This window comes from Bidens hawaiensis, unplaced genomic scaffold (assembly GCF_021521415.1).
Source record: "Bidens hawaiensis isolate Kalapana, Puna unplaced genomic scaffold, B.hawaiensis_p1.1 tig00035104_1, whole genome shotgun sequence".
In the NCBI taxonomy this organism is placed as follows: domain Eukaryota; kingdom Viridiplantae; phylum Streptophyta; class Magnoliopsida; order Asterales; family Asteraceae; genus Bidens; species Bidens hawaiensis.
In genome coordinates this window covers 12,952-146,978 of record NW_027496111.1, presented here as the reverse complement: position 1 = coordinate 146,978, position 134,027 = coordinate 12,952, and the positions used below count along the sequence as shown (strand labels likewise).

The 134,027-nt window shown below is 36.5% G+C and overlaps 6 protein-coding genes and 2 pseudogenes across 7 annotated transcripts; 4 read left to right on the top strand and 4 right to left on the bottom strand.

Annotated features, from left to right (window-relative positions):
- Positions 1–56,560: 56,560 nt before the first annotated feature.
- Positions 56,561–61,074, bottom strand: LOC143587041 (uncharacterized). The gene is made up of 5 exons (XM_077068440.1): positions 60,871–61,074; positions 58,140–58,419; positions 57,950–58,048; positions 57,647–57,861; positions 56,561–56,763 (listed from the first exon to the last, which is right to left on the bottom strand). Exons 1-5 carry the CDS (start codon positions 61,056–61,058, stop codon positions 56,688–56,690), a joined length of 858 nt encoding a protein of 285 aa, XP_076924555.1. The 5' UTR covers positions 61,059–61,074; the 3' UTR covers positions 56,561–56,687.
- A 6,217-nt stretch (positions 61,075–67,291) lies between these two features.
- Positions 67,292–68,856, bottom strand: LOC143587047 (putative F-box/kelch-repeat protein At1g15680). Its single transcript, XM_077068443.1, has one exon. The coding sequence runs from the start codon at positions 68,854–68,856 to the stop codon at positions 67,417–67,419; it is 1,440 nt and encodes a 479-aa protein (XP_076924558.1). The 3' UTR covers positions 67,292–67,416.
- A 2,827-nt stretch (positions 68,857–71,683) lies between these two features.
- LOC143587046 (E2F transcription factor-like E2FE) lies at positions 71,684–97,815 on the bottom strand (annotated as a pseudogene). The gene is made up of 9 exons (XR_013144807.1): positions 97,708–97,815; positions 73,662–73,739; positions 73,503–73,556; positions 73,331–73,421; positions 73,152–73,222; positions 73,001–73,073; positions 72,848–72,909; positions 72,363–72,770; positions 71,684–72,103 (listed from the first exon to the last, which is right to left on the bottom strand). The product of XR_013144807.1 is annotated as an E2F transcription factor-like E2FE (transcript).
- Positions 97,816–101,764: 3,949 nt separating this feature from the next.
- Positions 101,765–103,139, top strand: LOC143587045 (F-box protein At1g49990-like; annotated as a pseudogene).
- Positions 103,140–107,219: 4,080 nt separating this feature from the next.
- LOC143587044 (uncharacterized) lies at positions 107,220–107,822 on the bottom strand. Its single transcript, XM_077068442.1, has one exon. The coding sequence runs from the start codon at positions 107,820–107,822 to the stop codon at positions 107,220–107,222; it is 603 nt and encodes a 200-aa protein (XP_076924557.1).
- Positions 107,823–114,029: 6,207 nt separating this feature from the next.
- On the top strand, positions 114,030–117,539 carry LOC143587040 (uncharacterized). Its single transcript, XM_077068439.1, has 6 exons — positions 114,030–114,220; positions 115,730–115,765; positions 115,872–116,073; positions 116,181–116,259; positions 117,090–117,207; positions 117,370–117,539. The coding sequence occupies exons 1-6, from the start codon at positions 114,030–114,032 to the stop codon at positions 117,392–117,394; spliced, it is 651 nt and encodes a 216-aa protein (XP_076924554.1). The 3' UTR covers positions 117,395–117,539.
- Positions 117,540–119,526: 1,987 nt separating this feature from the next.
- Positions 119,527–121,769, top strand: LOC143587038 (uncharacterized). Its single transcript, XM_077068438.1, has 5 exons — positions 119,527–119,693; positions 119,773–119,808; positions 120,848–121,049; positions 121,110–121,188; positions 121,611–121,769. The coding sequence occupies exons 1-5, from the start codon at positions 119,527–119,529 to the stop codon at positions 121,745–121,747; spliced, it is 621 nt and encodes a 206-aa protein (XP_076924553.1). The 3' UTR covers positions 121,748–121,769.
- A 1,643-nt stretch (positions 121,770–123,412) lies between these two features.
- On the top strand, positions 123,413–127,840 carry LOC143587037 (ferredoxin-thioredoxin reductase catalytic chain, chloroplastic-like). Its single transcript, XM_077068437.1, has 6 exons — positions 123,413–123,515; positions 125,692–125,810; positions 127,194–127,243; positions 127,334–127,405; positions 127,509–127,569; positions 127,700–127,840. The coding sequence occupies exons 1-6, from the start codon at positions 123,413–123,415 to the stop codon at positions 127,742–127,744; spliced, it is 450 nt and encodes a 149-aa protein (XP_076924552.1). The 3' UTR covers positions 127,745–127,840.
- The last annotated feature ends 6,187 nt before the right edge of the window (positions 127,841–134,027 follow it).

The following is a 134,027-nucleotide window of genomic DNA, read 5'->3' as shown; positions in this document are numbered from 1 at the left end:
CCGAACGCAAAAAAATACAAAAAAACGCTATTACAACGTTCTGAGTTCTCTAATCTTTTGTTTTCTCTTCTTCTATATTCATATTTGTTGTTATGGCTGCCTCACAATCATCGGTTGGTCAAGGTTCCACCGCCGGACCAAGTTTCGTTCGTATTGTACCTCATAATCGTAATCAAGAGATTTGGTGCAATTGGGATTTGGTTGAATTGAGTGACCATTCATTGAAGGCTCGGTGCAAGTTTTCTGGGATTTATTTAAACCCACTTTCGAATTCAAATTTGAAAAAACACATCGAAAGACTGTATTGCAGGGCGTTGAAACAGAACGTCGAGTCGCAACAAACGCAAATGGATAGTGAAGGCGGAATATTTACATACCAAATTGATCGAGTTCAAGATCGTATGGCGAAGTTTGTGATTCAAGAAGCTTTGCCGTTTAGCCACTTCGACAACCCTCGCTTAACCGCCATGATTCGAGATACGCTTCAACCACAATACACTCACGTAAGTCGTCATACTCTTAAACGTTATTGTTTAAAATTGTGGAAGAAGGCCAAAGAGGTACTAATTGCATATTTTGAAAATATAAATACGGGAATAAACTTAACTAGTGATGTTTGGTCGGCTCCACATGGTCTACCCGAATCTTATCTTTGTGTCACCGCTCATTGGGTAGACCCGTCATCGTGGGAAATGATGAAACGCACCATTGCTTTCGAACTCTTTGAGTATCCACATACGGGAGATAATTTGTTTGAAATTTTAGATTATGTTATAAAAACTTATAAACTAGAAAATAAAATATTTTCAATTGCATTTGATAACGCGTCGAATAATACATCGGCGGTTGATAAATTAAAATTAAAATATACGCCGATTTGCAATGGTGTATTTTTTCACTCAAGGTGTGTTGCACATATCATTAATTTAATCGTGCAAGACGGACTTGCTTCGGATGAGGTTACATCGGTTATAAACGATTTTAGAGTAATGCTACATGAAGTTTTTAAGAAAAGTAAAAAAAGACAAATGGATTATAGAAAATTTTGTAAAGATACGGGAAGAAAAGCTTTGGGAGCTAATTGGGATGTACCTCATCGATGGAATTCCACTTGCATAATGTTTCAAAGTGCTTTGAAACAAAGAGAAACTTTACAAATGTTTCATTCTAGTCTTGCCGAGAATGATTTGGCAATCCCCTTTTCAAATGAGAAATAGGAAATTATCAATGACTTATCGACTTTTCTTGAAGTTTTTAAAACATCAACTACGAAACTATCGGGAACGTATTATCCGACAAGTCCCTTGGTTCTTTCGGAGTTATTTTTAATCGTTAACAATCTTAAAGAATTTGAAAATAAAAGTCCAATGTTTTCAAACATCATATTACCAATGAAGTTTAAATTAAAAAAATACTTTCTTGAATTGCCACCGATTTTTACTTGCGCCGCCGCTTTAAACCCAATGTTAAATGTTACGGGGGTTGAATGTGTGATAGACGAAATTTTTTCAGCCTTAGATATGCATGAAGTTGACCCAAACTTTTCAACAGAGGCACAAAATGATTTTAACTTGAATTTTAAATTTATGTATGACTTTTATATAAATAAATATGGGTCAAACATACACATGCCTACGCCGGGGGGGTCTTCATCAAGTTCAAGTGCTACTAGAGTACGAGACCCCATGATTAGCCTTATGAACACCGTTCGCAACGTAACGGCTAAAAAACAAAGGGGTAACACCCCTTCAAGCGAACTAGGAAGGTATAGTGCATATGATTTCTCTACCGGTTTATCCGAAGAGGAATATGTCACTTTTGATGTTTTGGCTTGGTGGAAGGTAAAGGAAACCGAGTTTCCGATTCTTGCCACCATGGCCCGTGATTTACTAACCGCCCAAGCTTCTACGGTAGCTTCGGAATCTGCTTTTTCTCTTAGTGGCATGGTAATATCGGTGAGAAGAACAAGACTGAATTCGGAGTCGGTGGAGATGTGCATTTGCTTGAAGGATCACTTGGACTCAATCGATCGTGTTCAACACGTAACCACTCTGGAAGACGAAACACCACTTGATGTTCGAGTGCACGACGAACAAGAAGGCGTTTCTACAAGTAATTCTGATGAATAAGTCGCCACTCAATAATTACGACGAACAAGAAGGCTTTTCTAGAAATAATATGTCACAACTTTATATTTATAAGTTTAATGTTTTGTTAGTTTGTTTTTGAATATTTTAAAACATGTAACCTTTTTTTTTTGAACTTCTTAAAGTAAATAAAATGAATTTTATGTTAATTGTTTTTTTTATTTAACATGTTATACAAATACGAATCGTATAACACCGCTCTTGATTATAATTCAGCATTTGACTTGCGTAAGCCAAAAGACTATAATACATAGCAAACTCAACAAATGTAACACGATACAGATTTAAGTTCACCATTACACGATACACGATACAGACTAATCAATTCAAACACGCTGACACTCATAGCATTAAGTTCAATATGTTGTTTACCATTGCTCTGTGGGTGAACAACAAAAGTAGCATGAGCCTCTTCAGAAATCAGAAGAACACAAATCATCACCTACACAAGCAGCGGAAACGAAAAGCGAAAAAAAAAATAATATTTTACACTGTAACCGGTTGGAACCGGTTACAGTGTAAGAACCGGTTTAGGAACCGGTCAGAACCGGTTCCACCGGTTCCGGGTCCGAGGGTTGGGGAACCGGTTCGGTTCCCTAACCGGTTCGACCATGGAACCGGTTTAAACAGTGATGTTGACTAATGGAACCGGTTCTGAACCGGTTCCGGTTCCTTTGACCAACCCGATTTGATCACCTATAGCTGGTGGTGCTGACCACAAGTCAGCTGATCTAGCAACTGGTGGTAGTGCGGTGCGTTTTGAAATCTGACTTCAACAAGACAGTTCATTAGATAAAGAGTTAATTACAGAGATGGTCCGGTTTGTGTGAAGTAACATCTTTGGGTACTAACGGTTAAAACAAGCAAGTTTATTTTTTAAAAACCACAAAGAATCATTTTCCTAATCAATGTAAGGGCTGCTTGTGACAAGTTAGAAGTTAGTTGGTTAGTGGTTAGCTGTTGTATAATAACGAACTCGAGTAACTGAATAAACCGTCTAATAATTTGACGAAACTCAATGGTGTTCTTTTGGATTTCAATTAGCTATCACATTATCAAAATAGCCAAATCAAACCCTAATTAAGACCCCATGATCAAATTCACTACAAAGAACCCCAAAATTGCTTTAACGATGACTTGGAATCACTATACGATCGATAAACCCAAAAGGCGATGCCATCAAATTATCATATGTGATTCAGACCTGGATATCGGAATCTTTGATTGCTGGTGATCTTGGGGTGGTACAATCCGTTTATTAATCCATGAAAAGAAAGGCTGTTGGTTGCGTTTAGCCTGGTGGTGCTGTAGATTTCTTGTGGTGATGACTGAGAAAGGGAGAGCGTAAAATGGCCCCACTACTTAAACAATATTAATTACAAAACGGTCCTCGTGATTCTTAAAGGGTAAAATGGTCATTTTTAAACGGTGTTAACGGAACTTTTAACGGAAGTTAGCCTTAGACCAAAAACTTGTAACAATGTCAAAACCACAAACTCCAAACGTATTACTTTTAAACTTTAAACCATGGTATCCACATGTAACATATCATAAAAAATTTATAACTCAAAATATAAATAAAAAACGAATTTAAAAAAAAAACAACGAAAAGACACAATGCCAAGAATAAAGGCACAATGACAAAAATTAACAAACGACACAATTATAAATAACAAAGACACAATAGATCACAAAATAGAGCACAATGTTAAGTAATATAACACAATATCAAGAAAAAAGACACAATGCCAAGGAAAAAAAAAGACACAATCAATGACGAAAATAAATAAAAAACACAATGATAAATAAAAGTCACAATGATATTTTTTCCTTAACTGTGTTTTTTTATTGTTTTTTTAGAATGAGGAAAACGGTGAAAACATTTTTGTGTTTTTTACTTTTTTCGATTTTTATTAAATTTTGAGTTATGATTTTTTTTATGAGTTTTATTGATTTTATCATTCTCATTTTTATTTTACTTTGTAGAATAATCTGACCCTATTTTATGCTTTGTTATTTAATTCAGAATAACAAATCATACATATTGTTTGCTTCATGATGCACTTATATATATATACTAGATATTTTCTCTCGTATTACGGGGGTTGTTTTACATTATTTGTTTTCAATATTTATATATGTATATTTGGATTTTAATTTATTTATTATAAGAAAGTTAATAATTAATATACTTGAGGTTTGATGATGAAATGGTTTCATAAATAAATGATATGTTATAATCCGGTTTAAAAGCTATCTGGGTTTGGTGATACCCATTACCCAATTATTTTCTTTATTATAAAATTGTTTCTTAGTTATAAATAATATCTTTTTTAAATAAAATAGGATATTAATTTTTAGTATAACCCTATTTTATATGATTTTCATATCAAATATTTGATGAGATTAATTTTTAATATAATGAGATGTTATAACTTGTAACCCGTTTAAGAGCTATATGGGTTTGGTGAGACCTTTACCCTTGAATTCGAGTCAAATGCGTGAAACGCCTTCATTTACAAATAAAGCAATCTGATGAATTGAGAGAATGTTTGTTTTACATTTTTCGTTTTTTAATATTTACTTTTTGGATTTTAATTTTCTTTATTTTAAGAAAATTAATAATATACTTAGGGTTTGATGATGAAAGGGTTTCATAAAAAAAATGATATGTTATAACCCATTTAAAAGCTATCTGGATTTGGTGACCCATGACCCGCTTATGTTTTTTACTATAAAATTGTTTATTAATTATAAATAATATCTTTTTTTTTAAATTGGATATTAAATTTTAGCATATCCCTATTTTATAGGATTTTTCCATCAAATAATTGGTAAGATTAATTTTTAATTTAATGAGATGTTATAACCCACTTAAGAGCTATCTGGTTTTGGTAAGACCCATACCCATGAATTTGGGTTAAATTAATGAGAGACCTTCATTTAAAAATCAAGCAATCTGGTGGCTTCCATAAAAGGAGAGAGCGACCACATCGCGACACGTAGGATTTTAGGGTTTTCGTTTATATATATTATATAGATTATTTAAAGATTTATATTTTAATTAAATTATCCAACTAAATTGTTATTCCTTGATTAATCTTTAAAACGTTACAAACACATCAAACGCGTATTATTAATATTTTTGAAATGGGTATTTTAAATTAGAATAAATATTTTCAAGATGCTTTGTTGAAATAACAAGATAATCATTATGAACCTGCATTACAAAGATCATCATCATAAACCTGCATTCAAATACCGATTATAACATTGATCCACCAAATTAACGCTGTTATTTTGGTGATGATGTTTTTAATCCAAATTACATTTTTTTAATTATCTGAATCGATATTTTATTCAAATCATATTTTTTTACTTTATTTTAATTATATTTTAATAGGTTTTTATTGAAAAGTTACAAATTATTTTATTTATATTTCAAAATTTTTCATTAATCTTTTATTATAGGAAAATATGAGTTCTGTGTAAGTGAAAATAAAACGAAATAACAATCTTTATATGTGAATATGAGTTATGTGTAGGTTAATATTAGTTACTTGTTGATGAAAATGAAAGGAACTAGCAATACGTGAATGCAATATGCAAACCTACACATAACTAACAACCATTTAGGTAATATCTAATATACTTACGCCGTACATGTATAAATCTACACATAATCAAATAAACTATTTTTTTACTTTACACATAAAACTAAATATAATAAATGACAAAAATATTAATAACATACACTTGTAACATTTTCATAGATACATATTCGTAATACCACCAACACGCTACATGAACTTGTGTTGGCACAATACACGAATCTATGTAAGTTATACATGAATTTGGTATTTGACGAATTTTGATTGAAGATATTATGATATTTAACTAAAGGTATATTAGCTTTTATTAATCCAAACTATCGTCTTTTGGTCACTACTGGTCCTAACTAAAAAATTGGCTATTGACGGTCCCAACTTTTAACGTATTTGTTCATAATTACGGTCCGCGACTAACAGAACCTAATGTCGTTAGTTTCAGGTCGCCGGAAAACTCAATTTTTTTCCCGAAAACTCAACATTTTCGTCCCAAACATCTTGATAACTTTGTATCGAACATTTAGGAATCTTTTTCTAGCAAAAGCCCCAATCATTGAGGTCGCCGGAAACCCTAGAACCATCGTCGGAATCGGTTGATGATGCTCAAGTGGTGATAGTTGGTTGGCGGTGAGTCAATTGGTGGTGGTTGCGGTGTTCAGGTGGTATTTTTTGACAACAAATTTGACTTTTCCGGCCAAAAACGTTTTTCTGACGACCTGAAACTAAAGGCGCTAGGATTCTGTTAGTTGCGAACCATTAAGAAAAGATACATTAAAAGTTGGGACCGTCAGTAGCCAATTAATTAGTTGGAACCGACAGTGACCAAAAGACAATATAGTTAGGATTAATAAAAAGGAATATACCAATGCTTTTAAGTCATATTTAAGTGATTTTAAGCTCTAAAAGTATTTATTATCCAAATTTATAGATCATATTTCGTTAGATAAGAAATCTTTGAATCTTGTAATGAATCATTCTTTTCACACTAAAGTGCTCACCCTGATTTACACTTTCAACACTTAAAGTGGCTATTATCTTTGAATGTCCACCCCATTAACAATATGAGATTTAAAATTAGTGATTCTAGCACATTAGACATGAGTACTCTAGTACTCTAGTGGTGCTCTATATCATTATCTTTTAATGCAACTAACACCTTGATCTTTTAGTTAAGCTCTATTTAATCATAAACTATTGTGAAAATATGATCTTTTAAGTTTTCTTGAAATTTCATACTTAATTAGAAAATTTATAACATAGAATGATCACTACAAATAAAAGGCTATTTAGTGGCGCACGTTTGCGTATCGATACGCAATTATAACAAATTAATTAAACATTATATAATTTTATACAAACTCTCAGATCATTATCTAGACATAACTACCATCTTTGATAGTAAAAGTTAGCGGCAAAGACTCAACATATGATTATATCTATGCCCATGTCGATACTTGAATTCATGATAATTGAGGAGGCTGGCTGACAAGATGCACATGAAATCATCCACTATTCAAATTATTATGTAAGTTTCACATGTGAAATTGATGTGAAAAATCAAAGCCACACAAAAGTTTGGTCACCTGCGTATGATACACGTACTGGCCCATTGTATTATACGCAACTCATGTTTCGATTTTCAGTGTATTAATTGGCGTATCTAGTTGACTTTATGTCTGACTTTCCTTATCCAACTTATAATTCGTTCATTTGAGCGTATTATACTCCTAGACGTGCATAATTTGGGTTATCGTGCACGTGTCATCAAATTTACCTAACTTTATAAACATGAGATTATCATTGTTTTGCATTCAATAGAACAAAACCTATCCCTCGAGGTTCAAAAACCTCAGGCTCGAAGCCTTAAAACATCAGCTTAAAATTTTATGAGGCTTGAAGTCTCATATACATGTTCGTTAATTCCATAAGGTTTGAGTATCCATATAACACGGGTTAGCTCATCGGGATAAAAGTCCTCATCACACAATTGTTTTCACATAAATCTGAATCGGTGAAATCCAACATCGATTATATATAGTATTGTTATCTTTTGATCATCTAAGGAAATTTTATATCGTAAAACTGGAATCTAGCAAGGAATTAGAGACCAAAAGTAAAAAAACAATAATCAACCTCTAGATATGACACCAATTACATCATTCTAATTTACTTCTTTTGAATCGATTCTTCACCCATAAATATCCAATCAAGTTAATTTCTCACCGCTAATATCACATGAGTTGCACAAAAATATCGTCTATTAAACCCTACACGAAAAAACCCAACATTAAGAAAAAATTGTTTCCTTACCCAGTCTCTTACCCGACCCTATACACACTCCATGCACTTCATTAGTTGATTGAAATTTGAAATTCTAAAACAAATAAAGAGAAAAAATTAATTACTCAAAAAGTAAATTGATTTATAAAATTTCTTATGACAATTTGATATGTTCCCATGAGATATCATATCATACACACAATAAATCATTGCATTTATTACCATCTATATTATATAGTGGTCGGTTCTCAAAAGAACCTAACCATCAGTTTCAATCGGTCTTGAAACCATTGCAGTTTCAACTCTGCAGGTATATTCAGTCTGCCGATCGATGGGCTATATATGCTTATCTTCTTCTTTTGTCAATTGAAGTCGATTTGATATGTAGGTGGTTAATATACGCTTGCAATCGCAGCAAATGGATCAACGATTACCAGATGATGATTTCAGGTGAATGAATCTGCTTATTAAGTGATGATTACATCTTGCACTAGGCGGCTGTATGATATTCTTTATATGTATATGTTCGAACCACTCTTGGTCATATTTCTCTTTATCGAGAAATAGCAGAAGCCATTATTAGGGTTTTGGCATGGTTGTACAACTCTATGCTACCAAGGGGTTTTTTAAAACGATATTAACGTTATAACAATAAACATAACAAAAATATAGTAATTAAATCAAATAACGTAGTAGGTAATGGCCAACCGATAATTCTTGAGGCTCTCCTAGTATTCTTGACAACAAATTGTTTATCACGTCTTCACAATTTATTGTTAATTGTTGTTGTTGTTATTATTATTATTATTATCATTATTATTATTTTTATACGCCCTGCTTGCGGTGCGCACATATAATGTATATATGTGTGAACCCTTGGGTGGGCAAAAGTAAAATTGCACTAATTTTGATGTTATTTTACTAATCACGTGAAAATAACGTTAAAAGTGGCGGAAGGTTAATCAGGCATCATGTGGTGGCGTTGATAGCCGAAAGACAAGGGCACATGCACCAATCAGCCGGTGTCCCGATGATTGAGTGTTATGTGTCTTATGTCCAAGGCTTGATTCAAAACTACTATCGAGCCGGGGGTCTCACCGGAAGCAGCCTCTCTATCCCTATGGGATAGAGGTAAGGCTGTCTACATCTTACCCTCCTCAGACCCTACCATAGCATTGCTATTGGTGGGATATACTGAGTACGATGATGATGATGATGATTATTATTATTTTTATTTATTTTAGTAATTAACTCAAAATATACCATAATAGATAGCGGCTAACCGATAATTCTTGAGACTCTCTTAGCATTCTTGACAACAAAATTGTTACCACGTCTTCACAATTTATCTCATTATTATTATTATTTAAATTTAGTTTGAGTCTAATATCTTAAATGGATTATGGGTAAAAATAAATATTGGGGCTAATATATAATAAGGAGAATAAGATTTATACCTATTTTATAATATATATATATAAATTTTTGTGCCCCAAAAAATTAAGTGTCTCGGTCGGTTGTCTGGGTTGCCCTATGCCCAAGCCGACCATGAAGACTAGAATTGCATAATTTCTACGTAAATGAGATTCTAGAAAAGGAAGTTTTCCAATCACTCACTGACTCAACCCATTGTCAAAATCTACTTCGCACAACGTACTATGGAGGTATTGATGGTAGAACGGTCCAGTCAGCTCTTTCACAATAAAGTGATAGATGAAATTGCCATGAAACGACTTTAAAAAAGGGGTAGCGGCGCAGCTTGTTGCCCGCTTGCCTTCTGTTTCGATGTAATCTAAACATTTAACTGTAAATGTCTTGCATTTTTCTAGCGAAGACATTATTATAATTAAAAAAAAAGTTTAACTAAGACGTAGCTCCTTTGTTTTTTTGGTGTGAAGCAGTGTCAAAGCAAAGCACACAACAAGCATTAGCTCTCCATGAAAACGAGGTGATTCAGCCGCACCTTCAAGTACGACTACCTTATTACGACTGCACTCTGGTCACTGGCCCTGCCTTCAGCATCCCCCTTCTTGAATTCGTATTGATTGTTTATTATGTAGATTTATTCTCAGATGACTCATAGATGTTACATATCGGAATTCTATATCTATATCATAAACATTCTTTATTCTTTTTAACCAACAAAAGGCATTAACGCTATAAAGATCAATGCACCAATTTTGGTGCAATAGAGTTGTGATTCTCTAATTATTCCAGATGTTCGCCAAATCTAAAAAATAAATAATGGTTATTTGTATTCCTCGGAAGCCCCCGCCCACATCACCATTCAAGATTTCTTGTTCCATTATCGGTGCCCAAACCACCTAGGCACTAGGCCCAATGTGAGTCGGATTGCTTAGCCATGCTTCATAATTGAAGAAACGAGCATAGTTCTGCCATCCATCCACACCATAATAGAAAACACCTGCCACTGGAACAAAACCTCATAGTGATAATAGACACAGGGCTAAAGAGAGCCAAAACAGGATCTGTCATGTATAATCCCGCATAATCTCGAATGTTCTCGGTTCCGGTACGTAGACCAAATAAGACAATGTAAACAAAAGTTCCTAGATTCATATAACAACATATAAGTTATCATGCTTGCATATAAATCATTTGAGTCTCCAAAAACTATTCAAATAGTTACATATAAATTATTACGTACATAGTTATAGAACCGAAAATAAAAATAAAAATAACTAAAAAAAAGAATTTGATTATATAACTGCATCTTCATATCTTTTCCATTCTTGAATAAATAACAAGAAATCTAGTTTCCTTTACCAAAAACATCACGGGATTTTTTTTTATTTCTTTCGAAACAATCAACCAACAATATTAGAGGATTCTTTCTTCATTCTAATTGAGGCACTTCCCATCGCAAACCCGGGATTTCGGTTCTCTCCGCCGCCCCCATCACCACATTAACTCTTGTCGCCGGAGACAACCGTAGCCACCAGAATCTCGATTAAGTACCGCTGACCGTCGTTGGTTGTTGAAGAAAGCCGCAGCCACCGGAATCTCGATTAAGTACCGCCGACACCGCTGTAGCCACCATCGAAGGTAACAGCCTAACGTGCGATTGATTTACGTTCTCTGTTTTGTTCTACCATGTTGAACGAATTACCTAAAATATAAAGTTAATGGGTTAAAAGATGGAGCAAGGTTTAATAATTTTTTTAGAAAACAGTTTTCACCCCATGATCATTTGTTAATTCATTGGTTTTCAAACTGAATGTTATCCATGTTAAAACCACACTTCTGAACCAAACTGATTGTCAATATATATATATATATATATATATATATATATATAATGTCGTGGACTCTTCTACTACACACCATAATTTCATATTTGGCCAATTGATTTCCTTGTTGTAATTAAATTTCTATAGAAAACTTTAAAATGTTTTGGAAAAGTTGACAAAGTACGGGTGGTAATATAATGCTTCATTTTATGTAAAAATATACAAGCAGTGTATTAAACAAACAACTTTATAAATAACAAAGATTGTTAAGGGATATAAAGTAACTTTGGAAGGCCGAAAGAGAGGCAATCCTAGTTAAACTTTCTAACATAACTACTGGATTGATTAACTATAGTGAAAATGGATACATATACATAAACATCACCAAATATATTTAATTAATGCATGAGTACCAAAAATATAATCTAAGTTGTAACGAAATATGTAGGATCGCGTGAGAGCTAAGAAGCACTTATTTACTGTGTTTGTGCTCATCGGTTAAGGTACGGATTCTGTGGTATTTAAATTATAGCGTAAATATTGTTTTCATCGATCTCATAGTGTATGGGTTTCGTGGCCTTACATTGGTAGCGTCATATTGTAGGTCCCAAGTCGGGTGGATCAAACAACGTCTTTGGATCAACCTAACTTAGTGCTAGCGGAAATCACACTAAGCAACCAAGAGGTCTCGAATCTTGAGTTTATTTTCAGTCACGGATAGTAGAAGTTAGAGAGAGAGAAAGTAAAAGAGATATTGCAAAAGGTTTTCTTATGTATATCAAACTTCAACAACCTTGCTTCTCATGGCATGCTCCCTATTTATAGGGAAGCATGCATGAGAAGTATGATATGTCAAATGCCCAATGGGCTTCTTTACAATGGACCGTGGCCCAATAGTATACAAAATGACACGTAGGCCCAAACATATAACTTAAACAATACAAAAGACTAAATATACAAAATGGGACTAACAATCTCCCTCTAGTCTTTAGTATTGAAACCCGTCAGTGTCGTAAATCAAGCATTCGTCCTCGGTCAGTGGAAGTTCAACAAGTTTACGCACGAACTTGTTGAAGGCTTCCACTATCCGGTCGGTATTCTGACGGCCTATATCCTCGACGGTTCCCAGCGGCTTCTTGTAGAGCTTATTCACATCTTCAATGTGAAGTCCCATAAGCTCATGCTCATCAAACACTCTGATCTCGTGCATACCACGGCAGTGAATAACGGCCTCGCCGGTTTTGTTATCAAATTCCCAAACAATGAAATCTCGGAGAATGTTGGGAAGATAAGGCTCGCCATGATAGATCTTGTGACATTATTTGGGCGCCTTGTATCTCCACATCTTGCGAGGCTCTCCGGTAGCCGGGTCTATTTCTCTTGGGTTCCGGTATCTGCGACCCTGAAATGTAAAAACAAAAGATATGAGAATCATCATTAAGTCAGACCAAGACAAACTAGATATTTACATGGATATTAATATGTTATACATTAGATAAGTTAGATTTAGCATTATGTACATTCTAGATATAATAAGTTAATAAGTTAACTTCAGCCAAATTACAAGTTAATAGGAACAAAAGGTACAAAGATCAAGTTCAGATCAGTCAACAATTTCAAACAGTGTGTTTGAGATAACAGATCAGTTGCATTGTGTTTGAATTTCTGAAAAATTTTCTAAGTATGAGTTTTTCGCATGAGAAAGAGTTTCGCTTCGCATGGACAAGCGAAGCGAAACAGAAAGTGTTTTCGCTTCGCATGGTCAAGCGAAGCGAAACAGAGAAGTGTTTCGCTTCGCATGGTCAAGCGAAGCGAAAGACCCTTCAAGCGAAAAACCTGTACTTAATCCCTTTTAGCCACTTCTCACTTTACTCAAGATCGCCTTTATGCGAATTGGGTTTCTGGAGGGTTTGAACTTGAAGCCCTTATGATTTCTAGGTCAATTTGTCCTATGAACTGATGAACAAAAACTTAAAGCTATAAACTGTGTACAAATAACCCTAACACTAATAAATAATGATGATACTCAAGTTTTACAAGTCCAAAATAGATTAATCTTTAACAGATGAACCAATTGCATATGAAGATCAATTATGAATTGATCTGACGTCACATTTGAACCGTCGTCTCAATCCATAAGAACCCAGAAAATATGAAGATGAATGATTTATGAAGTTTTGATGTTATACCGAAGGTGGATACACTGGATTCAATGGCATAATTGTAATATTGAGGACCGGATGCTTTGAAGATTTGAAGAAAAATCTGGGTTTGTGTTTGAAGATTAGAGAGAGAGGAGAGTGAAAAGTTAAAATATTTTGGTGAATAGTAAAAGAGATTTTAGGTTTCCCTTATATATAGGGTCAGCCTATCTCGCGATAAGGTCAAAACATCGTGAGTATTCACCGAAAATGCACTCTCAGTCCTCGGTTTTTAACAATATTTGCATTTTCAAACCCGAAAAACATTTACCCACCGAATCCAAGCACTAAATTGTTTATAAAATTTTCTTTTGTTGGTCCATAAGTGTTATCATTTGCACGATCGATCTCTTTTGTCAAAACACAACATAATAAAAGAATTTTTTTTTAAAATAAAATTTAAAATTAAACAAACAAAAAAAACAAAAATTAAAACAAAAATAATAATAATATTAAATTAATTTACATAGTACTTTCTTTGATTAATTTTCAAAGAATGATCGCGATATGGAATCATATTAATTTGCAAAGCTCTATATCGCGTTTCCATTATGAAGTTATTGTGACACAAGTTTATCATTGACTGTAGATATTGTCCTTCTTTTCAACTTGACAAGTGTTTTGATGCCAAAAGTGATACAATTTAGGTACAATTTGGCACGGTGCTTATGTGGTCCCCACTCAATCGGACATGTTACTGATTCCGTCATATTTCAGGCCTTCTTTGTGTTAACATATCACCTCAACTTGACTTAAACCTTTCTTAGTTGATCACAGTACACTTATTAACAGACTGACTTACTGTACACAGTACACAATACATATGACACTTTGTGCTTTGCACACTTGACTCAATCTAGAGGGATTAAAATAAAGCAGAAGTTCAGGCCATAACAATCAGGTCGGATAATACCATATTATCGCGCAGAGAAAGTCCAAGGCTTGAACAAAAGAAAGAAAATAAAACAAAGCAAAAGATTCAGGGCCTTAACAATCAGGTCGGATAATACCATATTATTACGCAGAGAAAATCCAAGGATTGAATCAAAATAAATGAAGAAATAAAGCAGAAGTTAAAATTCCTAGAACTGACTCTTTTTCTTGATTTTTCTTTTTCTTGCTTTTCTTGACGCTTTATTTGACTCTTTTTCTTGACTCAAAAGAAAATTAAAAATAACACTGATTTTTCATAAGACGACTGTGATCAGGTAAAGAGGGGCTTGGGTATGACATGTGTAGTTATATTTTTGCCTTCATAAATATGACTACACGGAATCATGCAACCTCTTCATACTTGTATATCCACTAGCACCGGCAAGAATTTAAGTTTATATCACTTGACACTTACTTGTTTGTCAAGCCTACCTACACATCAATTAATGACCTTGGAGCCTTTTGTTCTTTTCTTGTAACGCGCTAGAGTTATTGCAAACCAATGTACTATCATTTTCCATATAGTCGGATCAAATTCTCAAAAATTTGAAAATTTTAATTTTCCGACTCCCTCTAAGCAGGAGCTCTCTCTAAACGGGACAATTCTTTTTGAATTTTCTTTAAATTATAAAATTAACATCTTTTTGTTAAGTCAAATGACTTGGCTTTGTTTTACTGAAAGTAAATTTAAAATCTTTTTGGTGAGTTAGAGTTAGAGTTAGAGTTAGAGTTAGAGTTAGAGTTAACTCATTTTCTCCCTCTAAAAGTGTGACATATTTGAAAAATATTTACAGTTTCAAACTAAAAAATAGACAATAAAAATTTACTGAAAGGAGATCATGCCCAATGACTCAACGAGAAACAAAAATCGGGCACGACAGAAGGCTTTTGTAAAAAGATCAGCAAAGTTAAAATCAGTATGGACTCATTTTATGTCGACAAGCTTACGATCATAACAATCACAAATAAAATGTATTCGGATGTCTATGTGCTTAGTCTTTGAGTGCTGGACCGGGTTTTTTACAATAGCAACGGCCGCCTCATTATCACATTTGATCGTTGATCCGTAGAAATTCAAACCGTAATCCAGCAGTTGATGCTGGATCCAAATCACTTGAGAGCAGCAGCTGGATGCAGCGATGTACTCGGCTTCAGCTGTGGATGTAGACATAGTGAGTTGTTTCTTGCACTGCCATGAGATCAGCCGATCTCCCAGGAATTGACATCCACCATATGTGGATTTTCTGTCCAAGTGGCATCCTCCATAATCACTGTCGGTGTAAGCATGAAGTTCCAAGGGAGAATTCTTTGGGTACCAAAGATCCAAACGTGGTCTCCCTTTCAAGTATCTGAAGATACGTTTGACAGCAGTCATGTGAGATTCTTTTGGGTCAGATTGATATCTGGCACACTGGCAAACAGGGAACATGATGTCCGGTCTGCTTGCAGTGAGATACATCAGGGAACCAATCATTGACCTATAAAGATGTTGATCGACTGGCTTTCCTGATGGATCAGAAGCGAGAACAGGACGAGTAGCGATTGGTGTCATAAAAGCAGTTGAGTCCTTGAATCCAAATTTCTGAACAATGTCATGAACGTACTTTTCTTGGTGAATTAAAGTCCCGTCCGTCTTTTGCTCAACCTGTAAGCCCAGGAAGAAAGTCATCTCCCTTAAGGAACTCATTTCAAATCGCTTTTGCATGATCTCAGAAAACTCCTTGCACAGAGTCTCATTCGTGGACCCGAAGATAATATCATCAACATACACTTGAACAAGAATCAAATCATCCTTCACTTTCTTGACAAAGAGAGTTTGATCAACAATGCCTCTCTTGTATCCATTCTTTACTAAATGATCAGCCAGTGTGGCATACCAAGCACGAGGAGCCTGGTGAAGACCATAAAGTGCTTTGTCAAGTCGGTAAACGTGGTCAGGATAATTTGGGTCTACAAAACCTGGAGGTTGGCTCACATAAATTTCTTCTTTTACTTTCCCGTACAAGAAAGTAGTCTTCACATCCATCTGATATACTTTGAAATTCATATACGACGCATAGGCCAAAAAGATACGAATTGCTTCCAATCTGGCCATAGGTGCATAAACTTCATTGTAATCAAGTCCTTCTCGTTGCCAAAAACCTTGTACGACCAATCGGGCTTTATTTCTGATGATCACCCTCTTGTCATCTTTCTTGTTACAAAACACCCATTTTGTTTCGATTGGTTTCTTGTGATTTGGTTTCTTCACCAGCTTCCAAACGTTTAGCTTCTTGAACTGCAGCAGTTCTTCTTGCATTGCATCAACCCAAGAATTTTCCTTCAAAGCAACTCTGTAGTCCTTGGGCTCTACCTGTGAGATAAAACAGGCAAAAAGACATCTGTTTATGTTACCAGAAGTGCTGCGCGTTTGGATGCCAGCGGATAGATCTCCAATGATGTTCTCAGTCGGATGTCGACGATGGATCGGTAACTGTGGAATTTGTTCGACACTCTCGACTGGTGTTGCCTCCAGTTCAATGGTCAGGCTCTCTATGGGACAAAAGACCGTAGTCACATCGACAGTAGCATTTGGTTGTGGATCCCTTGCGTTTTCTTCTTAATCAACCAAATGTTCGTGAGTGATGGTGCCTTCCCATAGGTTGTCGTAGAAAGGTACGACAAAATCAGGAATTGATGATGAGATGGTGCTACGAGAATTTCCAATGGGAACGGTGTCAATCTGCACATCCTTTTGAACAGCTTCCTCTGCAGATCCATGAACGTCCTCACCTGAGGAAGGTGTAGGAACTGATTCAACTATACTTGGATCAACAGCTGGGGAAGTATTCGTTTGGTGGGTTTGTTGATCTGCCGCTTGATTGGTCTGAACGCCTTCAACATTGTCAGCTGACATAAATGAGTCGGAGTCTGAATCATCTGTGTCTTCGACCGCGGGTATTTCAGTAGATTCTGCAGATGTTTGCACATTGACTACCGGGACAGGTTGATTAGCCATATGTGGAACATTAAGTTCGGGTGCAGGTGCAGCAATCTGTATGTCTGTCAGACCTTTCATAACAGCATGCATCAAGATTGATTGATCAACAATTGTCGGAGTTGGTGCAGAAACATCAGGAGACATCACTGGCGCAGAAGATGGTACATACATTCCTCGAAACTGCCTGAACAAGCCTTCATAATCAAACATCCAATCAGGACCATTGTGTGCATCGGTAGGGTTTAGTTCTTGCCAATCGATGTTGTAGGAATCCAAAATCACTCGGGATTTCTTGTTGAACACACGATAAGCGCTTTTGTTAGCGGAATAACCTACAAAGTAGCACTCATCTGCCTTTTCAGCAAACTTTGAAGTTGTGGCAACATTAGATTGAAGCACTGTGCAAGGACAACCGAATGTCTTGAAGAAATTAATCCTTGGCTTGTTTCCATAAAAGACTTCATAAGGTGTCTTATTTAGTCTTTTATTCAGCAACACGCGATTCTGAGTGTAGCACGCGGTGTTAATGGCTTCCCCCCAGAAGAATAAAGGGAGTTTGGAGTAAGACAGCATGGTTCTTGCAGCTTCAACTAGTGTACGATTTCGGCGTTCAGCCACCCCATTTTGTTCAAGAGTGTAGGGTGCACTGAACTGATGAAGAATCCCCTTGTTGTGATAGAATTCGTTGACAGCCTTGTTGCAGAATTCCGTTCCATTGTCACTTCTGATGCACTTTACTCGTTTGTCCGTCTGATTCTCAACCAACACAATGAATCTGATAAGAAACTGAGATGTCTCATCCTTGTGACCTAGCAGAAAAGTCCAACTGAAACGCGAGTAATCATCAGTAATAACCAGACAATAGGCTTTTCGACCTATTGCCATTGGTTGAACAGGACCAAAAAGATCCATATGTAACAGTTGAAGAGTGGAGTTCATGGAATTGACCATCTTAGGGCGGTGAGGGAGTTTGTGCTGTTTGCACTTAGAGCAAGATAAACATTTTTCAGCACAATGAAATGATTTTACAGGCAAGCCCCTCACATGATCACCTTTAACCAACTTATTCAAGTTCTTAAAGTTTACATGCCCTAGACGTCGATGCCATAAGGATGAGTCGTTCTCCAAGGCCTTGGACATCAAACAAGAAGCAGTACGCATGGAATAATTGCTTCTCATGTTCAGAATGTATGCGTCATTGTGCGTCGGAGTACGTAACATGATCCATTCTTCCAGGACTTTAAAACCTGGTTTAAGAATAAGACATTCATTTTCAGTGAAAAGAGTTGAAAATTTCTTATCGCAGATCTGAGAGACACTGAGTAAGTTGTGATTGAGTTGTTCTACAAGATTGACTTCGTCGAAGGTCAATGTGCCATTGGAGACCTTGCCTTGTTTCGTGATTTCTCCTCCTATGTCACCAGCAAAGGAAACATGTCCACCATCGAAGGGCTTTATATCGAACAATAGGGACTCATCTCCTGTCATATGTCGGGACAGCCGCTGTCCAAGTACCAAATACTGTTGACAGGCCTTCCAGGCTGACCCTACATACATGAGCAGCTAGTTAGTAGAAGGGTCCCGAGACGAACTTGTCTCGGGAAAAGCAAACAGAAAATCACCCAATTTTATTTTATGATGTTTGAAAATGTAATCTTTTGGAGAATCCGAATCAGTACAATCACTCGAGGAACTGGTTTTGGGATTCCCTCGGTTCTTAAAAGATTTTCTTGATTGCCTTCGTTTTGACTTGGGTTTGATTGTCAAATCTTCTTTGTTTGCTTTTGAAAATGGTTTAGAGGGGTTTTTAGAGTTTTCAGCTTCTGACCCTTTGGCTAACTGCTTCCTTTCTCTTTGTGTAAGCCAAAAAGGTTTCTTGGGTTCGTCGGTTCTTTTAATTGTTGAATCCGTCTTACTGGCTGAGGTACAAGTTTGATAAGACATTTTCTTAGGTTGAACGTTTAACTCAGTAAATGTCTCACCAAACCTGCTTTTGGCATCTCTTTGTTGCTTATGCCAGTTCTTGTAGTGTCTCGCAAGATGAGACGGATTACCACACACAAAACAACATTTTCTTTTGTTACAATCATAGACATGTTGATCACTTAAATATGTGGGGTGAGGTGATGTGGGAGAGTTAATGGATTGAAAACCTCTATCTATGAACACATTTGAATGATTCGATGCAAAGTAATTTGAATGCCTGGGTTTATGACCAGTGTAGTAGTGTAGTAGTAGGTGCTATTAAATTGATCATAAGATTGAGAACTATTTCTATTAGTGATATTCTGTGAAAATGAAGTTTTCTTTGAAGGCATATATTTTCATGACGTGCTTGGTTTTTCATTTTCAAAGACAATTTCTTGTTTTCGTAAGTCCTCAAAATCATGATCAGTTGACAGGCACCTAGAACTTGTTTGTTCATTAACCTCAGTTACATTTGTTTCATCAAAAATTGTTTCATGCTCAGAATCAGATGAAGAACATTCACTTTCATTACATACTTCTTTACAATTTTCTTCACGAGATGTTTCATAGAATACAGGTTTTGATTCTGACATTAAACAATCCAACATTGATTCACAAACTTTGTTACAGACAGGGTTATTAATGCTTTTGGTTAGACCCACACATGACTCAAAACGTGGTTCTAATCCACCATGTTGCTGAAGATCCTGATTAATTTTCTCACAATCACCATTGTTTACATTTCCTGCTTCACAAGACACATTGACGTTAGCATTTTCAAATGATTGAATTGGAGCAACAGTCTGAGATGCTGCGGGAATAAATGTCACAGGTTTTGGTATCCTACCAACACCGTATGCCATTTCCTCATCAGGAGAAGTATTATAGCTAAAGTGGGGCAAACTGGTGTAGTTATCATTGAATGGTGGTGGTACGGCCGTGTAGTCGTACCCCAACCCCGCTTTAACTTTAGTACTTCTTTGGGCTCCAATAAGATCATCTAATTTCTCAGATGATACCTCAAACCTTTCGACTTGTTTTTCCATTTCTTTCTTATTAGTAACTTCGAGTCTTAATTTCTTAATCTCTTCTTTTAAATCATTGATTATGTCCTTATAGTGAGTGACATTATGTTTTTCTCGAAAAATTTCAAGTCTAAGATTAGCGACATCATCGTGATGAGTTTGATCTTTTCAATGTAGATCTTATCAGCTTTTACATATTCAGTGTTCAGCTGACGAAGTTATAGTATGTAACTTTGTTAACACATGCTTCTGTGCAGAGATTTCGTTTTACCTCATCGAGGTGTGATGCACAAGAATCAACAGCAGAAGATGAAGATGGTTCATCGTTTGAAGTGAAAGCCATGCTAGCCATATTTAAAGGATTCTGCAACTCTTGAAACTGTTCGTCCCAATTCATATCGGTGTGGATTCCTATTTGAGAAACAAGGGCTCTTGAATTTGAGCTTGAGCTGCCCTTGTGTGAACGATTTCCGATTCTTTGAGCTGAGTTTGTTTGCCCTTTGATCCTCAGGCCTCTTTCCAGCAGCTTTTGTGTCCTCTTCTTCAGTTATTTCTGTCACCTGTATATCGTTTGCTGGTTTGGGAGGATTTGTGCATTCTCTAGCAAAATGACCCATCTCTGCACAGTTGTAGCATCGAAGCTTGCTCTTGTCAAAACCAATTCGCTTTCGATCCGAATCATTGAAGCTGTCTTTTCCGTAGGTTTTGATGAAGTTGGTGGCTCTTTGCACAGCCATGGCCATCTGATACTTGATGTCCATTTTCTCAAGATCCTTTTGATTTATGTCTTTCAGATCACCTATTTCAAACTGAGCAGGCAACAAATTCCCTTGCAACAGCTCTTCATGACAAGACAGAAAGGCTTTAACGAGTGTCACATTTGAATCATTTAGCATGGGAATTGCTTTACAATAGCTGGATGGCTTGTTTGCTTGAGGTTTTGTTGCAGAAATTCCATGTGCTTTCAGAGTTTGAGCAACTGCACTGTCAACTGCTTTTTGAAATGAACTTGCACTGGATGGAGTTGATGGGTTGCTGGTGGAGATGAAAGCGGTTGATTGTGAAAGGACAGTTGGTGAGTACTTGGGATTGGTCACGGGATATACATTCGGTTGGGGTTTGCTGAAAAAGGTTGTTGGCACACTTGAGGATGTAGAACTTACTCCAGCTTGATTCAGAGAATTCATGTGATTGTTCATCCTCATCTGTTCATCCATTTCGAATGATTTGATGGTGGATATTAGTTCACCATTTTTCATCCCATTTAGATTTGTGGTTCTCTTGATAGTTTTTGTGTTTACACTACAGCTGTAAGGCAAAGAGTTCATCAACTTGTGATTTACCTCAGTGTTGGGAATGTTAACACCTGCAGCTCTTACTTTGACCATGAGCTTCTCAAACCTTTTCACTAAGTCTAGCACAGCTTCACCTTGACGATGGTTGAACATGTTGAATTCTTCCTTCAATAGTGCTTTCTTGTTTTCTCTAATTTCGGCATTTCCTTCGACCATCTCAACAAGAGCTTCCCATAATCCCTTGGCACTTCTGTGTTCTCGTAGTGTTTCTGTGATTTCATTTGATAGACAGACTGTCAACAACAGAAATGCTTTCTTATCTTGTGCTAACTTATCCAAATCATCTTGATCATAGTTCTCTGGTGCCTTAGGTTGTTCCCCAGCATCAGTGCGAGTTATTGGAACATGAGGACCAACTTCAAAACATCTCATTAAATCAGTTTCAGTTAATGAGATGAAGTTCATGAACCTCCATTTAAAATCAATGAAGTTATCATCTAAGGTCATAAACTTAGGAGGTTTCTGAGGAGTTCCAACTTGATTTTCTAACAACAAATAACCCTTCAATAACTCTGAATCAGTACTGGCCATGGTGTAAGTCTTCAAAAGAAATTAATCTTCCAAACAGTTAACCTTTTTCGCTTAAAAGGCTTCAAGCGAAGCGAAATGGTTCCAAGCGAAAGGAATCCAAGCGAAGCGAAAGAAATTCAAGCGAAGCGAAAGAATCTCAAGCGAAGCGAAAGAAATTCAAGCGAAGCGAAAGAAACATAAGCGAAGCGAAAGGATCTCAAGCGAAGCGAAAGAAATTCAAGCGAAGCGAAAGAAACTCAAGCGAAGCGAAAGGATCTCAAGCGAAGCGAAAGGATTTCTTAAGCGAAGCGAAATGGTCTAGAAAGCAAATCTTCCTTGGGATCTGTTCCACCCACTTTTGTCAGTTCAAGTATGATGTTTGGTTCAATGGCTGAGCGAAGCGAAAAATTTACTTATCAACCCAGCAAACTTGGAACCCGTAAGTACCACCTTATGAAGTTGTTGCCAATTCTTTTTGTATTTTTGATAATTTTCTTTGCCAAGAACACTTGAACACTTATCTTCTTATTTTCAAGATCAAAACCCAAGGTTGTGATCCAAAAACCCTCAACTAGTGAGCCGAAGCTCTGATACCAATTGTAGGTCCCAAGTCGGGTGGATCAAATAACGTCTTTGGATCAACCTAACTTAGTGCTAGCGGAAATCACACTAAGCAACCAAGAGGTCTCGGATCTTGAGTTTATTTTCAGTCACGGATAGTAGAAGTTAGAGAGAGAGAAAGTAATAGAGATCTTGCAAAAGGTTTTCTTATGTATATCAAACTTCAACAACCTTGCTTTCTCATGGCATGCTCCCTATTTATAGGAAAGCATGCATGAGAAGTATGATATGTCAAATGCCCAATGGGCTTCTTTACAATGGACCGTGGCCCAACAGTATACAAAATGACCCGTAGGCCCAAACATATAACTTAAACAATACAAAAGACTAAATATACAAAATGGGACTAACACATATTATGTCCTTGTTTTCGTAATATATCGTTTCTTGAGTTGTTAGTCGTATCATAGTTTTTGATCCGTTTCGTAGTATCGTGTCATTGTCATCCTTATTAAGTCGTTTCTTTATATATTGCAAATTGTTAGATTGTATTGTTAAATTGATAACTGAAATGAATGCAATAGAATAATTTTATTGCGATCATTATTGCATGTTCCAAATAGACCATTGCACATTGACTTATTGTTATTGAGACATATTATATTAATATTGGCCATTGTTAGTGTCTTTTATTTGACCTCAATACCCGAGCATTTATCCACCTATGGGGACATAGGGCGTCAATCGAGGCACCTTTGACGTGCTCTATATGTGGCGGAGCGATTAGTCCACAGCGTCTCTATATTATTGTGCGACGAGAGCACTTATTGATTTACTGATTATTGAGAGGCGTATGGATCGATCCTAGGTAAATTGTTACTGGAGTGAGATGGTTAGGTGTGTGTGCCCACATTCCTATCTCACTTAATTATTGGTGCATTAGTCTGTAGCTAATGTGCATACTGTTACTGTCACTGTTACTGTTACTGGCTCACATGGGTATTTCCATAGATATATTGTTATTGTACTGATTCATAAATGATCGTTCATAGCGTATTGTTACTGTTACTGTCTCGCGTCCTTTATTGGTTCCTCATTTGATCATTCATTGTATCGTATTGTTCTTCATCGTCTATTATTATTGCTATTGTTTCCTCCGTTACTGTTTTTGGCTCAGCCAAGTTTCTTTGTTTTGTGTTTTCTTTTCTTTGTTACAGGTACTCATGGGAATCAGGGAAATGTGTGATAAGAGAGTAAAAGAAAAAGGCTAGACTTTGGAAAACGAGGGAACTTAATAAAATCTCTTTTGAGTTAAACAACTTTATTTTATTGTCGTTTTGTCGAGCACTTTAATTTGAATGTTTTTGGACCGTTGTGTGTTTTTAAAATTAGGGTTAAGACTTTAATGAAAACGCTTTTAATGTCAATAATTACCGTATCGAGTGACACGTCAGCCCTAACCGGGCCGGGGTGTTACCCCTATCAATGATTTCACTTAATTTTATTCTTTTCACTTATAAATTAGGTTAGGGCTTATTCTTATTAGATTATCAAGTGGTATGAAGTCTCTTTAACCAAATGCATATGATGTGACATGTCATATACAGTCATGTTATGTTAGTATATAGGGAGTAGACATGCTACTTAATTGGCTATATATACATCGATCTATGAGGGTTTTTAAAATGGGTATTGCAATTGAAAATCGTAATTGCCAATATAAAGGCAATTAGTTTTTCATTCTGTATAGCCATTTTTGCCTAGCTGCCAGAATCTGATGATTCTGGGTCAAAAGTAATCCTAAATCCTTCAGTATCATGATATCCGTTCAGCGTAGCACTCATATAGATTAACGTGACTTCAAATACCGTAAATGCAGATCCAAATTTGTAAAGTTTCCTGCTTAGTTTTGTTAGAAATACAACCTATACTTTTATATAATTGTTATTATTTGTTGTATATATAGTTAGATTAGTTTAGATATTTTAGAAAGATTACTCATAACCGTCGCATCTTTCCTCAAGTGATATGACGCTTACTAATTATATATCCGTTCAATGTAAACATACGATGTGCTTTTGGTTTTATCCCTATTCAATTCATGAATAAAAGTTTCTCCTTCTTTAATTTAATCCCTGATCTTTTGATTATGATGTTCTTGATATCTAACAAGTTTCCAGCTGCCTATTGAATATTTGATATATTGTATTATGTTTCTTCCTAAAAGGAATGGCCCGCCTGGAGGGGGAGGTGGTGAAGCGTCGGGAGTGGTAGCTGGTGGTCAGGCACTTACCGTCACATACTTAAAGCAAGTCGAGGACGTGTTCCAAGATCAAAGAGAAAAGTATGAAGCGTTACTCGTTGTTATTGAAGACTTCAAAGCTCAAAGGTTAACATTTGTCAAGTTTTTAATACTTGTTCTCCACATCAACATGCAACTCATTTAACAATTAACTTTATGCAGAATTAATGTCACCGGGGCGATAGCAAGGGTGAAAGAGTTGTTTAAAGGCCACAATGACCTTGTTTTTGGGTTTAACGCTTTCTTGCCTAAAGGTTCTGAGATAACTGTTGCTGATGTCGATGAGCCTCCGCAAACGAATACCACAGCTTACGAAAAAGCTGAAAGCTATGTATACAAAGTAAAGGTGAAACGCACGTTATTATTCGAACACATTTAAAAGAAATAAAAGAAAAGAAATTTCTTATACATACGTATATGTTGTAACTTTGTTCTTGCCTTGTCGTAGAACCGTTTTGAAAATGATTCTCACATTTTCAAATCATTTATAGACATCTTGAATATGTTTAAAAACAGAGACAAGGGCATCAATGAGGTCTGTCAAGAGGTAATGTTCATGTTCTATAAACTTTTGTATGTATATAATTTTATTTTAAATATATGTATCCATGCAGGTTGCTGCACTTTTTGACGATCATCTTGATCTTCTTGACGAGTTTACAAGATTTTTGCCAGAAGACGCTGCTGCTCGCCTTATGCAGCCGTCGACCAGTATTTGAACAGTTTGACTGCAATGGATCATGCGTTTTCAGTTTGGTTGTTGAAATAATAACTTAAGATTTTGTAAGCATGTTATAATGTGTTTGGGCGTTTTCAATTTGGGTGGTGAAACAATAACTTAAGATTGTAAAGTTTGTGCCTGAATCCACTTGGTGCTGTTTAACAACAACTCATGCTTTCGATTTTCAGTGTATTAACTGGCATATCTAGTTGAGTTTGGTTTATGACTTTCCTTTTTCAACTTATACTCCGAGACGTGCATAGTTTCGGTTATTTACTGACAAATGGGTTTTCCAACTTGTTAATGTTGTTTCCAAGTTCAGACAGCGGTTCTAAGCATCGTGTACGCGTCATCAAATTTACCCCAACTTTATAAACATGAGATTATCATTGTTGTGCACTCTATAGAACAAAACCTATACCCCTGCGGTTCAAAGACCTCATTTTTATCCACTGTGGCTAGAAGCCTTAAAACATCACCTTATAATCTTATGGAGACTTGAAGTCTCATATTGATAAGAATAAATCCTTTTTGAGACTTCAAGTCTCATACACATGTTCCTTATGAAGTTTGGTAACCAGGATCGATAAACACAAAACGAATTTAGATCATAAGCTCGATCTCATAATTCTCATTAGCTTGAAAATTACATACACTTATTCTTCTTATTGGTGATACAACCCACAAGCTTGGGTATATATACTAATTTAGATTAGAAAATCCAACTAGAATAGAATACAAATACCATAATCATATTCAAATACTAATTGGTAAAAACAAATCTAAATAATAATTAGTAAATAAATTCCTTGTTGTCCAAGTCATTGGCTCGATTTGTTCACCAAGTAATTTATTCAATGCAAACAAAGTCATGTGCTTAACTTGATAAACAAGATACCAACGCATAATAGGCTCGATGAGTCGGCCCAACGAAAATTACGTCTAACACCTTAATCCCATAAGGTTTGAATACCCATAGAACACGCGTCAGGTGTCAACTCATCTCATCAAGACTAAAAGGCCTCATCACACAATTGTTTTCACATAAATCTGAATCGGTGAAATCCAACATCGATTAGAGCATTCCCAACCCATCCCCTAAATTAATGTGAGGAGAGTTTGTAAATTATAGGGTGGGGTTGTGAGTGTAAATTATATGGTGGAGAGAGAAAATGTAATGATTTTTTTGTAAATTTGGGGAAAATGTAGTGATTTTTCGTAAATTATAGGATGGAGAGAGAAAACTGGAATGATAAAGGTATAAAAAAATATTATTTAATTAAATAGTAAAGAGAAATGTAGTGTTTTTTAGTGTAATTATAGAGATGGTGATGGGGGACGGGCTGGGAATGCTCGTAAATATATAGTATTGTTATCTTTGATCATCTAAGGAAATTTTATATCAAAAACTCGAATGTAGCTACGACGTAGAGACTGAAAGTAAAAGAAACAACCATCAACCTCTAGATATGATATCTATATATTAAATTTACACCAATTACGTCATTCTAATTTACTTACTTCTCTTGAATCGATTCCTCACCCATAAATATCCAATAGGCTTAATTTCTCCCGCTAATTTGAAGAGATAGTTGTTATAGACTTTCCAAATACCCCAACATTACTTACGAAAGACTGCTTGTGTCAGTCAGATATATCTAGGGGTAGAGTTGCACAAAAATACTGTCTATTAAACCCTACCCAGAAAAAACACACATTAAAAAAATTGCTTCCTCCGTACCCAGTCTCATACCCGACCCTATGCGTACTCAACTCTATGCACTTCATCAGTTAATTGAAGTTTAAATTATATTCTAAAAACAAATACACCAAAAAGGGACAAGAATTGATTAATTAGTCAAAAAGTAAATTAATTTGTTAAAATTTCTGACAATTTGATATCTTCCCAGGAATATCATATCATATCATATACATAATAAATGATTGCATTTAATACCATCTGCTTTATATAGTGGTTCTCAAAGGAACCTAAAACCATCAGTTTCAATCAGTGATTAGCAGTTGCAACTCAGGTATATTCAGTCTGCCGATCGGCTATATATGTTTATCTTTTTCTGTCTATTGAATTCGATTTGATATGCACGTGGTTAATTTACGCTTGCAGTTGCAACAAATGGATCAAAGATTACCAAATGATGATTCCAGGTGAATCTGCTTATTAACTGATTACTTCTGCTAAAATCACCTTTTAACTGCTGTTTTTATATCAAACCAAATGCATATATATGATGTGATATGTCATATATAATCATGTTATGTTAATAGGGAGTAGACATGTTACTTAATTGGCTATACATATACATCTATGAGGGTTTTTAAAAGGGAAAGTGAATACAGTATTGTTAGCCGTCTAAGCTTGCACCCGAAACTCAACAAAACTACGTAGTTTTGATAAAAAGAAAAAAGATTCCTAAAAACCTTAGACATTGTTTCCAGCAAATTCTTAAACACCTTAAATATCCTTTCCATGTGAAGAAGTCAACGGACCTCGCGCATTGAGTTTGGGAACAAAATGGGAACATATTCGGTTTACATTACAATCTATTGGTAACAAAAATGGTAGAACGTCATTGAGTCCACTGTTCTTGTGACCCTAATTCCTGCACTCATGTGCGTATCGAATATTTGGCTAGAATTCCTAAAATATCCTCTTGAACAATAATGCCTTTGTTTACTTATCAGTCTTAATAAGGTTACATGTTTTTATTGAAGAATCATTGTTTGTATTGAAGAATCATTTGGGCATTGTTAGTGGGAAGCTAGTGGATTTTGGCAGATGATAAATAACATCATGTCTTTGATGGTTCTGCAATCCTCAATCTAATAAAAATCATTTATTAAAGCAATTGAAAATTTTAATCACGAACTCGATCAACGGTCCCTAGCTTTACTTCTTCACAAGGAATGGAGATTTAATGATTTTAGGCAACTTTTAACCAAAACTACGTAGTTTTGCATGGATTTCTAATGGACTCTCCCCTTTTTAAAATAGTTATCACAACTTGAAAATCATAATCGTCGATGACAAGGTAATTAGTTTTTCATTTTTATAGCCATTTTTGCCTAGCTGTCAGAATCTCATAATTCTTTCTGGATCAACAGTAATCCGGAATCCTTCAGTATCATGATATCGGATTAGCGTAACACTTGAAACTAGATGAATGTGACAATTAAATATTGTAAATGCACATCCAAATCCCTAAAGTTTCCTGCTTAGTTTTGTAAGAAATATACACTATAGTTAGATTACTTAGATATTGTAGAAAGATTACTCATAACCGTCGCTTCTTTACTCTAGTGATACGGCGTTTACTTTTTAGGGTTATATATTCGTTCAATGTAAGATTATGATGAAAGTTTATGGCTCATCATCATTTAGCTATTGCATTTATTTTTCTCATTGCTAGGCAAATGCATAGAACGAATTTTGGGATTGGGCACAATATGAAAGATCTTTTAGATGCACATATCCCTCCGGGAGGGCGATTGGTACGTGGGCATAAGGGCCTTTATGACACAATTAATAATTCGATTCATTTTCAATTAGGCCTTGCTCTAGCTTCTTTAGGGGTTATTACTTCTTTGGTAGCTTCAATTTAATTTAATCCCTAATCTTTTGATTATGATGTTCTTGATATCTAACAAGTTTCCAGCTGCTTATTTGAATATTTGATATATTGTATTATGTTTCTTCCTAAAAGGAATGGCCCGCCTGGAGGTGAAGGCGGTGAAGCATCGGGAGTGGTAGCAGGTGGTCAGGAACTTAAGATCACATACTTAAAGCAAGTCGAGGACTTGTTCCAAGATCAAAGAGAAAAGTATGACGCGTTACTCATTGTTATTGAAGACTTCAAAGCTCAAAGGTTAACATTTGTCAAGTTTTTAATACTTGTTGCCCACATCAACATGCAACTCATTTGACAATTAACTTTATGCAGGATTAATGTCACCAGGGCCATAGCAAAGGTGAAAGAATTGTTTAAAGGCCACAATGACCTTGTTTTTGGGTTTAATGATTTCTTGCCTAAAGGTTATGAGATAACTGTTATTGATGCCAATGAGCCTCCGCCAAGGAGACCCGTAGGTCCAATAGAAGCTATGAGCTTTGTAATCAAAGTAAAGGTGAAACACACGTTCTTATTCGTAATATATATATATATATATATATGGAGAGGATCAAAAGAAAACTTACTTTTAGAGAGAAAACTTAAAAACTCCTAAAGAATTATTTTTAATTAAAAACAAAAATATTTTCAAAATTCTGTTTTAGCCATTATTCTTATATTTTCTTATATTTCACTCGAAAAAAATAAAAAATAAAAAAAAACCCGCTGTGATGCACATACGTATTACTGTGCGATACTGTTGTATTACACATGTGTATTACTATGTATTTTTGAGTTTAATAGTGTTTTATTGTTTATATTCAATATTTGTGTATTGTATATGTGTAGTAGTGTTGTATTATATGAAAAAATAATAATAATAAAATAAAAGTCGATGTGGTGCACATGTGCGTTAATGTTGTATTACACATACGTACTAATGCGTATTCGATGTGTGTGTTAGTCTTATATTGCATATATACAATAGTGTGTATCAAATATGTGTAATAGTATTGCATTATATGCAATACAAACACTTTTGCATATATGCAATGCACACTATTACACATGCGCACTATACCGACGAGGTTATCGACAAGTTTTTTTTTTTTTGAACCAATAACAACATATAAGAATAATGGAAAACAAAGAAACTTCAAAAAAAAAAAATTTAAAAGTTAAAAATTGTTTTTTAAGAGTTTTTAAGTTTTCTCTTTAAAAGAAGTTTTCACTAGATCCCACCCCTATATATATATAGGATCAGGATCATGTGATAACTTTTTGAGAATTAAGAACTATAAGAACCATTTTGGCCTTTGGACATCAAAAAACCCAAAAAAAATCACAAAACAAAAAAAACACAAAAATAAAAAAAGTAAAAAAACCAAAATTCTTATATTTCATTCCAGCTTTATAAAAAACAAACACAGAAAAAATTCTCGGTTTTAGCAAAATTATACATATATATGTATAATATGTATATATACGTACACATGTTTTTTATACATATATGCATAATTTAAGGTACATGATAATGTACATATGTGTACATTACGTAACTAGAGATTAAATGAAATTATACACATGTGTATAGGTATAATATGAATTAATTTTTTTTATGAAACCGGAGTAAGATATAAGAATTTTGGTTTTTTTTACTTTTTTCAGAATTTTTTTTTATATTTTTTAAAATATTTTGTAGAGGTCTTTTTTAGGGGTCCAAAATTGTTCTCAAAGTTCTCAATTTGCAAAGGGTTCTCTTAGGATCTTTACCCTATATATACATTCGTGTATGTTATAACTTTGTTCTTGTCTTGTCTTAGAACCTTTTTGGAGGTGGTGATCAATTTTACAAAACATTTTTACACACCATGAGAACGTTTAGAAAAGGAGACAAGAGTGTCATGGAGGTCTATCAAGAGGTAATGTTCATGTTCTATACACTTTTGTATATATATAATTTTATCTTACATATATGTATCCACGCAGCTTGCTGAACTTTTTGACGAACATGTTGATCTTCTTGACGAGTTTACAAGGTTTTTGCCAGAAGGCTCTGCTGCTCTTTTGATGCATGATCAGTCGATCAGTACTTGAACAAATTTGGCTGCGCGCAGTGGTTCGGGCCTTTTCAATTTGGGTGTTGAAGTAATAACTTAAGATTTTATTTTTATGTTTATTGTTGTGTGTTATAACATTTTCGGACGTTTCCAATTTGGGTGGTGAAATAAAAACTTAAGATTGCATAAGTATGTTTTTTGATGTTTAATGTGTTCGGACCTTCACGAAGACTTAATGTGGATCGGAAACCTTTCTTGGGAGGTATAACAGCCTTGTCAAGTTTGTTTGCCTCTTCAACAAACCGACAGCGATCACCCAACGCTCCAAGGAATGTGAAGAACAGAAGAGGCGCGGCTTCATAAATCAGGATCCCAGATTCCAAATTAAGTTGCGATAAAATTCCCTTTCCTATTATAGCTTCTCCCAACAAAAATAATATATCTACCATATAATAGCACTAGTTTGAGACCCGTCTATTACACGGGTAGTTCTTGAAAATAAAATATTTAATAAATAATCGATATACAAGAAACAATAAAACTATTAAACACTATAATACACTGTCGTTGTACAATAGCCTTTAAAACCTCTTTAAAGTAAAAAATTATTATAAATATCAAATATTTGAAAAAAAATTAGGAAGTAAATATTAAATTAACAAAGTTTGAAGCATAAATTTTAAGAATGGTAAATATCATTTTACTATTATAAATTAGTTAAAAATGATGAGATTTAATATAAGAGTTACAAGTGGCAAAACTTGTATTTTTTTTTTAGAAGGTATAGATACGACTAGAGATGCAAATCCTAACCAAACCGAATCCAAGACCATACTAAAACCGGTTAACTGGCATATCTAGTTTATTTTGGTATATGACTTTCCTTTTCCAACTTATAATACGTTCATTTGAGTGTATTATACACCCACACGTGCATAGTTTTGGTTATTTACTTACAAATGGGTTTTCCAACTCGTTTATGTTGTTTCCAAGTTTAAATAGTAGTTCTAAGCATCGTGCATTTATAAACATGAGATTATATCCACTACGGCTCGAACCCTTAAAACATCACCTTATAATCTTATGAGACTTGAAGTCTCATAATGGTGAGATTAAATCCTTAGAGACCTGTAGTCCCAGATACATGTTCCTTAATCCCATAAGGTTTGAATACCCATAGAACACGCGTCAGCTCATCGGGACTAAAAGTCCTCATCACACAATTGTTTTCACATAAATCTGAATCGATGAAATCCAACATCGATTATATATATATATATATATATATATATGGTATTGTTATCTTTTGACCATCTAAGGAAATTTTATATCGTAAAACTGGAATCTATATATTAAATTTACACCAATTACATCATTCTAATTTACTTCTTTCGAATCGATTCTTCGCCCATAAATATCAAATAGACTTTCCAAATACCCCAACATGACATACGAAAGACTGCTTGTGTCAGTCAGATATCACATCTAGAGGCAGAGTTGCACAAAAATACCGTCAATTAAACCCTACCCGAAAAAACCCGACATAAAAAAAAATTGTTTCCTCTATATTCAGTCTCATACCCGACCCTGCACTTGACTTCATGCGCTTCATCAGTTGAATTAAATTTAAATTTAAATTCTAAAAACAAATACACCAAAAAAGGAAAAGAATTGATCAATTAGTCAAGAAAAAGTAAATTAATTTGTTAAAATTTCTGGCAATTTATTAGGAGTACAATGGCTGATGCATTTGAATGACATTTTATGGAATTTTAAGAATATGATTATGAGTTTTACCATAGACGGAACCGTTTGTGAATTTAATGGGGTAGAGAATAATAAGGTTTCAGTTTGTTCTTTAGAGAAGATGGATACTCTTTTGCAGAAACAATCTTGTGTAATGTCATCTCAGTTGTTTAGTTTACAGCTAGCTGCAATTGATAGTGAGAGTCACTATGAATCTCAGATTCTTCATAGTGAAACTACTGTTTCACTACAACAATTGTTGCAGGAGTATGATGATGTTTTTCAAACTCCAAGACTTTGCCTCTCCCTAGAGTTTTTGACCATAAGATTTTTTTAAAGGAGGGTAGTGAACCTATCAATCAAAAACCTTACAGATACCCAATGGTTCAAAAGGATATTATTGAAAAAATGACCAGAGAGTTGATGGAATCAGGGGTAATTCGGGAAAGTTGCAGCGATTTTGCTGCACCAGTTGTGTTAGTAAAGAAAAAAGATGGACAGTGGAGGATGTGTATGGATTACAGAAAACTTGATGATGCAACCATCAAAAATAAATTTCCTATACCTTTAATAGAAGAGTTATTGGATGAATTGGGTCAAGCTACAGTGTTTTCTAAGTTGGACTTGAGGTCCGGCTATCATCAGGTTAGGATGTGCCCGAGTGATATTCCTAAAACAGCCTTTAGAACTCACGAGGGGCACAATGAATTTTTAGTGATGCCCTTTGGGCTTACCAATGCACCAGCTACCTTCCAGGCCCTTATAAACCATGTGTTTAAGCCACTACTCAGGAAGTGTGTGTTAGTATTTTTTGATGACATTCTTTTGTATAGTAAGGACCAGCAACAACACTTAACAGATCTGCAAATGGTGTTCACATTATTAAGGGATCATCAATTGTATGTTAAACAGTCTAAGTGCACATTTAGTGGTTCAGCTGTAGAGTATTTGGGCCACATAATTTCTGGTGGAGGGAGTAAGCACTGATCCAGTTAAAATTGAAGCCGTAAAAAATTGGCCAGTTCCTATCACTCTCAAGCAACTAAGAGGGTTTTTAGGCTTAGCGGGGTATTATAGGCGCTTCATTCGTTCATTTGGTGTTATAGCAAAGCCTTTATCAGTTTTATTGAAAAAGGATGCATTTGGCTGGAATCCTCAAGCACAGCATGCATTTGAATCTCTCAAACTAGCTTTATCTTCAGCTCCTGTGTTAGCCCTTCCAGATCATACTAAACCATTCTTCATTGAAACAGATTCTTCAGCAATGGGTTTGGGGGCCGTGTTGATGCAAGAAACACATCCTATTGCTTTCATTAGCAAGGCGTTGTCTCCTAAGCAGCAAACTCTTTCAGTTTATGAGAAGGAGCTGGTAGCCATATTGATGGCTGTCAAACAGTGGCATTATTATCTAATCATTGCCAAGTTTACTATTCGAACGGATCAACAAAGTTTGAAATATTTGTTAGGACAAAAAGTTACCACACCTTTGCAACAAACATGGTTAGCTAAACTGATGGGCTATGATTATGTTATTGAATATAAGCAGGGCAATAGTAATGTGGCTGTAGATGCATTGTCCAGGGTATCTGCTATATCTCTGTTCACACTAACAGTCTCTTCGTTTGAACCTTCTTTGATGGTAAGGATCCAAGAGAGTTGGGGCAAAGATCCTGAAGTTGCTGCAATCTGGCAGCAATTACAAGAAGGGTAGCTGGCGGGTCATTTTAAGTGGAATGGAACGTTGTTAACCTGGAAAGATAGGGTGGTGGTAGGGAATTTTGGCACCTTAAGGGACGATGTAGTGACTTTATGCCATGGTTCTCCAATGGGTGGCCATTCAGGCATTCATGCTACAAGACAAAGAATAAAAAGTATGTTTTATTGGAAAGGTATTTCTAAATCTGTAAGGAATATTCTTAGGAGTTGTGATGTGTGTAAAAGAGCAAAGGGAGAGAATGTGGCTTCTCCTGGTCTTTTGCAGCCTCTGCCCGTCCCTAAGTCTATTTTTTCTGATATCTCTATGGATTTCATTTGCGGGCTACCAAAAGCTATGGGAAAAGACACTATTTTTGTGGTGGTAAATAGGTTAACAAAGTATAGTTATTTCATTTCTCTTTGCCACCCATTTTTAGCAGCCATAGTAGCACAAGCTTTCCTTGATAATGTGTAAAAACATTATGGTTGCCTGGTTACCATTGTGTCAGATCGAGATAGTATTTTCTTGAGCAGTTTCTGGAAAGAATTTATGGTTCTACAGGGGGTTGACTTGACTATGTCTACTGCTTTTCATCCTCAAACCGACGGTCAAACTGAGGTAGTGAATCGTTGTTTAGAAGGGTATTTGAGGTGCATGGTCATGGAGAGACCTTATAAGTGGGTCAAATGGTTGCCTTTAGCCCAATGGTGGTATAATACTTCTTATCACACTTCAATTTCTATGACTCCTTATGAGGCATTATATGGATTGGTTCCGCCTCTCCATGTTCCTTATGTTGCTAAGGATGCTATTGTGACTGAGGTGGATTTGTTTGTGAGGGATAGAGAATCAACTATTCAAGTGCTCAGGTCTTCTCTTTTGAAAGCTCAGAATCGAATGAAGCAACAAGCTAATAAGAGGCGTTCTAAAAGAGTTTTTGCAGTAGGTTCTTGGGTTTATCTCAGGTTGCAACCTTATATGCAAAATACTTTGCGTATGGTGAAGCATTCTAAATTGGCACCGAAGTATTTTGGACCTTTTTTTATTTTGGAAAAAATAGGGGCTGTTGCTTATCGTTTGGATCTTCCAGATGATGTTTTGATTCATGCTACTTTTCATGTTTCACTGTTAAAAGCTGCTAACGGGCCTCCTTCTAAGGTGATCCCAATTCCTAAGGACTCCCGTTTCTGTTTGCAACCGTTAGCTATCCTTGACAGGAAGTTGGTAAAGCGAGGTCACGGAGCTGCTATGAAGATCCTTGTTCAATGGCAGAATCAAACTGTACAGGATGCAGCATGGGAGTTCCTGGATGACTTGAAGTTGAGATTTCCTGAGTTTGAATACCTTTCTTGAGGGAAAGAAAGCTATGGGGAAGGTTTTGTTATGTAATGAAAGTTTTAGTCGTTTTCTGTTTTCATAAGGACTTGATTGTTATTTCTGTAACAGAATTTGGGAAGGTTATGAAAAAATAGAAAATTGTCTCTCTCTCTCTCAAGTTTCTCTTATTTTTCCCTCTCTTGGTTGTACACGCATCATCATTGCATATCATATACACAATAAATGATTGCATTTAATACCATCTGCTTTATATAGTGGTTCTCAAAAGAACCTAAAACCATCAGTTTCAATCGGTGATTAGCAGTTGCAACTCAGGTATATTCAGTCTGCCGATCGGCTATATATGTTTATCTTCTTCTTCTGTCTATTGAATTCGATTTGATATGTACGTGGTTAATTTACGCTTGTAGTTGCAGCAAATGGATCAACGTTTACCAGATGATGATTCCAGGTGAATCCGCTTATTAACTGATTACTTCTGCCAAAATCACCTTTTAACTACTGTTTTATATCAAACCAAATGCATATATATGATGTGGCATGTCATATATAATCATGTTATGTTAATAGGGACTAGACATGCTAATTAATTGGCTATACATGTACATATACATCTATGAGGGTTTTTAAAAGGAAAAGTGAATACAGTAATGTTAGCCGTCTAAGCTTACACGCGAAACTCAACAAAACTACGTAGTTTTGATAAAAAGAAAAACAAATCCTAAAAACCTTGACATTGTTTCCAGCAAATTCTTAAACACCTTAAATATCCTTTCCATGTGAAGAACTCAATGGACCTTGCGCGTTGAGTTTGGGAACAAAATGGGAACATGTTCAGTTTAAATTACATCTGTTTGGAAACAAAAATGGTTGAACGTCGTTGAGTCCACGGTTCTTCTTGTTGCCTTGTGACCCTAATTCCTGCACTCACTTGCAGCATTTTAAGGCTAAATAAGAAAAGAAAATTGAAATAAAAACAAGACCCTAATTCCTGCACTCACGTGCGTATCGGTTTTGTAGCAATTCGAATATTTGGCTAGAATTCCTAAAATATCCTCTTGAACAATAATGCCTTTGTTTACTTATCAGTTTTAATAAGGTTACATGTTTTTATTGAAGAATCATTTGGGCATTGTTATAGTGGGTAGCTAGTGGATATTGGCAGATGATAAATAGCATCATGTCTTTGATGGTTCTGCAATCCTCAATCTGAAAAAAATCAGTAATTAAAGCAACTGAAAAATTTATTCACGAACTCAACGGTCCCTAGCTAGCTTTACTTCTTCACAAGGAATAGAGATTTAATGATTTTAGGAAACTTTTAACCAAAACTACATAGTTTTGATGGGTTTCTAATGTAAGCTTAGACGGCTAACAGCACCGTATTCACTCTCCCCTTTTAAAATGGTTATCACAACTTGAAAATCATTGTAGGTCCCGAAACCGGATCCGACAACGAACTGCTTTGTTCTTGATAGGTGCTCGAGACGGGTGCGGTAAATCAAACGACCGAACATAAATAATATAAAGATAAAATAAGTGAACGATCTCGTTGTCTGTTAAAGATTTGATATATTCATAAACGAACCTACCCACCCAAGGTGAGCTCCCCTTGGGTGGATGATTTACACCATGGAAAACACACACATACATATGACAACATGTTACATATATATAGCAAAAAAGACAATATTCTTTCTAGACGCCTTCCCGTTAAACTTAAACGCGTGTCGAAGTTCTCGTCTCGTGTCTGGATTTCTCGCCCACTTTAATTATTAACGTGACCATAAATATATAACGGGTTTCGTACTTTGATATCGCAAGTCTCATTTTTGGCCTTACAATCATAATCGTCGATGACAAGGTAATTAGTTTTTCATTTTTATAGCCATTTTAGCCTAGCTTTCAGAATCGCATAATTCTTTATGGGTCAAAAGTAATCCTGAATCCTTCAGTATCATGATATCAGTTTAGCGTACGTAACACACGAAACTAGATTAACGTGACTTCCAAATACTGTAAATGCACATCGATCCAAAATTTCAAATCCCTAAAGTTTCCTGCTTAGTTTTGTTAGATATATAAACTATAGTTAGATTAGGTTAGATATTTTAGAAAGATTACTCATAACCGTCGCATCTTTACTCAAATGATAAGACGTTTACTTTTTAGAGTTATTTATTCCTTTTGCTTTTGACACTTTTGGTTTCCTCGCGCCTAAAGCTGTGGAGTTACTTACCCGTGTTCAACGGGTCATGCATAGTAATGTTATAACTCCAAGATCAGCAAATGTAATTTTAAAAGATAAGGTTTTGCAATTCAAAAAGAGGTAGCGGCGCAGCTTGTTGCCCACTTGCCTTCTATTTCGATGTAATCAAAAACATACAATCTGAATAATACAAAATGCATATGTTTTTGATTCATGAATATCTTCTCTAATTTAATCCCCGATCCTTTGATTATGATGTTCTTGATATCTAACAAGTTTCCAGATGCTTATTTGAATATTTGATATATTGTATTATGTTTCTGAAGAGGTATGTACCCGCCTCAACACCGAGCAAGGCGGGTCAACCCACAAGATAAACACATTATGAAGGCACAAAGCCAAAACCTATGCGCATACAAAACATGCTCAGGCATCATATGCCCAGGCACACATATGCGCGCGGCGCATATCACATGCTCGTGCATATCACATCTGCGCGTGAGAATAAAGAGAAGACCTCGCGCATCCTCAGGATGGGCGCATATCACACGTGCACATAATCAACCTCGTCCTTATCCAAATCAGGATTAGGGCAACCTTGATTGTGCACGTCAGACAACCTTCCAGAAGGCATCTTTTTAAGGAATAAGGATATGCTGATGTTGACAGCTGCTAAATGAAAGGTGGACAGCTCAGCATGACTCATGGGTTACCACGTGATCATAACCAATGAAAAAGCACCAGGAGACAAGGTGTCTCCAGGGACACGTGGCGCAAATCGATTGGAGGAGGCCAACAAAACCCTAATTTGGTCTCAGCTCAATCAGTGGAAACCCTAGCACTATAAATACATCATAACGTACACAGTTACAGACACATTTGATTCACATTGAAGCATATTCAATCACACAATCATACAGAGTAACAAAAAGTATTCAGCATTTTAAGCAATACTCTCCAAATTCCCTTACTCTCACATTATCATCTTCTCCTACATATACTTATTCTCACGCCGGAGGGTTACCCCAAAGAGGACCCCTCTGTCCCTTTCTGAGGGGTAAGTAACGGTGCTGTTCATTTTGTAGGTGGAAGAACACAGATCCAGAAGAACCATCGGTGAAATAGTATAATCACACCCGAGGAAAGTAGATCTGCTACCAGTGAGTAGATCCACGTTTCTTCATTGGCGCCATCCACTGTTACATCGGCAATCAGATCTCATCAGATCTACATAAAAAAAAATCAATCACCATGGTTTCTGGCGTTCGTAACGTTGATCAAGCTCTGGAGGATATTGAACGTGAGGGTGTTAACGACGGACAGCAGGTTCTGAGGGTTCCGCGTGATTCTACGCGTACCACCAGCAACCGTCCCTTCGTCACAACCCCTCACGGCCAGACTGAAACTCCTCCAGACGATCTCACGTTACAAAATATGGCCGGCGCGAAACTGAAAGGACCAATGGGTCCAGAAGAGGAAACAAATGATCCGAATGAATGGCTCATAAACGAGCAGCGGCGTCTGATGGAAAAGTACAATGAAATGGTCAAACAGAAGAAGCTAGCCGACCAAACACAAAGGCAAGCGTTTGATAAGCAGACTACAAAGAGGCCGCGCGCGCCGGAAGAAGGACATTCTGTTCACACTGCACACACTGAGTTCAGTGATGAAGAAGTGCATAGCATGAGGAAGACGCGGGATACTCATGCAGGAGGCTCACAGCTCCGCGCGCCTGTGAACATGGCGCCTGGAGCCAGAGCCGATCTGGATCTGCACATGCCGTACAGCCCACCAGTCAGAGGGCAAGTGGACGTAACCACACCCTACAGACCAGCCATCTTGGTGAAACACTCAAAGTTCACTGCGCGCATCGCGCAGGCTCCCATCCAGCACAAGACCAAGATGCCAAGTGGTTTGGGTAAATATGACGGCACGACAGATCCAGACGATTTCTTGCAAGGTTTTTACAACACGGGAAACCTTGAGAGCTGGACGATGCCAACATGGTGTCATATGTTTGCTCGCTGCCTAACGGGCGCGGCGCGGGTATGGTTCGAGAGCTTGCCGACTGGGCAAATTGATGGGTTCGAGGAACTATTAGAAAAGTTCCAAGCCCACTTCGTACAGCAGCGCAGGCACACGCGCGATCCTGATGACATCATGCACTGCGTACGCAGGAATGATGAAACGATTGAGGATTACATCACTCGGTTCAATCAGGAGTCTCTGGCAATCGGAGGTATAACCGAGCAACTCCTGCGCGTGGCCTTTATACAAGGCGCGCGCAGTGATCAATTACGACGAGCTCTCGTAAGCAAAGATGGCATGCCCACCACGTGGGCCAAGTTAATGGAGGCATCGCGAGTTTTCGCGAGAAATGAAAAACAGATTGCCCAAGATAGGGCAAGAGAAAGAGCGCATCAGGCTGAATCACCGCGCAGCAAAGAGAAGAGGGCCAAACAGAACTCTGTATGGTCCAGGTTGCAGCCAACAAGTTTTTCTTCCGCAGAAAAGCAAGCGCAACCAAGCTCACCCCAGCCCCAAAAAGATGTTCGTAATCGCGGGGAGGGTGACAAGAGGGAGGGCGGCAGAGATCCAAGCAGACCTCTGCCAAGAATATGGACTCCCCTCACTAAAACACCTTCACAGGTGTTAAGTACTGAGAATGTCCAATTCAAGCCCCCCAAGCAACTACACTACAAGGGACCGCAAAACAGTGGCAAATATTGTGAATTTCACAGGTCCCCGGGCCACAACACCGACGCATGCCATCATTTAAAGGATGCGATCGAGAAGGATGTAAAATCAGGCAGGCTGGCTCACTTGGTGAAAAACCAAAGAATAGAAGATGAGCAACCGGAAGGAGCCTCTGCCAGCAAGAAATACAAAAGAATCTGTGTGGCTGAGGGGGGACGACAAGGGCAGACGTCAAAAAAGAGAAGCGCGCAAATCCACGGAGATTGGCGCGAGCAGCAAGTCATCTTCCCAAGAATCAGGGGAGGCCCTTCAATCAGCAGTCCTCTCGTCATCACCACACACATTGCTCATTACGAAGTGTCAAAAGTCCTGGTGGACACTGGAAGCGAATCTGACATTATGTATGAGCAATGTTTCAGAAAGTTAGACCCGGCAGACCAAGCACGGCTCGAAATTGTGAACGCACCAATATGTGGTGTTTCAAATGAAATCATCCATCCCCTAGGCCAGATTCAGTTTGAACTAACTATGGGGGATGATGAGCACAAGCGAGCCGAAGTTGTCAACTTCTTGGTCTTGCCCACCACGTCATGCCACAATATGATCCTGGGTAGGGGAACGATTGCCCAATTTAATGCTGTACCGTCGCCAGCGCACGACGCATTGGGGTTCCCTACACCAACAGGCGTAACATTTGTTTACCGCGATCATTTGTGCGCAGTGACAAGTACGCCGCGGGAAGGGAGAATGAAACTTCCAATGGCGGACAATGCGCCAGAGAAGTGGATTTTAAACCCAAAATTCCCAGAGCAAACGGTCACAATTGGCGCTACCATTTCAGACGAAACGAGATTGAGAATGAAAAGGTTGCTCACAAAATACACGTCGGTTTTCGCGTGGCAACACTCCGATATGACAGGGGTCCCGCGAGACTTGGCGCAACATTCTCTTAACACGTTCAAGTCGGTGGAGCCAATTGCTCAGAAAAAGAGAATCATGGGGGATGAAAAGGCGAAGGCCATGAATGAGCAAGTGGAGGACCTGTTGCGCGCAAACATCATCCGCCCGATCCGATACCAGACGTGGGTAGCCAATTCTGTGATGGTAAAGAAAAGCAACGGGTCATGGAGGATGTGTATTGACTTCAAGGACCTCAACAAAGCATGTCCGAAAGACTGTTACCCCCTCCCAAACATCGACGCAAAGGTGGACTCCGTGGCGCCATTCAAGCTCAAATGTTTCCTGGATGCCTACAAAGGCTATCACCAGATTCAAATGGCACCACAGGACGAAGACAAGACTGCCTTCAGAACCGACAAGGGTGTTTTTTGTTACACAAAAATGCCCTTTGGTTTAAAGAATGCGGGCGCCACTTATCAGAGACTTATGGATTCGGTTTTCAGTGAACAAATCGGAAGAAATCTAGAAGTCTACGTTGATGATTTGGTGATCAAGAGCAGGGAGGAGAGACAAATGCTCAAAGACATCGAGGAAACTCTTCGGCGCCTAACGGAAGTTAACATGAAGCTCAACCCGAGCAAATGTACTTTCGGCGCGGAAGAGGGGAAATTTCTTGGTGTAATGGTCACTAAGGATGGTTTCAAGGTGAACCCTGAAAAGGTGGAAGCCATCCTTGACATGCCTTCACCATCCACCATGAAAGAGGTTCAGAAGCTGAATGGTAGATTGGTGTCAATCAACAGGTTCCTAGCGAACCACGCCAGCAAATCTACTCCATTCGTTAACACTTTGAGGAACTGCTTGAAGAAGAGCCAATTCAAGTGGACGCCTGAGGCTGAGCAAGCTTTCAGTGAGATAAAAGAATGTCTCATAAAGCTGCCCGCGCTAACAGCTCCACTTCTTGGCGAAACCCTTACATTGTACCTGTCAGCTGGAGACCGCGCCATCGGCGCAGTATTATTGGTGGATCGCAAGGGGATTCAAACGCCAATATACTATGTGAGTCGGGTGCTGACAGACCCTGAGACGCGCTATTCCATCATGGAAAAGTTAGTTTTGTCACTAACACACGCGTCGCGCAAGCTCCATAGATACTTCAATGGTCATCCTATTGAAGTTCTGACTGGTTACAACATCCAGCAGGTCTTGCGACGCCCCGCGCTCTCCGGAAGGCTGACAAAGTGGGCGCTGGAATTAGGTGAACACACGATCACCTATAAGCCCCGTCCAGCAATAAAGGGTCAAGTTTTAGCGGATTTCATCACGGAAATCCCAGGGGGAAAGATTGAAGAAGCTCAGCGCGAGGTGGACCCTCCGCGAGCAAATGATGAAGAAGATGTTTGGAGGCTATTCACTGATGGGGCCTCCAACAGCGAAGGGTTTGGCGCAGGCCTCAAACTGGTAGACCCTGATAATCATGAATATAATTATGCTATTAGATTGGACTTCAAGAGTACCAACAATGAGGCTGAGTATGAAGCCCTGCTGGCTGGTCTGCGCATTGCGCGCAAGTTTGGAGTTACAAGGCTAGAGGCCCATGTTGATTCTTACTTGGTAGCTGCTCAAGTCAACGGCCTTTATGACGCCAAGGAGAACACAATGCCTCTATATCTAGAGCAGGCAAAAAAGCTCGTTGAGCAGTTTGACTTCTTCAGAATCATACACATCTCGCGCAGCGAAAATAAGTCTGCTGACGCGTTGAGTAAGATGGCTTCAACTAATTTTGATTACTTTGGCAAAGATGTCAGGGTGGAAGTGATGAGTAACCCGTCAGTGCAAACGCAATCTGTCCTTGTAATTCATACAACCCCTTCATCCTGGATAACTCCAATAATGGAATTCCTGAAGGAGGGGAAGTTACCGGACGATCGCGCACAGGCGAGAAAGATAAGACACAAGGCGCAGAACTATGAACTACTTGATGGTACATTATATCGACGCTCTTACCTTGGACCGCTCATGAAATGCCTGGATGCTGAAGAAGCAAGCTATGTGATTAGGGAGATTCACGAAGGAATCTGCGGAATACACGCTGGCCCGCGCATGGTGGTTGCCAAGGCAATGAGCTCAGGCTACTATTGGCCAGGCATGTACTTGGATGCGCTGAAAGAAATCCAAAAATGCAAGGCATGTCAGAGCTACGCGCCAAACACCATGCGGCCAAAGAACAACTTGATTCCGGTGACCTCTGCATGGCCTTTCCACAAATGGGCCATTGATATTGTGGGGCCCCTGCCGCAAGCGCAAGGGCGAGTGAAATTTTTGGTAGTGGCGATAGACTATTTCACAAAATGGGTTGAGGCCAAGCCACTAGCAAAAATCACAGCTGAGGCGATGAAGCAATTTATCTGGAGCCACATCATTTGCCGTTTTGGCCTTCCTATGGAAATTGTGAGCGACAATGGCAAACAATTCACTGACAGGAAGATATCCAGCTGGCTCAAAGAATTGCACATCAACCAAATCTTCACTTCGGTCTACCACCCTCAAGGGAATGGCCAAGTGGAGCGCGCGAATCAAAGTTTGTTAAATGGGCTGAAGAAAAGGTTGGAGGGAGAATCCCATTCTTGGGTCGAAGAGTTACCTAATGTCCTGTGGGCGCACAGGACATTAAGCAAAACTAGCAATGGCGAATCCCCGTTCAGCCTAACCTATGGGACAGAGGCTATGATTCCAGCAGAAATTGGATGCCCATCCCATAGGGTACTCATGATGAGCAAGACTGATAACGAGCGCGAAAGAAGATTGGACCTCAACTTGCTTGAAGGACGCAGAGAAGCGGCTATCATCAATGAAGCCAAATACAAGAAAAAGCTGGAAAAATATTATAATCAGCGCGTTAAAGAATGTCACTTCAAGAAAAATGATTTTGTCCTTCGAAACAATGAAGCTAGCCGCGCGATACCCCCAGGAAAAATGTCCCCCAATTGGGAGGGACCTTATCAAATTTCAGAAGATTTGGGGAAAGGCGCGTACACTTTAAAAGATTTGAATGGAAAAAAGATACCGCGCGCGTGGAACGCGGCACAGCTTAGAAAATGCTTCATGTAAAAGTTCAAATATGTAATCAAGGCTTTTAAGCCATCATGAATGATGATTCGCGCTATCTTTCAATATTTGTTCTATTACCTTTGCATACATGTTTCACACTTCCTTTATTAATTTGGAGCAATATGACAACACTATATTGACTTCAAAACAAAATAAAACGAAGTAAAACATACATGCGCGAGCCTTAGCTCAAACGCGTTAACGAGTCTTAACTCTAAAACGTCAGGGCCTTAGCCCAAACCTACGAGCCTTAGCTCAAACACGTTAATGAGTCTTAACTCTAAAAACGTCAGGGCCTTAGCCCAAAACAAAGAGCCTTAGCTCAAAACACTCACAAACATCCATCTTACATCCCGCGCAGCCTGATCATAAAAATCCTTAAACACAACTAAGGCAAAGTACATGCCATATCATAGTTGTTAAGGTCTCAGGTCGAGGTCGCGCGCGGAATCATAGTGGATATCTGAGTAACACATGCTGACATGTAATGGCTAAAACTCATACTTCCATATAAAAACCGCGCGACAACGACGCGCAAAAAAGGAATTGAGAAAAGATATCGTGCATGTCAGCATAAACAAGATACTGCGAAACCACTTACAAAATAGGACTATGGTTAAGTGAATAATTTCCTTACAACCTTGTTCTTATTTTAACGTGCAAGCATATCTTATATCTATACAAGCAAACATGAAGAGATGAATGGAAATGCGCAAGATGTAAAAAAGGGAAAACAAGTTTCATTCCATAGCATTGAAATTTACAAGTATGATGAGTTACAAATTACAAGTATAAAAAAGAAAAAATATAAAATTTGATGAAGGGCTTCTCAAGTCTCCACGTCGACGTCAGCCACTTCATCACCCTCATCATCTCCCTCAGCATCTGGCGCGGCCCGCTCCCCATCTCCGAACTGACCATAGTCAAGTTCTTCCTCCTCAATGGAGTCTTCTATCACGACGGTGTCAGGAGCAGATTCTTTCGCCGCGCCAGAGCTGCTGGCAGGGGCAACATTCCCCGCGCCACCATCATCGCCACCAGCCCTCTCGCATTCATCGAGCAACTTCTTTAGCACGCCGAGGTCGGGCTGGTCAGCAAGCGCAGCTATCTGCAAATCATTAGAAAAGTATTGAGTACAAAACACTTGGAAAATTAATCAAGAAAAACTCATTAAGGTCGAGGTACCTGCATAAGGATGGGGATGGGAGTATTCATATACTTCTCCCCCACCGCGGCCATGTCCGCGCAGGCCGCGTCGCTCTTGTAAGGGTACTCGGATGGGTTCTTCTTCAACATGCCATATTCATACCCATCCGTAAACCCTTCAGCTCGACCCTCCAAGCGCGCGGCAGCATTGCAGTCCATCACAAGGGCCTGAAACTCGGCGGAATATTTCATCGCCAAAGCGCAACGAGTCATGCCCTGTGACACCAGCCATTGGCGATCCTGCGCGAGGCCAGCAACAGACGTCTCGAGGGCAGGAACCTGGGAGTTTAATAACTCAACAGTTTCCTTGGTCTTTTTTAGCTCCTCTTTGTCAGACGCTGCTGCCGCCAAAATTTTTTCTTTCTCCGCCTGCGCAGCATCAAGTGCTTCCTGGCTGGACGCTGCCGTCGCCAAGGCCTCATCTCTATCGGCTTGCGCGGCCGCCAACTCCTTCTTCAGGCGCGCAACCTCGCTCTCCAGTGATGATTTCTCAGTGATACTCTGGACGATAGCTTGGTCACGCGCCTCCGCCTGCTGTTCCAAGACACGCACTCTCCGCGCGTACTTGGCAACTTCGGCCTCCGCCACCTGCTGCTTCTCCCGCGCAGCTTGGAGCTCATGCCCGCGCTTAATAAAGGCGGTGTTGGCACTTGCTCGGTTTTCGCTGAGCTCCGCCTGGAGTTTCTCAGCTCGTGCGCGAGCATCAGAAAGGTTCCAGGCGGCCACCTTAGCCTCTCGCTGGGCTTCCACAAGAGCATCGCGTACTTTAATATAATCACGACGAAGCTCCTGGGAGGCAGCAAAGAAAGCCAACCCAGCGAAAATATGGTCATTCAGCAAGTCAGCGCGGGTGCGCTCCTCCTGATACCTCCTTTCAGTAGGAGGCACGGCATGAGCCCAGAAGTCCTCGCATACGCCCATGGATTGGAAGGAACTGTCTTCATTAATATTCCATCTCGGGCGGTAAACGTGGTCACCTTCCTGCAAAACACAAGAAATGTTCTAAGTCATAAAACATACTTATATGGAGGTACGCGCAGCGGAGCAACAAATTAAAACATACCTGCGGGGATGAAGCAGAAAAGTCAGCGCCAGCCCCACCAGAAGTCTGCGCTGCGAAGTCTTGTGGCATCGCAGGGCTGGCGCGGTCTCCCAAGGAGTCTTCAGCTTGAGCCCCCTCATCCTCCTCATCTTCTTCAATAGGCCTCTTCTCCTGCGACCTGGAGGGCTCCAAACCAGCCTCGCGGAGAGGGCTGCGCGTAGGAAGAGGCGAGGGAGGTCTCGACGCCGCCAGTTCGGCGCGCAATACGGCTTCCTGCTCCTTTGTAATCCCAATAAGGGGAGAATCAGCACTAGCAGGAGCAGGACCAGAACCAGCGGCGCCGCCAACGGCGCCAGGAGTGTCACCGGCAACTTGTACGCCAGCTACAACTCCTATGAACAAATCAACAAGGAAAATTGGTTTATGACTGGATCCAAAAGAAAAAATTCAGAAGACAAATGTGCAAAACATACCTTGGCGCAATTCTGTTCGCGCGGCGAACATCGCCATAAAGTTCATTCTACCCTTCTCAGAGGGTAGAACGGGGGACTTCGAAGCAGACCCCGGCGCAGCCTCAGCACCTTGTGGCGCCTGCGGCTGATCTGCAACCGTCGCCGGTCCTGCAAACATTCAAAGGAGCAAAGGTTTAATAATAATTCAATCAGATGAAGATAAGCAAAGTATACCTGTCGCAGGCGCGGCACTGCTTCTCTCTTCAGCCGCGCGAACGGAGGAGGTGACGCCACCATACCTCAAGTGGACAGGAGGTCTGCCCACTTTCACAGGCAGGGAAGCTAAAGAACCCTTGGTGGTAAACACCTGGGTTTCCTTAGGTCCCTTCGTTTGAGCATGGGGATGAGCGACAGGGGTGTCATCTTTCTTTTGTCTCTTACTGCCCCATGCGCCAGATTTCCCCTTAGCTTTGCGCTTTAGTAGGGGCGCCTCCTCTTCCTCCTCCTCCTCCTCCGCGAGCTCCAGCTCGTAGTTCTCCAGCGCATCTACAATACATGCAACACAAGTGTTAGCAAAATTTGGTATTCTAAAGGAATAAGCATAAGTGCGAAGGCTTACCAGGCGCGTCGCTATCAAAGTCAAATGCCAGATCGACAGGGATGAACATGTCATCGAAGCGATCTGGGAAGCCCACCTCCCCAGCGCCAAGCGCGACGGAGCCACCTTCCACTTGATCATCATAAGCGGCGTGGATATAATCCTTGGTGACTGCGCAAAAACAAGTCAAGTGATATCAGCAAATATAATTATGTTCGCGCAGAAAAAGAAATAAAGCAATGAAATAAACTTACACAACCCGTCGACTTGGATAACGGGCTCAAGCGCGCTGTCGGTCCACAGCTTACTCATGCCGACCCCCACCAGCGCCTCCTCGCGAATTTTCTTGGCGGGGGATGGTTCGGCGGTCAGTTTCTTAACCCAGGCGCCGGTTGGGTTCTTAATAACATCCGCATCCGCGGGCGCAGAATCGATCGCGCGCATCGTCATGCGGATGGGGATTACACCAGCCCTGATGTAGAAGAACCTCTCAGACCAGTCATGAAGGCTCTTGAATGATACGGTGCTGCATTTAACCTTCTGACTGCGAGGAATAAAGGAGATCCAAGAATCCTGGATCTTGGGCTTGTAAAAAAATTGAAAGCGCCGAGGGGTGGGCTCCTCGCGCTGTGATTTGCACATGAACTCGAAATGAGTCATGCGCACAAGTCCAAACGGATGGACTTGGGATATATGAATCCCGAAAAAACGTAACACCGCGCCTACAAACCTCGTCATCGGAAGACGAAGGTTGCAGTGGGTAAAAAAATGGGTGTATAGTGAAATATAGCCGGCAGGCGGGTCCGCCGCCGTTTGCCGGGCCCCAGGCAACATGCAGCCAAACAGGGCGGGAAAACCCTGTGACGAGATGAGGCTGTCGAGATCGGCCTGCCTCAATTTGCAGGGGATTTCATTCCACCTTTTCAGGGCCTTGGTCTTCCCTACTTCCTCCGATGTGGTCTCAACAACCTTCTTCCCCTTGCCCTTCTGCTTCAATGTCGACATCACCACAGATTTCACACGGCGTCTTCGGGAGGCAATAGAGGTGATGGAGGGGTTAGAGGAGTCTGAACTATCAGACATACAACTGCAGCAGCAGATAATCGAGGATTCGTAACAATCAAAACACTCAAATCAGGCAGAAATTCGAAAATTAGCAACAATGAAGATGAAGATAAAAAATTTCCTAAGGGCCTGCTTTTATAGGCCCAGGAGAGAGAAATGTGGCAACTGATCGGATTTCACGCGCCCCCACTCGCAGGTGCAAGCCAACGAGGGCGCGGCACGTGTCCCTAACACTGTTGAGGGGACATAAAAATGTAACCGACCTGCCACGGAGCAAAGACGCGCCCCCACTCGCAGGTGCAAACCAATGCGAGCGCGACACGTGTTCCAGACAGCTGTGCGAGGGGACATGAAAGGCAACTGTAGCACCTCGAGCACACGAAACGTCTGACACGTTTACGGCGCACGTCACCACCAACCAACCACGTGTTTGGACCCTTCGTTTCAACCAAATGGATAGAACTTCGCGCAACGATGAAAACAACCAAGAAAACGACAAAACCCCATTAAAAGACCAAATCAGTAAGTCTAATATCTATCTTACCGCGCTCGCGCTAGATAAGACACACATTAGACTGGGGGGGCTTGAAGAGGTATGTACCCGCCTCAACACCGAGCAAGGCGGGTCAACCCACAAGATAAACACATTATGAAGGCACAAAGCCAAAACCTATGCGCATGGCGCATACAAAACATGCTCAGGCATCATATGCCCAGGCACACATATGCGCGCGGCGCATATCACATGCTCGTGCATATCACATCTGCGCGTGAGAATAAAGAGAAGACCTCGCGCATCCTCAGGATGGGCGCATATCACACGTGCACATAATCAACCTCGTCCTTATCCAAATCAGGATTAGGGCAACCTTGATTGTGCACGTCAGACAACCTTCCAGAAGGCATCTTTTTAAGGAATAAGGATATGCTGATGTTGACAGCTGCTAAATGAAAGGTGGACAGCTCAGCATGACTCATGGGTTACCACGTGATCATAACCAATGAAAAAGCACCAGGTGTCTCCAGGGACACGTGGCGCAAATCGATTGGAGGAGGCCAACAAAACCCTAATTTGGTCTCAGCTCAATCAGTGGAAACCCTAGCACTATAAATACATCATAACGTACACAGTTACAGACACATTTGATTCACATTGAAGCATATTCAATCACACAATCATACAGAGTAACAAAAAGTATTCAGCATTTTAAGCAATACTCTTCAAATTCCCTTACTCTTACATTATCATCTTCTCCTACATATACTTATTCTCACGCCGGAGGGTTACCCCAAAGAGGACCCCTCTGTCCCTTTCTGAGGGGTAAGTAACGGCGCTGTTCATTTTGTAGGTGGAAGAACACAGATCCAGAAGAACCATCGGTGAAATAGTATAATCACACCCGAGGAAAGTAGATCTGCTACCAGTGAGTAGATCCACGTTTCTTCAGTTTCTTCTGAAAAGGAATGGCCCGCCTGGAGGTGGAGGCGGTGAAGCATCGGGAGTGGTAGCTGGTTGTCAGGAAATAATAAGATCGCATACTTAAAGCAAGTCGAAGACGTGTTCCAAGATCAAAGAGAAAAGTATGAAATGCTTCTTGGTGTTATTGAAGATTTAAAAGCTAAAAGGTTAACATATGTCAAGTTTTTAATACTTGTTCTCCACATCAACATGCAACTCATTTGACAATTAACTTTATGCAGGATTGATGTCAACGAGGCGAGAGCAAGGGTGAAAGAGTTGTTTAAAGGACACAATGACCTTGTTTTTGGGTTTAACGCTTTCTTGCCTAAAGGTTCTGAGATAACTGACGTAACTGTTATTGATCTCAATGAGCCTCCACCAAGGAGACCCGTAGGTGCAGTAGAAGCTATGAGATCTGTATACAAAGTAAAGGTGAAACACACGTTCTTATTTGTAATATTCTATATAGGGTTAGTATCATTTTAGAACTCCAAAAAAGTTAAAAACTTTTAGAAACTCATAACAACCAAACATTTTTTTAATTTTTTCATATATTAACATTGTTTAAGACTAGTTTTACCATATTTTATATATAATTTTTTTAATACATATATAAATCACAAGTTTACATATGTATAAAATTTATGTAATAACAAACTTACATATATGTAAAAAAAATTTAGATATGTGTAAAAACTAATTTCAAAATTGTAATCGTAAATATAGATATAAAAATTGATAAAATTACAATTAAATAATATTAACATACAAATTTTTATATAAAAAATGTTAGTTATTAAGAGTTTCTTCAAGTTCTTAAATAATTTAAGAGTTCTATAATGATACTGATTATATTGATTATATTCTGATATGTATATGTTATAACTTTGTTCTTGTCTTGTCTTAATTAGAACCGTTTTGGAGGTGATGATCAATTTTACAAAACATTTTTTGACACCATGAGAATGTTTAATAAAGGAGACAAGAGTGTCATTGAGGTCTATCAAGAGGTAATGTTCATGTTCTATACACTTTTGTATATATATAATTTTATCTTACATATATGTTATGCAGCTTGCTGAACTTTTTGACGATCATGTTGATCTTCTTGACGAGTTTACAAGGTTTTTGCCGGAAGGCTCTGCTGCTCTTCTGATGCATCAGTCGACTAGTACTTGAACAAATTTGGCTGCAGTGGTTCGGGCCTTTTCAGTTTGGGTGTTGAAATAATAACTTAAGATTTTATTTTTATGTTTGTTGTTGTGTGATAACATTTTCGGACGTTTCCAATTTGGGTGGTGAAATAAAAACTTAAGATTGTATTATGTTTTTTGATGTTTAATGTGTTCGGACCTTCACGAAGACTTAATGTGGATCAGAAACCTTTCTTGAGAGGTATAACAGCGATCACCCAACGCTCCAAGGAATGTGAAGAACAGAAGAGGCGCGGCTTCATAAATCAGGATCCCGGATTCAAAATTAAGTTGCGATAAAATTCCCTTTCCTGTTATAGCTTCTCAGAACAAAAATAATATATCTACTATATATATAATAACATACGACTAGAGACGCAAATCCTAACTGGTTAACTGAAACTGAAACTGGTATAGTACAAATTAGTTTGAAATCAATATTAACTATAGGTTAGATACCAGTTAGGGATTTTCACATAGGAACTGGTTACTAGGTGATAGTTTAATAAAGTTGGTGTTAATCAGTTTAATTTTAGTAGGTTAAAATTGAATGATGGATTTAATTGTATATGATTGAATAATGATTACAATGCATCCTTAATGTATATAATAGATATTATACTTGAGTACCATCTAATATGGTTATTTAATTTACTTCTAATATTTCCCCGCAAGTTGAGGGCGGGAAACGACCTGCAACTTGGGCCTCAAGTGTAGAAACCATTGTGACGATAGTGGTTTTGTAAAGACATCTATAATCTGATCATGTGTAGATGTGAATTGAACTTTTAACTTTCCTCGAGCAACTTTTTCTCTGACAAAGTGAAAATCCACTTCCACATGCATTGTTTGAGCATGAAAAACCGGATTGGCCAAGATATGTGGCACCTAAATTATCACAACCATGTTAGTTCTACAACCGTGTTTTGTACTCTGATTCGGTGGAAGATCGAGATACAATTTGTTGTTTGTGGGCAGTCCACGAAACGAGATTGGAACCCAAATAGACAATGAATCCACCCGTGGACCGGCGATTGTTTGAACAGCCAGCCCAATCCGCATCTGAGTGTGCTTTTAAATTGTTGATGGTATCCCTTTTCAACAAGGCGAGCTTTATAGCGAGCTATTTTGCCATTTTGATCTCGTTTTAACCTGTAGACCCACTTCCAGTCAATCACATTAGTATTTTTAACATAAGGAATAAGAGACCATGTCCCATTTTCAACAAGAGCATCAAACTCTTCACACATGGCACGGCGCCACTCCGGTGATTTGTTGGCGACGGTATACGAAATTGGTTCAAGAAGAGGGTTTAGGATCTGTTTGTGTGTGATTTGAAGACGGAGAGTAGCGTGTAGACTGTACTAGGGGTGTGTTTTTTAACCGTACCTGAATAAAAAACCCGAATCGAAGCGACCCGAGACCCAAATAACCCAAACCGAATTCACCCGAACCGATTAAACTCTTAACCCGAACCCGAGATAAAATATTCGGGTCGGTATTTGGGTTGAAATACCCAGATTTGGGTTAACCCGAATAACACGAAGTATAATACATCGATGCATGTATCCCTAATTTTATAGGGTAGTTTAGCGGTGAAGTAGCACAGTGACCTTATGTATTCTTGTTCGGTTGTTCTCAATACTCCAATTAATATTGGATCTATCACATCCCAATGTATTAATGACCATAAAACATGCGGAGAATGTATCTTCAATTCAAAAACTTAAATAGTATAATATTTAAACTAATATTGAGCATGTTTCTTCAATCTATACAGGTATTAATCCACATGCTACAACACTCCTTTATCTCATCTAATGCATTTTTGTATGATAAATTTCATGTTTTGCTAAATAATATATGCTATTGTTGAATATGGCTATATATTATGGTTTTATAACGGCTTGGAATATGGTTTTTTAATTTATGATATTGCAAACTATATATATATATATATAGACTAACATATACGGTGAATAAGTATATACGCCGTATAACATATACGACGCATATACATGTATCTAGAATAATGATCAATGCACAATAAAAAATATCGATGTCCGTCAGATGAAAGTGAAGGAGCGGTGCGGTGCGCACATATGATGTATATATGTGTGAACCCTCGGGTGGGCAAAAGTGAAATTGCACTAATTTTGACGTTATTTTACTAATCTCGTGAAAATAACGTTAAAAGTGACGGACGGGTTAATCAGGCATCATGTAGTGGCGTTGATAGCTGAAAGATAAGGGTACATGCACCGATCAGCTGGTGTCCCGATGATTGAGTGCTATGTGCCTTATGTCCAAGGCTTGATGCAAAACTACTATCAAGCCGGGGGTCTCACCGGAAGCAGCTTCTCTATCCCTATGGGGTAGAGGTAAGGCTGCCTACATCTTACCCTCCTCAGACCCTACCATAGCTTTGCTATTGGTGGGATATACTGAGTACGATGATGATGATGATGATGATGATGATGATGATATATAGTTTGCAATTTTCTTTTTTGTAATTTTTCATTCTGACTGAAATAAAATTTCTTTCTTGTCATCGTTCTTCAACGATTAGAGATTCTGTGTCAAGGAACCATGGGGCACCGGTTTGAGAGTCGTTTTCTGAAAATTGAGTGTAATTTGTCTGAGGTGACGAACGTGCGTCATAGAGGAACCGTGTTGGTTAAGACACAGAGATGGAATATGCTTGAATCCACACCGATTACAATGATCGTATACGGTGTTTTGGGTGGATGCCCATCCAAACTGTTGTGACCTGTTGTGGGTTCCCCGAGTATCATCCCTGTTTCGGTTAGAATACCCGCAGTATCATGCCTATTTCCACGATAGTTACCTAAGGGTCGGTTTTGGGTGCAAAAGGCTTGTGATTGCGGAGTTTGAGAGGCAATAGGATTATCAAAAATTGGTTTGACCTTTTGACCAATAGCTCGGTTACAGTTAGTAACCAATATTCTAAAAGACCGGTTAACCGGTATCTACACCTCTATATACATCATAAACACTTGTATGTAGTAGTTGTCACGTTATAGTGCCGGAGAGAAATATATGAGAACGCACAATTGTATAGCGATTAAAATAATAAATTCAAGTGTTTGTGTAATTATGACATTTTTATTTATAACTTGTTATTTATTGAACGCTTTTTTCTATATATGTAGGAAAGTTGGCCACTTTTATCTAAAATAAATCGTAAATAATAAAGACGCGATGCGACTCATAATCATTTTGAGAAAAAATGTAGTACAGCATCGTAAACAAAACAAAATATAAGAAATGTATATAGAAAAAACTTAATATGATCCAAACCATGGGTCTTCAACAAGTTGTGTCTAGTGGTGCAAACGAGCCGAGCTGTTTGCGAGCTACTTGAGATCGGCTCGTTAAAAAGCTCGATCGAGCCGAGCTTAATCAAACCTGAGCCCGAGCTCGAGCTAAAAGTAAGCTCATTTAATAAACGAGTCTGAACTTATCAAGCTCGAGCCGGCTCATGAGCCTAAATGAGCTTGTCATTTATATACTTTTTTTAAATATAATTTAATAATTATTAATTAATATATATAATGTTATGAAAAAATAACTAAATAATATATACTATTTTGTACATAACTAGAAAAAACATATATAAATAATTGTAATTATATAAAAAACAATTGATAAAAAGTAAACAAGCAGCCCGAGCTTAGCTCGAGCTTCAAATCTATTAACGAGCCGAGCTCGAGTTCAAGCTCTGTGTAAGCTAATCAAGCTGAGCTCGAGCCTAATTGAGCTCGGGCTCAGCTCGGCTCGTTTACACCCCCAGTTGTGTCTTCACGTGCATCCTTGACTGCAAAAAAGAACAAACTAAACAAACCAAATATTGACAATTATGGTTGGGGATTGGTATACAACATACGTCCCTTAGAACAAATTCCGAGTCTCCCTAAAAAAACCTTGTCTGTCTACCGAGATATAGCAGCCGAAGCAAAATGCGTTTATGGCAACAGAAAAGAACAAGAAATGGTGGAACAAGTTAAAAGAGGACCCTCCAAATCATTGTCATGGCCGCCGTACAGACTGTTAACTAAAGGAAATCGAGTGTAAATCCATGATATGATTATACGAGTAGGAATGTCCTTGGCGACGGAAATAAAAGTTCAAGACTGTCGCTACTTAAACTGAATTTGAATTATATCGGACAATTAATCGTAGTTTAATTCGCCATAAATTGAAACCAGCAGCAGCTATTTCCTATACAGGTAGCTTATAAAACTAATTTTCATTAGTCTAATAACTTTATACCTATTTATATAAATAAACTGGTTAACCAATTATTAAAACTTTCACAAACAGTAGAATAATACAAAACTTATGAGTGATGTGAATAAAACAACTATAAAAGGTTATACTATTTACATCTTACTCAACTTACCAGATGACAATATAAGTTTTATCACAACAAACCAACTGCACAACTTAGATGCAACCTGTTCTCTAACCCTCTTAAGTGATGGCCCAATAGCATACACCTGTATACCAAAAATAACTGCTTGTTTAATTTCATACACATTTAGATATAGCAATGTTGACCTGTTTAGTTATGAATGAATTGATGTCAAACCGCTGAAACAAAAAACTAGCTTTTTAAGAAAAGAGTCAAAACAGGTCAAAAGTCACCAAAGTGAATAATTAGTGTGTAAAACCTTCTATAGACAAACCATGCTTTCAACTGAACCAATATTATAATAATAATAACAATAATAATAATAATAATCGGGAAAAACCAATCCTACTGAAAACAAAGTTATGGTTCGTCGGCTTCGATGAGTTATTGTGCACGACCGGTGTCCTCTTTTCAGGAATGCAACAAACCAACAACTTTGTTTTCAGTAGGATCGGTTTTTCCATTCATAAGGGGGTTGCGGCGCAGCCTCTCTATTGTAATTAAATCCTTTATTTTCAATTAGAATTGGTTTTGTAATAATGGTCGACACTGTTGTTACTGATGTAAGTATTTTATTCTATCATATTACATTACTTTATTATAGATATGCAGTGGATTTAAAACGTTTTGGATTTGCAGCATGGTATTCTGCAAATAGAATTTTACGCTTATGAGCAAATCAACTATTGAAACTTTAATATTTAGTGTATCCGTTATTAATTGAAACTGCTGGTCGTTAGAATTGATTTAATTTTGAAGACCCTTTTGAGATATTTATTTTAGTATATCACACATAACAGCTAGTAAATTCCTTCAAATGACGGAACATATACTAAAGAAAGGGGAGTATGAAAAATCATATTTGATTATTGTAATTAATTAAGTATATATGATAATGCAGCAGTTTTAATTAATATTAAGTAAACAAATAAACTAAATATGTGTATAAACTTTGATACAACACTAACCAGAAAAGCAGCTTTGCTAGGTAATCTCGTGAAGTCCCGATGGTGTCACAGCAGTCATCACTATCATTTAGGAAGTTTTCTTGAGTTCCGATGTCTGAATCATCTGTTGATTCAAAGGTAGTCTCTTCCTTGAAGAATCTTCTAGATGTACACTGTACAAGTTCACTTATAACTTCACCAACCTCTAAAGATGATGGTCTAGATAGTTCATTCACCTGTTCCAACACGATAGACGAGTTGGTCTTCACTACTTTGAAAAATGATTAATAAACTGTGATGACAGTAAGGTAATTAGGTCATTACCATGTCGGCATCCAATGACCGCAAGTAGTTCAAAAGATCATTGTCACTTTCTCTTGTATCTTCAATTTGTATATTTTCCTGTTTCCTAGCATGCAGTTCCTAAAAACAAATAATCAAATATGAAATATGAAGTTGAGAAAAATAAGATGTAACTGCCGATGATGCGCAGTTACACACATTAATGCCTCACCTTCTTGACAGTAGATAGTTCCGATTCCAACTGTTGGATGTATTTCATAGCTTCAGGAGTCAAATCACTCAAACAACTTTGAAGATGTAATCTCTCTGATTCAGACTCATCGGTACAACATTCTATCGTGGCATTATCACATGAACAATCACTTTTATCAACCTTCTCCTCTGAAACCTCATCATTTTCGCCAGAATTCAATCCTTTTGAACCATTGGAAGAACAAACTTCAAAGTTTCTCATCAACATAATCCTATACTCAGCATTCCACAAAGTGTACCTAAAACATCACATACCACTCAAATTTTTAATCTATATGCACATAGATACATTGAATGGATAATAGATTATACTAATTAACATAAAATTGCATTACTCTACATAAAATTGTACTAGTTAACAGTGCATTGCACTAATTAACATAAAATTACACTATTTTAACATAAAATTGCACTATTTGACATGAAACTGTACTAATTAACATAAAATTGTACTAGTTAACATACAAATATGGTGGTGGGCCCAGAGTGGTGCCCAGTTTGCAGGGAATTTGTGAAAACAGTAAAACATGTCTTTGTTTCGTGCGGGCTTGCTCAAGCTATGTGGCTGGATATTTCTACTTGGTGCAAGATCCCTTCGGTTTATGCGTTTAACGCTTTCCAAAGAAGAAAACTAAGGGGTTTTATGCCATTTGTCTGGCTATGTTTTGTTGTTTACGGAAAGCAAGGAATGACTTGGTTTTCAATGGCAAACCGATCTTGGTGTCTAGTATTGCGAGTGAAATTAAGTCTCTCGGGTTCGTGGGTGAAAAGTCGATGGAAATTGTATAATTTGTCTTGGGAGGATTGGAGAGGCTTTTAAGTTTTAGGGTGGGGGTGGTGTTGGTTAAAGTAATTAGGCGAACTATGTCCTTGCCAATGTTTATTTATAATACATATTTAGTTGTCCGTTCAAATAAAAAAAACATAACATTGTATTAATTAACATAAAATTGCACTAATTAACAAAAATTTTAGTAATTAACAAAAAAATTCCACTAACTAACATAAATCTGAACTAATTAACATGAAACTGTACTGATAATTACCATAAAATTGCACCAACATAAAATCTAGCGGTGAGCAATAAACCGACCCAAAAACCAAATTAACAGACAATCGGTTATCGGTTATTTTTTGGGCCCTCGATTAACCGAAACTAACTGAACCATTCATATTTTCATATAATTCTGACTTTTATACCTCCATTTCATCTATTTCATGTTTTATACCTCCAGTTCATGTATTTATACCTCAACTTCATGTATATATACCCCCATTTACTGTATTACTAAGCAAAAAAATTTAACTCAAATTTGGTTTTGAACATTAACCGAAATTAACCTAACCGAGCGAAAAACTGACATACTAACTGAATATAAACTGATCGGAATTAACCGAAAACCAATCGGTTAATAAAATTGATTAAACGATGACTTCGGTTATGGTTTCAGTTTGGCCAATAACCGAACTGTGCATACCTTTAATAATATTGCACTAACATAAAACTGTAATACTAATCAACAAAAAACTGCACTAATAAACATAAATTAGCACTAATTAACACAAAATTCTGTACTACTAAATTACTAATTAACAATTTAAAATAGAATTGCACTAACTATTAACTAACAAAACTGTACTACTAATTAACATAAAATTGTCTAAATTAACATAAAACTGTACTGCTGATTAACAAAACATTGCACTAATTAACATAAAGTTGAGCTAAATAACATAACAATAACACTAATTAACATAAAATTGCATTAATTAAACTAAGCATGTGTACTAATTAACATAAAACTGTAAAAATTGCCATAAAATTGCACTAATTAACAGAAAACTACACAAATTAACATAAAATTGCACTAATTAACATAAAGCGGCACTAACTAACCTAAAACTGATCTAATTAACACAAAATTGCACTACTAATTAACAAAAAAAATAACACTAATTAACATATAGTTGAGTTAAATAACATAAAAATAACACTAATTAACACAAAATCGTGTACTGCTTAATCTCAATTTATCCTGTGATAAACGAAGACGGCAATTAACATAAAATCATACTAATTAACAGAAAATTGCACAAATTAACATAAAACTGCACTACTAATTAACATAAAACTGTACTACCAATTAACATAAAATTGCACTAATTAACATAAAACTGTACTACTAATTAACATAAAATTGCACTAATTAACAAAAAACTGCACTGCTAATTAACATAAAATTGCACTAATTAGCATAAAACTGTACTGCTAATTAACATAAAACTGCACTAATAAACATAAATTAGCACTAATTAACATAAAACTGTACTACTAATTAACATAAAATTGCATTAATTCACACAAAATTCTGTACTAAGTAGCACTAATTAACCTAAAACTGATCTACCTAACATTAAATTGAGCTAATTAACAAAAAAAATAACACTAATTAACATAAAAATAACACTAATTAATACAAAATCATATACTAATTAACGAACAAAACCACAGGTAATCTCAATTTACCCTGTGATAAACGATAACAGCAATTAACATAAAATTGAGCTAACTAACATAAAATTGTACTACTAATTAACATAATATTAGCACTAAATCCACTAATTAACATAAAGTTGAGCTAAATAACACTAATTAACACAAAATCGTGTACTAATTAATCTCAATTTACCCTGTGATAAACGACGACGACAGCAACCGCTCAAGCGGCCGTTTGGAAACCCTAACCATAACCGTAAACTGATCCGACGGAAGCAATCCAAGCATCGTGGATATCGTCTGCTTCATCGAGTCCTTCGCGGCATCCGAAACGCCTTTCGAGATCACCGAGCTATCCAACGGCTCGATCCTCTTCAGCATATTCGCGATAACAGAGAACTCACGGACGGATGCGTTTCGAGTGGATACGAAGTCATCGGAGACTCCGCCGCTGTCGTTGAAGCCAGAGATGAGGCAGTTGGCGATGGCGAGGTGACGTGGACGTGGACGCCCGTGGTGGCGGATGAGGAGGCTGGTGGTTGGTGGTGGTGGTGGTTGGTGGTGGTGTGAGAGTTTGAGGAAGAAGGTTCTGGAGGAAGGTGTCGATGATAAGGAAGCCATTAATGGCCTTGGTGAAGCGCTTAGACGATGATAAGTTGGTTGTAATTTGGTGTCCACAAGTGTTTGTTTGTTTGCTTGTGAGATGTGAATATGAATATGAATGGTAAGGTAATGACAACCATGATTTCGAACCCGCCCTTCGTGACGAGACCGTTAACTTAAACTATAAAGTCGTTGTAAGTTGACGCAAAGTCAGTATGTATTAAATTACGATATCGAAACTAAATAAAAGAAACAAACCCGTCAATGCTAAAATATAGCAAATTATATCATATAGTAGAACAAAAAAACTGGTGCGTTACAGCTGCGAACCAACATAAATCAGTTAGTATCAGTGGTACCAACAAAAATTCGTAAGCATAAATTAGTAAACCAAAAAAGGTATTTTAAAAACGAGGTATCAAAAGTTAAAACGCGGATATAAAACCATGTGACGATGAGATATTTTTCAATAATGAAAAAAATTTTGGTCATTGTAAAGACAGACTATAAAAAATATAAAAGCAAAGTTTAAGAAAATTATTTAACCAGCAAACAAAACATGTAAAACCGACACTCGTCCAAATTTAGTGTTTAAAAATATAGTTTGTTAAATATTTTAATTAGTTTAAAAAAATAAAATAAAGGATATAATAACCATCATTTATTCATTTTTATTTATGAAATTATGGATAGTGATCTATGGTTATAATTAATAAAATATTAAAATATTGAATAGTAAAATGAATAGTAATTTTGTGAGAAAATTTGAATCTCCTTTATATATATATATATATATATATATATATATATATATATATATAAGCTAGTAAACGTTTCCACGCGCTACAGCGGAAGCGTTGATACATGTAGACTTTGCCCGTCATGATAGAGAAGTTAATAAATTATAAAGTTAATAAAGGTTGTTCTGGCAAACATCTCATACATTGCACCACGAGCGACTGTTAATACATGTAAACCCGAGCATCACGATAAGAACGTTAATAAAACATAAAGTTAATAAAGTTTGTTTGTGAGTTACGACAACTCTATTTTGAATAAAGCTTACATCAAAGTGTAGGTAAAAATACATATGAAAAATAAATCGAATATTACTATCTAGAGATATTATAATAGACTAATAAAAATCATATTAGAAGATAATCATGTAAATTATTAAATGCATAGATTATGGTTTTAACATAGCACCACACAATGAATTGATTGCAAATACCCAAATAACAAACTTGACACATGTCTATATCTAAATTTTAAGTAAAAAATTAATTATAAACATAGAATAATAGAATAATAAAAATAATGAAATCATATTAGAAGATAATCTTGTAAGTCATTAAATGCATAGATTATGGTTCAATACAGCATCACACAGTGAATTAATTGCAAATACCCAAATAACTAACTTGGCACACAGGCTTAAATCTAAATTTTAAATAAAAAAAATTAATTATAAACATAAATAATAATAAAATAAGAAAATCATATAGAAGATAATCTTGTCATTAAATGCATGGACTATGGTTCAACATAGCATCACACAATGAATTAATTGCAAATACCTTAATAACTAACTTGGCGCACGTATTTAAATCTAAATTTTAAGTAAAAAATTAATTAAAAAAATAATAAAATCATATTAAAAGATAATCTTGTAAATCATTAAATGCATGGACCATGGTTCAACATAACACCACATAATGAATTGATTGTAAATACTCAAATAACTAGCTTCGCACGCATGCTTAAATCTAAATGGTTGATCTCATAAATAGTAATTTTTGTGAGATAACTACTATTTGGTTTTAATAGGGGTGCAAGCGAGCCGAGTTGAACTCAAACTTGAGCTCTTCTCGTTTCGAGCTTTATTTTCAAAGTGAGCATATTTTAAAGCTCGAGCTCGGCTCGTTTACTTATATTAATTAATCTTTATATATTTCTTATTATTTTTATATATTTATTTCAATTTTAATATAATGCATAAAATAATATATATTATATAGTTATTTTTAGTTTTTTTTTATAAAATTATGTATATTAATTAATAGTTGTTAAATATATATAGTAAAAATTTATATAAATGACAGGCTCGTTTAGGCTCGCGAGCCGGCTTGAGCTCGATAAGTGAAGCTCGGGATCGGGCTCGTTTATTAAACAAGCTTATTTTTAGGCACAAGCTCGGGCTCGATTAAGCTCGACTCGATCAAGCTTTTCACGAGCCGATCTCGAGTAGCTCGTAAGCAGCTCAGCTCGTTTGCACCCCTAGATATTATCTCCTTGTCGATTCACCAAGGTTTAGAGTTAGATCTGATCTCCATAAGTTATTATGCGATTTAGCTTGTAAAACCAAAACACCGTCAGCTCATTAGGAGAATGGGGTGATGGGAGGTCTTATTGTAACCACCTTCCTGCGTAAGAATCGGTTTTTGTTTTTAGAGTGAATAATTGAAAGAGTGTGAAGGAGATGCCACTTAAACTGTTGGTTCAAGTGAGGTATTTATAGTTAGAGAGAGGTAGAGAAGGATTGGTCGGACTATCATTATCATGATAACCTTCAATTCTCTTACGAGGTCCCTGATTGGTTGTGATAGCTGGCAGATATGAACAGCTTTCATCAGGAGGTATGGTGTTGGCACCTTGTGATTGGCTCGGCATGCAATCGCAATTCCCTTTTGTCCTGGTTGTCGCTTTTAAGGAATCTTGGACTGTGGTTGGCTCATGGACTAACCGTTGTATACTGTTTGTCTCCTTTGCGGGTGACACCCGTGGGCTTTTTTTAAGGTGGTAGGTCTAGACCCGCATGTACGATTCAAGACCATTTTATGGTTTACTTGAACTCATGAACAGGATGGGTCTAGGACCCTATCTCTTCAATTTCTCTTATTCAGGTGGTTCTCTTTATATAAAATTTTGTATCACAAACTCATTGGTGTCATGTGAATAAAATTCAATTATAAATTTACATAAAAAATTGGCTTGAAATAACAACATTCAACTACACTTCTAATAATTATGTAGTTAAAATAGTTTCAAATACATTAATATATTCGGTTTTAACGCGAGTAAATGAACTCCTCTTAAATCATTTTGGATTGTTTACTATCTCCTGATTATAACAAAAAGTAATTTTATACAAACATAATATTCATTTATGGCTCAAAAGATACATCTTATTTTTCTTTTAAAAGTTTTCTTTAAATTTATTTATTTCATCATTAGCAAATAGCAATCATTATAAATTTATAATAAACAACTCTTCATCACATGTTCCATGTTTACATCCAAACACGTTAAATTCATAGTTTACTTATGTTAATAAAATATATTATATATGCCTTTTGAGAGAAGGTGGCCATTAAAAATAAGTGGAGTCCAATTTGGTATGTTAATGTGCAATAAAATTTATAAATAGTTTGCTATAAGAAAGAAGAAAGATTGATTTTTTTTAAGATGGTATCATGTCAAACAAAGGGAGCCACTAGTTGTAGCCAATGAGAATCATAAGGACACCCGACGACCATCCGTTTGATAGATTGGACCAATGCCCCTTATTTATTTATTTATTTATTTTAGAACATCGAATTTTTCATCGTGTTTAGACCTATGCACTTTTTAAATTGAAGAGCTCCGTTGTCTTACTTTGGTTAGACTATGTTGTCTTAACCGAGCTCACGTTAGCTTCAAAGTTTGGCTTAGACGTTCCCACAGAAAATCATACCGTCGGCTGTCAATTGACTGTTGTTGTGCCGCCAAAACAGAACTCTCTAGCGTAACACACAGTGGGACGAAAACCCGAGTGAACTCGGGATTCGAACTGACAACCTCTCAAGTTCTAGCTCAAATCCTTCATTGTTATATCCACCAAAGTGACACAAAAGTTAATCGAATTTGGGTTCCCAATGAAAAACCCAAGTTTTCCTGCCACTAGGTTACAAATAATGGATTATTACTTGCTTATTTTATGATATCAATATTATTAAATTATTGAGAGGTAGAGGGTTCAAACCTCACTATCACTAATTTATATGGGAGATATGAGGGATGACCCTGGCTTGCCAGGGTTCAAGTCCTGATCTCACCGGTTTTACCGACTCCTCGCTATCGTGCCGTTTGACGGGCGTGAAGGTCGGGTTTTATAATAGGTGGACTGCTAGGTGCTCCGTCCGTCCGGACTAGTGGCCGGCTCGGGCTACCTTTAGCCATTGGGGGCCGCGTACGGAGTACCCGGTGTTACTTAGTTGGTCGTTCCAAAAAAAAATTAAACTATTAAGTATGATAGCATGGGGGGCAAGGGTTAATTAGTTTTCTATTTAAATATTTGTATCCTAAAAGAATTATTTTGATTTGTGTATGAAAAAATAATTCAAAGAGATTAAAGTCGTTAAATAATTTCATTACTTGACTTGGTACAAATATACAATCTAATGCGTTAGTTTTGGTTTGATTCAAGTTCTAGACAGATTAAACTAGCGTTCATAAGAATAAGTAAAATTTTGATGCGTTTAGCGTTCTTAAATAAGCACTTGCCGGTAATCTTGACCAAAAGCATTTCAAATGTTCTAGGCCGTTTCGACCCGGACCCGTTTAGACCCAACCCGAACCAAAACAACTCATTTTTTAATTGACCCGTTCCGACCCATGACCCGTTTTGACCCAACCCGACCCATTTTCCACCCCTAAAATGAGCCACAAACTAACCAAAACAATTGCTTGAATCAGTTTATTGTGTCATTTATTCACCCATAAGAAAGCAAACGTTTGAACAACTTCTTTCACCGAATTCCCTATTTGAATCAAAAGCTTACCCCAAATCTTGATCTTATCCCAAATTGTTATCGCAAATTAGCATGAAACTAGCAAGTGAACGGCTGATTCGTTGCGTGCGACTGCTCCATAGGTGGCGCAACATAAGGGTTGTACAATTATATTTCTCCTCGCCTACGCTTCGTTCGTTTGATCCAATTCCATCTCAGTCGCACTTGCAAAGTCGGATCTGAGCAGTTGCTCCACCATTGTACATTAAGTAGAAGAGATTAGGGAGTTACTATACTCAGCAGTGTCATTCATTCATGTAACCAGAACATGGCATAATACCCATTTTCTGATGGAGCATTTTAACAGCTCTTGAGAATTAATTCCCGACAAGTGCAAGTTAGTTGCCACTAGAGCGGAGGTGATGGTGATGATGGTGGTGGCGGTGGGTGGTGAAGATGGCACGAGGTGGAGGTGGTGGGTGTCCGGTAGAGGTGCACAAAATACCTGATTCCGCCCCGACCCAGAACCAGTTCCTACCCGTACCCGACCCGCAGGTACGACCTCGTATCGGGTTTCCCCCAGACCCGTACCAGGAACCAGACCCGCCGGAACCAGTTCCACTTTTACCGGTCAAAACCCGTACTTGAACCGCAGGTACGGCTTGGTATTGGGTTTCTCCTCAGATATGTACCTGAACCCGCCGGAGCCGGTTCCACCTTTACCCGGTCAAACCCCGAACCAACCCTACCCGAAACCCGAAAAAAACCCGGAAACCCGGATCAAATAACTATACCCGGAACCGGTTCCTACCCGACCCAGTTTTGACTTTTGTTGACCATACTCGGAACCGGTTCCTACCTTGTTTCGGTTCCTAAAAATGCCCGGTTTGTACACCTCTAGTGTCGGGTGATTGCAATGGTGGTGCCAGCACAACAAGGAGGTGTTAAGAGACAAAACAATGGTCACGACTGGTGCTAACCCATTCAGATCCTTTTTAAATGTTTTTAAATGATTACCCGTTTTGACCTGTTTACTAATTTCAAGTAAGCCAAATGAACCCATATACAACTTGAAGCAAACAAAGCAATATAATCTACTAATTCCACAGTGTTCACATATGAAACTTAACTCGATGATCGGGAAAAACACGCTAACAACGATTCGCTACAACTCGAGACAAAACATTACCAAGAAATCAAGAACGAGCGTTACACTTATAACAGAAAACAGCATAGTTGATACAAACAGGAACATGTTTACTAGGCTTATTAATAAAAAAAACATACCACTTTTTATGCAGTTTCACAACACCAACAAAGAACAATAGTAAAACAAACTCACCGGCTGAGAAGTGAGAACACGCAATCTAGAACCGGGTATGAATCCTAAACGGACGAAAGCGATGTACAGCTTTTGGCTTAACAACCTTCTTTGGAACGGGCGGAATAGGAACCGGTGTAGGCCACCTCGGGATCACAAACGGGATCACCACACGCCACGACAAGTCATTAACAACACCAATCGTTTTCGCCACAACATCAAGGCTTTTATTCTGAATACTGTACGACACGACACACGCAAGCTCCACACACCGCAGATAAACAACATCAAGATCAAGCGGGTGGAAACATAACGGGAGAAACGTAGCTTTCGCTAACCAACTATTCAACTCGGGATCAGACGACAAAAGATCACTACGAGTCACCTGAAACGAGAAACACCACTCGCCTTTCTCGTAATCCTTCATATCCCACATACGAAAACAGTAAAACGAATAGTAATCAACCGCCACCTCAAAAAACCGAAGCTTTCCACAACACGCGTCACATAACCGATAAAGCCCGTCATGTTTATACTCGCTCTCGACTTCTCTCCCCTCGGGAAACTGAATAAGCCGACAAGACTTCGGATCTTTATACGGATCAAACGCAACCATACCATGATCATACACAAACCAATGCAAACACCCGTTAAAACTAATCGGCCCACCCCCGCGCTTCATTAACCCAATTGAACTCCCACAAGGCAACCTATACCCAACCCATTTCCCCGTATCGGAACAAAACATCTGCAAACTAAGATAATTCGTCCGAAACTTAAGCAACTCCACCGTCACAACGCTAAACCCCGTAACCACATTATCCTCATTAACCCGAGTAACCAACCCCTCCCCGAAAAACAACAAATGATTAACCAATGACTTATCCCTACGCGTCGGCAACGTAACAAACTGCCTAGTAATCGGATCGCACACGTAATAAGTAAACGGGCCTAACAAACTACACAACACCAACCCATTACTCACACCCAATACCTTAAACTGATCCGACTGCTGCTGCTCCTCGAAACTCGACAGAAACAGCACGGGCACGTTCGGTCGATTCGGGGCGTTGTACACCTCGGGGCGAAACCGATCAAGGACGTCTTTGAACTTGGATACATAGACGTACTTGTACAGGATCCGGAACGGTGAAATTGACCCGATGGAGCGTGAAAAATAGAATCTTGGAAATTGGGGTTGTGAAATTAGGGTTTGCCAGTGCTTGCAAACACATTTGAATTTGAAAATTGACTTCAAGGGTAGTCTTGAAATGATTTCTAAGAGTAAAGAATCGGGTAAATTGAGGATGTCGTAATGGAATTGGTGGTCGATTAGTATGAGGGTGAATTGGGGGTTAGGGTTTTGGTGGGTTGAGAGTTTGAATTGGAGGTGTTTGCGCTTGCGGGAGTAGGTTATGAGGTGGTTTGGGAAGTGGGTTTCGGTTGGATTCATGGGTTGTTCATCGGGTTCTTGTTGTTCTTCCATGTGGGTTGCAGGTGAGATGGGGTTCAAGAAGGAAGTGCAGTTGGGGGGTGTGTGTGTACGTTTAGGTTTCTATATATGTTGTGTAGTGAAGTAGTGATAGACTGATGGTTGGTTTTGGAAAGGTTTAGGGGGTAAGTTGTAATTTAGGAAAAGTGTAAGGACCTTCCGAGTAAGAGAATTCTAGTGTGATGTCTATCAAAAGAGAGGTGCACAAATCGGTTTAAAACCCAAAACCGGTTTAGGCTCAAATTCATTTGGTTTAGTGAACAAAAGTCAAAACCGGTTTATGATTGTTTTAGTTCGGGTTGAAACCGGTTTCTTGACCAGGTTACGATATGTTTCGGTTCGGGTTTTGATCGTTTTGGTTTGGGTTTTGACTAGTTTTTGTCTAGTTTCGGTTCAGTTAACCGGTTTGGAACCAGTTTTGGTGGAGAAAATTACAAACCGGTTCCTAACTTATGGTTCCAATCGGTTCTAAGCCGGTTTCTACATGATTTGTTTGAAACCGGTTTGGTTTCGGGTTGGTTTGGTTAACCGGTTTATTTGTCCATCTCTATATCAAAGGGTTTGTAATTTGCGATACCAAATAGTACCATTCTTGGGCATCAAACACCATTACCTATGAAGAATTGGAGGCGCTAAAGTAGTGAATGCATGGACGAAGCTTCTTGAGGGCTAGGGATGGCCCCGACCACCCTTGTTTTTTATGCAGTAGTGTAAATTAACTCGTTTTTGTTTAGAAATTTATATACATAGTGTAAATTTATCCGTTTTAGGGCGAAAATTTGAGCCCCCACCCACCCCCACCCCCACCTCTCGTTTATGCAAATTTCCATACAATTTGAGTCAGGCCTCCACTGTTTTTATCCAAGCTTCGCCACGAAGTGAATGCCTCTTCATGTGGCACTGTATTAACCGTGAGAAAGGGCTTGAATGGTGAGACCAAATACAAATCCAACCCATCAAAATACCTACACGTTTTTTATTAAAGAAAAAAGATAATTGTTTTTTGTTAAACTATCGCACTCATTTGAAAGCTTACTTAGTTAATCTTGATTTGCATATGTGATCGTGAGGTGACGATACTTTTTGTTAACTAACCTTCATCTATTGCACTTGGTCTTAGATTCTTAGTCATAGGTAGAGGTGTGCATATTTAGGTCCGGCCCGAAAAAACCCAAACCCGGACCGACCCTACACTTCCTTGTATTATTTTCAGTCCCTATATTTGGAGATAAACGGTCTCGGGTCGGGTTCGGATCGGTAACTATGGAGAACCGATTGGAACCGAATCCTACATAAACCTAAACAAACCTGATAAAGCCTTTGTAGTTCTAGTTATTTGATCTTCCATGGCTACATGTGAAAGTGAAGAAAACTCTATTAGTGGTATATGACAGATGTGTTATAGTGTTTTCAAAGTTTGATGTTAGCAAGTTACAATTTTTGTTGTACAAATTATTAAATCCTTCAGTATTGGGTTTTGAATCTTTTGGTCTGGAAAAGTAATTTATATCATATCCTACAAATGACTGATTAATATAAAAAGGAAAATGTGAAATGTAAAAAGATAAACTCATTGACCATCCATCTTCTTCATTTTCTTTTCCCCACAACATATATGACAAACATCAACATGATTACCAGAATGAGTTTCGGCATACCAATTTTTACTCATTTCATTTCATCTACTACAACAATTTAAGAGGATGAAATGTCTCTGCGACTCTATCGTGTTGTTTTTTTGGCCGGAATCTTTTTCCGATGAGTTAAACTCGGTGCCGGTATAACCCGAAAACCGATTTACCCGAACCGGTACCGACATAAACCAAATGGGGCATTTGAGGTCCGATAGTCGGCGGTCTCAGTTTTTCTAGATTTTCGGTTCTCGGGTCGGTCCGGTTAATACAAAATGAACAGCCCTGGTCATAGGTTTAGATGGTGTGTAAGTTAGTCATTTTAAAGAAATAAAAAATATGATTACTTTTATACGTTTCTCAAAGTGATTAAATATTCAATTATAACAAATCAATCAAGATAGTGAATTTTAAATTCTCACGAATCAAGATGGTTAATTTTAATTTCTAGCGAAACCTTTACAAGCTTTATATAAGGTGATAAAGATCGGCACTACAATGTTTATGTATAATGTGCTATACATCATAATCAAAATCTCACTATATCGATGGGAGGTGGAACACTAATGATAAACACTTAAGTGTTTTTAACACCCATCTTGCACACCACGATCTTGATAATTTTACTAAATCGATGTCATGATAATCGCTTAAGTGTTGATAAGAGCGATTAATGAAAAACTTTAACACCCATCTTGAAAACCATGATCTTGGTAAATTTTATTTTCTTTTTTGGAACTAAATAACACTTAAGGATACTTCAGATCATTTTATTGGATTATCCATATGAACATCATCTCTATACTTTGAGAGGAAAAAAAAATGAGATTTTCACTTCATCAAAGGGAGCAGTTATAATTTATAAAACTTTATTATTATTTAGTGATATATTTTTTCTTCGGTGTTATCTTTTATTTCAAGTTAAACTTGAGAAAAGAAAATAATAACTACATAGTAACTATGATTTATATGTCCCTTCAGATTATATATATTATTTTTAAGATATCTTAACACTCACATGTTCATTGTTTCTTTCAAATATTATTATATATATATTATTTTCAAGATATATTCACACTCACATATTCACTGTTCCTTTCAAATAAGCTTTATGTTATAATACTCTTTGCCTTATTCATTGTACATTATCTTTTGATTATTCCAGCTATCACCTTATGATTCTAAAAAGAAGTTTGTAAACCTCTTCACTTCTAAATCCAAAACAACTGCTTTAAACTCTTGAGAATAAACGAAAGAAAGATGCCGAAACCAGCCATAATAAACCGAACAGTCATTTTCTGTATTACCAATTCAGTAACACAATGAGTAATGTCACAACAGAAAGAATCCTCAAACTATGAAGCAAGTTTACAAACTGTGACTCATATTCTGGTAACTAGACCAACCTAAAAGCATACCTAAATTGGTGCATAGAGGCTATATGCACCCCACACAAAGTCACTAGTCATCATCTCTCTTCAACAACAAATAGCATACTTTTAGAAGTCATGTCAAGATTCAAGATACTGACTGTACCTGCTTCTTCTCATTGGCTTCGACATGCCATGATTTCCAGGCATCCACATAGTGTTCAAGCAGGTTGCTTAAAGCTGTAAATATTATCAACCAAAATATCATATCACACTGTCACTGTCAAAAGTCCCTCAAAGTGTATTTTCAAAGCATAAATTTCATAATTAACTTTTTCCATAAAACTGAACTATTAATGAAAGATCATACCTTTTGTAATCATATTTGACAAAATAAACATTCACAAAAAAAATTGAATAAAAAGTGTTTTGGGTCACCCCAACACATTTCGCATCCTGACCGTCTCATTTTACCATATTTCAGATTTCAGCAATCTACCTGCATTGCGATACTGAGGGCGATAAGTATCAGCCAAGTTCTCCCAATCCTGAGCCCGCTTTAACTTTTTGTTTCCAGAAACTCCTAACTTTTGTGCGATGGCGGTGTGAATGGGCCAAAAACAAATTCCTTTGAGCTGCGTGCAGGCTGCACTTGCGTTGTAATATTCTCATCATACTCGATCTTGATATTTCCAAGATTCCCATGCATTGCCACAGTCACTTCTTTTGAGCTCCAATCAGATAAAGAGTCCATTCGGTTTCTTTTCAAATCATCACGATTCGTAATATCTGTTCCAAAATCTCTTCTTTTTGAGTTATCTGTATCTACAGTTTCAGATTTAGTCTTTGGGTGTCCTTTGAATCCCAACCATCTGAATGATGGTTTCCCACTCTCAGGATGACGTGTCTTCATAAATAGAAAACATTTTAGATACACAGTTGTGTATAAATGAGAGATGTTTACAGTGTGAAAGTCTTTACTACCTTCTCAAGAAGATCCATTGATGAAAAGACATTTGCAATGTCATATAAACGCCTGACTTTTGCTGCACACATACATAGAATGTGAGTGCAAGTCTAACTACTATCACACTATCACATTAATAATTCATGAAATCAAATAGAAAATGAAATTACTTCGCATGGCTGTTGGATCATGCACATCACCCAACAACGCTGTTGCAGCAGTGTCCAAAGTGATTAGATCCGCCTGTAAGATAACAAAAAAAAAGTTTATTGCTTTAGTTTAAGTACCATGAAAGACAATTTTACTAACAGGTTCACTCACTTTAGAAGTGATGAATAGCTTGATGAAATTCTGTGTCAAAAGTCCAAGTGATTTTTCCTTCCTGTTAATTTCTGAAAAAAGGACAAATGGTGTGCTATAACTTATATTCCAATGCCATCTAAGAGAAAGATTAATAATAAACTGAACTCGTTTATGAAACTATAAAGAAATCAACTTACCACTTTTAGAAGATCCAGATGATTTGGTATACTTGTCAGTGTATGAGTTGTTTGAATTAGAAGGCCCACGAGAATCGTTCTCACTTACAACCTGCAAGAAGACCCCTAACTTGCAGTACATTTCAACAAAAACCGTCATGATATTCACCGTTCATCTACAAGGAGAACTTACAGTTCCAAAGCTGCGGATCGGTAAGACTTTAAGGTACTCATTAGACGTCTGTTTCTACAAGCAAACACGTGTACTAACCATCAGAATTCAAGTCTTAATGGTTTAACAATAATATCAAACCAAACTTATCAAGAAAATCAAACATAAGTTAGCAAGTACCCTAAGCTCTTCTAATGCATAAGGAATTGCACTAAAACCCCTCCAAGTATACTGATTCTTCGCTCTCCTTGTCAAAACCTGAAATCAAACAAAAACAAACCCTAAATCCTCAATTCAGACCCAACGTTTGAACATGCACAAATTTAGGCATGTAAACAAACCGAGCAAACATGAATGGGAACATGTCCGTGTTCTTTCGCTTAAGTTTAACCGAACAGGAACACAAACATATAATCGAACAAACATAAACAGACATTCACGGTTCGTTTAATTAAATAAACAAATAATTTTGTTCATGTTCGTTTGCTTAATTAAATAAATGAACATAAACCCTAAATCCCCTTTTCAGATCCAATTTTTGAAAATGCACAAATTTAGGCCTGTAAGTAAAGCAAAAGAACATGAACAGGGGCATGTTAGTGTTCGTCCGTTTAACATTAACCAAATACAAGCACGAACATATCATCGAACAAGCATAAACTTACATAATTGAACAAACATAAAGAAACGTTCACAAGCATAAATAAACAAACAAAGCATGTGTTCATGTTCATTTGTTTAACTAAATGAACAAAAAAATTCTGGAGAAGCTACCGGCGTGGTTCCTAGGAATCTACGTTTGAACTCTGTTTTGAACCCTTTACACTCTAAGAGGGTGTTTGGCCTAGCTTTTACTTTTTGGCTTATGCTTATATTTTAAAGTGACTTATGGCTTATTTTCTATTATTTGATAAGCCCCTTTTAAGTGTTTGGATTAACATATATTCTATAAGTTGATAATAAGATGTTAAATCCACCATTCTTTAATTTGTTATAGTAATAAGTTGCTTCAATGATTATTAATCCACCATCATTTGAGGCAAACGAGTAACAACACAAATAAGCTAAAAAACCATCTTCAAATAAGCTTCTTCAAATTAGCTTATACAAGCTTATAAGCATAAGATTAAAAAGCTAAAACAAACACCAAACTAAGCTTATTTAGGAAAAAAAAAAAGCTAAAAAAGCTATAAGCATGGATAAATAAGCTACGCCAAACACCCCCTAAACAAACTTTCATGGCTCTTCTCTCTTTCGTCCAAGCAAGCAGCAGCAACTATCCGAATAATCAAAGTCTCAATAATGATCATCTATCTGTAAGTCCTCCTTTTCTTGGTGCTCAAATTATTAGTTTCATCTTTGTGCAAGAAACAACATCAAGAAACTTGGATCTAGAACTAAAGCACGAAAAGGCAAGATCTTGGTTAAATGTTGTGTTTTATGTTAGATCTAGAGTTGTATGAACTCTAGAATGGTAGATGGGGGCGGCTGCTCGAGGTCGGCTCGTTAAAAAGCTCGATCGAGCCGACTCGCGAGCCTAAACAAGTCTGTTATTTATATAATTTTTAAAATACATATTTAATAATTATTGGTTAATATATATATATATATATATTGTTATAAAAAATAAATAAAAATAACTAAATAATATATGTTATTTTATACATAAAATTATAATAGCAAAAAAATATATAAAAATACTAATAATTATATAAAGAATAATTAATAAATAGTAACGAGTCGAGTCCGAACCGAGCTCGAGCTTGAAAATCTACTGACGAGCCGAGCTTGAGCTTTGAAAATAGAGCTCGAAATGAGCTCGAGCTCGGTTCTGCATAAGTTAAACGAGCCGAGCTCGAGCCTAGTCGAGCTCGGGTTCGGCTCGTTTGCACCCGTAGCCTTGATAAAGTGTTCTAGTCTTTTATAAAATATTTAGATGCTAGATAAAATATTTACTTACACTATCTCTAACTTAAATTATCTTAGTTTTTGTGTTATACAAAATTGGAATGAAATAACATATAATCCAGTTTTGGGTATAACATTCTTCAGTGAAAATTAGAAAACAACTTTGCAAAATTTTCCTTCAAATTTCCAGATCTAAGATGAAGTTATTAATAATAATATTACAACTGAGATTCTATTTTTCAAAGTAAATTTAAAATGTGAAAATTTTAAATCATAAAAAACCGGACCGGACTGTGAAATTTTAATATAATTATTTTTAAAGATATTTATATTATAAGTGTTTGATTGTTTATATTTTGTTTTAGGTTCACTATAAATATAAAACTAGATCAAACATTTAGATCATTAGATTGTCGTAAAACTAGATCAAATATCTAGATACAAATCTGGCTTATGTAATTGTTGAAAATAAAACTTTTCCACTACTTTTATTTGATGTATTTGCATGGATAGGTATTAAGGCCATTTTTTTCCACTTAATATAAAACACGCATTATAAGGACATTTGTTTTATACATTTTTAAACAACCTGTTTATTTTATGGCTTGAAGTATGCATTTTTCGACAACATTTTTTACTTTTCATTTTATCATTTTATATAAAGTGTAAACTGTGAAACCAAACCGGAACCCGACTTTTATTAACACTTCGGTTCGGTTTGGTTTCAAAAGTTAACGGTTCGGTTTGGTTTCAAAAGTCAACGGTCCGGTTTTGGTTTTAGAAAATCAAAAACCGTTAGTAATGTTTTGGCTACGGTTTGACCTAAAAACCATCAAAACCGGACCGTGAGCACCCCTAGGTTATACTCCCTCCGTCCCGGTCAAAGTGTCTTAGTTTGAAAAACACAAAGTTTAAGGTGGATTGAATGATTACCTTTTTTGTTAACCAAATGACAATAATACCCTTGGAAAATGGGTCCACCATATTGTTTATTAATGCTAGTTGTGTGTGCTTAAGGGTAAACTTGAAAATTGGCTAATAAATTTTAAAAATGAACATTTGTAATGGGACAAGTAAAAAAGAAAATATGGACACTTTTAATGGGACGGGAGGAGTATATTATTACGGTAGTGTTCTAAAAAGTATGAATCACATCAACCTACCCACCACCCACTCACCCATGACCCACCCATAAGGTTTGCCTTAAAAACAAGTTCACAACCACCACCACTGCGTCGTCCGGTGGTCAATCCGGGCGTGAATCAACACAATTCAGATGCTACCCCCGCTTTGCATAGGAGGGTTGCTTCTTATGCTGTAGCTAGAGGTGTTCAAAAAAACCGGTTATAGAACCGGTTTGGTCGGTTTAACCGAAAACCGGTTAATAGAAAAACCGGTTATTAAAAAACCGGTTAGATCGGTTATTGAACCGCCGGTTAGTACTTCGGTTACTCATTCGTGGACAAAAACCGGTTATTGAACCGGTTAGTAAAAAAACCGGTTAAATTTAAAAACCGGTTATTAAAAAACCGGTTAACCGGTTAACGGTCAAAAACCGGTTAACCTAAAAACCGGTTAACCGGTTTTTAGGTTAACCGGTTTTTGACCGTTATAAAACGGCCATATGACCGTTTGGGTCCTTTTTTGCCCGTTTTTTCTTGATTTCTAGCCGTTTTTTTTAACATTTTACCCCCACAAACAACTATATATAGTTTAGGTTGGGTAGGTTAGCTCACACTCGATTATACAACTCTACTAGCTCTAAACGTTTATTTCATACGCGATTATTTTGTTATCTCACACTCAATTATACCACATTACCACTCCATACGCTCTTATTTCGTAGTCGTTTATTTCATACTCGTACTCGTTTATTTCATACTCGATTATACGCTCTTATTATCATGGCCTCCCAAAGTGCTGCTTCATCCGTCAACATGGGTGCCTCGAACACAGACATAACGGTCGTTCGGATCATCCCCACGAAACGAAACCAAGATGTGTGCAATAGCCGATGCATTGCACATATTATCAACTTGGCCGTGCAAGATGGGTTAAACGTGATCGAAACGCAAAGAAACAGTTTTAAAAGAATGTTACGAGATGTTTTTAGCAACAATAAAACATTTTCAAGATACAAAAAATTTTGTGTAGAAGCTAATTGTCAATGGTTGGGGCCAAATTGGGATTGTCCAACAAGATGGAACTCGACTTGTAATATGTTTGAGAAAGCCATCCAACAAAAAGAATCATTAATTGCGTTTCATCAAATTTTGTCAAGTAGGGGTAAATGTGCACCATATGATCCTAGAAACTGGTTATTGATTGAGATCGTTACGGAGGTCCTTCAAATTTTTAAATCTTGCACAACTAGTTTATCCGGGGTTTACTATCCAACAAGCCCCATTGCTTTACCAAAAATTGTTGTCATGTGCACAAAGTTGAGTGAACTTGATTGTAGGGGTGCACCTTATTTTGATATGGGTGTAAAAATGAAAGAAAAATTTAGAAAATATTTTCAACAACTACCCGCTGTTTTGACATGTGCTGCTGCGTTAAACCCTTGCATCAATGTTGGTGGTGTTGAAGCTTTAATAGAAAAAATTTGTGATGAGCTTGGGTTAAACGACGATCAAAACCCCTATTATAGCCAAACTTTAAAGAATGCTTTCAACACCACCAACATTGGAGTATGAAGCGGGCTTGTATGAAGACGAGGTCAATGAAGGACACACTCAACCAATGACCGATGAAGAAGCCGCGTACGACGATTACCTAAGAAATAGCTCGGGATCGGGTAGCGAAGAAAATTAGTTAAAGAAACAGCAAACATGGAGGCAAATCATGAGTAAGAAACAGCAAGTTGTTCATGTAATCGTGTCTAAGCATTCTTTTTCCTAATATGTGCTCTTATTTACTTGTTGATTTGGATTTTTCTAATTTAGTTAAAGAAACAGCAAACATGGAGGCAAATCATGAACAAACTGCGATTGGGAACAACAGGAGCATCTGCTAGTTCACGATTTAATGTTTGTATTTTTGAGTTAAATCATGAACAACAGTTCTTGGCAGAGATTTCTTCAGTGTTAATGATTTAATGTTTGTATTTTTGAGTTACGAATATGCGATAACGATTTAATGTTTGTATTTTTAATGTAAAAACTATAAATGAAAGTTATGTGTTTTTAATCTTTGGTTTGTTGAAAACACATTCACCAACACACACTCATACTCATCTTCCAAGCAAAGAACCCTAACAACGAAAGCAAAGAATGGCTTCGGTCAGTCCGTTTTGCCTTGTAGTTACCCGGTTTGCCTTGTAGTTACCGGTTTGTTTATACTGTGAAAAAATAATGGTCTTCATTAAGTACAAAATATAAAAAACAAATATTCGTATTTGAAACCGCGAAATTTAAAAAAAAAAAAAAAAAAAAAAAAACCGGTTAATAAAAAAAACCGGTTAATAAAAAAACCGGTTTATTAACCGGTTCTAACCGGTTTCTAAACCGGTCCTAACCGGTTAGACCGGTTAGGGTTTTGACAGAAAAAAACCGGTTATTAACCGGTCCGGTTATTAACCGGTCCGGTTATTAACCGGTCCGGTTATTAACCGAACCGGTTTTTTTCGGGACAAAAAAAACCGGTCCGGTTAATAACCGAACCGGTTTTTTTAAAAAACCGGTTTGTGCACCTCTAGCTGTAGCTATATAGGTTGTGACTGTCACCTTGGTTTCCCACCGCTCACATCATAACCATCCACAGTCCCCACCAAAACCAAATCTGATCGGGTTAACCCCAACTATCTGTTAGGGGTGAACTATCCAAAAAATTCGACTATTTTAATAGATTACGACCCGAAAATAAAACGATCTTTAAACCTAACCCTATTTTCCTGTTTCCTTCCCAACTTCAACACCACAATAAACAACTTATCTGTGGAAGGGAACGGTCTTTGCACCGCAAAATTAAGAGAACCTAAACAATCTAATAATCTAAATATTTGATCTAGTTTTACAAACTCTAATAATCTAAATATTTGATCTAGTTTTATATTTATAGTGAACCTAAAACAAAATATAAACAATCAAATACTCATAATATAAATTATCTTTAAAAATAATTATACTAAAATTTCACAGTCTGGTCCGGTTTTTTACGGTTTAAAAATTTTGAAACCGTAAACCAAACCGTTGAAAATTTTGAAACCGACCGACCGAAAGTTAATTAAAAAAACTGACCGTCAAACCAAATCCACGGATGGTTTCACGATTTCAAATCGAACCGTGAACACCCCTAATATAACCTAAGGAAACAAACAAATTCAATTTGTACAAAACCAAAACTAATACACAGCAACAACATACGCTATTATAAAGTAAATATACCTAATAAAAACAAAACCAAAATAGCAAATACACCCTACATGCAAAGAACATACATAAAAACAACCTTTCCTACATCCTATACAGCCTTACATACGTGCCACATCAAAAAAAACTATGTACACACAAAACGGTTTACAACTTACAATCCACTCTAAAGGTACATGAACACTTAGAATAGATATAGTTCCACAATCCACTTAAAGACCTTAGTTAAACAAGTTGGAGACATCAAAACATATGGCCAGTCACAACCACCTCTACGACAACTAGCAACACCACCTCCACGATCCCCACCAAGTCGTCCTGTGGTTAATTTGACCATGAACCGCCGGATTCCACTCGCCGGTCTTCCTCCTTTTCCGCCTTTCGTGAATTACCAGGCTAATCGCCCGTCACAATCACCACCACCACGATCCCCACAGCGTCGTCCGGTGGTCAATCTAGGTGTAAATCAGCACAACTTTAGATGCTACCGGCCCTGAATCGTAGTGTTGCTTGTGATGCTTTTAGCCAGAGCAATATGGGCGGTGACGGTCACTCTGATTTCACACCATAAACATCCAAAATCCCCACTAAAACCAGATCTTTCAAACGTTCACCCCAACTATCTGTTGGGGATGGACTATCTAACAAATTCTACTATTATATTAGATTTTGACTCGAAAACAAAACGAACTTTAACCCTAACCCTATTAACTAGTTTCCTTCTCAAATTCAACATCACTATAAACGACTTATCTGTGCAAGGGAACGACGTTTGCACTGGAAATATCAGCGTCACCATCACGCCAAACAAATTCACCACACACGAATCAACGAATGCTGATTTCTGGGTACAAAACCCGGAATGTGTTATAAACTTTCCCCAAACAAACACTCGCTTAACCAGCCAGATATTCTGGTACTAACCAGTATATTTGTCCAAGCCATTTTTTGGCCGTTGGTTGAAGGGGAGCTTGAGTTTGTGTAATTTATAGGTGGCATTGGCTGCAGAAATGTATTATGTTTTTATTGCATGCTACAATTCAATAGCCCAATTCCATAGTTCAATTGCCGTGGGAGGGTATTGCAAGCCTTGGAAATATACAACTTAGTAACTAAGGGGCAGAAGATGTGGAATACCCTTTAGTTACTGAGTTGTATATTTCCAGGGCTTGCAATACCCTCCCACGGCAATTGAACTATGGCTTCACAAATTCAGAGGGCTATTGAATCGTAGCAGGCAATAAAACTTAATAGATTTTGGTAGACAATGTCGCCTATGAATAACACAAACTCAAGCTCTCCTTCAACCAACGGCCAAAAAGTGGGTTGGGCAAATATACTGGTTAGTACCAGAATATCTTGGCCGGATAAGGGAGTGTTTGTTTGTGGGAAGTTTATAACAAAAGGTTTCGGGTTTTTCACCTGGAAATGAGCACTCGTTGATTCCCGTGTGGTGTACTTGTTTAGAGTGATGAATGACCATGCTGAAGTTCCCAGTGTAAACACCGTTCCCCTCGCACATCCATGTTGTTTATAGAGCTGTTGAAGTGGGGAAGAAAACTCGTTAATAGGGTTAGGCTTAAAGTTTGGTGTGTTTTAGAGTCAAAATCTAACATAATGGTCGAATTTACTAGATAGTCCATCCCCAACTATCTATAAGATCCGGTTTTGGTGGGGATTTTGGATGTTTATTGTGGGAAATCACGGTGACCGTCACCGCCCAAATTACTACGGCTAAGATCGTCACATGCAGCACTCCGATGCAAATGCAGGGCCGGTAGCATCCAAAGTGGTGTTGATTGTGACGCTCTGGGGATCGTGGAGGAGGTGATTGTGACAGACGATTAGCCTGATAGTTCGCAAACGGCAACAGTGGTGGTAGATCGGCGAGTGGAATCCGGCGGTTCATGACCGCTGGACTATGTTGTGGGGATCGTGGAGGTGATGGTGGTGGTTGAAACGGGAGATCTGCATGGGGTTTGAAGAAAGTAGGCAATGGCGGTAGGTCGCCTTGTGTAAGGCTTGTTTATATAGGCAAACTAGCTTTGTGGGTGGTCATGGTGGAAATGCAGGATCCAGGTCATATTTGATCTAGTTTTACAAACAATCTAAATATTTGATCTAGTTTTATATTTATAGTGAACCTAAAACATGTAAACAATCAAATAATTATAATATAAATTATCTTTAAAAATAGTTATATTAAAATTCACAGTCTGGCCTGGTTTTTACGGTTTAAAATATTGAAACCGTAAACCAAAACGTTGAAAATTTTGAAACCAACCGACCGAAAGTTAATTTAAACCTAACTGTCAAACCAAACCCACGGCCGGTTTGGGCAGTTTCACGGTTTTAAATCGAACCGTGAACACCCCTAATATAACCTAAGGCGACAAACAAATTCAATTTGTACAAAACCAAAACCAATACATAGTAACAACATACGCTAACATAAAGTAATATACCTAATAAAAACAAAACCAAAATAACAAATACACCCTACATGCAAAGAACATACATAAAAACAGCCTTTCCTACATCCTATATGCCCGCGCTAACCCTTAACACACATAAATACAGCCTTACATACGCGCCACATCTAAAAAAAAACATGTTAGTTACAGAATTTCTAGTTTACCAACAATACTTATGCTCGATGTATGATGTATTCATAGGATTCATACCGAGTAGGAATTTAAATGGAGGGCCATCTTCGAGAATTTAAATGCCTCGGCCGGGCTGAAATGGAAAGGCCCTTAGGTCCTAACGAAATAAAAAGACATGTAGGCCCAATATCTCAAATGAGTTATGGGTAAAAAACTGATTGAGCCTAATATCTAATAAAACGATTTAGATTTGTGCCTATTTTAAAAATTATATGTATAACAAATTTTTGTGCCCCGGTTGCCCAGCCCAAGAGCCGGCTCTGGCGTTGGCTACCGAAATATATTCGATTTTTACTGCATTCTAGAATTCGATAGCCCTCTGAATTCATGGGGAAGCTTTAGTTAACCTGTCAGGAACGGGTATTGCAATCCCTGGAAATTTGAATCTCAATAACTACTCAATAACAAATATAATATATAATTATACTACAGGTTGTTATTTTTGGATGATTAATATAATTATTAAAATTAAAGGTAGTAACTAATTATGTATTTGGTTGGAGATAAAGTTTTTTTTTTTTTTTTTTTATCTATGTTTTTATGAAGTTGTTTGGGTTAGTATATGTTGGTTAATAGATCTTCGTAAATGGGATCTATGGATTTGGATTCATAAATCTTTCCATCCATTGATTACCGAGATTTCTGCAACGAGGTGGAGGGCCCGATCGTTTATGCGACAGAATGATTCTACTATCCGGACATTGACAGAGCTCTTATTATGTGGGAAGATGGTTTAGTGCAAATTATGAAGCGTTCTGAGGTGAAGTTAGATGATATGGAACTGTTATTTTAGTAATTGGATGTCAATGAAATAGTTACTCATATTACTCTTGTAGCCCCTTATCGGCTGAAAAGACCTTCAGTTTGTATTGTGAAGTTTAGAAGAGACGTCAGTGTGTTAAAAGTTTTATTTTTCTTGAGCTACTAAGACATAATTGAGTGTATTTTGAAATATATTGTTTGATTTATTGTCTACCAAATATATTTAGAATAATAGTTTGAACGCTTTTAAAAGTTTTATCCTGGCATTGTTTACGTCGGTGATATTTAAAAGAGTGTCGAGAGAAAAGAATGAATAATCACATCATGAATATCCTTTGATGTTTTATGCCATGGATTTGGTTAAACATTAAAGAAAGTAAGGTAGTAGTAATGAAAGTAAGGTAGTAGTAATGTTGATATAAATGCATTTAATATTAAGTGTATTACTTTGTGTTGTCAAAGATGAGATGGGGTCCATTACTTTTTGATCAACCGATCTTTATAAAAAAAAGGAAAAAGAAAAAGAAACCTTGGCCTAGCAAGGAACTAGACAAGAGGTTAACAAACGACAAGCTGTAATGTTTAGATATTAAAATTACATCATGTATCCCAATCTACACGTCTCGTGCGAGTTAATTAATTGACACCCGTTTCCCACTAAAGATCAGTTCGTCTCTTGAATTTCACAAACACCAACATCTCGTAAGTATCAAGGTTTGAACCACTTTCTTTTGAATCCGTTGCGTTTAAATTTTTGTGGAGTTCCCATTGGCTTAAATTTGAAAACTTGGATCCTTACTTTGGGGGCTTTTTAGTCAATCTTTATTTGTGTTTGGTTTAATTTGATATATAGAGGGAAAATCTTTCATTGTTGTGTGAAGTTGGAATGTATTGAACTATCTAATTATTATTATACTAGGTTATTGACCCGTGCACGACACGAGTGGAAATATAGAAATCGTCAAGTAAACATATATATAATTTCAAACGATAAATTATTTTTTAATATATTTTTTTGAAACAACATGATTTTTAATTGCAATTCATATTCATGCACAAACAAAGTACTTAAATACATAAACTTACAAAAAAATGACTTTATATAGTAGAATGTCTACGAAGAAAATTTAAAACTTTAAAATATAAACTTAATAAACTTTAAAAACTAATATTAATATAAAACAAACAAGCAAACTTCACTAACATTATTTTGGAAAGCAAGCAAATCAGAATATAAGCATCTAGGAAAAATTCACGATTAGCATCCAAGAATGATTCGGGCTTCTTTTATTCATGGATCGGGAACATAGTTGACGACATAAACATTCATATACTAATCTAACAAACATAGCGACTAACTGATTATGAAAACTGGTTTTACATTGCATGTGAAAAGTCCTGCACCCTCATAAACTGAAGCACATTCAAAGCTCATGTAAGAACCAGAACCAAATGTAAACCTTTTTAAAATGACATGTTTTGACTAGAATCAAATCGTTACGCTTTTAGAATGACCCATATAAACACGAACCAAATCGATATCTTTTAAATTAACCCGGCATATATGACCATAACCAAATCAATGCGATTTTAAAAAGAATGAAATCGATGTCTTTTTATATTGACTTGTTGAACCGAACTAAACTGATACCCTTTTAAAATGACCCCCCGTTTTGATCGCACCAAAGCAAATCAAAAACATTTCTAAAATGACTCATTTTCATAAAAGAAAATAATAACACACTTGCAGATTAAGAAGAAAATGAAGGGTAACACATACAACGTTCTTAGCTTTTGAAATCCTTTCTACCACATGCGAATTCATTATTAGTGGTTGTGAAGATTCAAAAAAGTATAAAGCGTCAATAACTTCAAAATACTTGAAAGTTGAAATCCATGTGAACCTTTCACTTAATTTGTGAACCTTCCATATTATTTAATTTTTCAATAGATCCTAAAACCAAACACCGAACAAACTAAATAAAAATTGAAACGAAACTAAATTGAAAAAAAAACTAAAACAAAACTAAAACCGAAAACCTAAATAAAACCAAATACCAATAAAACTAAAACAAAACCGAAATGAAACTGAAAAAATATAACCGATAAATCTGAAACCAAACCAGAAACAAAAATTGTAAAAACCAAAACAAAAAATGAATAAAGTTAAACCCGTTTAAAACGAAACTGAAACGAAATAAATTTATAAAAACTAAAACCGAACAAAAAATCAAAAACCAAAATGAAACCAAAATAAGAATAACTATCATGAAACTTTGAAAAGGAAAACCTAATAAATTTTAATTGGTACACTTAGCAAAATTTGATTTGATCAAGTAATTCATTTTTTTTCTTTTGTTATTTTTTTGGTTTGTTTTTTGTTTTTAAAGTGATAATTAAAACGGTTATACGCGTTGACCAACCGCTATCACGCCGGGACCAACAACACTCGGGTTTTACAAACGACCGGATGAGTTTTACTGAACTTTTTATATTAGTTCCATTACTATTACTATAACTGGCGTAACCGAAACCGAGTTAATTCGCCTCAACAAATCGCCACAACGCTTGAGACCGACATCAAATTACCAACGCCTGGGATGATTGGTCCACTTGGCAGCGTGTGATTGGGCCAAGTAATTTGCTTTTTTTGTTTTATGTAAATTAATAATTAAGAGGTTATTTGTGCCGACTCACCGTTCCATATTTGGGTTCGATAACGCTCGGGTTTTACAAACAAACGAGTTTACCAACCGTTTTGTTTTAATTCCGGTACCGTACGAAGGTGACGGAAATCGGCCGAATATCCATAGACTCACTGCCTCAACGCCCGGGAACAACACAGTCGCGCTTTATCAACGTTCGAGTTTTACCGACCGACGCCACCCATTGGCTCACCTTCATTTATATATTTTTTTGCTCGGTTTTTGGTTTTAGTCCCAGCACAATAACACACGTAACCGAAAACCGACCGAATTCGCGTCGACTTACCGTCTTTTCTCTTGGGACCCGACAATGCTTGGGTTTTTGCCTCCACCCAGGTTTGAGTGACCTGCCCCGGCACAACGCGCCGGGTAAAATACTAGTTAGATATAACTTGTTTTATTTAGGATTTGCTAGTAACAAGGACTTAGACCATTTATTATGTTTATGCTCCATGGTTCATTTGGTGCCAAGTTTACAACTTTATCAATCATTGGTACCCGATCTAACATCCTACCAACTTTTATGGAAAACCGACAACACACGAATCACCTTTTAAGCATAAACCATACCTTTTTATAATCCGATTTAGACTCGGGTCTTGAGCTAATTTGCAATGTTTTAAAAACCGGTACGTACCGGCCGGTTTGAACCAGTTATACCGGATTTTCGTAGGGTAACCGGTATTTAGCTGCTGGTATTTTTGGGCGGTTTATGAGAACATCATACCGCCGGTTTAAAAAAAACGGGTTTAAACCGGCAAACCTGTTTTTAATCCAAGAGATTTTTGATATTTTTTGCGGCCCATATTTTTTAAAATGACTTTTAACATAGTTGATAAAACTGAAATGAGTAAACAGGGTAAACGACAATTCGTTAAACAACCAATTTTGTATTATGCAAATCCAATGTTAGTTTATTTACATATTTTGAAATTGACTTATTTCGTATACAAAGTATAAACTTTCAATCTCACTCGACCATTGTTCATATGTGATATTTATTTCATGTGTGATGTATATTAATGTACTTTTGGGTTGTTTTTTTTAACTTAAACTGTATTTATATGGAATTACAAGGTAAATTATTCAACCTCGTTGAACCTTTCGGTACATTCCGGTTCAACCGGTTATACCATTTTTGAACTAAATCCGGTACGAGTAAAATACCGGTTTTTAAAACATTGCTAATTTGCACCTTGATGATCCTAACTCGTTTAGGTGTAGAGAGTGTAAACATATCTTCAAATCTTGCTTCTTGAATTCGAAATGGAAATGGAATATATGAGGAGTGTGTTTGTGTATGTTCTTGAGGGTGTGTTGGTAAAAATAAAAAGTGTGAGATTTAGGGGTTTGGAAAGGTTTAAAGGGTATTTATACCACTAGCTCATGGACCCTAGACCCAAAACACTCCTTAGTATGAACTTTAAATTCTAGGTTCATCTTCTCTTTAAGCCTACCAATCTATTATATTATTTTGTTTAATCGGCAACACATAATAACGCATAATTAAAAAATAAAATTTATTTATTTATTATTTTTAAAAAGCCGGATGTTACAATCTGCCACAACAAATTCATGAAAACCGTCACATCATCGTTATATTACATTGCAATTTTTTCTTAAAAACCTACTTTCACAACAATAAACACTCCATAAATTCAATTAAAAAATATTAAATATGTAGTATATATATATATATGTGTGTGTGTGTGAGGGGGTTGCCACATCAGCAGTCCGCTGCAAGTTTGCGGCAACAGACTTTCATGGCTTTACAATGGCGGGGTTTGTTATGTTGTTGTTTGCTGCAGAGTCACCTCACCCAGACCTCAGGGAGTAGTGGTGTGTGTTGTGGTTGCTCTTATGAATGTTTACAAACAACAATAAGAAAACTTTCTTTTGTTGTGGGATATAAGAAAGTTTATAAACACTATGAACCAAACACAATCTATTTGTAAAGCAAAGTGAAATGTTTCTTGTGTTATTCAACCTTTGTAAACCGATTTTATCCTTCGTTGAAACTTCATAGTATTCACTTAGCAAAAACATTACAAGACCTCGGTTTTGTTTATTTATTTATTTCTTGGAAGAAGCTCATCATACCAACATACAAGACTTGAAAACATTTCGTTTCAAATCGATTTTCTTCTCTTGTTGTGAGTTCACACCTTGTTTCAAAACCTTAAACTTTTTGGTTGTCTCCACATTCTCAATTATGGTTTCTGATCTCACTTTTGTCGATTATCAATATTATTATTTTCCCAAAACAGAATGTTATTATTTTCTCTTGTTCCAATGCTCATCCTGTTTTGATGTAAAAACTAACTTTCTCAGGTCTGGTTGGCAAGTACACACAACCACAATGACCATCTATGCATTTATAAAATTACTAGTGTATATAATTTTATTATGTTAATTATAAAATATACATAAAAGAATGTATACATGATAACAATAACTGGCACCGGGTCATATACGTTAATACCGGGTTTAAACATGTAGTTAGAATAGTTTTGTTTAGTATGTAACCCTTTGGGATCGTATATCAACAGCAACGCTGTCAGGGCCGTCTCCGAGAACCCGTAAAAATTTTTGAAGCCTAGGACGAGTAAAAAAACAGGCCCATAAAATTGCGTTCTCAATTATGTAATAGATAATTTTACAATTTTACTAATAATATTGTCTTTCAAAAGCTCAAAAACAAACAAATAATAATAAAATGTTACTAAAATGGCACATAAAATGAAAGTCTTTTTTTATAAAAAAAAAAAAGAACACTAATTGTGGGCAGTGTTGTAAAAGTCGGATTCCAAGGTCCTCGGACATCAACCTTGGTGCCTTTCCCAACTCGGCCACAATGACTCGCCAAGGTCCAACTCAGTCAAAAGTCAGATTACTCGGCCTCCAAGGTCAACTCGGCCATCATTTTTTTTTTAGTGAAAAAATTAAAAATAACAACAAAACATGAATTTTTTGAATTATATTTTTTTTCATATGAATTATGCTTATTTTGATGTGAATTATGTTTGCCTTAACATATATATAACATCCAACAATTATTTTATGTTATATTTATCATGCCTGAGTACAAGCCAAGTACTCTGAGTACTCCCTACAGGGGGGTCGGCCGCCTAGGGACCACCTAACGAGTTTTACAACACTGATTATGGGAATTGAACCCATGACCTTTGTTTCCATAGTCTAGAACATTTTCTATTCAACCAAATAGTCATTTTGTAGGCTTTTGTGTTAAAACAAAATTAATAAAATATAATTTATTTTAATAATTATGGGCCTCTTAAAAGAGTGGGCCTGAATCCATTGCCCTCCCCGCCCTCCCTTTGGGCCGGGCCTGAACGCTGTTATATTTTAGTGTCATGGGCATATGGTTCAAACAATGATATCATGTTACATTCTTTTGTTGTTTGTGAGATTGTAGATTGGATTTTCATCAACTAAAATGTGATTAGTAAGCTTGTAGTTTCATTAATTAACTTGTCAGGGTCGGTTCAACTACCATTTTAAAGGCCTAAAGCAATACCGAAACTCGGGGCCCTTGTGGTGGAAAGAAAAATCATCCTAGAGTTAGAAACACATATTGTACTGTGACAGTTTAAGAGACTATGTATAATACTTCGTGATCCTTCTTAAACGGGGGCCTCAAGCTTAACCTTAGTTGGCTAAATTAATATATTAGATAGTGATAATGTTATTTATTTTAACTTTTTGGCAAATTGAAAATATATAATCTCACCTTTTGTGTATTTGCCGATAATAATCTCATTTTTAAAAATTAACACCAACGGTCCAACTTTTCAACTATTTTTGTCTCAATTCGCGTCGACTTACCGTCTTTTCTCCAACCTTTCAAAAATCCCATAGACTAGGAGTATATAAACTCCAAATCTTCCTTCTACTCATTTCCACCCAAACAATCTCAACCTCAAGAACACACACACGCACATATTCTTTTTAAAACCCTGGTCTAAATCGGAGCCAAAGGAAGGACAAATCTCGTGTTCAACATCATCAAACAACAAGAAACACCACAAGATCTACGGGTTGTTCAGATCCAAACCTAAACCCGATACCATAATGTGAATTCTGGTTAAAAAGGTTAAGTTTCAAGGTCGGTTTCGACATACAAACTGATATAACAGTAGACCGGGCTGTAAGATGTAAGAAAAATATAAACTTTATGAGCCGTGAGCAAACAGGTCCGATATAGGACGAAAAAGTAGCGTTCAGGCTTTGTAAAACACGGGTAGACAAAGTTGGTACGACCCAAAACCCATAAAAAGGGTAAAATCGGGTCCTATGGAAGGGCCACGGACTCACTGTAACATCTCAGATTTTTCATATTTGTTTAAACCAATTCGAGAATGTAATTCGGATCTTTTGAACTGATTAAAACTTGTATTTAACTTATTTTATAATTCCATAACTTTCAATCATGCCAAGTAATCCTTAAACCTTTAAATCGCTTTAAAACGGCTAAAAATTGCATTTTCGGGAACTTCATGGACTAATTTTGTCAATTCTTTCCTATTTTCGATTAAATTAATGAAACTTAAACTCCAAGAAATGTTATAGCTGGTCCAATTTCGTTTTCTTGGTGTCCAAGCCAAATTTTGTTAGTTATTGTACTAGATTTTCTCATTTAATAGCTTATTTTGTTTCATAATTTGTTTCTAGCATCAAAATCACTTATTTTTTGCATAAATCGAGTAAATTAAGGTCCAAGAAAAAGATTGTAACTAAAATACAAGTCCATATTCATAACTTACTGATCATGCACGAAATCTGCAACTTATTTCATTGACTTGGTTATTAATAACGTATTTAGTTACTTAAACGAGTAAATCTTCAAAATATGGTTCGTTTTTTATATTCATATATAAACAAGACTCATAATCTCTGCCACAAACTTTAACTAAACCCTAAGAAGCATTCTCAGCCGTCACCCCTCTCTATGCCTCATAAAATCCTTCGGTTTTTGCATTATTGTTGAAGATTCAAGCTTGTCGTTTGACTTTGCTTACGTGTGGACCTTTGACTCATCGTTTCTGTTGATTCTTTCACTTTCCGGGTAAGTTGTAAACATAGAAATCATTCATATATATTCCCTAGTCAATAACCTTCAATCATTTTCGGTGGTTGAAGGGTGTTGACTGGTCAAATCGTTTAAAACTCGTTAAAGGACAAAATAGTCAACTAGTTTGACTTAAAGTTTCTCATACTTCTGGTCGGATTCAACATTCGGTCCAGAAGACTTTTATTCTCGTAACGAAATTTTAAGGCTATTGACCAAAACCCAACTTCCGACACGCTATTCGGATTCTGGTCAGTACCAGCTCGCTTAAATCTTAAACCAATCATAGCTTAAATTCTAAACGTCCGTTTGGATTGATTCCAGCGACAACAAGTTCGTTTTTACTTATATTATCATAAATCAAAATTCCAGATTCTAAATTGTTTATATCGTTTGACGTGTAGTGGACGACTCGCTTATTCGTTAGCTCGCTTATTCATATTTATATTCGTTTGTCTTTAATCTAAGGTGAGTTTATCATTCCCCTATTTTACCAACTTTCCTAAATGTTTTGGGGACATATGCGTACCTATCCATATTTCATACTCTCTGTATATATCAAACAAATGCATACGTGTAATTGTGAGTGACTTAATCAAATATACGTGTTACATGCTTACTTGTGTTAATATTCATTCATTCGTATATTGTGTTAATATTTATTCATTCGTATATTCGTAGGGGTCCATCATACTCCCATGTATTGGGTTCTCATGCTATTGACCAACGCCCGATTCGCTTGGCAACGGTTTACATACTTGTTTATGGTTTGATTATATTTACCCCTTTTATCACGTTATGCTTATTTATATTGACATGCAAAACTGGTGATATTCTCACTCAACTTTATGTTGACAAACTCCATTTTCTACGCATATGCAGGTTGCTTGTATTGAAGATTGAAGTTTGGACACGTAGACAAGACCTTTGGATATAATTAAGATAATCATTATTTGAGCTTATATTCATATATTTAGATTGCTTGTTGTAATTGAATAATGTGTGCATACTTTGAAATAAAATAATTAATTAGATATTGTCACTTTTATATTATGATTGTATCCTCGAGCTGTGAGCAATCGGATCAAGCCCCGGCATTTCCGCCTTAGGTTGGGGTGTGACAGTCACGGGGAAGAATGGCTGGAAAATGGTAAAATAAAGGAAAAGAGGATTCTGATCGCACGGAAAGAAATCACATCGCAAGAGCATGCGATGCGATTTATTCATCATGCGATGCGATTAGAATTAAGCATGCGATGCAACTGGTTTGTCCATGCGATGCGACTAGTTGGTCCATGCGATGTGACTGGTTTTGTCCATGCGATGCGACTGGTTTGCATCCATGTGATGCGATTCCTTTTAGTCATGCGATACGATTGGTTTTGCATGCGATCCAAATTATTGTAAAACTTAACCCGACACGTTTTTCTGATAAATTTTTAATAAAGGCATGTTAATGAAAATAAAATTTTTCCAAGCCGACCTGCAACTCGACCCCAGCCAGGGGATCTGCCCCTTGGACCCTGCTAGGGGCTGCCGCCCCTAGACCTCGCTACCAGGGGCGCTGTCCCCCGACCCCCGTTAGTTGAGGGTTTTATTAACCTATCTGTGTGAAGTAGTAGAAATAGATAATTGACACTCGTAACTTGTTAAACAGTTAGCCGTACCCCAGCTGAGAAGAGGTGTGACCATAAACTCATAAAGGAACCGACTTCAGGTGAGTTCTAGCCCCATTTCTCTTTGAAATGTTTTCGGGACTGTGTGCATACTTGTAAGACTAGAAATATATATACATATATGATGATTGTGAATAACTAATGCAAGAATGAAGGAATGTGGTAAGAACTAGTATGTGTTTACTTTGTTTAATTAAAAGCGATTGTAAGAGTCAAGTAAGGAGGTCATGTAAAGAGTCAAGGTGGCAGACCCTTCTAATACCTGGGCAAGAATAGAGTGGCCGACTCTATGATATCGGTGCAAGAGATCGGGTGGTAGACCCTTATAATATCTGTGCAAAAATGTAAGAATAGTTGTACGATATGTAAGAATAGTATAAGGTAACCTTTGTATGAAAATGAAAGAACGCATAAGAATAAGTTTATGCAAGATAAATATGTAAGATTATTCTGTAACTTGTTAAACTAGAACTCACTCAGCGTAGCTGACTTTTAGTATGCACGCAGGTGAGTAGGATGAGGCAGGTTGCTTGAGACGGTACACATGGCATTGAAGAAGAGACTGGAATCGGAAGAAGAAAGAGTCATGTGATATTTATGTTTTATGTTTTGTTTTGAGACTATCTATTATGCTTAAGACAAGATTTTATAATATGTAATATGTGTTGGTTGAAGTTTTAAGTATTTCGCGAAAGCTTTAATTAACTATGATATTTAGAACTGTGTTTATGAGTAAATCTAACACCAAAATAGGGCTCTCGGGAACGGAGCCTTACACTTCTTGACTAGGTTACAATCGGTTTCAGTTTGGGTTTTAATCGGTTTAGGTTCGAGTTTTGACCGGTTTCAGTTTGGTTAACCGGTTTGGAACCTGTTTTGGTGGAGAAAATTAAGAATAAGGTTCATTGTTACTATTAAAAACATAATCATGGAACTCAAACCTTATATTTACTCAAAGATCCTATAAATCTAAAATTCTAAACTGATGGACATATCAATGGAACTCAAACCTTTAGTCGCACAAATCATGGAACTCAAACCTTTAGTTACGTGGAGAGACAATGTTTTACATATATTGATATAGTTTTTTTTTCCTTCTGGCACAGCATATTGATATAGGTGGGCCACAAAGCATTTGATAAAATGTTTAATAACTAGATAATACAGCATGTTTGGTATGGAGTAATGGAATAAATGAGGGAATGGAATTGACGTAGTAATGAAATGAACAAAGGAATGAAATTAATCATTACCATTCCATTATCATGTGTGGTTACCATGTAAGAATTAAATGATTAATCACTTTATTATTATTAATATTTTTATTAGTAATAATAATAAAAAATAAATAAAAATAAATAATATAATAATAAATGAATATTCATAACAACTATTTTTAGGACCCTCGTGCTGCAACGAAATCGTTAAGCCGTATATGCGTTGTGAAATGTTAACTCATCAAATTTAAAAAAAAATTATATTGATAATGTACAGAGCCGTCTCCGAGGATTTAAATACCTTGGCCGAGCCGGAAAAAAAAGGCCCATAGCCTTAACGAGTAACAAAATATATAAGCTAATTTTTTTAAACGAGGCTTAATGTTATAACAATAAACATAGAAAAATAATTATTAAAATCAAATACATTAACCAATGATTAGTGAAACTCTCCTAAGTCCTAGCATTGGAAAAAAAATAGCTTGGTCCTTGGTGGCTAGCTTGGTCAACCGTGGAGGAGCCTGTTGGTTAACCACGAACCAACAGTGGTGTCCGCTGGGTTGGCCGTTGTTCAGCATTCGCAAAGAAGGAAGGAACAAAGAGAAAATTTCAATCGACCGCTATTTCTTTTATTTTGCATCGGGTTTTTATTTATTTTCTTTAGTTTTTAGTTTTAGTTTGGGCCTAATAACTTAAACTTAATTAAATGAATTATGGATAAAAAATAATTTCGGGCCCAATAATTATAAGATAGTAAAAAGCAATTCATATTTTATAAGTTTTATATTTTTAAATGTATATATAAAAAATATAGATACAAAAAATTTTGGCCCCTAAAAATTGCGTGCCCCAGCTGACGGTCCAACCGGCGCCACCATCCAACCGGCCATCTTAATGTAGTAATAGTTCTAATATACTCCGTAATAATAGTTATATTATAATATAATAAACAATAATGATAATTATCTAACTATATTATTAAAGCAACACCAATTGTCCACGTGTCATTTAACTAGGACTTCCATATAGAATGCCAAATAGATGCTATATCACTATTTCCTATTATATTATGATCCATGACCCGTAACCTATGATCCGTAAGGCTTTATAAAATTTTGAAAAATATATTATTGTGTGATGTGGGTTTCTAACCTAGGCTCTTATGTTTCAAACCAAATGTGCTTACCAATTCTATTAAAATGGTAATTGTGTTTGATTTTTTGACTTAACATATATAAATGGAATTTCTCTTTAAGTATAAAACCAAAATTATATATATGTATTAAAAAGCAAATATTCCATCACTCACAAAAATAACCATTCATCAAAATAGCAAATCTCAATCACATATTCAATCCTCTCACTAAATGACTATTAATCAAAGAATCAAATTTCAACCACAAATTTTTTTCACGCTCAGAATACATCATCAAGTCTTCAACAATTTTAAACATGTGTTATGTTATTTGTTAAAAGTAAAAGGAAAAGACGAAACTTTTTTGTTAAAAATATATTATTTAAGAAAAAAAAGAAAAATATCTAAAATAGTCATGCTGAGTTGTTGACTAATATTTTTTTCTAAATAGTCAAACTTCAATGAATGTTTAACTCATTTTTTCCGTCAATTTCAAATATTACAAGATTTCATTGAAATACATTCACAACTAATTCTCATGATAATAAAGTGAGAAATATTTGAATTTATTTTTAGGTACTATGAATATTATGAGATATTTTCAAAATGAACCATTTCAATCATTATATTCAATCGATCACATGTAAAAGCAGGCTCTATATCAGATTTAGATAATATGTGTACCATGCTTTTAAATGTTGCATTTCTTCACAAATCTGCGTTTGTATTTTATTCTTTTTTGGTTTGACTCTTACATTGAGTAAAGAGGAAATGGTTTATGACACGTTTACAACTGTGTGACTTGTAGTCGTACTAGCTAAAATTACATCCCATATAATATTCTCTTAGCTAATTACGTGTGTGCTAGGGTGTGCAAATTTTTTTTTTGTAAGCGGCTCTGCATTTTAGTTCACTTTAGGCCCATAGAATGGTTGAGCCGTCCATACTTGACTCGAACCAACCCGGAAAAATTATTTCTAGCCCTATGAAATTGAAGCATCTAAAAATAGTGAAACCTTTGAAAAAAATCCATGTGTCCATCACTTCATATGCTCCTTTTAAGACTATCTCTAATAGCTTTTGGTTCAAACTAGCCACATCACTGTCACATCAGCTTTCTTAAAAACCACTTTTTTAGACCATCTCCAACTATAGGTTTTTATTGGTTCAAACCAACCTAAACCATTGGAGAGGTTTGTTTAAACCAAAATACAAGTTTTGAGGTTTGATATTTCAAACCATCAAAAACCACCTACTGTGGGTCACATGCATCACATCTTTCACCCTCCTCACACACACACACACATATATATATATACACCCATATTTATATTTATAAAATATATTACAATATTATACATATACATATTTTTTATATTTATTTCAAAAATTATGTATTTTTTTTGTTTGTGTATTTTTTACGTAACGGCTAGTTTAACGGTTAAAATTTTTAATGGCTAGTTTTTTTAAAAACGCCTAGTTTTTTAACGATTTTATTATCTATTTTACAATATTCAATTATAAAAAAAAAAAAAAAAACCCGCTACAAGAAGTCCTACTCGTCTAACACATGTTTCGCTATTATTTTAAAATAAAATTATAAAAATTAAATATTTAATAGTATTACGAAATTCTTATTTAAAATAAATGTAAAAGTAAGTGATGATGTGGAAATGTAAAGATGGTTTGAGAAGGTGTATTGTTGGAGTAAAAGATGGTTTTTAAGAAAGCTGATGCGGCAGTGATGTGGCTGCTTTGAACCAAAAACTGTTGGAGATACTCTTACTCCAACAATACACATTCTCAAACCATTTTTACATTTCCACATCATCATTTACTTTTACATTTATTTTAAATAAGAATTTCACAATACTATAAAATATTTAATTTTTATTTAAATAATAGCGATATAATAAAAATTTAGTAAAAAATATATTAACTAAAATATAACAAATAAATAAACAAAAAAATTACATAATTTAAAATGACAATTACTCTAATAAAATGAAAGATGGCTAATTTGAAACTTTTGCCTAATAATAAAACCTATGAATTATTATTATTGACCGTCCTCAAATGTTCCATTAAATCATTCCGAAGTGCATCATGAGCTTCATTGTTACGTAAATCCCTTTTTCTAGGACTTCTTGTAACGTTTTTTGTTTCTAGACTTCTTGTAACTACAAAGGAGTCGGAAGAGGCATGCCACAACTACGAAGGATCCGGAAGAGGCATACCACTGCTACATAGGAGTTGTTTTCGCATCAGCTCATTCGGCGTTGAATTACCAGCACCTAGGCTTCTGTAAAGTTGTGATCCCAGCGATCTGACACTAAATGAACTGAAGCAGAACCGGTTCCTTTGTAGATGATGTCAGATCATTTAAAAAAAAGAGTTAATGGTCATTTTTGTTCCTGTGGTTTGCTACTTACGCCATTTTAGTTCAAAGTTTGAAATTTTGTCAATTTAGTCCTTATAGTTTTAAACATTAGCCAATTACGCCCCCCGGTCTAACAGCATCCAACTATGCCGTTAGTTTAAGGGGTATTTTTGTCTTTCTCCTGTTTATTTTTAGTTAATGGTCATTTCCGTCCCTGTGGTTTGATACTTTTGCTACTTCAGTCCAAAGTTTGAAATTTTGTCAATTTTATGTTTCATTTAATTCGTTTTTTTTAGTACCACCACCATGCAAATGTACCACCACCACCACTGGCGCCTTTAGACCATATTCACCCACAACATTCACCTCCACAACGACGAAAACCACCACCACCACCTCCTCCTCCACGTCACAGTCAACACCCATTCGGATGCAGCAGGCTCTGCATCTGCGTAATGGCGCTGGTTGTGACGATTGTTGCGCTAGGGAGTTGGGCAGTGACTGTCACGGTTCGTCCCCACCAACATCCCAAGTCCCCACCCAAACCCGCCCTGATCGAGGTTTGGCCCGATTATTTGACGAAGGTGGAGTATCTATTAAACACTACCCTTCTGTTGGATTAATATATAATTATACTACAAGTTATTTTTGGATGATTAATATCATTATTAAAATTAAAGTAGTAACTTATGTATTTAGTTGGAGATAAACTCAAAACCTTGGAACCGGTACCGGTACCAAACTATCAATCGGTACCATGCCGATTTTTGCTCATTCCTAAACCGGGACACACAAAACGAAATGAATTAAATCAAATGTAATAAAACATGTAAAGAAAAGGTTACCTTCTTTACAGACGGAGTGACAGAGGAGGTCTTGAAGAGTTGAAGGTAGGTAGGTAATCGGTAATCACTATGCTATGCTATGTTGTATCTTGATTTATATAACTATTAAGTCTATTATAGTATTTTTCATTAGTTATTTAGTTTATAATATATATTATATATTGATTTCTTTAATATTTTAATATAGATTTGTCATATATATATATATATATATATATATATATATATAAGTACAAATGTACAATTGTGTATTATACTATTATGTATAATGTATAATTGAGTATAATTAATAATTTTGCTTTGAAATATCAAATAATAGGAATATGCCTCCTAAACAATTATCTGGTGCTCAAAAGCGTAAAAAAAGAAAACGAGATGATGCAATAAAAAAGTCTTAAGCTGGTGATATGCATAAATTTATACAAAAACCGGTAGTTGAAAAGCCTATTGAAGAGCAAGAACATGCTAATGAACAAGATCATGTGAAAGTAGTACTTGAAGAGCCGGAAGAGGAAGAGCATGTTGAGATTAATATAAATGAAGAACATGTCAAGCATAACCATGTTGATATATTTCGTTACTCGTTAGAGCCTATGGGCATTTTTTTTATGTTCGTCCTAGGTATTTAAATTATCGGAGACGGCCCTGAGTAATACTAGTCTTGGTTTTGGTCAAAATTGTTTATACCTCACTGTTGTTTGTGAGTGTTTTGTCTGACTATTGTGATCGTTCTTTAAATTTCTTGGCCATTATAATTAAATAATTGATTTGTAGCACACTACTTTAAGTCATAAGTGGTTTTAAGTTCTAAAACTATTTATCATCCAAATTTAAAGATTATTGTTCGTAAGAGAAGAAATTTTTGAATCTTTTAACGAATCATTCTTTTGAACACTTTTAAGGTGCTGTTTATGTTTCTAAAAAACTTCTGTGTAGCTTGCAGACCATGCGCAGACATTGCTATCTGCAGACTGTTTGTTTTCTTAAAAACGTTTCATTAAAAAATGTCTGTGCTAGTTCTTCTTGGTGCAGACTTGACCCATCCACTTCTAAGATCTACTAAGGTCTGCAGAGGGTTAAAACACCACACCCTACCAACACCCAATACCGGTGTCGTCCTAGTACCGTACCGTACCGTACTGGTACCTAACTGAATATTTCGGTACCGGTACCAAGATTTTGTGATTTTCGGGATCGGTATTTTCGGTACTGGTACGGTACCGAGCTCATCCCTACAGTTCGCCACCACCACCACCATCCGCCACCCACCACCACCACCGTCCACCACCACCCACCGTCCGCCAACCACCACCACCCACCGTCCGCCACCACCATCGTCCACCACCCACCACTACCACTATCACCATCCAGCACAACCACCACTCACTACCACAATTTGTACACCACTACCATTTATTTTAGCAATCTGCTAACGTTAAAAAACAAACAGACTTCTTCTTGCAGACTGCAGAGATTTGGTCCACCTATTTTTCTACAGATGTGGTCCGCAGATTGCATACATTTTACCTCTGAAAAAACAAACATCACCTAAATAAGTGGTTAACAATGAGTGTTCGCCCCATTATTTAAATAACTGATTTCTAGCACATTAATAAATGTATACCATAGAATGATATGCCATTATAACAACTTAAACGTTATATATTTTATTATTATACAAAATGAGATCATCATATAGACATAACTACCATATACTGTTTGATACTTGAACTTATCCATGATCATGAAATAATCCACTAGTTAAAGTATGTTTCACTTGTGAAATTGATGCAAAAAATCAAAGTCACCTATGTATGATAAACTATGTAAGTTTCACATGTGAAATTGTATCATGCTTTCAATTTTCAGATTATTAATTGGCGTATAGGGTACACTTGGTGTATGACTTTCCTTTTCGAACTTATAATATGGTCATTTGAGCGTATTATTCTCCTAGACATACACAATTTACAAATGGGTTATCCAACTCTTTATGCTGTTTCCGAGTTCAAATAACTGTTCTAAACATCGTGCACGCGTCATCAAATTTACCTAACCTTATAACAAAACCTATTCCATTCAGTGGCAGATCCAGGAATTTTTTTCAGGTGGTGCACTACTTTTATATGCTTCAGTTTCATAGAATCGGGTATAAAAAATTCCGGGTCGATTCGAGGTTCGGGTCGGTTTGATGGTTCGGGCAAAGTTCATTACAAACTAACAAATTAAAAACTAACAAACTAACAAAAACTGTCAAGCTAACAAATTAAAACTAAAATTTAACAAATAACTTAACAATTAACAACATAAAAACAATTAGATATTTAACAAATGAATCTAAACTTACCTTTACAGTGGGAGGATTCTAGAAAGAGTAGCAAAGATGAGTATGAGGAAGGAGAGAGATAGCTAGTGTGTAAGTGTGTGTTTTATAAAACCCTAAATTGATATAAGGCTGGGTTAAAAAAAGATTTAAAAATTCGCTTGCAGCACAGAATTAAACCCATGACCTTCCATTTACAAAACCAGCAACTTAATTACCAGCTAGTCCAACACTTGTAGTGTAAATAGAGTGATTCATTCCTAATTTATAAGGTGGTTCCTCTAATGTTTTCTATATATCAATACACTATTATTTTGAAACTAGGGTGGTTCCGAGGAACCACCCATTTGCACTATAGATCCGCCCATGATTCCATTGAGGTTCCAAGACCTCATTTTATTGACTACGGCTCGAAGCCTTATAACATGACCTTATAATCTCATGACTCGTAATGGTGAGTTTGAATCCTTTTAGACTTGTAGTCTCATATACATATTCTTTAATCCCATAAGGTTTGTATACCCATGGAGCATGTTTCAGCTTCTTAGGACTAAAAGCCTTATCACACAATTGTTTTCACATAAATCTGAACGGGTGAAATCCGACGCCGATTATAGTAAAGGAAATTTTATATCGAAATTATAGAATCTAGCAAGGAACTAGAGACCGAAAGCACAAGAAACAATCATCAACCTCTAGATATGATATCTACATTTTAATTTACTTATTTCGGATCAATTCTTCACCCTTAAGTATTCAACTGACTCTGAAGCATGAGACAACGTACCTTGCAATTAAATATCTTGTCGTTACGGACTTTCCAAATATATCAACATATACGAAAGTATTGTTCTCCGTCAAATATTATATATATATATATATATATATATATATATATATATATATATATCCGAAAGTAGAGTTGCACAAAAACACCGTATATATATTAAACCCTACCCGAAAAAACGTTTCCTCCGTATCTAGTCCCATACCCGACCCGATACCTGATTCCACACACTTCATCATTTGATTCAAATTCTAAAACCAGATGCAACAAAAAAGGAAAAGATTTTAATTTTTTAGTCAAAAAAATTAATTTAAAAAATCATGTAATATCTTCCCATGAAATCATTGCATTTAATATCATCTTCCCTTACTTGCATATATATAACACTCATCAACTTCATCTTCAATCACATTCATACCAATGGAAACAAGCAATCAACTTCACAACAATGGTGATCAACCCCAAGATCAAAACCATCTCATCCCACTCTCTCGAAAGCGAAAACAATCTCAATCCAATGAGTTATCATCAATTCTAGGCCTTGCTTTATTAGCCAACACATTCACATATGATATCCTTAACTTCCCAGATTCTTTACTCCTTGAAATCATTTCAAGATTGCCCATTGAATCCATTTTCAAGTTCAAAGGTGTTTGCAAACACTGGAAAGCCTTAATCTCACAACCTTCATTTGCCCGGGACTATATCTCACATACGCGCACGACACCCTTCAGGATCTTGTACAAGTACATCTATGCGTCGAAATTGCAAGATCTTATTGACAGATTCCGTCCCGAAATTTATAATGCCCCAAATGTGTCTGTCTTGTTTTTGTCCAAGTTAGAGGACCACCAGCTGACTAATCAGTTTAAGGTTTTGGGTGTGAGTAATGGGTTGGTGTTGTTATGTTTAGTAGTAGTGCCTTTAACTTTCTGTGTTGGATCCGGTTACTAGGCAGTGTGTTACGTTGCCTACACCGAAGAATAGGACGTTAGGGTCCCGGCATTTTATACTAGAAGGGTTTGTTACTAAGGTTAATGAAGATAATGTGGTAACTAGCTTTAAGGTTGTGCGAGTCGAGTTGCTTCAAGTTCCGGAAAAACATCTTTATTTACAAGTGTTTAGTTCGGAGACTGGGGGAGAATGGGTTAATTATAAGCTGCCGTGTGATAATGCGATTAAGATTATTAAGTGAGGTGGTGGGCCGATGACGTTTAATGGGATTCTTCATTGGTCTGTTTATGATCATGGTATGGTTGCTTTTGATCCATATAAGGGTCCAATATCTTGTCGGGTTATTCAGTTTCCCAAGGGCAGGGATGTGGAGAGTGAGAAGAAACATAATGGGATTTATCGGTTATGTGACGAGTGTTGTGGAAAGCTTCGGTTTTTTGAGGTGGTCATTAATTGTTACTCACTTTATTGTTTTCGTATGTGGGATATGAAGGATTACGAGAAAGGAGAGTGGTGTTCTGCGTTTATGGTGACTCGTAGTGATCTTTCGTCTTCTGATCCCGAGTTGAATAGTTGGTTAACGAAAGCTACTTTTATCCCGTTATGTTTCCACCCGTTTGATCTTGATGTTGTGTACTTGCGGTGTAAGGAGCTTAATTGTGTTGTGGCGTATAGCATTGAGAATCGGAGTCTGGACGTTGTTGTTAAACGTGTTGGTTTAGTTGATGACCTGTCTTGGCGTGTGGTGGTCCCGTTTGTGATCCCAAGGTGGCCCACCCCGGTTCCCATCCCGCCTGTTCCATATGCACGCTATAACCCGTTACATTACCTATACATGTAGTTTCATTTAGTATAGTTGTTTGTTGGTGTTCTTTTAGTATAATAAAAGATGTTTTCTGTTAAGTGTGACATTTGTTCTGTATAATTTGGTATATGGCATCCTTTATAATGTTTGTTGGGTGTTTTGTATGGGAGTCACTGAATATATGGACTTAAAATTTAAATGTGTTGTCGAGCGGGGTATAACAAGTTCGTACGAGTTGTTTTTGAAAAAGAATCATTTTGGTTCAAGTCAGTACGGGGTTTGACAAAAATGGATGTGAAAAGAAGCAATAAAAGAACAATTAAAACAAACATGTAGCCAACAAACTGATAAATTTATAGATATTGAATCACAATTAGGGTTCGTATGCGCTTCAAGTAGAGCCATCATTTCTAGTGTTTTGTAAAGATCATAACAATTAGAGAAAGATTACTCTTTTTTTGTTAACATTTAGAGAAAAGTAATTAATTCATTCGTATGCAAATCAAATAAACTTTTTCGTTTTGATTTTCTTGTTTTGGTGTTTTGTATTGGGTGTTTGTTGTGTCTAGTCTAGCCTCTTGGTATGATTGTCGGAACATGAGTCAGATTGGTAGTATTAATACAATAAGGTTCAATCGAGTATAACCGAATAATATGTTCCTTTCTTTAGGTTTTAAATGTAACTAACGTGTTAACAAGTGTAAAAATGATATCTTGAAACAAACGGCTCAAAATGTCATTTCGAATGACCGTTTAACCATATTGAATTGTTCTACTCGTTTTAGCTGACACAAACGATTCGAAGTCATTTTGGGTAATTATTTGATTCAAAATAGTCATTTTGGGTAATTTGTGACCCGTTTGAGCGTATTTCTATAAACGGTCGAAATTACCACCGCAACTCAACCACAACCTAGATACGACAATTAATCGAAAGCCACAATCAAGATTCAAAATTACATGCTGATATTAAATGCGACAGATAGTTGGACCAAAGTGCGTTATCGCATTAACCACATCATCATCAAGATATAAAAGAAAAACAGACACAAGAACAAATTAAATTGAAGATGATGTCTACACTCTACAAAGTGCAAATGAAAGCACTTATAGATGAGCCAATATCAGATTCAAACTTCAAACAAACAGATGAACCAAAAACTCCATCTTTTGTACCATCATCATTAAGATCCATAAACAAACACAACACAATCAAGATTTCAAATGATGCTTACATGTGTCTAGGCCTGTTCAAAAAGCTCGAAGCTCAGGCTCGTGGCTCGCTCGATAAAAGCTTGAATAAAACTAGCTATAAAAAGTTGATTTGAAACATCTTGAGCTGATTTAGATCATTTATGTAAGCGAGCCAAAATCGACCTAGGCTCGGCTCGAGTCATGGCTCGGCTCATTGGCTCGATCTTAACCTCGCTTAACTTCAAAATCGAGCTAGAGCCTAGCTAAGTTACCTCGTTTAATTTCGAGCCCGAGCTCGCAACCACCCTGGCTCGACTCGGGTTCGACACATGAACAGCCCTACATGTGTCAATAACGAAACCGAATGAAATCTTTATTAAACAAAAGAACATCACGAACTGCATTGCGTGCTTTAACCCCAAATCAACGAAAAGGAAAACAAACACCAATTTTAAACCATCAAATCAACAACCTAGTTTATAACACATTAACAACGCGCATCCAGAATTATTACCTTAATAACAATAACAGAAACTATAAACCATCCTCTTTCAAACTATCATCACCAGAACACAACCAAGTATCAAAATCATGCTTACAATAAGCAATCAAAGAGACCAAAATCATAATCTTTATAAAACAACATAACATCAAAAACCACAACATGCCCGCTAATCTTACCCACAAACAAACACCAAAAAAATACAAACGAACAAACAAACGCCTTATCGAACCACCTAGTTCATACCTCGCATACAGCATTACCTCAACGATGAGAACCATAACCATTAACACCCGTCTCAGTAACCACAACATTCTTCTCGGTCTCCACATTACTATCACCATCACCTTCATCATCATCACTTTCCAGCGTAAACTGCGCCCCACTCACACGCTGCATCTCCGCTCCAAGCGGCTTATACCGCATCACCTCATCACTCACACCACCCCACCTCCTACTCACGAAACTAAACTCACCCACCACAAAACACATGACCAACACAAGACGACAATTCTTGGCGTTTTTAAATTTTTTTCATAGTAAACCGGAGATGCAGCGTGTGAGTGGAGTGCAGTTTACGCTGGAAAGTGATGACGATGAAGGTAACGGGAATGAGAGTGTGGTGACCGAGAAGAATGTTGTTGTCGTCTCTGAGATGGGTGTTAATGGTTTTGGTTCTCATCGTTGAGGTAACGTTGTATGCGAGGTATGAACTAGGTGGTTCGATAAGGCGTTTGTTTGTATTTTTTTGGTGTTTGTTTGTAGGTATGATTAGAGGGCATATTGTGGTTTTCGATGTTATGTTGTTCGATAAAGATTATGATTTTGGTCTCTTTATTTGCGTATCAAATGCATGCTTTTGAATCTTGGTTGTGCTCTTGTGTTGGTTCATGGATCTTGGTGGTTCGGTTTTGGTTATTTTTATTAACGTGATTCTGGATGCGTTACACGTTATAAAGTAGGTGGTTTGGTGGTCTGAATTCGGAGTTTGTTTACTCGTTGATTTGGTTTTAAATGTGGTTATGATGCTCTTATGCTCGATAAAGAATCAAGAGTTCGGTTTCATATTCGACACGTATAAGCATCATTCTGAATTTGACTGTGTTACTTGTGTTTGTTTATAAGCCTGGTGTCATTTGCATCTTGTAAACATCATGTGTTACTTGTGTTTGTTTATAAGCCTGGTGTCATTTGCATCTTGTAAACATCATCTGCAACTTTAATATGTTTTTGTGTCTGTTTTTCTTTTATATCTTGATGATGATGTGGTTAAAGAGATACCGCACTTTGGTCCAAATATCTGTCGCACTTAATATCGACATGTAATTTTGAATCTTGATTGTGGCTTTTGATTAATTGTCGTATCTAGGTTGTGGTTGATTAGAGGTGGTAATTTCGACCGTTTATAGAAATGTGCTCAAACGGGTCACAAATTACCCAAAATGGCTTTTTTAATCAAATTACTCAAAATGACTTTAAATCGTTTGTTAAGCTAAAACGAGTGGAACAAATCAATATGGTCAAACGGTCATCTGAAATGACTCTTTTGAGTTGTTTGTTTCAAGATATCATTTTTACACTTGTTAACACGTTAGTTACCTATAAAACCTAAAGAAAGGAAGATATTATTCGGTTTTACTCGATTGAACCTTAATGTATTAATACTACCAATTTGACTCGTGTTCCAACAATCATACCAAGAGGCTAGACTAGACACAACAAACACCCAATACAAAACACCAAAACAAGAAAATCAAAACGAAAACATTTATTTGATTTTCATACGAATGAATGAATTAATTTTCTCTAAATGTTAACAAAAAAAAGAGTAATCATTCTCTAATTGTTATGATCTTTACCAAAATGCGGTATTGCTTTAACCACATCATCATCAAGACATAAAAGAAAAACAGACGCAAAAACATACTAAGATTGAAGATGATGTTTATATGTGTCGAATATGAAACCGACACAGGCTTATAAACAAACACAAGAACACAGTCAAAATACAGAATGATGCTAATATGCGTCGAATATGAAACCGAACTCTTGATTCTTTATCGAGCATAAGAACATCATAACTACATTTAAAACCAAACCAACGAGTAAACAAACTCCGAATTTAGACCACCGAACCACCTACTTTATAACGTGTAACGCATCCAAAATCACGTTAATAACAATAACCAAAACCGAACCAACAAGATCCATGAACCAACACAATAACACAACCAAGGTTCAAAAGCATGCATATGGTAAGCAAATAAGGAGACCAAAATCATAATCTTTATTGAACAACATAACATCCAAAACCACAACACACCCGTTAATCTTGCATACAAACAAACACCAAAAAATACAAACGAACAAACAAACGCCTTATCGAACCACCTAGTTCATACCTCGCATCCAGCATTACCTCAACGATGAGAACCAAAACCATTAACACCCGTCTCAACGACGACAACAACATTCTTCTCAGTCACCACACTCCCATTCTCATTCTCATTCCCATTCCCATTCCCATTACCATCATCTTCATCGTCATCACTTTCCAGCGTAAACTGCGCCCCACTCACACGCTGCATCTCCGCTCCAAGCGGCTTATACCGCATCACCTCATCACTCATCCCACCCCACCTCCTACTCACAAAACTAAACCCGCCCACCACAAAACACACGACCAACGCAAGATGACAATTAAACTGCAACGTCGCAATCGCCCTCGCCCTATGAAACTCCGGGTGCCCTTTACACCAAACCGTAAAATTCCCACGACTCTTCTCCTTCATAAAACACTCGTCCGTTATCAAACCCGAATAAAACGAAAAACCCATTTGCACAAACCACATTCCTTGCATCACCAACCCGACCCCTCGCCCGAATCTCGCATAATTTGCACCCGATTTCACATCTTTCAATTCAAGAATCGTTGAAACGATACACACGGATACGGGTACGAGTAACAAATCATAATATCGATTCTCAATTCCATCTGGGTCTTTCTTTTGTATGTAAAACATAAAGAACTCTTCGACGAAGCCGAATAAGCAGATAATGTTGAGTATATGCGATGGGATATGAAACGAATTGATAATATTTGAATTTGATAAAAAGCCAAGAACAGAGAATAATAAGAATAATAAGACGATTGAGATTACTTGTAATTGCAAAACGACGCCGGATTGATCGTGGGATTTGAGGTTGTGGGTGATGGAGATTAGTGAGTTTAGAAAGAATAGGAGTGAGATTACGGTGGTTAGTATGAAGGGGATTGAATGGGTTGATTTGGTTCTTGGTGGGTTTTGGATTTGGGTGATGGAGATGATGGATTCGGTGGCGCCGATGAGGAATATTCCGGCGCCGCCGGTGAGGTAAGTGAGAAGTCCGGCGGTCATCGGTGGAGATCGGTGGTGGTGGTGATTGTGAATTGGTGAATGGTATTTGGGGGTTATTGAATGTTTTGAAAGTCAACTATGTTGAAACTCTAGATGCTTCAAGGACTATCTTTCAATGTTTTCATAACCGGATCAGACAGTATATAGGCGATCGGTTTTCGGGTTTAACTAATCGGTCTGACCGGAAAACTTTGGTAAGAAAATGACGGGGTAGGGCTGGAAAAAGGATTTTATAAAAAAATAAATAAATATTTTTTTCATAGTACACCAGACCGGTTTTCCGGTTCGAACCGGCCGGTTCTCTGGAAGACGAGCGAACTACACAGAACTGGACATGTCAGTGGACCGAATCCTGGTCGAACTGGTCAAGCCGGCCGGTTTAGTCCGGTTTTACATTGCTATTTATGCCAAATTAAAATGTTGAACCTTTGGAATGAATTAGGTTAAGTTGTGAAGATTTAAATGTGTGTTCTATTTATGAATAAGGAGGATTGATTAAATAAGTTGTGGCTTGAACTTGTTAGAAAAAGGTTTGTTTGAAACCGTCTTGTTTAAGTTTTTAATCGGTATAATGTGTTGAGAAGGTTGATCTTCTGTACCAGTTCTTCTCGAGATAAGTACTACAACTTGTTGCTTGCTCCGTTCTTTTTGCTATGTTGATTACATGATTCTACATGAAAGTTTTATTTCAAAGTGTTTTCCGACGGTTCTCGTCATGATCACTAATATCAAAAGCTGAGATCCTTGATTTTGGCTTTTGGTGAGAACTCGACATTTGAGGCTTTTGGTGAGAACTCGACAGATCAAATGGAGAGGTGGTGGAGTAGTGGTGGATAGGATTTGCAATATATAACTTTAAAATTGATATACAGATCAAATGGAGAGGTGGTGGAGTAGTGGTGGATAGGATTTGCAATATATAACTTTAAAATTGATATACACTTTGTGTCAAGATGATAGTCATTAAGTAAAATGATCATATGTTATAAAGCATTAATTATTAATGTAATTATACTTATATAATTTACATTAGGTATGCTAAATAGCTTTTTATATATGTAGGGCATGTATATTTTGAAAAGCCACTTCACATGTAGAAACTCTGAAAACCCAATGAGTGACTTATATTTGTCCACATATACCTTTTCTTATATATCTTTAATTTTGCCTTAAGGGCATTATAGTCTTTTACTTTTTAATCAGACAGAATTACAAATTTTGTCCTGTAAAAAAAGCCAAATTACGGTTCGTGTCTTCTTTGCAGGCGGTGTCCTTTAAACATTTTTTTCGTACACGTTATGTCCTTTACGCTAACTGGGTTAGAAAAACTCAGTTAAACACCCTCACGTGAGACGCATGTGAGGGCATATTGGTCTTTTCAAAACAAATTTATATTCTCATATTAATAATAATAACAATAAATTCACAAGCACACACACACACACACACACCACTCTCTTCACCCTTCTCTTCTTCACATACCAGACAACAACAATAATAATAATAATCACAACAACAATAATAATTAACAGATGACCAGAAGAACAATAATAATAATAATAATAATAATAATAATAATAATAATAATAATAATAAATCGACCACCAATCGCCGGAGAAGATAACGCCGAAGAAGAACCCACAAACCCAGATCCAAGCGGGCTACGAACCCACAAACCCAGATCCGTGGATCGTCGGAGAATTAGGTTCTGTTTTTTTTGCTTGCGTAAAATTGGGGAAATCAGTGAATCGGAGGTTGAAGAAGAATCAGCGGGTAGCGAAGGTTCAATGGAACTTCTGATGTTCTTAGTTTAGAAGCAAATCGGAGGGGTGGTGCTTGATGTGACGGTTAGGGATGGTGGTGCTAGATTCGGCGTCGGATTTTGTCCGGTGAAGATGGATCTGGGTTTGTGGGTTCTCCGGCGAGTTGGATCTGGAAGATGGATCTGGGTTTGTGTCTTCTCCGGCGAGTTTGACCGGAATCTGGGTTTATGGGTTCTCCGGCGAGTTGGATCTGGGTTTGTGGGTTCTAAGCAGTTTGGTGTTGCAGGGTGGTCGGGATAAGTGGTGGTCGGATCTAATGGTGGTCACATAGATGGTGACACTTGTTGGTGGGGATAAGCGGCGGTGATGTTGGGTGTTGCAGACTTGCAGCCTTGCAGGTGGTGGCGATGGTGATGGTGGCCGGGAGAGTGGTGATGATGAATCTGAGATGAGATGGAGATGGGTTGGAGAGAGAGAGAGTTTATTTTATAAATATTAATTATTAAATATATATTAAATATATTTTAACCACTTCGTTGAAAAGACCAAAATACCCTCATATGCGCCTCACGTGAGGGTATTTAACTGAGTTTTTCTAACCCAGTTAGCGTAAAGGACATAACGTGTAGGAAAAAATGTTTAAAGGACACCGCCTGCAAAGAAACTAAAAAAGGACACGAACCGTAATTTGACTTTTTTTAAAGGACAAAATTTGTAATTCTGTCTTTTAATTATGATTGTCCTGCTGAAATTATTGTCACCATTGCAAAAAACAACTTTCTTATTTCTATTAATTTCTTTACTCTAAAAAAATGGTGAATTCAAATACATAACTCCTCATATTTATAATGTATATGGATTCTCTTTTTTTAAGATCTAAAAATATAATAATATTGTTTTATATTAGATTTTTCTTTTGTTCTTTTTTTATTTACTTCCGTAACCACACCCATCATTTTAATTATTATTTTATTAATAATTAGTATAACAATAATATAGCGCCATAGCGTAAATATAAAAAAGTTGTCATTTAAAAAAAATATATAGCCAAAATATGATGCTTACACTTAATCGACACATAAGATTTAGATTGGAAATCAAAGTTTGCTTATAAATGGATTACTTTTCAATAAACATTTTACTTGCTAAAGTGTCAACATAAAAAAAACAACTTTTTTTAATAATTGTGTTAACTCTTCGAGCCACAAGCTGGCTCGAGTTGTGTATGAGCTGACCATCACAACTCGTTAAATAAAATCGAGCTCGAGTTAAGTTCGAGTAGAGCTGGGCCTAGATGGTCTCAGCAACAACCCTATTTAGGGCTTGCCTATTCAATGATTTTAATTAAAAATACATAAAAATGTTTTCTCTCTCCTGAAAACATATATAAAAGTTACTAACAAAATGTAAAAAAAATAGCAAAACAATTTTTTTTATGTTTTTAATGTTTTGTATTAAATGTAACACCATATATTACATGTAACAAAAAAAAAATGATGTTACATAGGGTTTTCACGGGTTTTCTCAACTCAAGAGGGTTTTCAAACTATACTTCTCCTATATATATATATATATATATATATATATATATATATATATATATATATGGGTTAGGTTCAAATAAGAAGTTTGATTTTCCTAAGAAGGCTAGGAAGGAGGGTATTTTTGTCTTAACACTTTTATATCAAAACCCACTTACTTTAATCTCAAAACCCACTTACATAAAACTCAATTACATCTTCACTCATCTCCTACATCCACCACCACTCCGCCGTCCACCGCCACCACACCCGTCACCCACCGCCACCACCTTGCCAGAAAAATCCGAAAAAACACAATGAAAAACACAAAGTAAGAACACAATAGAAAAAAACACTATGAAAAAAAAAACACAATAAAAAACACAATTGTATGACACAATGTAAAAAAAAACATAATGAAAAATACTATTGTATAACACAATTTTGTAAAACACAATTTGGTAAAACACAATTTGTAAAAAACCCACTAATTTTTTTAATTTTTATATTACAATATGATACTCATATTAAAGATAAAAAGACATTCGTTATTATGGTGAATTTGTTTTTCAATAAAAACGTAGTAAAAAAAAAGTTATGGACGTTTTAAAATGATGGAGGAATTTGGCATGTGTCTTGCATGTGAAGAGAGAAAGTCAACAAATGTGTCATTCCTTTTATGTCATTTACCTTATGTTCACACTTGATTTCCCCCTAAACTAATCTCAACCCTCCATATTCAAAATCAATAGACAATATTACTTTTTATCCTTCCTACAAAAACTATACTTCCTATTATAACCTAACCCATATATATATATATATATATTGAATGGAAAGTAAGGTTTTTTTAATGAAAAATAAATTTCAAAAAGTAAGATTTTAAGTTATTTTAAAAGGAGAAAGGATAAAAATGATGTGAATGTTGTGACTCACACACTTTATAAACCCACTTCTAAAACTATAGTTTGTCTTTTCTTTTTAACAACGTTTGGGGTTATCCATAATATTCGAGCGAGTCTTTATAAGACGACATGTAAACTGTCTGTATTAATTTTGTCGCTACAGGTTTAACTCACCTACGTACATGTACACCATCAAAAAAGTAACCACCATAATGAAAAAAAACACCAGTGAATCAAGTTTCCAATCCAAGGCCTTATAGGTATTCCATAGTAGCATCATATTAAAACCCAAAATACTAAGAAAAAAAATGTTAACGCACCCAAATTATTATTGGTTTTTAATACTTTCAAGCGACGTTAGTCGTCAGTTAGTGTGGGAGTGACAAAAACCAAATAGAGTGAAAATTAAGATTGGTGAATAACAAATCAAAATTCAAGAGTGCGCTATCAGCTAACGAGTAAAAGTTTATAGTATTAAAAACCAATATCCTATAGGGTAAAGTTAAAATACAAAGGGAGACAAAAATGAGAAGTTTGAGAATGATTTATGACCATACAAAAAACTCTTAAAAATAAATTTAAAAAATAATAAAAAAAATCATAACTCAAAATAACGACAAAATTTAAAAAACTAAAATGTTTTCCCATCATTCTCGTTCAAAAAAAATTGATGAAAGGATACAATGCCGAGATCAAAGACACAATGACGAAAATAAAGAAAAGACACAATAGATCGCAATATAACACAATGCCGAACAAAATATAAAGAAAAAAAAGACACAATGTCAAATGAAAAAAGTCACGATCAATGACGAAAATAAACACAAAACACAATGATCTTTTTCCCACAACATTATGTTTTTTTTAAGAACGATGAAAACGATGGAAACGTTTTTGTGTTTTTTTATTACATTTTGAGTTATGATTTTTTTATTATTTTTCTAAGAAGCTTTGCTTAAATGACTACAAATCTTTCTAATCATTCTCATTCTTATCCTACTTCTAGAATAACTTAACCCCGTATCCAATATCCCTTTATTAACTAATAAAACATTAAATTTTAAATCTTTTTCTTATATTAAAATAATAATAAAAGAAAATGTTGAAACTTAGGTGTCAAGCCTACATTTCTCCTAATTTATAATCTCTCATCTTATTCATTCTAACTATTCATGGGTCACGAGTCAAAATTATTTGGTCAAGCGGGTTATAACATAGTGTCATATTCATACCTGCAGTTTGACCAACTACGTAACTTTAGCACGTTTTTTAAATTTCTTGCAAATCCACACCTCATGTTTCTAAAACCATGCCATTTTAGTAATTTTACCCGTTTGTTTTTCATTTAAGTCTAAATTAAATTAATTCATAAGTCTTTTGAGAATCACAATTGAAATAACAAACCTTATTATTTTTATCGTTTGATAAATCCCGTATAATACACAGGTTTAAAAGCTAGTTAATAATAATAACCTATTACCATCATAGCTTTACACGTGTAAAATTCATGATTGGTGTGCAGCACCCGACTCGCCTGGATAAGAATCCAAACAACGACGTCGTTTAGCTTCCAGAAACCGAATATATAACCCCCAGCGTAGCTTTCCATCATCATCATCAACCCCACTTGGTCAGCCATTCATCATGTGTCAGTCTATCATCAGAAGTGAACCTTATGCATTTAGTTGTTTATTACTATGCTTCGTGTTAATCATCTCTGGTGGGCCCGTCCATGGCCGTCAACTTTTGTCCCAGACTCAACCACGACCCCATCCTGATAAAGCCGCACCATTTGCTCGATGGCTTGTTTCCCAGAGCTCATGGGGGGTTTTAAGGTAAAAGTGAAATCCATAATAATAATAATAATACTCATTTGTTAAGTTCAATTTGTATAATTGGTGATAATCATGTGTTTGTTGATTTCGGTTTTTGTGTTTATTATTATTATTATTATTATTATTATTAGGATTAGGATTTTATTAGGATTCTATAGATTTCCAAGATGAATTTCTGATTGTGTTTGGGGTGTAAATGAGCCGAGCCCGATTTGTTTTGACTTGAGAGTCATTTTTTAAGTTCGGGCTAGGCTTGTTTATAATTTATTAATTAATTTATATAAGTTTTTATTTTTAATTATTTTTATATGTATCTGATTGTGTTTGGGGTGTAAACGAGCCGAGCCCGATTTGTTTTGACTTATGAGTCGTTTTTTAAGCTCGGGCTAGGCTTGTTTATACTTTATTAATTAATTTATATACGTTATTTTTTTAAAAAAAAATTTATATATTTTGGGAAAAACCTTAAACGAGCTAAATAGCTCGGCTCGGCACGAGCTCGTGATGTGCATTGTGAAACTAATACACAGAACTCCAAAAGGGTCAAATTTAAAATACACAAGGCTCGACGAGCTTAAACGAGCTTCCCATGCAAGGCTCTAGCCCGGGCTTGATAAATAAACAAGCTTTATAACGGGAGGTGAATTGGTGATTGATTAATCGAACACGAATTAAACACACGAATATTTTTAAAGCTCGTTTAAAAAGTTCAGTTCACTCGGAGCTTTTTATCAATCTGATCTCAAGCAGCTAGCTGCTCGGCTCGTTTGCACCCCTAGTTTATTATTGCTTAGTTTCTTATCTCTTTACTGATTTTACTGATATGAAGCTAACTTAAAAAATATACCTCTTTACTGATTTAGTTTTTTAAGCTCGGACCAGGCTCGTTTATAATTTATTAATTATTTATATACGCTTTTTTAAATTATTTTTTGTGTATTTTGAGAAAAACCTTAAATGAGCTTAAGCTCAGCTCCAGCTCGTGTAAACGAGCCAAATCTCGCCTTGAGCTCGGATTGCGATGTGAGGTAAAACTGAAAAACACACAAGGCTCGTTAAGGCAAGGCGGGCTGATGAGCTTAAACGAGCTTTCCAGACAAGGTCGAGAAGCTCGACCTTGTCTGGAAAGCTCGTTTAAGCAATAATAAACTAGACGAGCTTTATCTAAGGCTCAGGTCTAAAAACTAAACGAGCTATATTTAAGGCTCTTGCTCGGGTCATGCTCCAAAAAGCTCGGTTCGTTTCGAGTAGCTTGCGAGCTGCTTGGCTTGTTTGCACCTCTAAATTATTATTGCTTAATTTTTTAATCTCTTCACTGATTTTACTGATTTGAAGCTGAAATCTGGATATTATTTATTTCTAATTTCAAATTTTAGGTTTATGATGATGATTAAATTAAAATTTAGTTAAATTTGAAAATAAATAAATGATTCTGTAAATATTGTTACTTCAATTCGAATATAAAATCTGAATATATTTAATAATTTAATTTCATCACAAATTTTGCAGTACAATTGCAGATGACTTGGGTGGAGCTCCCTTTGGGTATGATTTTTAATCTTTTTATAATATTAAATAATTATTAATATTTTGAAATTTTAATATGAAAGAAAACTGGTCACAGGATTAATTTGATATTATTATGGTGCAGGAATGTGGTTTCATTCAGTGATGGCCTACCCAACAAAGGCACCGGGGTTCCGTATTTTTACTTAACAACTTTGGATCCAACTGCACGTTACGCGTTGAAAGATCATAGATCTTCGTTAACGATAAGTGAATACCCGATTGGAACTTGTGGCAAGGCGGACCCTGAAAACCCGACCTGTTCTAAAATTACACTCACTGGAAAGGTATGGAGTTAGATTATTATTATTTTTATTATTATTATTATTATTATTATTATTATTATTATTATTATTATTATTATTATTATTATTATTATTATTGTTTGTTTCAGTTAAGTGAGCTAGATGCAGAATCTAAGGAGGCTGTAACAGCTAAAAGTTATTTGTTTGCTAAGCATGCTGAGATGAAAGGTAAAACTGTAACACACGCGTTATGTGTGATATACTAGAATTGTTAAGAAACCGTTGAAACCGCCCAAACTGAGCTAAATTGACCGGTTCGGTCAGGTTATGAGTGAACAGGCTCGGTTTATGGTTTGGAAAACAAGGTTTCACAGTTCGGTACAGTTTGGAACGGCCCTGCAAAACTGAACGAGCCGAAATATTAAAAGAATGATAAAATTTATTTCTTTTAATCTGTTTAGTTTTAATAAAAATAAAATAATTTTTTTTCGTATAGGAATCAAACAATTGTAACACGTATAATAATTTTTAATATTTCTATGTATATAACTTTATATTATTAGTTTTACCGATTTCGTGCTATTATTTTTTTTACGCATTGGGATTTTCGTTAACCCTTAAATACCGAAAAGGTAAAAGGTTTGATATTTTTTTAAATGTACCGTTTGGTACGATTTCATGCTAAAGAAAAAGCCCAAACTAGCAAACCGCCAAAACGAACCATTTTGGCCGTTCCAGCCGACCTAGACAATTCAGTCAGTTGAGTTTAGTTTTTCCAAAAATCGTACTTACCGGTTCAGCACAAAAATACGTCAAAATCAGCTGAACCAAACCGTGAAAACCCTATGATCGACCTAAGTCTGGCAAAACGAGTGGGTCTGGTTGGGTTTGGTAATGGGTCAAATGGGTTGTTCTAAAAAGTATCAGTTTGGTTCGGGCAAAACGGGCTGAGGTTGAAACGGACTGTTTTGTTAAAAAATTCAGCTACCATATATTCTTTTTTTTTTTTACGTTTAATGCTATTGACGCGATTTAATTCTTGTTATATTTGTTGATAGACTGGCCAACGGATCATAATTTCCAAGTGTTCAAACTGGATATCGAAGAAATATTCTTGATCAATTACTTTGGCGGTCCTAAACCTCTTACGGTTGATCAATACCTCCATTCTGGAAAGTAAGTCGGATTCAAGAGCAGTAACCGTAATGAGTTTATATAAAGTTTACTGCAATGTAACCTGATCATTGTGAAATATGAATATATGATATATAAAGTTTAATAAAAAAAACTTGTTGGTCTTGAAGCACATTTACAAACACATATTTTTGCCATTTACAGGGATGAATTAACAGCAATTTTGTGAAAAAACGAGCATGATCCCAAACACGTTTTGACTTTTGAGTATTCGATTCGAGAATTTGTAAATTGTGTCAAGTATTTGTGTAATATGATTACTTGAACATCGAATATTTGTATGCCAATTGCCAAGGCTCATTTGTTACATGGAAATAATAGTCACAGAATAATTAAATGTGTAATGTGTGTTGACTTTTTCAAATTATAAAGTTCTTGGTCAACTGCAATGACCTGAAGAGCAATGGGCAGTCATAGGCTTTAGGTTTAGGCTGGTTCGGTAGTTTTGGTAGTTTCGTACGTTTAAAAGATGAAGGCAGAGCCATGGTTCGGTAGTTTTGGTAGTTTCGTACGTTAAAAAGATGAATGTAGAGCCATGACGTTTACGTTGAAATTACATTTTTTTTAATAAATAATATATATGCCGGAGAGCCTTTGCTATAGTCTCTTTAACCGAATTTAGTGATTCGCGAAACCACATTTTCAATAACCAAAATAAATGGACTATTTGTATCCGAAACCAAAACTGACTGGTTATAAAATAAAAAGCATAGTTACATTACATGTTTCATTATGATTAGGGTGTAAACGAGCCAAGCTGCTCATGAGCTAGTTGAGACTTGCTCGCTAAAATCTTGAATCAAGCTAGGCTGGCAAAGACCAAAGTAACCGAACTTTCTATAACCAAACTGGTTAGTCACAGAATCAAAATATCGATTAGCGGTTCGATTTTGATTAGATATGTAAACAAGCCAAATTGCTTGCGAGTTACTTGAGATCAGCTTGCTAAAATCTCGAATCGAACCGAGCTTATATTGGACCTCTTTTTAACTAGTGAGCTTGAGCTTCACATATCAAGCTTGACTAGGCTCATAAGCTTAAACGTACATATTATTTATTTAATTTTTATTTAATATATTAAATATATAAAAATAATAATTAATAGAAAAATATAACGAAGTTAGCCAAAAAGATGCAAATAGATGAAACTTGAAAACCTTAGGTCTTACCTCATAAAAACAGGCTTGGTACTCAGCTAGTCATTCTGGTTAAACCTTAGGGACTCAAACCAAAATTAACTCTTAAATAATCTATAATATGCTATATAAAAGTTATAATTATAAATACATATAAAAATAATTATAAATCTAGATAAATAAAATAATTAGTAATAACAAATGTGTTGAGATAGAACTCAAAAAACTACCTACGATATAAGCTCGAGTTTTATACATAGACGAGCTCAAGCTATCTTAAATTAAATGAATGCTGGACAGTGGACAGGACATCAAATCAGGTCCAACTATGATTATTACATAATACTAGGGATGCAAATGAGCCGAGCCCGAGCTCGACTAGGCTCAAGCTCGGGTCGTTTAACTTACATAGAGCTCGAGCTCGAGCTCGGCTTGTTTCGAGATTTATTTTCAAAGCTCGAGCTCGGCTCGTGAGTAGATTTTCAAGCTCGAGCTCGGCTCGCGCTCGGATCGTTTATTATTTATCAATTATTTTTTATATAAATATAATTATTTTTATATATTTTTCCTATGATAATTTTATGTATAAAATAATATATATTATTTAATTATTTTTATTTATTTTTTCATAACATTTTTTATATATTAATTAATAATTATTTAATATATATTTTTTTAAATTATACAAATGACAAGCTCGTGTAGGCTCGCGAGCCGGATCGAGCTCGATAAATGAAGCTCGGGCTCGTGCTCGTTTTTTTAAATGAGCTTATTTTTAGGCTCGAGCTCGGGCTTAGGCTAGATTAAGCTTGGCTCGATTGAGCTTTTTAACGAGCCGTTCTCAAATAGCTCGCCAGCAAGTCGGCTCTTTTGCACCCCTAATAACATTTGGTGCATTTACATAAAATTATTAAAACAGATAGTTATGTTTTTTTCCATAAAAACTGAAAGGCTTCAAGTCATTTGAGCAAACTCAAATAAAACAACTGACCCCATAAATAATGCTTAATAAAAGCCCATGCTTCTTGTCACAGGTAAAGAGATTTACCAAGGGAACATGATTACATGTGTCTCGAAACGACATCGTTTACGCTCTCATGAAACCGTATATATATAATCACCAATACAGCTTTCAGTTCTCATCATTAAGTTGTTAGCTGTCAAAATGGATCTACATATGATCAGAAATAAAAATTTTGGTCTTCATTTGATATTTTTTGTGTTGGTTATATACAAAGTGTCTGCATCGTTGTCTGAGGAAAGGCCGAATCGTGGCAATGCACCGGCATTTGCTCGATGGTTGGTTTCCGAGAACTCTTGGGGGGTTTTGAGGTAATATGACTACTTTCCAGTTCAGTTTCAAAAGTTAATATTTTCGAATGTAGCTGATATTGTTACCGAAATATTGCAGCACTCTTGCGGATGATTTGAGTGGAGGACCTTTCGGGTATGTTGGTTTCGGTTCTTTTGTATATCATGTTACGTCTGAAACAATAATATGTTGAGAACTGCGAGAACCACATAATTCATTTGTATAGTGTAATTGTTTATGATGATTTTTTTTGTATGCATTATGTACAAACGCATTATACGGTTTACTTCTCGTTCTCATTTCTACGTGCCTCATATATATATATATATATATATTAGTAGAGGGACGTTGATTTCAAAATCAGTAATATGCCGAGAACTTCAAGAATCGAATAATTAGGATCGTCTCCGAGAATCGTTAAAACTTTTTGGGCCGAAGGCGAAAAAAATTTTGGACCTTGAGTAAAAGTTTTTTTTGTCGAATTGAAACAATTAAAATTTTTAAACGGGTTATTTGGTTCTGATTTGGGCTATGCAAAAAATTTTTGTTTATAAAATAGCCTTAAATGAGTTGAGTAATTGGATTAAGCATTAAAAATACATTTTTTTTTCATAAAAATATGTAAAGAAAGTTTTTTTTTTTTTTTTAATTTTTGGGCCTAGCGAGGTGTCGGGCCGGTGTCGGTCGACCACAATCAGGGCCGTCTCTGAGAATCGTTAAAAATTTTTGCGCCGAAGGTGGAAAAAATTTTGGGCCTTAAGTAAAAAGGTGTTTTTGTTGAATTGAAACAATTAAAATTTTTAAACAGGCTTATTTGGTTATGAATTGGGTTGTGCAAAAATTTGTTTATAAAATAGGCGTAAATGAGTTGAGCAATTGGATTTAAACATTAAAAATACATATTTTTTCATAAAAATATATAAAAGAAAGTTTTTTTTTATTTTCGGGCCTAGTGAGGTGTCGGGCCGGTGCCAGCCGACCACCCCGCCCTCCTTAAGAGCGGGCCATGCAAATATGCATTTGTACACACTACTTTGGATGTAACACATTAAAAAGTTATGTGGCCGCATATGTTTCTCTCTCTTACACAAGTTTATTATCAAGTCTTGCAGTTCTCAATGTATTATTGGTTCTGAAACAACATGACTGATCAGTACATGTTAAAACGATGTAGGGATGTGGTTTCGTACAGTGACGGGCAACCCTACCACGGCACTGGCATTCCATATTTTTACTTAACGACTCTGGACCCAACCACACTATATGCGTTGAAGGATCATAGATCTTCCTTCACATTAAGCGAGTTTCCTCTTGGAACATGTGGCCAGATTGACCCCGAAAATCCAACGTGTTCTAAAATCACACTCACAGGAAAGGTATAATTAATTGACAAATTAGTATATAATTAGTACGCAAATTTGATCGTTTTGTTTCAGTTGAACGAGGTGGATCCAGAATCGGAGGAGACTAGCATGGCTAAAAAGGCTTTATTTTCTAAACACGCCGAGATGAAAAGTAATACATGTTACATATTTCGATTTAAACGACCATATGAACTTTCGTTTGAATGTCTAATGATGACATTATGCGCCAAAATTTGTTGGTCAAATGGACATAATAAAGTTATATAGGATCAATGTGGTCAATCAAATTTTGACAATATACGTAACATATAATTTTAAAAAAAAACTATGGGGTCGTTTGACCTCAGTAAAACCTTAGTGGGCCCACCTCTGCTTGAGATAGCGGACCCAACTGACATAATAAAGTTATATAGGATCAATGTGGTCAATCAAATTTGATAGTACACGCAACATATAATTTTAAAAGAAACTGTGGGGTTGCCTGACGTCAGTAAAACGTTAGTGGGCCCGCCTCTGCTTGAGACAGTGGGCCCATGGTTCGGCCCATCTAACTCTTGTGGTTGTTGGTGATAGATTGGCCGAAGGATCATTCTTTCAAGGTATACAGATTGGATATCGAAGATATATTCTTGATCGATTTCTATGGCGGCCTGAAGCCTCTCACAGTTGATCAATACTTTCTTCCTGGAAATGAAGGAAGATGGGAGTAAACCCACCCAAGTTATGAAGGCTTTATATTTTTATACCAAAGTTTACCATAATATGTAATGTGAGAAGTTGTAAGGCATGATACATGATACATACATAATAAAGTTATATAGTTATATGGTAACTTTACGGAATAATAACCAAGTTCTCTGCCAGTTTCACGAAAGTCACTTAAACTTTTATTTATCTTTCAAATTCTATATGTTTCGACAAACTTATTCCCACGTTAGGGCTGTTCATGAGTTGAACCAGGTCGAGTTGGGGTCAAACTTGAACTCAGATTGTTTACAAACCAAGCCAAACCCAGCCATTGATAACCTAGTTGATTTTAAGCGAGCTATGTCCGAGGCTTATTAAGCGAGTTTTGGCATATCTATATGTGTAGTTCATTTCAAATCTAACAATGTGCTTGTGAAGATATAAATTCACAAAAATGAAAAATAATCACAATAGCCCAATACCCCATACAGACATAATAGTAAACTAGAGGTGTACCAACCGGTTAATGGGCCCAAACCGGTTTAGGAGGAAAAACTATCGAACCTATCTAATTGGTTTAGCTTGAATTTTAAACCGTTTTTTTCCAAATCAGATTTTGATTTTCCTAAGTGAAAACTGATATACAGACCTACGGGTTGGGTCGATTTAGCCCAAATTGGTTTAAGGGTGTTTGGTCGGTTTGTAACCAGTTTACCAGTCCCAAACCGGTTTTTATTAACACCTCTATTGGTAAACTAGTAAAGCCAACTAGAGTAGGGGTGTACAAAGATACGGGTTTGGGCCAAGTAAACTGGTACACAACCCAGCCCAAAACTAGTATAGAACCAGTTGGGCCAAACCAGTTTGTAACCCAACCTAACCCGTAGGTTTGGCACCCGCTCATATTCTCGTTCTTTGAAACCATTTTATAACCTGAACCGGTAGTAAAAAAATAGGGGCGTTCACGAAACCAAAATCCAAAATCCAAACTGAAAGCGAAACCCAAAGAAACCAATCCGAATTCTTATTCGGATATTTGGATCGGGTCGATCCGAATATCCAAATAACTAATTCGGATCCGGATATGGAATTTTAAAAAAATCGGACTGTTTGGATTATTTGGATATCCGTTTAATCCAAATAGATAACATGCTTTTAGTGGTATTTTCCAATTGAATTTGTTATTTCGGATTATTCGGTTATTTTCGGATTTTATCTGAATTTGATCCGAATTGAATTTGGATAGATTCGGATCGGATAAGAATATACCTAATTCGGATCAATCGGATGGGGTCCTAAAATTTTCAATTTCGAAAACTCCAAACTAAGTAAACCGAATAATCTGTTATCCGATCCGATATACACCCCTACTTAAAAGCCATTAAAACATTTTTGTGTTCCCAAACCGGTTTGTAACCCGACCCGAATTGGTTTTTCTTTCAAAACAAACCGGTTCGGGTTACCAGTTTTGGGATAAATCGGATAACTTATTATCTTCACAACGAGTGGTGCTCCGTCATCTCGTCCTCTTCGGAATAAAAAATATCTTCACTGTGACGCCAAATCATACACGCACATATACATACATGTATACACATATATAATATATATAGCTCACCTGATATGATCCAGATCTTTTACTCTTCTTAATTCATTAACAATTACAATTACTTCAACTGTTGAACATTATGGCGCTGATGAGAGCTTTGCCGGCAACCACGTCTTCTGCCGTTTCCTCCTTCGCCGTACCTCCGGTGCACCGCAGCTTCCGGCGAACTGTCGTTGTTAACGGTAATTGTTTGATTTAGATTATAGAGTTAATTTTGTTACGTGTTGAACCCTAGCTATTTGTGTATTATTAATTATTAGGTGAATTGAGCTCTTGTAGAGTTAAATTGATTCGTTACTTGATTCGATTTCATTGAAGTGTGATTTAAGTTAGAGATGATGCTCATATAACGGACTATACGTGCTTATAAGGTTGCAAATAGGATGTTCGTATATGTTCGTTCGTTTAATAAATGAACGGACACGAACAGAGGTCATTTTCGTTCGGTTTTGTTTGTGAGCTTTCGGTTTTGTGTTTGTGGTTATGTACGTTAATGTATGTTTGTTTGTTCATTAAATGTTTTTAATATAATGTGTTCGTTTACGTCCATTTATGTTCGTTAAATCGTTAATGTTTGCTTATTGCGATTAATAAATGAATGGGCATGAACAAGGACTTTTGTTCTGTGAACGTCCGATAATGTGTCCGATAGTGACTTGTTTCATCTTATCATCTAGAATTAAGCAATGTATGTTGGTGATTTAGTGAAAATTTGTGTGTTTGTTAGTCGAATACTCGAATTGGGCTTTCGTAGAGTTAAATTGATTCGTTACTTGTTTCGAATTTATTGAACTGATTGAAGTGATTTAATATAGATGATGCTCATGCTGGTAGTATGTTTATTGAATCATGTGGCAGATATAACTGTACTTGCTTATAAGGTTGCAAATAGGAAGTTCGTTTATGTTCGCTCGTTTGATAAACGAATGGACATGAACAAGGACTTTCGTTTGATTAACTGAATGAACGAACAACAGATATGAACAGAGGTCATGTTCGTTCAGTTTTGTTTGTGAACGGTCGATAATGTGTTCATTTACGTCCGTTAATGTTTGTTTGTGTTTGTTCATTAAATGTTTTCAATATAATGTGTTCGTTTACGTCCATTTATGTCCGTAATTGTTAGTTTATTGCGATTAATAAATGAACGGACATGAACAAGGACTTTTGTTCTATGAACGTCCGATAATGTGTTCGTTTACGTCCTTTAATGTTTGTTTGTTCATTAAATGTTCTTAATATTTTTAATGACTTGTTTCATCTTATCATTTAGAATTAAGCAATGTGTGTTGGTGATTTAGTGAGAATTTGTGTGTTAGTCGAATGCTCGAATTGTGCTCTCGTAGAGTTAAATTGATTTGTTACTTGTTTCGAATTCATTGAACTGATTGAAGTGATTTAATATACATGATGCTCATGTTAGTAGTATGTTTATTGAATCCTGTGACAGATATAACTATACTTGCTTATAAGGTTGCAAATAGGGCTGTAAATGAACAGAATGTTTGGCGAACTGTTAGGCGGGAAGTTTGTTATGTTCATTCGTTTAATAAATGAACGGACATGAACAAGGGCTTACGTTCAATTAGCTAAATGAACGAACATGAGCAGAGGTTATGTTTGTTCAATTGTGTTCGTGAACGTTTGATAATGTGTTTGTTTACGTCTGTTTATGTTTGTTCATAAATGTTTTTATTATTTTTAATGACTTATTTCATCTTATCATATAGAGTTAAGCAAAACTATTAGCAACAGAAAAAAATATATATAAGAGTATTATTTGTGTTTAATTTATGTGTAAAATTAACATATGAATATAAATGTTAAAATAAAACACCAACACAAACTTGGTAGTCGGACCGATCATTGACGCTGACTATTCTCTGTTTGCCAAATCGAATAAAGCATTGTTTGTGTTCGTGTGTGTTTGTGAGACATTCACGAATAAGTTCATTTCCTTAATGGACGAACTTGAACAAGAAGCTTAGTTTGGTTAGTTGTTCGTGAACCGTTCGCTTGTTCAATAAAAGCTTAATGGACAAACATGAACAAGGCCTTGTTCGGTTCGGTTCGGTTCGTTTACAGCACTAGCTGCAAATATCTTCATCATGTTCATATTCATTTCAATTTGTGCATATTAATGGCCTAATTTTACTTGCTCACATACATGTTAAATAATATATACCTTGAATTAGTAACAAAGTATTATTGCTAGCAACAAGGAGAGGGGATTAATATTTAATATCATTGAGCTCAAGTTAATTTGTATTGAAATTTTAGTTGTATTATATTGGAGGCAGTTTCTTTGTGGCTAAGATTATTGTTTTTTTTTCGTTTTTGTTTTTGTTTTTATAACAGCTTCAGCTGAACCATCTGATAAGTCTGTTGAAATTATGAGGAAATTCTCAGAGCAGTATGCCCGTAGATCTGGCACATACTTTTGTGTCGACAAAAGTGTTACTTCTGTGGTTATCAAGGTACTGCTTCTTTCCATTGTTTTCTCATGCGAGACTATGAACTATGAAGGATTTCCTATATTAGACTTACGATTAATTTTCTTCTATTATTTCTGAGTTAAATAGAAGAGTTTTGAGTGCCTTTACATTCTGAGATTCTTTAGTACACTTCCTTTTTAATGTGCTTCTCTGCTTGCCTGCTTGAATAGCTTGAAGCTTCTGATTAACTGATTACAACTTAAGTTATTTCATGAAACAAAGAGTTGAACCATTAAATGTAAATTTTTTTTAAAAATGAGAGTTTCCTACTTTTATAGATATCACTGTGGATGCCAGTCAAAATCTTCATTTAGAAATAATTTCCAATGCTTATCTGATTATGGATCTATACATTAAGAAATCCCTAGACTCATAAAATTTTAAGATCTTGTGACTTCATTCCCTTTAAAGACATAAGACCTACCTTCACACACACACACACTGACACACACACACACACACAGTATAAATGCTCGAATAAGTTTGATGGTATGCCCTTCTAGTTTTTTGAATTGCTACGGAAGTGATATATTCTTTTTAAATATGATTAGAAGCATATAATGAATCCCCTACATTTACATCACATATTAGGCGAATCAGTCATAAATCATAATAGAAGTCTTTCTTGAGTTACTCCTGATGGTGACCCAAATAAACTGTAAAGTTAGTGACACGTCTCCATGTTATCTATCTAAGCTCATGATCTTTGCTGTATTTTGTGTGTTGAGATCTCTTCTGCAATGTTAATTTTGGCCTCTGCTCTATGATACACATACATCTCTTTGGATACAAACAACAGTTTTGATGCTTGGAAGTTAGAATCCTTAAAACAAGTTCTTTTACCTGTCTGTAATTTTATTAAAACATTTTCTCATAGTATCTAATTCAAATTACATATATTATGTAGTATAGTCAATAAGCATATGAATTCCAATTTTAGGCTTTCAAGTAATCTCTAAGTCCATTGCAGCTTCAAACTGAAATATATCTTCCATAAAGTTAAAATGCACTTTGAGATTAGTTGGCTCTATACGAATGCCTGGCCCTTAGGCGAGCACCTTATTACCTAGTCATGACATTTGGTGTGCTCAATGCTCATTTATTTTTGCAACGTGGCAGTTTTTATCAAAACAACAATTATAAACCACAAGGACCAGTAGCTGGTATTCTGCTAATACAAAGTATATAGTTTCTTTGGTGTACACAGAGACCTAAACTGCTATGTCTATTGTCTATGCATATCTATATCACTCTTTTTTAAATCTCTATTCAAGTGTGTGTGAAGTTTTTGGCCTCGGCTCATGATTACTTGTTTTATATGGTAAAGTTGAAGCTTTTGGTCTTTACTCTTTACTGTGGACACAGGGATTAGCAGACCACAAAGATTCCTTGGGCGCACCACTTTGTCCCTGCAGGTATGTTGCGTTTCTTGCTCATTTACCACATAAAAATATCTTACTTGTGTCGGTAAAAATCAGATAATATGTGATTCGGTATGTAAACAGGCACTATGATGACAAAGCAGCTGAGGCGACGCAAGGCTTTTGGAATTGCCCTTGTGTTCCCATGAGAGAAAGGTATCTGCCATACTTTTTGCCACATAAACATTTAATTAAATGTTCGATTTTAGTTTATTTACAACTTTAACAAGACATTTAATATTGGCATCTTATTTCTCAGAAAAGAGTGCCACTGCATGCTTTTCCTCACTCCGGATAATGATTTTGCTGGCACGGAGCAGGTAATTCGAACGCAAATTTTTAGTAAATATAGAATTTAAGAAAGCCAACAGTTTCAATTAAATAGTTTTATTAAACTAATTTTGAAATTGCTCGGTTCTAACTGCGTAACCTTTCCTTGAATAAATGCAGGTGATTTCAATGGAAGAAATCAAAGAATCAACCGCCAATATGTAGTTTAGGTGCATCCTTCTTTTTGGTACACAAATACTGATTACATATTTACAGTACATGTATTACTTTACATGCTCATATAACATCACTTTTGGTGTACCGTGTTATCGTGTATCCCAGCATCGCATTAACATGCCTTACAAGAAACTAACAAAAGTAAAATGAAACCACCATCAAAACTAGAAATATGTAACCGACATGTGTACTCAATGTTTGGTTTTTGAGAATTTTATAAAAAAGATGCAGATTGGATTTTAGGGCAAAACTTCACTGGAATCGAATATAGTTTGTTAATGGCATGTTTGCATGATGAATAATTAAACCACTTCATAAATTCACATAAACAATTCTTAAAACTTAAATATAACTATATTGTATCCATTAAAGGATGAAACTTTTGCAAGCAAACAACTGAATTCCAGATGACGAGAACAATACCAATTTATTCTAGAATTTTAAAAACTTATAGATATTTTATTAATTTCCGCATCTAGGAAATTAATAAAAAATGGTCTTCAAGGGCACATTGGTCTACCAGCTTGAGTCTTCATGTCTGTGTAGCACGAGCTGCATATCTCTTTGTTTCCATAGTGACCGGGTGGAACACAGTTGCATCGGTTACAGCACACCATGCAGTTGCGGTGGCACCTGTCTTGGTTCGAATGTAACTCGCACCTTAATCCGCATGATGAGAAACATCCTGCAACCACATGATTAGAAAATGATTAAATATAATATTTGTCATTTAAGAATTTAAATGATGTTATTACCTTTAGAGTCTGCTGGTGGGCTTGGAGGATTAATATCTTGTTGACTGTAGCATGGTGGCTTAGATGGAGTGGGAGATGGAGTGATTGTCGGTGGATAAGTAAGCGGTGGGGTTCCAACGGGCGGTGTTGAATTAGCAGGTGGTGGACATGAGTTGGGTGGACTGGGGCTGGTTGGCGGTGGGGTTCCAGCTGGTGGTTTAGGAGTGGGTGTTGGTGGACTAGCTGGTGGTGGGGTTCCAATGGGTGGTGGAGTTGATGGAGTTGTGGGGGTGCAAGGTGGCGTGGGTGGGGCAATGGGCGGTTGATAAGAGTTGGGAGGCTGTGGAAATGGAGGAGTCGCCGGTGCAATTGGTGGGGCGCCACCGGGTCCTCTACCAGGTGGTGTAGGCAGGATTTTTGGTGGATTAGCAGGTGGCGGAGCCGATGGTGGTGTTATATTAGATGGTGTAGGTGCGATTGGTGGGCTACAACCTGGTGGAGGGGGTGAATTAGGTGTTGGTGTCGGTGGACTTGGCGGTGCCGGTTTGGGTGTTGGGGGACTCGTTGGAGCTGGTATGGGTGTCAGGGGACTTGCTGGAGCCGGTTTGGGGGTCGGTGGACTTGTTGGAGCTGGTATGGGCGTCGGAGGACTTGTTGGAGTTGGTACGGGAGTCGGGGGACTTGTTGGAGTCGGTATGGGTGTCGGTGGACTTGTTGGAGCCGTTTTGGGGGTCGGGGGATTTGGTGTTGGTGGAGGTGTGGAGGGGCTTGCTGGTGTTGGTGGAGTCGATGGGGGTGTGCATGGTTTTGTTGGAGCCGGTGGGGGTGTGGAGGGGCTTGTAGGAGTCGATGGGGGCGTGTAGGAGGGTGTTGGTGTCGGAGGGGGAGTTGTTGGAGTCGACGGGGGCATGTAGGGAGTTGGTGTGGGTGGGGGCGTGGACGGACTTGTTGCAGACGGTGGGGGTGTGTGGGGAGTTGATGGAACCGGAGGGGGTGTGGAGGGACTTGGTGTTGGTGTTGGTGGGAGGGGGGTGGATGGAGTTGTTGGAGTCGGTGTGGGTGGCGGAGGATACGTTGGAGGTGCTGGTGTGGGTGTGGGTGGATATGTTGGAGTTATTCCTGGTGGTGATGGGTTTGGAGATGATGGAGTTGTGGGGGAACATGTTGTCCCTGTCCCATTCGAAGCCAGAGCACCGGTGGTTGGTGGTGGTGGTGGTGGTGAAGGGATGGGTATGTGAATTTGTGAGGCAACGCTACCATGCATTACATAAGTTGTAACCAAGACAAGAACAGGTAAAACAAATTGAGACTTCATGGCAAGTGAAATTCTGAGTTCACTTGATGGTGAATGAGTTAAGGTGGTGGTGTATATATAACAAGAGGGGGAGGGGTAAATTGCATTCACCTCATTTACTATGTTGTTATAAATGGTAAAAAGTAATAACTTTTTTAAAAAGTTTAACAAATGCCATGCTTTTTTACTTTTACACTTTTGCATAATCCATCATATGGTTACAAGAGATATAACTACTATAAAAATTGTTACTCATTAACAATAACAAAATGTTATTAGTAAATAGTTGGTTTGTATGGCATTTGAGTTTTTTTTGTTTTTAATCGGGTTTGGTTCAAATGATCCTCGGTCAATCCAAGCTGAATTCTGATCATGCTTAAAGTATACATATGCATCAAATTCCGGATGTTAATGTTTCTAGTCAGCTTACCCTCTCCAAAATAAATATAGAGTTTCTACAATGACCGTGTTTTAATTTGTATCTGAAAAGATACACATGATTGTTTTTTATATAAAGATAATATTCCGGGTCACTTCTAACTGTCGGGTTGAGTCAGTGTTAGCAGTCCTGAACATAAGATCAAGCTAGAAATATCAATGGTAATCGACTAACCTTCAGAAAGAGTCTCAAAATGTGTTTCGAGAACCACTCTTTGACGATCAAGTCTGCCACATACATATATGATTGTATAGATACGGTCTATGTATAAAATGCATAGCAAGGAGGAGAAATAATAGTAGTAGTAAGAGGCTGCCTTTGAGATAGTTTTGAGTGGATTCTAACCAGAATTCAGAACACCAATTCAAATTCGAAAACTCAAATGCGCTTAGAATATGGGTTCTAGTGATCAAACCGAGTTATGAGAAAAATAAATTAATTTAATAATATATATCTGATAAATACAAAATACAAAATATATGTATTTGCCTATATAAAATTAAAAATTCGAATATTTGAGTCATATTAATTCGAAAATCACCTATTCGAATGTAACTGGGATGCTAAATTACCAACCCAATTCGATATTTTTGAATTCAATTCAATACAAATAATTAATTGAAGAAGGATTAGGTGAATGCCTGAAGTAAAGGATCATAATGTGTAGAGCCCATCATGTACCCAAGCCCAAATGGTGTTACCTCTACAATTTAGAGGTGCACAAAAAACTCGAACCCAGAACCGAACCCGAAAAAAATATCTGGAACCGATTTTTTTATAGTCGGGTTTTTAATAACCGAACTCGTATCCGACTCTACACGTAGGGTACCGATAGGGTTTGCATTTCAGTATCAAAACCGTACCCGGAACGGACCCGATTTTACATGGTAATACCCGAAAACTGGAACCAGTTCCATATCCGGAACCGGGTTTTTCCAATACCCGAAACCAGGTTTTTCAAATACCCGATTTATACCCAAAATTACTCGAAAAATACCTGAAAAAAACCCAAAAATACCCTAAAAATTGTAGCCCCTTTTAAAATATCCAATCTATACCCAAAGAAACCCAAAAAAAACCCAAAAATAGGGTTTTTTTCAATACCCAGAAATAGGGTATTCAAATACCCGGTTCTTTACCCGACCCGAACCCGGTGTATTATGGTTTTTAGGGACAATACCCGGACCCGAACCCGAACAGGGTATTACTAGTGCCTGATTTTCCAATACCCGGTTATACCCGAACCCGGGTATTTGGAAAACCCGATTTGTGCACCTCTACTGCAATTATTAACCAAAATAAAAGAGGGTGGGGGGGGGGCTATCTATATTGAAAGAGATATATTGAAAAAGAGAGATGACATATGGTTTTTACAAAGCACATGCACAATATGCATGTGGCATGCACATCTCATTCTGTGTTTCCTCTAATTCTACTGAGTATGGGACTATGAACAAAGTAAAAGGCAATCTCCATAGTAATCGTATATTCATATATTACATTTAATCTTATATGAAGATTTGAAGATGTTGGTGGGTTAATGTAACAACCCGACCCTGAAAGTTTAACTTGTTTTACAAAGCACCAACTATGTCATGCGTTGGATAGGAAGTGTCGACGTGAATATCTTATAATCAGTCTTTAAAATCGAAAACGAAGAATTAATTCGTATTGCAAATTTGTAATACGTTTATTGAAATATTTTATATTAAAATAATGAAGAGGTTGATGGAAATACATGATTCTTTAGATCAAAATTAAAAACCTAAATATATATTTGTCAAAATATTCTACATGAATGACAAGTGAAACAAGAAAATTTCTATCTAATATAAAAGATTTCTATTTGACAAAGTGAAGTGTTATGTCAAACCTCATAATCTTAATGGACAAATTGTATTGTTGAGGAATTAAATTTGCAATAATTGTTATGAAATGCTGTTAGTAGTTAACTTCACACTTTTGCTATCATGTTTGTATTTTATTAAAAGATATTATTTGTTTTGTTTTCTTGTAATTCTTATAATTGTATCTTACTCTAAGTCTAAATAAGGGTTGGTAATGCGAAAAAAATTATAAGGATTTTCATTAGTTTTTTTTTATGGTTTTAGAATTTGGAGTTTCTTTTGCTTATGCATTGATTCTATTATCTAGTCATCAACACTCTATTTTCATCGTCTACAAGTCTACGCCGCTCCTTTCTTACCGTGCATGTCTTGAATTTCCTTTCTCTGACATATTTTAGCAATGCATTACGATCAATTGTGATCGTTATCTGTCACGCTACACATTGCTTTAGCCGTAACCCATGTTGCATGTTCACTTCTATCACCATCGACATTTTCATGCCATGTCATGTCACGTTGTCGTTTCTTCTTTGTGTTATGACATTGTTTATACCCCCTTCTACTGTCCCCGACTAGCGGCTTAGACCTAGGTTAGGCTTAGTTAGGGTGTGTTAATAGGAGTTGGATGCACCCATTCAAATTTGGCCAACACTTCTTCTTTTTTTTAAATGCAAACTACAAAATATTAGCCCCCATTTACCAAGAATCCAAAATGGCTCAAATTCGTACTCTTCCTAGTAGCTAATGAAGTATGGCTTCTATTACACTTTTTTTTGACTTTGTACAAGTTATAAAAGTAAGACATTTTTTAGTAAACAAGTGTAAAGAGTTTATAGGTTTATTATTAGTAACAGAAAATGTGTTTTCTCAAAGACATTTTAGGCTTTTGTATGTATGCATTTATGCAAATATACATGTCCTAACTATATTATTGTTTCATTGTTTAGGTAATAACTTCAATTTATTTCTTTTCAACAACAATTGTTAGTTATGATAATAAATGAATAACACATGAATCATTAATTCATGTTGTCTTATTATATGTTTACTGATCCATTTTAGGCACTTACAAAAATTTCTAGGTTAATTCACATTACATAGTTACGCAACCCTCAAAATGTGTCCCCGCCAGAGCCTCCGTGTGTTATCACACGCTACACAATTAAATACGATTATTTTTGTAATTGTAGTCAATTGGTCACCATATGAATTCACCAATATTAAGGCCTACGTCTCGTTGGTCTTGGTTCTTGAATGAATTAAGTGTGATGCATGAAATCAAGTGTTTGAAGCCCGGTTCATAAGTTTCATGGTTCCTCAATTGTGTTGATCATGGTCGTACTATTACTAGAGATACATGAAGATCGTAAATTAAAGCGGCTAGAGAGTTATAAAGATGTGGATTTGCAACACAATCGACCTTAATCTCCTCTATATCATTTTAAAGAAAATTTTCTATGGTCAAATGTATATAACTGGATAAAGATGGAGCCTGTTTATAACTTTATATAAATACTAAGCTCTAGTTAAATTCACCGCAAAATCAAGAAAACCCATCTTCTTGTAAATTCTTGTTCATATATACTAGAAGAAGTTAATATGGACCATGAATTTGAACAAAGTTTTTTTTTTATTTCATAGGCATTTTTATTTGATATTTATCACGTAACTTAATATTTTTATCACATTCAAAATATTCATATTTAGGTTGTACATACTTATTGAGGATATAATGTTGATAGTTTTAATGTTATCAAACTATTTTAGTTAATTGAAACTTATTTAAGATCAAGCCGTAAATTAATGCAGTGCTGTTTGATGATGTTACTTATTTCTTTTTTCTTTGGTATTTAAGTGGGAAGAATAATGCAAAGTTATTTGGTTAAAGTGGCTGAAGAACTTATTTTATATTAATGTAATTTTCTTGTTTTTGTGTGGTAGCGTCTTGCTAGTCAGC

What these genes read in the sequence shown, in the direction of transcription:
- LOC143587041 (XM_077068440.1), bottom strand. Translation starts at nt 61,058, where the DNA reads ATGCTGAAGAGGATCGAGCCGTTGGATAGCTCGGTGATCTCGAAAGGC. An exon ending in TCGTCGTCGTTTATCACAGG is followed by an intron (nt 58,420 to 60,870) that starts GTAAATTGAGAT and finishes GTGATGTTTTAG; the next exon opens with GTACACTTTGTGGAATGCTG. An exon ending in GGTCATTGGATGCCGACATG is followed by an intron (nt 57,862 to 57,949) that starts GTAATGACCTAA and finishes GTGTTGGAACAG; the next exon opens with GTGAATGAACTATCTAGACC.
- LOC143587047 (XM_077068443.1), bottom strand. Translation starts at nt 68,856, where the DNA reads ATGGAAGAACAACAAGAACCCGATGAACAACCCATGAATCCAACCGAA.
- LOC143587044 (XM_077068442.1), bottom strand. Translation starts at nt 107,822, where the DNA reads ATGTTTTACATACAAAAGAAAGACCCAGATGGAATTGAGAATCGATAT.
- LOC143587040 (XM_077068439.1), top strand. Translation starts at nt 114,030, where the DNA reads ATGTGTCAGTCTATCATCAGAAGTGAACCTTATGCATTTAGTTGTTTA. An exon ending in TAAGCATGCTGAGATGAAAG is followed by an intron (nt 116,260 to 117,089) that starts GTAAAACTGTAA and finishes ATTTGTTGATAG; the next exon opens with ACTGGCCAACGGATCATAAT. An exon ending in CAATACCTCCATTCTGGAAA is followed by an intron (nt 117,208 to 117,369) that starts GTAAGTCGGATT and finishes TGCCATTTACAG; the next exon opens with GGATGAATTAACAGCAATTT.
- LOC143587038 (XM_077068438.1), top strand. Translation starts at nt 119,527, where the DNA reads ATGGATCTACATATGATCAGAAATAAAAATTTTGGTCTTCATTTGATA. An exon ending in TTGAGTGGAGGACCTTTCGG is followed by an intron (nt 119,809 to 120,847) that starts GTATGTTGGTTT and finishes AAAACGATGTAG; the next exon opens with GGATGTGGTTTCGTACAGTG. An exon ending in AAATCACACTCACAGGAAAG is followed by an intron (nt 121,050 to 121,109) that starts GTATAATTAATT and finishes GTTTTGTTTCAG; the next exon opens with TTGAACGAGGTGGATCCAGA.
- LOC143587037 (XM_077068437.1), top strand. Translation starts at nt 123,413, where the DNA reads ATGGCGCTGATGAGAGCTTTGCCGGCAACCACGTCTTCTGCCGTTTCC. An exon ending in TTACTTCTGTGGTTATCAAG is followed by an intron (nt 125,811 to 127,193) that starts GTACTGCTTCTT and finishes CTGTGGACACAG; the next exon opens with GGATTAGCAGACCACAAAGA. An exon ending in GCACCACTTTGTCCCTGCAG is followed by an intron (nt 127,244 to 127,333) that starts GTATGTTGCGTT and finishes GTATGTAAACAG; the next exon opens with GCACTATGATGACAAAGCAG.